At 42.2% G+C, this 121,896-nt stretch overlaps 1 protein-coding gene across 2 annotated transcripts; it reads left to right on the forward strand.

Annotated features, from left to right (window-relative positions):
* The first annotated feature begins 53,143 nt into the window (after nucleotides 1-53,143).
* On the forward strand, nucleotides 53,144-121,630 carry PDK3 (pyruvate dehydrogenase kinase 3). 2 transcript variants are annotated; one of them, XM_080653621.1, is made up of 12 exons: nucleotides 53,144-53,455; nucleotides 73,467-73,608; nucleotides 77,273-77,344; nucleotides 84,332-84,516; nucleotides 87,664-87,753; nucleotides 100,277-100,354; nucleotides 109,782-109,858; nucleotides 111,381-111,482; nucleotides 111,889-111,999; nucleotides 115,226-115,339; nucleotides 116,953-117,092; nucleotides 119,480-121,630. In XM_080653621.1, the coding sequence occupies exons 1-12, from the start codon at nucleotides 53,350-53,352 to the stop codon at nucleotides 119,508-119,510; spliced, it is 1,248 nt and encodes a 415-aa protein (XP_080509747.1). In that variant the 5' UTR covers nucleotides 53,144-53,349; the 3' UTR covers nucleotides 119,511-121,630. The 2 variants fall into 2 exon arrangements, with proteins under 2 accessions (XP_080509747.1, XP_080509748.1); XM_080653622.1 differs by having other exon boundaries at nucleotides 116,953-117,084; nucleotides 119,480-120,820.
* The last annotated feature ends 266 nt before the right edge of the window (nucleotides 121,631-121,896 follow it).

The following is a 121,896-nucleotide window of genomic DNA, read 5'->3' on the forward strand; positions in this document are numbered from 1 at the left end:
GCCAGGCCAAGGGATCCCACCAGTGCACAAATCCACGCACCAGGCCTCTAGTGTGTATATAAATAAGATCTTTGGTTAATCTCTTCCTGCCCTCCCCACTCCCCCCTTCCCTCTGAGATTCATCAGTCTGTTCCGTTTCCATGCCTGTGCATTCAGCGTCTGCCCCCTGATGGTCAGTGCGTGCATCATAGATACTGGTCGAAAGGCTGAATGGTTGCTTAGGCTTTTATATCTATAATAATAAAAGCATAATGTGCTAATTAGACTGGACGACCTTCCAGACGAAACTGAGGCTGCAAGGGAAGCCCAGGTCTCAGGTGCCTGCCAGTGGCCGGAGGGAAGCCTGGGTCCCGGGTGCCGGAGGCAAGCCAGTGCCGGCAGCTGGGGGAAGGAAGGCCTAATCTTGCACAAATTTCATGTATCGTGCCTCTAGTATATAGATAATATATTATCATTAACCAGGATATTAAGTCAGAGGCTATATCCCGAGCAAGCTTTCCATCAATATCTCCAATCGGTACCTGAGTAATTTTGAGTTCTCGAACAAAATCTTTTCAGGTCTGAATAGATGGTTATTATTATTTTTTTTACTTCAACTATTGTGGACAAGTAAGGTTCTAGAACAGCCTTGGGCAAACTACGGCCTGCAGGCTGGACCGGCTGTTCTATCCGGTTCTCTTGCTCCTTTACTTTGAATTTATATTAGTTCACACAAACACTCCATCCATGCTTTTGTTCTAGCCCTCTGGTCCAGTTTAAGAACCCATTGTGGCCCTCAAGTCAAAAAGTTTGCCCACCCCTGTTCTAGGACAAGAAATGCAACATCTGTTGCATTGTCAGAAGGAGAAATCTAGTATTTTCTGGTTGTTTGTTTTTTTGCCTTATTATTATTTCCAGCTAGGTTGTTTTTGTGGGATTCTTCCAAGTCACCTGTTTGTTTTGTGAGGGTTGGTTTCATTATAACTGGAGACTAGAATCTGTAAACACATTTTAAGCAGGCACAAAAAAACTTTGAGATGTTGCAAAATACTGAAAGCAAATGACAAGGCTTATCATCCCCTCAATTGAGAAACTCCCACTCTGTCTCCAAAATAATTTGTTTTGTTCCTGTCTTGAGACTGTCTGACTTGCCCATAAGTGGAAGGTGCTGGCATCAATCCATATATAAGCTACTACTTGAGTTTCTTTTTCAAATACGGGTGTTATTTTTATAAAGGGGAGATCCACATAACAAAATTAACCATTTTAAAATGTGTACAATTTAGTGACATTTAGTACATTCACAGTATTGTTTAACTCTCTCTCTACATATAGATATCTATAAAGACATTTATATATTAGATATAGATATAGATGTAGACATATATTTCTATACATACATAGTATATATTTGGGTGTGATAAGCTGTTAAAAGAGAGATACATTATTGATAAGAACCATCAGAGGTATGGGTTTTCTGGAGACAGTGTGTGGAATCTTATTAGCAATCTGTGTTTTATGTCCTTGCTCCTAAGCTTGAGTTATCACCTTATTTTGGGTTATACCAATATAAGCTTTTTGCCTCTAATTCCAAGAATAGTTAAGAAGGAAGGCCCTGCAGTCATATCAGCTAGGACCTAATCCCTCCTCATGACTCACTAGTTCCTGTAACCTCAGGTTGTTGCTTTATCTATTTGAGCTCGTTTCATTACTTGTAAAAGTAAGATATAACAGTATTTACCTCATAGAATGCTATAAGGATTAAATGAGCTGGTACAGGTTACTTTGCACAGAGTAAAAGTGTTCAATAAACATGATGTAGCATCACTGTGGTCAGCATTATTATAACATTCAGCACCAGCATCTGAAATGACACGCGTTTTTTATTGGCCTCCAGAGTTTATTTCCTTATTCTTTGGATCAAAAATAGACCTCACTCATTTGTGGAATATAATGAACAACATAAACTGATGAACAAAAACAGATCCAGAGACGGAGAAACATTAATCAGACCATCAAACCTCAGAGGGAAGGTAGGGGAGGGTGGGGGTAAGGGGGAGAGATCAACCAAAGGACTTGTATGCATGCATATAGGCCTAACCAATGGACACAGACAACAGGGGGGTGAGGGCATGAGTGGGGGGGTTGGGGGAGTAATGGGGGAATAAGGACACATATGTAACACCGTAATCAATAAATTAAAAAAATAAAAAAATAAATCTAATAGAAGTCATCGAGGTTTTCTTCCCCCCACCCCAGTGGATCATCTTGACCACCCCTGGCAGTGTATGCCCCTACTTTGGAGGCTACTGGTTTGGTTTCATCCAGTCCCCAGTCCTCTGTTCCTCAAGAGCCTCCCTGCCCTGCACCCACATTCCGGTACCTGCCCAGCCTCTCCAGGACGCTCTGCTCCAGTCAGCCCAGCCTTTGCCCTCCTCCAGTTCTTTGTTCCTGGCCCTGCTGTGTGCCCGCCTGTCCCCTTTGCACCCACGTTTTGTTCATTTTTCCTTTCCTGTGGGCTTCTTCTAAGCCAGTGGTCGGCAAACCGCGGCTCGTGGCTCGCGAGCCGCGGTTTGCCGACCACTGGGATAGGGGCTTAATCACAAGGAACAACAACAGCCTGGAATTATTGGAATCGAGAGTCTAGGTCAGTGGTCGGCAAACTCATTAGTCAACAGAGCAGCAAACCGCAGCTCGCGAGTGCATGTGGCTCGTGAGCCGCAGTTTGCTGACCACTGTTCTAAGCTATTCCAGCCCAGAATGATCTCACGCCGCTCCACCTCCCTGGAACAAGTCTGGCCCTTGCCGCACATTAAAAAAACTCAGGAATTACTTGTCTCTGTAGCTGAACTCTAACAGGTGCCATAGGCCAAAGCTACTTGAGCACAGAGACGAGGGAGAGCTAATTGGAGTTGACCTGGTTTTTATTAAGTGGCGTCAGGTCCCACATCCCCAAACCAGCCGTGGGCCTGAGGATCATCTTGGGTTCCTAGCACAAACTGTGCTGTTCGGCAATCCCAGCCTCTGTCTCCTCTGGTGACCCTGGGGAGTTTAAACATTAATTGGTCTACGCCACAGAGGCAGTAAAAGGAAGCCATGAAGAAATTACTCTGACTTCTGGCTGAGAGGACAGAACAGTGCCTGGCTCAGGGTGACTTCACCCACATTTCTCATAGATTACATCTTTTGTTCTGCCTTCCCAGGCTGAGTCAAGCACATTCATAATAAGACTTTTTTTTTTAAAGAAGCCCAGAAGCCCACAATTATTTTTTAAATAAAATGAAATCTCCCAAAGCATGGGTTGAACCCATGTTTTTTCTTGACAGCTGTAGTAAGATATATTTCACATACCATAGTACTCACCCATTTAACGTGTACAGTGGTTTTTAGTATATTCAGAGTTGTTTTTTTAATTTCTTTATTGATTAAGGTGTTACATATGTGTCCTTATTCCCCCATTACACCCCCTACCCTCCCACTCATGCCCTCACCCCCCTGTTGTCTGTGTCCATTGGTTAGGCCTATATGCATGCATACAAGTCCTTTGGTTGATCTCTCCCCCTTACCCCCACCCTCCCCTACCTTCCCTCCGAGGTTTGACGGTCAGAGTTGTGCAGTTTAACCTGGTGTTGTCGGTTTTACATTCAACTTGGCTAGGCTATAGTTTCCAGTTATTCAACTAATTAAAGTCCATCCATAATCAGTTGACTTAGTAAGGGAGATTACTTTAGATAATCTGGTGACCCTGATTCAACCAGGTGAAAGTCATTAAGAGCAGAGCTAAGGTTTCCCAGAGGAAATTCTGCCTGCAGACTGTAGCTTTAGCCTATGAGTTCCAGCGGGCTCTTTCCAGTGGCCTGCCCTATGGATTTCAGACTTGCCTAGCCAGCCCCCACTATTCCATGAGACAATTCTTTGCACGAAATCTCTTAATATATATCTCCTGTTGGTTATATGCCTCTGGTTGAACTCTGACTGATACTCACTTTTAAAATATAAAAACAAAGTCCTCTTTTCTACCAGGGCCTGCTTTTCTTTCCTAGGATCTCTTGCAGTCTTCTCCCCTTTTGCCACGTGTTTTTTTTTTTAATGTATTTGTTTATTGATTTCAGAGAGGAAGGGAGAGGGAGAGATAGAAACATCCATGACAGAGAATCATTGATCGGCTGCCTCCTGCATGCCCCCCACTGGGGATCGAGCCCACAATCTGGGCATGTGCCCTTGACCAGAATTGAACCCGGGACCCTTCAGTTCGCAGGCCGATGCTCTATCCACTGAGCCAAACCAGCTAGGGTGAGAGGCTCTCCTTTGATAACCCCCATGAGAGCCTAACAGTGCCAGGAACATAGAAGGTGCTTGTGGCAGATTGCAGAAATGACCACAAATTCTTCTTTTCTCATAAGAGCTGGAGTCTGTTACTCCATCTCTTAAATCTAGGCTTGGCTCTGTGAATTACTTTGGTCAATAGGATGTGTGTTACAGGGACAGTCTTGAAAAATACTTGGGCATTGGGGCTTGGAACTCTCAGATGACCTTGAACTAGTCTGCTAGTGGGTGAAAGGCTACATGGAGGAGAAGCAAGGCATCCTACTTGACCGTCTATCAACCACCAGACATATGAGTGTGACCATTCTAGATCATCTAACACCTACCAACCTATAAGTTGAATACAGACACATAAGTCAGCCCAGATCAGAAAGACTACCCTATTAACCCATTGAATCATGAGCAAAAGAAAATGTTTATGGTTTTAAACCACTAAAACGAGGTTATTTGTTACACAGCAATAGATAACTGGTACAGTGCTTAATAAATTCCCAAGCTCAGATAAAGAAAGGTATGTCATTTCAGTTTATAAATATTGTGTGCTTGCTATATGCCAGGCTTTGTGCTTGGCACCAAGAATATGAAGATTAGAAGATGTGGTTCCTGAAAGCCTCCTTAAATATGACACCGAAAGTATAAGTGACAAAAGAAAAAAAGAGATAAATTGGCTTTCATCAAAATTAAAAACGTTTGTGCTTCAAAGGACACTATCAAGAAAGTGAAAAGACAATTTACAGAATGGGAGAAAATATTTACAAATCATTTATCTGATGAGGGACTTGTACCTAGAATATATAAAGAATTCTCACAACTTGAAAATAAGTTAAATAACCCAATTTAAAAAATTAGCAAAGGATTTGAATAGATATTTCTCCAAAGAAGATATACAAATGGCTGAAAAACATATGAAAAGATGCTCATTATCATTAGTTATTAGAGAAATGCAAATCAAAGCCACAATGATGTATTACTTTCCATCTACTTAGGATGGCTTATAATAAAAAAAGACAGACAATAGCAAGTGTTGTCAAGGATGTGGAGACATTGCAACCCTCATCCACTGCTGGGAGAAGCACACAATGGTACTGCTGCTTTGCAAAACAGTTTGGCAGTTCTCCAAAATAGTAAACACAGACTTACCATATGACCCAGTCTGGAGTATATTCTCCAATCCTATGGACACCAATTGGATGTCCAACATTCTATTTATTTTAAAATTAATCTTTATTAATTTGTTGAGAATATTACAGATGTCCCTCTTCCCCCCCATTGACCCCCTCCACCCAGTTCCCGCCCCGCCCCAAGCCTTCACCACCCTATTGTCTGTGTCCATAGGTAATGCATATATGCATATAAGATCTTTGTTTAATCTCTTCCCATCCTCCCATCATCCTTCCCTCTGAGAATCGTCAGTCGGTTCCATTTTCATGCCTCTGATTCTATTTTATTCACCAGTTTATTCTGTTCGTTAGATTTCTTATTTATTTTAGATTCAATTGTTGATAGATATGTATTTATTGCCTTTTTATTGTTCATATTCTCCTCCTCCTCCTCCTCCTCCTCCTCCTTCTTCTTCTTCTTCTTCTTCTTCTTCTTCTTCTTCTTCTTCTTCTTCTTCTTCTTCTTCCCCTCCTTTTTCTTCTTCCCCTCCTCCTCCTCCTCCTCCTCCTCCTCCTTCTTCTTCTTCTTCTTCTTTCCCTCCCTCCCTCCTCCTCCTCCTCTTAAAGACTATCCTTCAACATTTTATGTAATACTGGTTTGGTGGTGATGAACTCCTTTAGTTTTTTCTTGTCTGGGAGTGGCAAGAAATATTCAAAGTGATGAATAGCAAGGACCTACAACCAAGATTACTCAACCCAGCAAAGCTGTCATTTAGAATTGAAGGTCAGATAAAGAGCTTCACAGCCAACATTCAATTTAATTCTGACACTAACTACCTGGAGTTAGTGTCAGATTCCATGTATTTAATGGTTCAGTCCCACAAGACTGCCCATATTCCAGATACCATTCATAAGTATTGGGCCACCAGTGCTTCTGACTGGCTTTAAATCAAAGGTTCCCTTGGCCCACTCCTCAGGTTCAGTAGTTTTCTAGAATGGCTCATAGAACTCAGGGAAAGACTTTACTTATATTTGCCAGTTTATTGTAAAGCATACAACTCAGGAACAGCCAGATGAAGCAGTGCATAGGTCAGGGGTGGGCAAACTTTTTGACTCGAGGGCCACAATGGGTTCTTAAACTGGACCGGAGGGCCGGAACAAAAGCATGGATGGAGTGTTTGTGTGAACTAATATAAATTCAAAGTAAAGGAGCGGAGGGGAGAGCAAGAGAACCAGATAGAATAGCCGGATCCAGCCCGTGGGCCGTAGTTTGCCCAAGGCTGGCATAGGGCAAGGTCTGGAGAGGGAAGGAATTGTGGAACTTTCATGCCTCTCCAGGTGCATCCTCCTCCCAGCAAGTCCATGTGTTCACCAATCTGAAAACTCTCTGAATCTCATTGTTCAAGAGTTTTGATAGAGCTCCATCTCCAGCACCACCTCCCCTTCCCGGAGGTCTGTGGGTGGGGCTGAAAGTTCCAATCCTCAGATCACACAGTCTTTATAGTGATCAACCCTAACCTATGGCAATCTAGGGGTCCCACACTAAGTCACCTCATTAGCATAAACTCAGGTGTGATTGAAAGGAGCTTGTTGTGACTAACCACAACAAAAAGACACGAAATTTCAAGGCTTTTAGGAGCTCTTTGCTAGGAACTATGGGCAAAGACAAAATATATTTTTGTATTATACCACACCCAGCAATTTCACTCTTAGATATATACCCAAGGAAAATGAAAGCATACATCCACACAAAAACTTCTACATGAATGTTCATAGCAGCATCACTCATAAAAGCCAAAAAGTAGAAACAACCCAATGTCTACCAACTGATGAATGGATAAGCAAAATATGATATATCCATATAATGGGATATCATTTGGTAATAAAAAGGAATGAAGTTCTGATAAGTGCTGTAACATGGATGATCCTGAAAACCATCATGCTAAGGGAAAGAAGCCAAACACACAAAAAACACATATCCTATTATTCTATTTATGTTTTTCACTAAAGCACAATGTACAAATATTTTTATATTGTAACTAGTCGATCTCAAACTTGGCTGCTTATTGGACTCCCTGGGGAGCTTTAAAATGTAATGGTAGCCCAGCTGGTGTGGCTCAGTGGTAGAGTGTTGACCTATGAACCAGGAGGTCATAGTTCGATTCCCGATCAGGGCACGTGCCCGGGGTTGCGGGCTGTGCAGGAGGCAGCCAATCAATGAATCTCTCTCATCATTGATGTTTCTATCTCTTTCTTTCTCTCTCTTCCTCTCTGAAATTAATAAAAATATATGTTAAAAAATATAATGATACCCAGGATCTACCCCTCAGAGATTCCAATTTGATTGGCCTGGGCATGGAGAGTTTTAAAAATACCTAAGTGAAAAAATAAAATTAAAATACCTAAGTGATTCCACTGTGCAGCCAAGGCGCAGAACCTGTTCTCTAACCTCAGATTCTCTTTGGCTTGTGTGGGTGTGCTGCTCAGGGTCAACATTACTTGCGGATTGAATGCCATGTGTCACTGACTGTCATGTTTTTATAATTCACATAAACTCTTTTTGTGTGTTGGCTTTCTCTAGAGGATTTGTGTAACACTATTTTGACAACATCCACTCTCTCCATAGGTAGACTGACAGTGTCTAAGGTGAATGGATAAGCATGTGGACATGCCAGGTCATTTAGCCTGAATGGGTATTAAGATGTCTTAAAACAATGAGTTACAAAAGTCATTCTTGAGCATATTTGACATGCACTCCTATCTCTCCTGAAGATGATGCCTACTGGAAGAAATGATGCTTTCAGAGGTATAAATTACACAAGGGAGGCCAGCGGCGTGGCTCAGTGGTTGAGCATTGACCTATGAACCAGGAGATCACGGTTCGATTCCCAGTTGTGGGCTTGATTCTCAGTAGGGGGTGTACAGGAGGCAGCCGATCAACGATTCTCATCACTGATGTTTCTATCACTCTCTCCCTCTCCCTTCCCCTCTGAAATCAGTAAAAATATATATTAAAAAAATAAATGACACAAGGGAGATTTGCAAAGTTCGGTGTGCCTGGTCCATTTGCATTGTTCCCCCGCTGTTTCCTGCAGAGGTCACAAGCCTTTAGAAGGGCACTCTGCAGCCAGGGGGGACTTTCCCAAACAGGGACCTAGATGGCATACTTGAAAGATAATTAAAGAAGGCTTCTTTTAATAAATCACCTTCAAGAGGGAAAAGGAAATGCCTGTTTTATGAGCCAAAACAAATGGGCTGAACAGAAATCAAACACTTCAAGTAGAAAAGGAAGAAAAAGACATTTGAGCAGAGAAGAGAGATGAGTCTGGGGTAAGTTGGTGCTTCCAGGGTGTGAAAGGTGTGTGGCTGACCCCAGTAGGGGGATGACCAGCTGTTGGCCGGTGTAAGCCAAGCCTCCTAGGTACTGAGGCACAGGAAACATGGGCAAATGTCTGTGTTAGACAAAGGAAGTAACAGTGAAAGTAAAAGCGCAGATATGGAAATACCTCCTGACCCCTGGGGAAATGGCCAGCTCTCCCCAAGTTCACTCTCCTATATGTTTCCATGAGAATGCTGACGTGGGGGCTGGAGTTGCCAGGAACCTCATCCTGTCCAGAGGAGTGTTTGGTGGATCCTGGCCAGAAAGTCTGTTCCAACGGAGCTCAGAGCTGATACACTTTCCCACGCGATTTCAAAGCGGTGGTGGGTTCTGTCTTGTATTTATACAACCAACAGAAAGAATCTATTTTAGAGAAAACAGCCAAAGAAGGGAGCTGAGGGTAGCAATTTCATAGCCTGCTCTGTAATTTAGTCTGGTATTCTCTGCTGAAGAAGAAAATAGTCCCTGTGTTAACAGACAGTGGAGGATGAGAGGAGGAAGGTTCAAGCAATTTGGACCCTGGTCTTGGAATTTTCTATGTGTTGGGAAGGGAGGAAAAACTTTTGACTTTCCTCCCCCCCTCCCATTTTAACATCACAGGAAGGCATTGCTTATTTTCAGAGGAGACAGACATGCAAATTAAGATATCGATGGACAGATAGATAAACATAGCAGGGTGGGCAGGAATAACAGAGAGAATGAGAGGAAATGAGAGTATTGGTCAAGAGCATGGGCTCTGAAGACAGACTGCTGCCTGGGATTGAGTCACAGCCGCCACTGAGTAATAATTGACCTTGAGCAGGTTATACAACCTCTCCATGCCCCAGTGTGCTTTTCTGTAAAACGGGATAACAAGAGTACATATGTCATGGAGCCTGGCATAAAGTGAGCCAATAAAAGTTCACTTTTATCATTATCATTAGTATAACTTCCCAGGATACTATGAGAACAGATGAGGATGAACTATCTTAGCCTAAAGCAGTCAGAGAGAATCACCTCCCCAGGCCAGGGAGCATAACGCTGGTGGCTTGGGATGAGTCTCAAATGATGGATAGGAATTGGCAAGAGAGGAGGGAGATGGTATTCCCAGTCTAGGCAGAGGTGTGGGATCTGTGGGTGAGAAACAGGGTTTTGTAAGGAAGGTTTCCAGCAATTCATATTTTTTTGAGTCAAAATTCCCTCCATGTGTGAAAAATAGGTGAACACATATATGGAAGTCACATGTTTTATTTCCAGTCCACAGAAAATGACTGGGGTGCAAGGAGGTGATGTCCCTGGGGTGATGTCCCTGAGTCTCTCAAGGGTCTGTAGTCTCCAGTTTAGAAATCATTGCTGGAGACCTGGCCGGTGTTGCTCAGTGGTAAGAGCGTGGGCCAGTGCACTGAGGATCTCAGGTTTGATTCCCAGTCAAAGGCACATGCTTGGGTTGTAGGTTTAATCCTCAGTCCTAGTCTCAGGCATCAATGTTTCCCCCCCTCTCCCTCCCTCCCTTCCACTCTCTCTAAAAATCAATGGAGAAAATATCCTTGGGTGAGGATTAACAACAACAAAATTTTTTTTTTAAAGAAATCATTGCTGGAATCTGCTGTATTCTGCACCCAGGTCCTGCTTTCCTCCAATAGCGCTACCTAGATGGAGAGCCATGGAAGGTTTTCAAACGGAGTAACCACGATGGGAATGATTATTCAGCATCTATCTAAAACTTCTTCCAGTGCGCCTTTATTTATAGCAGTGTCTACAAATCAAAAAACTACATTTCCCAGACTCCTTGGCAGCTGTGTAATTTCAGTTGCATCAATCAGATGCAGTCATGTGAGACCAATTCAATTCTCCTTTAAGTGAAGAAAGAGGCTGGGGAAGCTTCTGTTTGCATGTGCAGCTTACAATAGGCCTGGTGTGCCTGTGAAGCCAATGGGTCAGCAGTGGCTTCCTGAATCCTTAGACTACATCCGAGGTCTGCGAGGCTAGAGCCAGCTGCTGAGATGGCAACTTGCCAGTTTGCTCACAGAACTCCTTCCTGAGAGTGGTGGTTTGCTGTCTGGAAAACCAGGTTAGCACACGTCTAGCGTCTGCTGTATCCCAGACTCAGATCCTGCCTTCTTTCCACCTCCAGCCTGTGCAGGGTTACCCCCACTCTGCCTGTCTCTTTTCCCCCAGCGTGCGGCCCTTCATTAATGGCACCTGCTCTCTACTGCAGGCTTGGGAAGGGAATCTGCACTGAGGTCTTGTTTACTTTCCTCCCAAAAGGCACCTGGGCTTCTTATGCAAACTTCCCCACAATGATGCAAACCTGACCATTTCCCTGCCTGGAAGCTTTTTGTTTGTTTGTTTAACCCACAAATTCTCTCCCAGACACCTTGCCATAAAGTGATGCCACTTTGCAGAGGAAAAGGGATGTAGCCTAGGGTGGTGGGGGAGATGCTGATACAGTAGGGCAGGCCAAGCGATCTAGGTAATCTAACTGGAATGGAGAGGCAGGGATTTCCAGGTAATTTATACATTTTAATTTATTGATGGATTTTTTTTTTTTTGAGAGAGAAACATGGATTTGTTGTTCCACTTATTTTATGCATTCATCGGTTGATTCTTGCATGTGCCCTGACCGGACATTGAACCCACAACCTTGGCATATTTGGGACGATTCTTTAGCCAACTGAACTACCTGGCCAGGCCTCCAGGAAACTTATAAAGAAAGTGAGTTGAAACTATCTTGAAGCAAACATTTAAAGTGAGGTAAGCAGTAAGCTGTAAGCACTAGCCTGGGGTGGGTGGCTTATGGTAGGCCTGGGGGAGTTTCTGCCAGTTCTAGACAGGGTCCCCCTGTGCATTATGTGTGCTGTGTTCTGCACTCAGACATGGCTGAGGACACAGAGCAGGAGCAGAAATACAGCCCATGTACCACTTGCCGAACTGTGTGCTCTGGGAGTGAAGAGATGGGTGCCTTTTAAAAACCGCATTAAAGCCCAGCCGGTGTGGCTCCATGGTTGAGTGTCAACCTATGAACCAGAAGGTCACGGTTTGATTCCCAGTCAGGGGCACATGTGGGGCATGCAGGAGGCAGCCCATCAATGATTCTCTTTCATCATTGATGTGCCTATCTCTCCCTTCTTCTCTGAAATCAATAAAAATATATTTAAGGGAAAAAATCCGCATTAAAGTGTCATAGGTGTAGCCCTTGTTCCAGGTGGTGATGAGACAGAGAGGAGAGGCCCAGATGCCACCTGTGTCAAAGCCTTCTGACACCTGGAAAAATGCCCCTCCCCCCCCACATGTGTAGAGCTGTCTGCCCAACCCTCCCACAGCTCTGCATGAAACAGCAGTTCGCCCTTTTATTACATAACCACAAGGAAGGGCAAGGTGGCATTGACTTTGTTATTGTTTCCTCTGCCAAGTGTTCTCATGCCATAAACTATGCATTACGAAGTCTGTAATCCCTTTTTTTTGGACTTTGAAAATTGCTTAGGAAAGAATTCTTCATCTCAAGAGAGGCCATGGGGAGGGAGGAAAGGGGAGAAAGAGGTGGAGACCAAGTCATCTTGGAATGCAAACTGCTGGTTTCCCTTCTGGAGTGACGACCTGAGTTTGGTCTTTTGTTTCTTGCCCAGGGAACGTGTTCAACAAGTATAAAACTGGCTAGGGTTGTTTGTGGAAATGCTTTGAAGGTGCCTCCTGCTGTAATAGCAGTGCAGGCCATGTTTTCAAAACCACAACCACCAAAAACAGACAACAGGTCAGACCGGAATGAGCTGCTGAGACCCTCAGCCCGCTGTTCACTGGGCACAACCTTCAGGAAGGGGGCGGGGTGGGCAGAGAAGAAGAATGTGTCCCCAACAGCAAGGGCTCAGCCTGTACACACATTGGGGCAAAACCCCCACAGGTCTGCACAAGGGACTACGGTAGATAGAAAGGCAGCTTTGGCCCTAACCAGTTTGGCTCAGTGGATAGAGTGTCGACCTGTGGACTGAAGGGCCCCAGGTTCGATTCCGGTCAAGGGCATGTACCTTGGTTGCGGGCATATGGGGGGGGGGGGGAGGGTGTGTGTGCAGGAGGCAGCTGATCGATGTTTCTCTCTCATCGATGTTTCTAACTCTCTATCCCTCTCCCTTCCTCTCTGTAAAAAAATCAATAAAATATATATTTTTTTAAAAAGGAATCGTTAAGCCCTGACTGGTTTGGCTCAGTGGATAGAGCGTCAGCCTGCGGACTCAAGAGTCCCAGGTTCGATTCCGGTCAGGGGCATGTACCTTGGTTGTGGGCACATCCCCAGTGGGGGGTGTGCAGGAGGCAGCTGATCAATGTTTCTCTCTCATTGATGTTTCTAACTCTCTCTCCCTCTCCCTTCCTCTCTGTAAAAAATCAATAAAATATATATTTTTTTTTAAAAAAGGAATCATTATAAAAAAAAGAAAAAAAAAAAAAAAAAAAAGAAGGGCAGCTTTGGGAGTTTCAACCGTAAATGTAAATCACTAAAACCTCTTTTTCAAAAGTACCAAAGCAGCCCAGCCAGTCTGGCTCAGTGGTTGAGCGCCGACCTATGAACCAGGAGGTCATGGTTCCATGCTGGGTCAAGGCACAAGCCCAGGTTGCGGGCTTGATCCCTTCTGTGGGGCATGCAGGAGGTAGCCGATCAATGATTCTCTCTCATCATTGATGTTTCTATTGCTCTCCCTCTCTGAAATCAATAAAAAGATATTTTTTTAAAAAGCACAAAAGCCTTGGTATTACCAATGGGCACAGTTGCACGTTGAGAGTGTTCCCTTTATTGGACCTTACACCATCAAAATTACTAGTAAATGGTTAATCCATTCATCAATCATTAATGTGATTAAAATTACCAGCTGATTTTTTTCAGCATTAATTGAAAAAAAATGCACCAAAGCGAACTAAAATGCTGGCACAAGCCTGTTTATTCCATCAGTAGCAGGTGCTTGGCTCTCCCAATGCCCGTCCTCAGCAGTTACTGTTTCATGCACTCTGGCCCAACTTCAACAGCCAGCAATGCTGCTATCAGAGCAGCCCTCAAACACGCTGACTTCTCAGGCAGTGTGACTCAGATACATGTATTCTCTCTGGGCACCCAGTTCCCCAGCAGGAAGGCGCTCCGGTGGCCCACAATGGCGACTCGCTTGACAACACACCCTTAAGTGGCTTCCTTCTCTTCTCTTCCTTGTCTGATTTTCCCATTATCCTCCTGATGTTTCTAGAAATCTCCTCCTGAATCAACTGCTTGCACTAGAGTCTTTATATCAACTCCTACTTCTGGAGGAACCTGAACTAAGACAGCCTCCTAACTTTGTCTGTTTTATTCAAATTTGCTCTCTTCCCTTGTTTAACTGTCCTCCAAACGGTTCATTCTCAAACTCAATGCCAAGTTGGAGTGGCTGCTCCATCCAAACAATGCATTTGATACCCGGTATATACAAGGTGTAACAATCCTTTTGTGTTTCTAAGGAACTTTCCAATTCTTTGGTAGACTAGAATTTATTACAGTAATTATTTGTTCTGGTATCTGACTCATAGATGGTATTTCACTTGGTAAATGTATTCTCTCATAGATTATATGAGGAAGGTCATGTTTTAAATATATTGGGGGAATTTAGAACTCAAACTAATTCTCTTGTAAATCCTTCCATAAACAAGCCCAAATTTACCAATTTTCTTAAAGTGAGCTACACGCACCTTGATTTAAATGGAACTTGACCTATAGTCTTCCTGTTTTTTTTATGCTATTTCTATTAGTGCCCTTTAGCCTATTACCAAGGATCTAATACAGAACTATCTGAAATACAATATTAATGGCACAGAGCATACAGGAAATTAGTTTTGTTCCCCAACATCACCCTAGGACTGCTCTAATATTTCTTTTTCTGTCATTAATTTGTTGAGAGAAGCTGGATAAATCACTGACTCTGCATTCTTCAGTTTTCTAGTGTATTGATCAATAAATTAATATTTGAAGTTATATGAACTCAAGAAGGAATGGGACTATATTTCTTTCTTAGAAAATAAAATATTAGGGCTATTTCAGTATTAAAGCAATGTATGCACAGAGAAAACTAGAAGAATTCAGAAAAGTGGAAGAAAGATAAGAAAAGCATCTGTGTTCAGATACCTTCCCCCTATTCTTGCAATTATAAATAATGCACAGTAAGATTTCATGTTAGAGTGTGCTTCCCCACTCCCCCTTCCCAAATAATTAATTCTCATTCGTGATGGATAGACCCCGTGCTTTATAGATAACTAGGGGCCCAGTGCACGAATTCGTGCACCTTGAAAGGAACTGTGGGCTACAAGGGTGCAGTGGGCACAGAGTCGGGTCTCGGCCCATCCTCTGCACCCCTGCCCAGCCCCTCCTGCTGTGACCCCCGGTCCCCTGCCTGCTAGCAGCCTCACTCCCGTAGCTGCCGCTGCCACGTGCTGACAGTGCTGGCCCCGCTCACACCCGCTTCTGGCGTGGAGCTATTGGGGCCAGCGCCAGCAGTGGGTGCGAGTGGGGCCGGCACTGTCAGTGGGTGTGAGCAAGGCCAGTGCTGGCAGCGGGTGCAAGAGGCAACTGCCAGCCCTGATCGCCCCTCAGGAGCAGGGGGGAGATGGAGAAACCCTGAGGGGTGATCCAAGCGATAGGGGCTGGCACCGGCAGCGGGTGTGAGCGAGGCCAGTGCCGGTAGCAGGTGTGAGTGCCTGGTGGGACCGTGGCTTGCAGGAGCGAATTTTCAGTAACCACCAGAGGCTCACCCCGATGACAATGACCAGTGCCCCGCCTTGGTCTGGCGCCCCCGTTCACCTGCTCCACCATCCCATCGTGGCCAATGCCCACCATGTTCCGTGCTCTGCCACCTGCTGCTGACACCCGCCACATTCCTCACGCACCCCCGGGTGGTCAGTGCACGTCATAGCAACCGGTTGTTCAGTTGTTCCAACATTTGGTCTATTTGCATATTAGGGTTTTATATATATAGATGGGTTTCTATGCCTTTCTTCTATTTATATTGAGTGCCTACTTTGTGCTTGGCATCTGGAAGGGGAACACAGGCCTCTAATCCACAAATAACAGCAGCCCAATAATAGAGTTCTATACAGGGTATTTTTGCAAGTCTCTAACTCTAGCTAGGGAAGGGTTTTAGAAGTACGAGTAAGACTTTTACGGAGAGAGTGCCCAGATAAGGATAATAAGAAAATAAATAAGGGTAATGTGATAGCAATGGGAGGAAAGCAGCAACAGTAAGACAGGGTGGATAAGGGAGACCTCTCTGAAGAGGTGACATTTGAACTGAGACCTGAATGACAAGAAGTTTCCAGCCATTCAAGGACCTGGTGGAAGAGTGTTTAAGGCAAAGGAACAGTAATCACCAAAAAGACTTGAGTGATCTTGGCTTGTTCAAGGAAGAGCATGATGGAAATGACATGTGTGAAAGGGAGAGTAGTAAAGTTGACATCAGGGAATGGGAGAGGAAACTAAAGTGGGTCAAATGAAAGGATTGCATGGCAAGTTTGAGAGTTCAGCTGATACTGGGGAACACAAATCAGAAGTGGTTAGTAGCAATAGAAGTAGAGAAGGCAGATGGTTAGATTGATATATAGTTGGAGATTGCAGAACAAGTGCAGCAAAAAGGCACTGGGTAGAGGGGAATATCCTGGGGGTGGAGTTTGTAGTGTATTCTAAGGGCTAAGCTGGATAAGAGTGGAAGATGAGACGGTTGGGAAGAGGCAGGTGTGACAAACAGGAAGAAAACAGAGGGCTGAGGGGTTGGAAGTCCTACAGAGTTAAGAGAGCATTTGTGATAGAAACAGGCAGAGAGAAAGCTAGAAGGACAAAAGTTTTCACTCTGAGAGTCTATACTGGGGTGTAAGACAGCATTGTTCAAAGAGCTTTGGGTGATGTCAGGGTCCCTTGTTGAGGTAAATGGAGGTGATGGTTGAGGAGGTAATCAGAGAAGTGTGGTGTAAAATGGGGTATTAGGACTTCATCAAATTAAAAACGTTTGTGCTTTAAAGGACACCATCAAGAATGTGAAAAGAGCCCTGGCCAGTGTGGCTCAGTTGGTTGGGTGTTGACCTGTGCACCAGAGGGTTGCTGGTTCGATTCCTGGTCAGGGTACATGCCCCGGTTGTAGACTTAATCGATGGTATGGGGTGTGCAGGAGGCAGCTCATTGATGTCTCCCTCTCACATTGACGTTTCTCTCCCTCTCCCTTCCTCTCTCTCTCTCAAAAATTAAATTAAATTAAAAGAGTGTGAAGAGACAACCCACAGAATGGGAGAAAATATTTGCAAATTATTTGTGTGATAAGGAACTTGTACCTAAAATTTATAAAGAACTTTTACAACTCAATGATAAAAAGATAACCAACCCAACTAAAAATAGGAAAAGATCTGAATAGATATTTTTTAAAGACTATATACAAATGGTCAACAAGTACCTGAAAAGATGCACAACATCATTAGCCATCAAGGAAATGCAAACCAAAACCACAATGAGATACCATATCACACCCATTAGAATGGCTGTAATCAAAGAAGTATATAATTAACAGGTGTTGGCAAGGATATGGAGAAACTGAAACTCTAATGCACTGCTGGTGGAAATGTAAAATGGTGCAGCTGTTTTAGAGAATAGTTTGGCAGCTCCTTCTAATGTTAAAATTAGAGTTACCATATGACCCAGCAATTTCTCTCCTAAGTATATACCCAAGAAATGAAAGCATATGTCAACACAAAAATTTATACACAAGTGTTCATAGTAACATTATTCAATAGCCAAAAGTGGAAACAACCCCAGATGTCCATCAACTGACAAATGGGTAAACAAAATGTGGTATATTCATACAATATTACAACATGGATGACCCTTGAAAACTTCATGCTGTGATGGGGACAGTCACAAAAGACTACTTATTATATGATATATGATTCCCTTTATACAAAATGCACAGAGTATGTAAATCTATAGAGACACAAAGTAGATTAGTAGTTGTTGAAAGAAGATTAGGAGTTGGGAGTAATGGGGAGTGGCCAGCATTCTGTTAATGAAATTGAACAGAAGAGAACAATAGAATAGAACCAAGTAGAATAGAATAGAATAGAATAGAATATATCTTTACATCTCAGCTCAGGTATCATTTCCTCAGGAAGTCCTTCCTAACTAGGTCAAATTCCCCTTTCTTGGGACCTGTCCTTTGTAACACTAAGCACAGTTGAAAGTTTGCATTTATTTGTATGATGATTGGATGGATGTTGGGATCCCAGGGTGTGGATATAAATCCATTGCATCTCCAGTACTTAGCCCAGTGCCTGGAACATAGTAGGTGATTTGTAAATATCTGGAAAGGAAGGAAGACAGGTAGAAAGGAAAGAAGGAAGGAAGGAACTGGTAAATTGGGGGTCAAAGTTCTAGATGAAAAGAACAGAGTAAACTAGAGAGAAAGGAATAAAACGGGATGTACTAAAGATCTCAAAAATAAAGGTTTCTAAGACCATGTTTTCAAACTGGGGGTCACAACACATTAGTGAGTTTGTGAAAATGATATACTGAGTTGAGGCCAGCATTTTTTAAATGAAATTAAACAAATAGAAAATACCAGCATCTATTATTCATATCAAGAGTGGTTGAGCCCTGACCGGTTTGGCTCAGTGGATAGAGCATCGGCCTGCGGACTGAAGGGTCCCAGGTTCGATTCCGGTCAAGGGCATGTACCTGGGTTGCAGGCACATCCCCAGTGGGAGGTGTGCAGGAGGCAGGTGATCGATGTTTCTCTCTCATCGATGTTTCTAACTATCTATCCTCTCCCTTTCCTCTCTGTAAGAAATCAATAAAATATATTAAAAAAAAGAGTGGTTGAGATTCAATTGCAGTGAAACTGGGCGGGAGTGCTAGAATGGGCTGTTATCCAAGGGAAAAGTGAAAGGAAGGGAAAGGAACAGCTGAAGTCTTGGGCTTGGATGGGTGGATAAGAAGTAAAACGGACCGGCTGTAGGAAATAACCATTGGCTTCCGGAGGGACCTGGTAGTCAACCCGTTGGGACCAATGGCCATTCGGTAGTTCTAGGTTAACTGTGGTGTTACAAGCTGATGATGGGAGGTGGCCTATTGTTATATTGCCCTGTGACCTTGTAAAGCATAAAGGGGCTTTGGGTGATTAGTGGGGTCTATAGAGTGACAGGACCTGTGACCGGGATAGAGGAAGGAGCTACCTTAGTAAGAGACTGAATATAAGTACAGAAAAAAAGGGAGGCTTGCCTTTGCCTGGGCTGTAGAATAATTACATTGAAGGGTGGGACCATAGGGTATGCCCTGATAGTTTAGCTGCAGGTGGAGTAGTTAGGAATACCTGATAAGGGCCTAGCCATCGGGCTGTACATTATTTGATGGATGGATTGCCTTTAGAAGGACCCAGTCCCTGGCTGTTGAGGAGTAGGGGGGATATTTCCTGTAAAAGGTTGAGGGAGCACCCGATCAGCATGTTCTCTCGGTAATTGTGGGATGAGATTTAAAATGGTGACATAAGCCCTAGCTGGTTTGGCTCAGTGGATAGAGCATCGGCCTGCAGACTAAAGGGTCCCAGGTTCGATTCCCACTGAGGGCACATGCCTGGGTTGTGCAGGAGGGGCATGCAGGAGGCAGCCAATCAATGATTCTCTCTCATCATTGATGTTTCTATCTCTCTCTCCCTCTCCCTTCCTCTCTGAAATCAATAAAAATATATTAAAAAATAAAATAAAGTGGGGATGTAGTTTCCTAGAAGGGTCTCTGTGGAAGGGAAGTTTCCTAATAAGAAGGGGCCATACATGAGTTCAAAGGGACTAAGAAAGGAGGGTGTGCAGGGGGTTGCCCTGATGCACATAAGGGCTAGGGGTAAGAGAGTAGTCCAAGGTTCTTTAGTTTTGAGAGTTAATTTAGTTAGGTAAGACTTAATTAAGGAATTCGCTTTTTCTACCTTGCCTGAAGATTGGGGCCGGTAGAGGGGGTATAAGTTCCACTTCATGTTCAGCGTGGAGGAGACCTGTTGAGTTATTTGAGATATGAAAGCAGGTCCATTATCTGATTGTAATGAGGTGGGTAGGCTGAATCTGGAAATGATATGCTGAATGAGAGCTTGTGTGACCTTGGAGGACTTTTCAGATGCAGTGGGAACACTTCTACCCAGCCTGAGAAGGTAATCTACTAGGGTTAAGAGATATTTGATTCTTTTATTTTTTAAATATTTTTATTGATTTCAGAGAGGAAGGGAGAGGGAGAGAGAGATTGAAACATCAATGACGAGAGAGACTCATTAATCGGCTGCCTCCTGCACACCCCACCCTGGGGATCAAGCCTGCAATCCGGGCATGTGCCCTGACTGGGAATCGAACCATGACCTCCTGGTTCATAAGTCGACACTCAACCACTGAGCAACACTGGCTGGGTGATATTTGGTTCTTTTAATAGGTGGCATGTGAGTGAAGTCAATTTGCCAGTCTCGTCCAGGGATTTGGCACCTTGCCTGATGAGTGGGGAAAGAAGAAGGTCTAACCTGTCCTTGGCCAGATACTGAGTAACAAGTAGAACAGGTTTTGGTAATATCTTGCAGCAGGGAAGCTAGGCTAGGACATGTGATGAGGGGTATTAGGAGTTGTAAAAGCGGTTTGTATCCTATATGTAAGGAATTGTGAATAGCCTATAAGATATTGCAGGCCTGTTTCTGGGGAAGGATATATTGTTCCTGAAATTTTAACCATGGATCTTCCTGAGTGGCCCAAAGACTAATAGGGGCTGAAATTCCTCTGGAGTGTATTTGAGTGTTACATGAGGTATAGCTAAGATTTGGGGAGATGGAGGCTTCCTCTGAGCTGCTGCCATGGCCTCCTGCTCTGCTTTGCTATTTCTCTGTATTATGGGATCATTCCTGACTTAGTGTCCTTTGCAGTGTATGACCTTTAAGAAGGCTAGAAAAGGAGAGAGGTTCCTAAATACCAAGCAGGAAGACCTGCTGAGGCTTTCAGTGATAGTGTCAAGGACTGTGAATGAGCAGTGGAAATAAATAAATGAGGTCTAGGCTCCAATCTAAGGATTTAAGCAACAGGAGAGAGCCTGGGTGGGGCTGCTTTAGGTTAACAGGAGAAAAGGGGTCCCTTCGGACATCAGGGGTTTGTCCTGACTCACTGGACAAACTTTTCTACAACTTTCACAAACCTTCTTACCCATTCACAAATAACCCATCTTAACCAAAAAGTAAACAGCCAGCATTTATGGATTTTCTGTAACAAAAGCTAAAATCAGGTGAACTTAAAACTTGTTGAAATATTTAGATGTTTATCACTTAACCCAGCAATCCTCCAAAGCCTTTAAGTTACCAAAGACTTTGGAACATTATGTGTAGGCCTATGAGGCTGGAGTAAAAGTGGAGGGAGGAGGGAGTAGGCCCTGCAGCCTGTTCTAGGACTGCTGTTTCCAGCCCTCCAGCCGCATGGATTTAAAACTGCCACATTTTTCCTTAGAGATAACATGTGAAGGGTTGGGTGATAATGAGTTCTGCTTCTGATAGTAGCAGGACTGTTACATATGCATTTGCTGTTTTGCAGTAAAAAAAAAAGTTGTTCTTTGGGAAAAGGGGGTGAGAAGGCGTTGAGGTGAGAGAGTCTTTCAGAGCATTAAAGGGGGTGAAAATGATGGCCTTGGGATCTAAAGGCTCAGTGAAGATTCCCTTCGCTGTGTCATAGAGGGGCTTTGTGAGAAGACTAAAGTTGGAAACGCAGAGGCGAAAGTATCCAGTGAGCTCGAGAAAGGAGAGTATCTCTTGTCTAGAGGAGGGGACAGTCATGGAGGAGATAACGTGTTTACTGTCTGAGGTAATGGCTCGGCCTTGTGGGTCGAGAGAGTGAAACTGAGGTGGGTGACTGTGGTATGGGACAACTGGGCTTTATGAGGGGATACATGGTAGCCCTGGCTGGGCACCGAGGTAGAATGAGAAAAGAGTGAATGGGGGAATTTAGTAAGATGCAGTGTAGAGGTGAGGTGGCTAATGGCTGTGATACTAATCAGTCAGCCCGCATAATGGAGACTGAGAAGGGGACAAGGGTCCCAGCGAATTTGGGGATGGCAGAATAAGTGACCCCAGTATCAGTTAAAAAGGAGATTGGCTTACCTGCCACCACAGTCATTACCCGAGGCTCTGTCCTGGCGATGTAAGCCTGTGGGGCCCTGTCAGGGCTTGGGCAGCTTCAGTCGGCAGTGGCCAGTCCCAGGAGGCCTGGGAGCTCCAAACTGGATCCAGAGGGTGGCCTTGCTGGACTGGCTGAGGTCCGACCTGGAGGGGCAAGACTACAGTCTGATTTCCAGTGGCCTTCCCTTCCCTTGGGCAGGGCCCAGACGGGGGTCTCGGGTTTGGGCAGGACTTGGCCCAATGTCCTTCCTCATTGCATTTGAAGCCTGGGCCCGGAGGAGGCTTAGCCCCTGACTTCCCCTTGGTTGGAGGACCAGCACTCTGTTTGGGGTTCATGAGAGCGGTGGCTAGGAGCTGAAAGGCCTTTGTCTGGGCCTCAGCCTTGGCCTGATCTCGTCTTTGTTTTTGAATTTGGGTCTCTTTGTTTCTATTATTAAAGACCTTAAAGGCCAGGCTAATGAGGTCTTTTTGAGGGGTTTGTGGACCTGTGTCTATTTTTCCAAGTTTATGCATATGTCGGGGGCTGATTGGGATATAAAATGGGTGCTCAGAAGAAGGGTTCCTTCTGGGCAGGTAGGGTCTAAGGTGGTCAATTTCTGTAAGGCCTCAGTGAGGCAGGAGAGGAAGAGAGCTGGGTTTTCGTCAGGATCCTGCGTGATTTCATTAAGTTTGTCATAGTTGACTGCCTTATGGGAAGCCTTTTTGAGTCTGGCAATGAGACAGATGATCATAAGGCTATGAAGCCAGCACCCTGGAGAATTAACCTGATAGTCCCACCTCGGGTCAGTTCAGGGGACACCGTCAGCACCAACTGAGTTGGCTGCCCCATCCTCTCTATGGAGGGCACAGCATGGTCCTGAGCTGTTAGCCACACTCGCTCCTTCTCCTCTGGGGTGAGAGATGTCGTGCCATGTCAGGTCATAGGACTGGGTCAGGTATTCAACTTCCTTAGTAAAGGTAGTCAGGTTGATGGAAAAAGACCCTAGTCTTTTTTTCAATCTGGGAAAGCTCAGATATAGAGAATGGGACGTGGACTCAGACTATGCCCTCAGTTCCTGCTATGTCCCTCAGGAGTAGAATGGGAGCGGGAATAGAAGTGGCTGTTGAGGAAGGCGGTCTTTGGGTGGTCTGAGAGCGCAAGTTAGGTGGGGAAAAGGCTGTATTGGAACTCGTGTTCTCAGGATTTGGGCTCTGAGGGGCCGGGAGAGAAGGTGGTTGCTGGTTAGGAGGGTCTGGGTTTTGGGAATCTACTGCAGGTGATGGAGGGGGCGCATATGGGGGTGGAGGTCGGTGGTCTGCTGGGTTAAAAGTAGATTCAGAATCAGAAGTGTTAGGGGTATGATATTTTGTGTGAAGGAGAAGAATCTGATGGGTAGAACAGGACTGACAGAGAGAGGGTCCACACCGAAGGGTGAAAAAGGCCTGGACGTAGGGAATCTGACCATTTTCCATTGTGGTGACAGCAATGATCTAAATCGTGCTCATTATCTAGTTTATATTGTGACCAAACAGTGTTACAAAGGAAACTGAGGTGCTTGGGCCTGATCTCCCCTGTGAGTCTAAGGCAGCCGTGGGCAAACTACGGCCCGCGGGCCGGATCCTGCCCCTTCGGCTGTTCTATCCGGCCCGCGGAGCCGAAAGAGCGGAGGGTTCTCTTGCTCTCCCCTCCGCTCCTTCACCAGCAGCAGTGTTAACATGGCAACGTCGGGAAACACGGCCGCAGCTCCTTCTTCTGAGTGGGCCGATTTATATCTGCCCATTCAGTAGAAGGAACAACCTCTCCATCTTCCAGAGGCTCCTTGTAATGCCCACGGACGCGTCCCCCGACATCACCCTGGGAATGCGGAGACACGTTATCGTGGTGATGTAGGGAGACACACCCCTGGAGAGCACAGTATCAGAGCATTAGCTAAAAAGGAGACCAACAACCCTGTTCTCACTGAAGTTGATGTTTTAAAGACCAAAAACCTTTCAACCCAGTCTACATTGCCATCTACATCGACGTCCCGGGCATAATTTGGAAGTTGCACTAAAGACAATGTTTAATTTACTGTTTACACATTTTGTTCTTTTCTATTTGTTTTAGTTTTAAATTATTTTATTATATTTAAGTTTAATTTGAAAGGCTTTTGTACCTTTCCTTTGTTAGGCAATTTTACTTTGCCTTTGCCATCTTCAATATAAGGTATGTTATTGTGCTATGATTCCTCCATTTTTTGAAGTTTCAAATTATAATAATTAGTGTTTACATTCTTCTTGTTAAAATGTTTGAAATGAATAAAACTATTGAAATAATAATAAAAAAAAGACTGTACCCTTTTATGTAATGATGTTTACTTTGAATTTATATTAGTTCACACAAACACTCCATCCATGCTTTTGTTCTGGCCCTCCGGTCCAGTTTAAGAACCCATTGTGGCCCTCGAGTCAAAAAGTTTGCCCACCCCTGGTCTAAGGCGTTTTAGGGGGTGTGGAGGGAGTGTTCCCCATGATAAGGAGAATAAGTGTGGCCCACAAGAGAGGAGGGTGAGTGACAGACCACAAGTCCAAACTTGACTGTTTAAGGCAGGCGACCCCACCACTAAACAAACCACCATGAGAAACAAGGGGCGACCCTCCCAACTGGGCGTCCCCAGTTCAGAAGGACCCAAGGCCAAAGAGCCCAGGAGTCTTCTGGCCTAGCGCTAGGACTTTCGAGAAGTCAGTGAGAGAGAGTGGACAGAAGACTCAAGACGAGAGAAATTGTGGAATGTCACTCACCTAGAGAAGATTGGCCAGTGTAGGATAGAGGGTCAGCAATGAAGAAGGAGAGGTTCCTGATCCAGCATCCTCCTTGGCTGGTTCCGGAGGGCCAGTAAGGGAGGGAGGCCTAATTGAGGCCAGTTGATCCTGTCACCCAAGTATGATTCTGAGGTAAGCCCAGGATGAGCTGAGCTGCCTACCGCTCTCTTGAGTAGCAAAGTTGGGGTGACTGAAGCCAGGACGATGGCTGCCCTTCCCCGTGGGATCTTCCTGGGTTTTCGGCACCAAATGTTAGGGTCACCAAAGGAGGAATGCATGAAGCCAAAGTGATAAGGAATTATACATTTACTAGAGGCCTGGTGCAAGAAAATTCATGCAGTTGCGGGGGGGGGGGGGTCCCCTCAGCCCGGCCTGCACCCTCTTGCAGTCTGGGAGCTCTCAGGGACCTAAGCTGCAATCTGGCCTCCCTCTGTGGGAGGTGACCGGCAGGCCAATTGGGGGACAGCGCTGGCTGGCGAGCAGCCAGCCCTGCCCCCCCATTAGCCCCTCCACCACCACCAGTTGCCACCTCTGCCCCCCCTGCCCCGATCACCATCCCCTCCCTCTGCCCGCTGGCACCCACCTTGGCTGGTCCGCTTGCCAGGCCCCCCCCCCCCCCGCTCCCACCATTCCACAGTTCAGTCGTTTTGCATATTGGGCTTTTATTATATAGGATTAGGTCATCTGGAAAACCAGATGGGCTGAGCCCCAAAATGGCACCAGCACCCAGAGATGGGAAATCAGAGGTTTTAAAGGACTCTAGGTGGGCTCTTTCGGCAGGGAACTCTCTGGGCAGGTTGGATCCTGGGAAAGTCCGGAGGGGAAAAATAATGGTCTTAGCAAGTGGAATGTGGTCTTAGCAAGTGGAATGTGGTCTAAGCGAGAGGGAATGTCGGTTGTGAAATGGTCTGAAGGTCAGTTCCCAGGGGAGGGGATATAGATTCAATTATTTGATTAGACCTAACAACGCTCAGCCACTGAGCCAAACCGGCTGGGCAGTACCTTACTTGATGAAACACTAGAGAGCCCAATTTAGACTGATCTTTTCAGAGTTTTTAACAAAGTCTTCCTTTATACTTCTGCAACAGGTGGCTCTTTCCTTGGAGTCAGCCCCAGGCAGTGGTATCTGGTGACTATTTAACAATAGGCTCTATGGAAGTGAGGGTGTGCGGGTAGCTGTGGACCCGATTTGTAGCATTTGCCATTTCTGTGGTGTGAATAATTCCATTACCGCTGATTGCAGGCTCCCAACTTGATGTCACCAGATGCAGAGTTGGGAAGACGTGAGTGCAGGGAGCTCCTCTGAACTAGAAGCAGCTGGATCCATGTCACTGGCCCCAAGACACATGGAACCCTACCTGAGGGCAGTGTTCTATGCACTCGAACTGATAATGTTTATAGGATATTTGATTTATATGTATGCTGCTAGTAAAGTATTTTCACAATTACTGAACATGTTTGAAGAACACACCTAAATGCAATAACTTCAGAAATGGAACAAAAACAATAATTACAATATTTACCTCTATCCTAGATCTGTATGGCGCCTTCTCATTAAATTGCTCTCTTGATCAGACAACCTACAGGGTTTTGCTCTTCTTTTTGCCTTGTGTCAACTATTATTTTAATGACTAAAATACCAAGTAAGCAATCGCAAGAAAAAACTACTCTGTAATTTTATTTATTTTATTTATTTTATTTGTTTTTTTTAAATATATTTTATTGATTTTTCACAGAGAGGAAGGGAGAGGGATAGAGAGCTAGAAACATCGATGAGAGAGAAACATCGATCAGCTGCCTCCTGCACACACCCCTTACTGGGGATGTACCCGCAACCAAGGTACGTGCCCTTGACCGGAATCAAACCCGGGACCCTTCAGTCCGCAGGCCGACGCTCTATCCACTGAGCCAAACCGGTTTCGGCTGTAATTTTATTTATTGACTCTCTTGATGATCTTACTGACTCAGATCTTGGGAAACTCCCTTTTGGTGGGATTGTAAAATCAAAGATCAAAAAAATTTTTAATGTGAAAGAACGTTCATCACAAATAGGGGAATTGCTGAGGATATGGATCCTTTATCAAGGATATGTTTGAAGAGTTTAAAAACGCTTCCACCAATAAAATTTTTTACTTTATGTCAGAGGTAACACATGGGAGGTGGTATTTGGGAGACAAATTTTAGAAATTGATGGTGTTTTTTTTTTTGGTTGTCACAATGATTTGGGGGGGTATTATTGACATTTAAAGGGTGAAGCCCAATTATGCCAGAATTGGAAATAGTCCCATGTTCCAAGTGACCTTGTAATGTCCTTCTGAACCTTCATGTAAGTGAAATAAGCGCCTAATTTCCCAGGAATGCAAACATAGTATGACTGGAAGGATGCTTGCATTTAATCATGCTTAGAACTTTCCAGGAGTTGTTCACTATGTTGAGAAGTCATAGCAAACGGGCAGTACAGATTTTGTAATGTGTTGCTACTAAAGTGCATCTGTGTCAGTTTCTGTCTCGAGCTGTCACTCCCAGTGATGCAATCTATGATTAGTATAAGCATCTGTCTATTTTGCTGTCTTCTAGCATTGTGATGCCTGAGGTTTACATTTTGAGGTGCATGATATTTCATGATAAATTACTTTTGTTTTTCCTTTCTACTAGGCCAGTGGTCGGCAAACTCATTAGTCAACAATGCGGCAAACCGTGGCTCGCGAGCCGCAGTTTGCCGACCACTGTACTAGGCCATTACATTTATTTTTGTTTTAAAATGATATGTAAGGGTATGTGGTATCACCTATGAATTTCTTTTCAGGTAAGTATAGGAAGACTGATAAATATAGACTATATTATAATAGGGATCAGTGGGTCTGAGACTACTGATCTAAATAGCTATCTTTAGCATAATATGACAATACCATTTATGCTTCCAAGACTGCCAGTGTATCTGCCTACCATGTGATATCAAAGAGTGGCCTGTCATATTCCCTTGGCTTTAAGATTGTTCAATTCTGCCCCAGCCACTACCATTTGTGGTTTAAAGTCACAATTTTATCCATCTTTTTTTTTTTTTTTTGCTGTTTCCTTATTGGCTCTTTCTTTTATTTATTTTTATTTTTTTAAATATATTTTATTGATTTTTTTACAGAGAGGAAGGGAGAGGGATAGAGAGTTAGAAACATCAATGAGAGAGAAACATCGATCAGCTGCCTCCTGCACACCTTCCACTGGGGATGTGCCCGCAACCAGGGTACATGCCCTTGACCGGAATCGAACCTGGGACCATTCAGTCCGCAGGCTGATGCTCTATCCACTGAGCCAAACCGGTTAGGGCTGGCTCTTTCTTTTAAAATTTTTTATCTTTATTGTTGAAAGTATTACCGATATTCCCCCCTTTTCTCCATTGACCCCTTCTAGCCCACACCCCCTTTAATCCATCTTCTTGATGAGTACTTCCAGTTTTGTCATTTGTTCCTCGGAACCTTCTTGAAAAAAGGACATAATCACAAAGTCCAGTGGATACAATCTTTGAGGCAGTTGTAAAATTAAATGAACCCAAATTTCCTTGAGTTTAGAATTGTCCCCTGAGAAAGTTGGAGGCAAGTATTAACAAGCACATCTATTTCACCTCACGCCATACATATTGACAATAAACACCCTGGTAAGAAAATAAGCAGTTAGTGCTATGCACTTAGTTACAAAAAATAAATATATACTCTGAGCTGCATTCAAATACGAACCTAGAGTTCATGTTGTCAACACAGTGGATGAGAAAAAAATGCATCATCAGTGAATAAACCTGTAATGAATACGCAGGGTTAACCTTTGGCAAGATTGCAAAGTAGCTGGCTTTGTTTCCAGCACTTCCATCTGCTTTCTGCGGAGCCCTTTTGTTCCCTCGGCACCTCTCACAACCGCAAGCCTAAGGCTCTCAGTCAACGTGCAATTAGCAAGCACTTTTTTAGCTACTTCTACTGTATGCCAGGCAATGTGGTAGGCGCGGTGAAATCTTTTTCTGATTTTAAAAAAATTGATTTGAGATGAGATGAGAGAGAGAATTTGTTGTTCCACCTGTTTATGCATTCATTGGTTGATTCCTGTATGTACCCTGACCCGGGATGTATCCTGCAACCTTGATGTATCCGGAAGATGCTCTAACCCAGTGGTCGGTAAACTGCGGCTCACGAGCCACATGCGGCTCTTTGGCCCCTTGAGTGTGGCTCTTCCACAAAATACCACGTGCGGGTGCGCACGTACAGTGCGATTGAAACTTCGTGGCCCCTGCACAGAAGTCGGTTTTCGGCTCTCAAAAGAAATTTCAATCGTTGTACTGTTGATATTTGGCTCTGTTGACTAATGAGTTTGCCGACCACTGCTCTAACCCAGTGGTCGGCAAACTCATTAGTCAACAGAGCGGCAAACCGTGGCTCGCAAGCCGCATGTGGCTTGCGAGCCGCAGTTTGCTGACCACTGGACTAACCAATTGAGCCACTTACCAGGGCTCTTTTTCTGATTTGAAGGAGTCTCTCTGTCAGGAAGAAAGGGCTTTGCTCAACCTTTTTTCCCTTACTAACTCTGGAATCTTTTTAAGAGCAGGTGAGCTTTTTATAGAGATCAGGATAGTGGTTATCTTGGATAAGGAGGAGTGACTGGGAATAGGTATGAGCGCTTCTAGGGCGCTGGTAATGTTGTATTTCTTCCTTTTATTGTAGTCAAAATATATATCATAAAATTCACCTTAACTGTTTCTAATTGTGCAGTTCAGTAGTGTTAAATACACTCACATTGTTGTAAATCATCTCCAGAATGTTTTCATCTTGCGAAACTGAAATTATACCTATTAAACACCAACTCCCCATTCTCCCTCCTCCCAGCCCCTGGTAACCCCTGCAAGTAGAATGGCGATTCTACAGCTTATTTCTATGAATTTGACTAGTTTAGATACCTCATGTGCATGAAATGAGTCAGTATTTAGCCTTTTGTGACTGATTTGCTTCATTTAGCATAATGTCCCCAAGATGCAACCAGGAGGTCACAGTTTGATTCCCAGTCAGGACACATGCTTGGGTTGTGGGCTCGATCCCCAGTATGGGGTGTGCAGGAGGCAGCCGATTAACGATTCTCTCTCATCACTGATGTTTCTATTTCTCTCTCTCCCTCTCCCTTCCTTTCTGAAATCAATAAAAAAAATTTTTAGCCGAAACCGGTTTGGCTCAGTGGATAGAGCGTCGGCCTGCGGACTGAAGGGTCCCGGGTTCGATTCCGGTCAAGGGCATGTACCTTGGTTGCGGGCACATCCCCAGTGGGAGGTGTGCAGGAGGCAGCTGATCGATGTTTCTCTCTCATCGATGTTTCTAGCTCTCTATCCCTCTCCCTTCCTCTCTGATAAAATATCAATAAAATATATTTAAAAAAAATTTTTTTAAAAAGATGCATTCATATTGTAGCACATGACAGGATTTCACCCCTAATGTTATATGTCTTCTTCATCTGGGTGCTGGTTACATGGGTATGTTCACTTTGGGAACATTTATCCAGCTGTGCACTTATTAATGGATACACTTCTGTATGCATATTGTACATCTAAAGAAGAGTTTACTTAAAAAAGTAGATGAAGTGCCGAAACCGGTTTGGCTCAGTGGATAGAGCGTCGGCCTGCGGACTGAAGGGTCCCGGGTTCGATTCCGGTCAAGGGCATGTACCTTGGTTGCGGGCACATCCCCAGTGGGTGGTGTGCAGGAGGCAGCTGATCGATGTTTCTCTCTCATCGATGTTTCTAGCTCTCTATCCCTCTCTCTTCCTCTCTGTAAAATATCAATAAAATATATTAAAAAAAAAGTAGATGAAGATAAAATTTTAAAATCAGTACTGCCATTTCTACTAAGGTATTAATAACTCATGGTGTTAATGTTGCCTTGGACTGTGTTAGAAGTCTGGGTTAGAGAAGGCAGTGCTTAACTCAAAGGACTATTTGCTGAGGGCAGAACCTCCAAAGAGACGGCTTCAGATAGTCCCTCTTCAAATCTCACTTGAAAACAAGGCTCTGAGCCCCTTTATAGAGAAGAACATCACAATCCCAAATCACTAAAACATAATACCCCCAAATAAAAGCAGAAGGTGAAGAAAAAGCTGTCCTTAAAGAGGAGTATGAAATTGGGAAGAGAGCCCATTAAAATAAAATTTTAGAAAGAATAAAACAAAGTTGGGAGAAGATAGACAGGTAGGATTGCCAGATTTACCAAAAAATAAAAAGAAAATAAAAAATAATATAGGATACCCAGTAAAATTTGAATTCCAGATAATCAACAAATAAGTTTTTAAAGTGAAAATATGCTCCTAGTAGTGCATGGGACATGCTTGTACTAAAAATATATTCGTTGTTTATCTGAAATTCAAATTTCACTGGCCATTTGGCATTTTACCTGGCAATCTGTGGTGCGGGGGAAGAAGGAAGGAGATATACAGGCACTGATGCCTCCCAATTGAAAATCTGTGTATAGCTTTTGACTCCCCCTCAGAAACTTAACTACTAATAAATAGCCTGTTGTTGACCAGAAGCCTTACCATAACAGAAACACTCGATTAACACATATTTTGCATGTTATGTGTATTACATATTGGATTCTTACAATACAATAAGATAGAGGAAACAAAATGTTATTAACAAAATCATAAGGGCCCTGGCACGGCATCTCAGTTGGTTAGAGTAGTGGTCGGCAAACTCATTAGTCAACAGAGCCAAATATCAACAGTACAACGATTGAAATTTCTTTTGAGAGCCAAATTTTTTAAACTTAAACTTCTTCTAATGCCACTTCTTCAAAATAGACTCGCCCAGACCATGGTATTTTGTGGAAGAGCCACACTCAAGGGGCCAAAGAGCCGCATGTGGCTTGCGAGCCACAGTTTGCCGACCACTGGGTTAGAGCATCGTCCCGATGCACCAAGGTTGTAGGTTTGATCCTTGGTCAGAGCACATATAAGAATCAACCAATGGACGAATAAGTAAGTGTAACAATCTCTCACTCTCTCTCAAGATTAATCAATCAAATCATAAGGAAAAGAAAATACATTTATTGTATTTACTGAAAAACACTTGTGTATAAGTAAACCTGCACGGTTCAAACCCATTATTGTTCAAGAGTCAACTGTAATAATAGGGAACATGAAAAATGTATTGAAAAGCCAGATTCTTTGACAAGTACCTAGTATTGAATAATGGTCCCTACCCTAAGTGAAAGAAATAAATTTCCACACTAGGATTAAGATTTTGCAATTAACAAAGAATTAGGGGACTTTTCTTGAATGTCTTGCTAGGGCTTTGGAGTTTAAACCAAATCCTGTCCCATCCACTATTTTCCAGAGAGCTGGGTGACAACTGCCTAGGATAGTGTTGTGTGGGCTGCAGACAGGAAGACAGAAGACTTCTGAAAGGCCTAGTGCCTGGTAATGACTCGTCTCCTCAATTTTCATCTGAAAAAATCCTTGATGTGGATTAGTAGGGATTGCCATTAAAAGTGGTACATTAGTACTGGTGGGAAAACAAATTCCTAAACACTCTGCTCTCCTTACTCATCAAAGCAAAAGCGTCCAGGATTTACTCAAGGTGAATGAGGGCAGTTGTTCTGGCAGAGTTAGTCTTGCCACACAATTTCTGATTCCCTTTGAAGCCCTGTAGTTGAACCCTTCTAATTTTGAGTCAGCAGAAGGGATAATCAGGCCGGATCAATGAAAGTGCTGAGGCTCATTGTTTAAAGAAATACATTTTAAAATTGCAAGTATATCATGAGGATTAAATAATTAATAAAATGACCCTAAACTGAGGTTCTGCAAGGCCTATTTTAATGATTTCAGAAGTATAGTTGTACATAATTAAAGGCAAATGTCCTTTAAACGGTTTGCCCCTAGGAATAGGTAAACTATACACTGAGTGGCCAGATTATTATGATCTCTGAATGCATAATAATCTGGCCATTCAGTGTATATCCTATATAATAAAAGGCTAATATGCAAATTGTCCCCTCGACCAGGAGTTCAACCAGCAGGCAGGCTGGCCAACCACCCATGTCCCCTCCCCATGGCCAGGATGGCCGGACCACACCCATGCACGAATTCATGCACCGGGCCTCTAACATATCCTATCTAATAAAGAAGGAATATGCTAATTGACCCTCACGCCATCGCAAAGATGGCAGTGCCCACAGCCAATAAGGAGGGAATATGCTAATTGACTACCATGCCCTTTAAGATGGCAGCGCCCACAGCCACAAGATGGTGGCGCCCAGTCCCCTCAGCCCCCCAGCCACCCAGGGCTGGCCTGAAGCGCAGGCAAGCCTCGGATAGTGGCTGCCCAGCTGCCCAGGGCCACCTGAGGCTCAGGTAACCAGGGCCAGCCGAGGCTTGTATATATATATATAAACACTGAGTGGCCAGATTATTATGCATTCAGAGATCATAATAATCTGGCCACTCAGTGTATATAAGTTCTATGATCTTTTTACACCATTAATTGCTTAGTAAACTTTTCTTTCATGGAGTTAAGTAAACTTTGACTTGGTTCAGGTTCAATTATTACAAAACCTTAAAACAATGAAGTTGAATTTATTATAGGGAAGCTGAATCTATGACTGTTATCAACTGGATATGTGGAATCTTGGTTGATACTTTTTATGGCCTTATGAAACTGTCAACAGCCCTGACTTGCATGTCCTTGGATGATTTCCTTGGGTGTCCACACCTCAGCTACTCATCTACAAAGTGAGGGGTGAGCTCTACCCTGTAAGCTCTAAACCTTCATGACTAGATTGCACTAAGGGTGTGTCCATCTCGGGGATAGATAACTTAGAACAATTTACCTAGACGTGTTCTTGGTAGTGATGGTTTCATCTTAATAAATAAAGGTAAGAAGAATAAAGGTAGAAAAAGTGTTTCAATTCCTTCTTGTCCCCTTAGAAGTCTTCATGGGTAAAATAATCAGGACTTGGAAAAAAACAGAATATCCATAAAGCAGTACAGCCGGGGTCATCTTTAGAGGGGAGCATGGATTAAAGAACTGAGAATTGGTTACTGCAAGGGGAGAAGATGCCATGAGAGAAAACACACCTGTCTTTGCTTCCACAAAAATCCAGATCATGCCTGTTGGGAACAAGAGATTCACTCCCACCCAGCCGGTATGGCTCAATGGTTGAGTGTTGACCTGTGAACCAGGAGGTCATGGTTCAATTCCCAGTTAGGTCACATGCCCTGGTTTTGGGCTCGATCCCCAGTAGGAGGCATGCAGGAGGCAGCTGATCAATGATTCTCTCTCATCATTGATGTTTCCATCTTCTCTCTCCCTCTCCCTTCCTCTCTGAAATCAATAAAAAATATATTGATCGACTGGCATCAAACAAGGTTATGTCACATCAGCTCCTTCATTGGACCTTGTTCCTGTCCCGTTCCATGGTTCTGCCTTCCTCACCAAGGGGACAGGGTTCTGGATGTGTGTATGTAGACACTACAGAGTATATGTGCACACTCGAGGACAGACTAATGGAAACAAATTTATGAGAGGATCTAGGAGAGAGTTATAATGTGGTCCATGATGTGTATGGAGTATGTACAGTGTATGGTATTTTGTAGCAGGGTTCAGAATTTGCTCCAGAAAACTTTGCAAAAATTTTTTACCCTCCTGGGCATGGGAGGTGTGGTAGGCTGAATAATACACACTCCCCCCTCCCCCAAAAGATGTTCACATCCTAATCCCTGGAACCTATGAATATGTTACCTCACATGGATGAAGATACTCTGAAGATATGATTAAGGGTCACATGGAGATGAGGATTGCAATGGGGAGATGATCTTGGATTATCCAGATGAGCCCAATATAATCACAAAGGTTCTTACAGGAAGGAGGCAGGGGTGTCAGAGGAGGAGAAGTGATGATAGAAGCAGAGATCGGAGCAATGCAAGGCCAAGAGCCACAGAATTCAGGCAGCCTCAAGAAGTTGGAAAAGGCAAGGAAATGGATTATCCTTTAGAGCTTCCAGAAGAAATGCACCCCTGCTGACTCCTTGATTATAGAGCTTTTGACCTTCAGAACTATAAACGAATAAATTTGTGTTGTTTCATGCCCCTAAGTTTATGGCAGTTTGTTACAGCAGCAATAAGAAACTAATATAGGCGGAGTCAACAGAGTGTTTTCAATTCGCCAAGCATGGCTTGGGTGAAAGTATTACTGGAGCAGAGAGAATAAGAGCTAGAGCTGTACAAGAGTAAGTGGAAGGGTGAGTAGGAGCTAGACTAGGCAGGACCTTCTGGGCCATTGAAGGAGAGTGTCATGGCCATATTTACATTTTGAGAGATCACTTAAGACTGCAGAGGAAAGAATGGAGCTCATGCTGGGAGACTAGTTGTAAAAAACGCTGCAATAGCCCAGGTGAGAAATATTGGTAGTCCTGGTCAGGATGGTGGCAACAGTTGGGATGGAGAGAAGCAGAAGGATTCAAGAGACATATGGGACAGAGAATCAAAAGACTTGATGATTGATGCAGTGTGAGAGGTGATGACAGAGAGGGAGGTGTCAAGGATGAAGTCTAGGTTCTTAGTTTAAGCAACCCAGTCAGCAGAATCACCATTTTCTTAAAAAATTATATATATATATATATATATATATATATATATATATATATATATATATATATATATATATATTATATATTATTTCAGAGAGGAAGAGAGAGATTGAAACATCAAACATCAATAATCAGAGAGAATCATTGATCGGCTGCCTCCTGCTCTCCCCATACTGAGGATTAAGCCTGCAACTGGGTGTATGCCCTGACTGGGAATTGAACCATGACCTTCTTGTTCATAGGTCAACACTCAACCACTGAGCCACGCCGGCCGGTGAACCGCCATTTTCTAAGGAAGGGAAGAATGCTAGAAGAGAAGAATTTTGGTGGGAAGATCAAGAGTATAATTTTGACATGTACAGCTTGAGGGTGTCACCGAGGCAATGCAGTGGAAATGGCAAGTAGGCATTTGAATATATAGGGGCAGGAGATTCAAATTTGGGAGTCAGAAATTTAATGGTAAGTGAAGCCATAGTGGAGATTGCCTAGGAAGAGAGAAGCAAGTAAGAGGAGGGCCGAGGAAATAGCTCTAAGGAAACCTAAGATGAAGCAGAGGAGAAGATGTCAGAAAAGGAGATCTGGAAATGACTAGAAAGCAGGGAGAAAAAAAGGAGGGTGTAGAGCCACTGAATTCAAAGGAACAGAGTTTTTCAACAAAAAGGAAGCGACCATGAGGTCAAGAAAAATAAGGACTAAAAGTATCCCTTGTACATGAAAATCATTGGTGACCTTCGCATGAATTTGATGTGGGGGAATGGGAACAGTACCTAGGACTTGCCATCTCCTCTACACTGAGTGGCCAGATTATTATGATCTCTGAACGCATAATAATCTGGCCACTCAGTGTGTGTGTGTGTGTGTGTGTGTGTGTGTGTGTGTATTAGAGGCCCGGTGCATGAATTCGTGCATGGGTGGGGTCCGGCCAGCCTGGCCAGGAGGAGGGGACACGGGTGGTTGGCCAGCCTGCCTGCTGGTCGAACTCCTGGTCGAGGGGACAATTTGCATATTAGCCTTTTATTATATAGGATATACACTGAGTGGCCAGATTATTATGCGTTCAGAGATCATAATAATCTGGCCACTCAGTGTAAGTGTTTCTGGCAGTCGTTAGTGAGAACACGCTCTTCAGGAAAAGCTACACAGTGGTGAGAAGACCACCACCAAGGCGCACACACACATATACTTTGTAGGTGGTGGACAGGACTCCAGACCTTCACCACACTTCCTTGTTCACTTGTCTCCTTTGGCCAGGATGACTCCATCACTTGCTCTGTCTCTTAACTCCCTAGTCCTTACTTGGCACCATCTTGGGTTCCAATCTTCGTTATTCTGAGACTTGAACCATGAATTCACCCATCCTCTCCTTCTCTTTCTCCTTTTCAGTCTCCTGGTGTTATTAGAGAGATTTTGTGTCTCAGGGGAGTCTGAGTTAATCAACATTCCATTGCAACTGTTTCTTTTATTTTTTTGTTAATCCTCACCAAAGAATATTTTTTCCACTGCTTTTTAGAGAGAGTGGGAGGGTGGAAGGGAGGGGGGGGAGAGAGAGAGAGAGAGAGAGAGAGAGAGAGAGAGAGAGAGAGACATCAATGTAAGAGACATATTGCTTAGTTACCTCCCACACGTGCCCTGACCAGGGATTGAACAGGGAATCAAACTTGTGACCCTTCGGTGTGTAGGCCAACACTCTAACCACTGATCCACACCAGCCAGGGCTCATTGCAACTGCTTCTTATTCGGTGTGTATGCAGTGGTTCTTTATCAGGAAAGTGGCCAGTCCTATGAGCAAAGGACAGTAGGATATGAGGTAGGCAAGTTCAGGGAGAAGTTTAAGGGGAGGATCCAGTAAGTCTTTTACCTCATAAGGAGCCAGGAAGGCTGTTGGAAAAGCAAAAGAGTTGCCCTAGGTTGAAGGTTTACATACTCGGAAGAGAAAAGATTCCTCTACTTTTTTTGTCTACTGAAATTTAGCTTACATCTAATTCAGATGGAATTCTTTGAGCATGACTATGAGGTATATATAGGAATCCAACATTCTCCACCCCATGGCTCAACAGAGCATAAGAATGGGAATAGAAACAGGTGTTCCTCAGGCCATGCTGCCAAATAAAACTTACCCAAGACAAAAGTGACTCTCTCACTGAAAGCAGAGTGCCAACAGGAATGCTGAGAGAGAGAGAGAAAAAAAACAGTGAAAGAATGAAGTCATTTGGAGGGAAAGGCAAAAAAGAAGAAAAGGGTTATACAAGGAGTTACACAAGGGAAATACAATACAGTTCTGGCTTATGAAATTAGCTTGAGTGCTGAAAAAATAACTGCAGTAATTGGAGAATAATATCAGCGTTCTGAACTTGGGTTTGAACACAAACACAGCTTTTTTTTTTTTTTTTTGTAAATGTAGGGGTGGTTATTTTCCCCTTCACTATTTCCTTTGCCCTTCAGATTTGAAAATTATTCTCTCAAGTAAAACAAAATTACTTTCTCCCATTTTCTGGGAAAGTGCTTGTCCTAGCTCTCCCCTCAGGATCTGTTGAATAAGTTAGTACTTGAGGAATGATAGCCACAGGTGACTACTCTGGCATCAATAAATAATTGAGTATTACAGTCAGAGTTCTTCTCATAGACTTGTGATCTCCTCTTCAGAGATCAACTGAAGTCCAGCCCTCTCACTTTACATATGAGGAATTGCGCATGGAAAGATGAAGCAATTTTCCCAAAACCACAGAGCTAGTTTGTGGCAGATGGAGGCAAGGAACTTCAAGGTCAGGTGTCTACTAAGCTAAGCTGTCATGCTTGAATGTATCGAAACAGCAGCAGCCCCCATAACTGAAAGCTTCCTGAGGCCAGGAGGTAGTACCTCCGGTTCTCACAACAAAACCTTTTTAAAAAATATGTTTTTTTTATTGATTTCAGAGAGGAAGGAGAGGGAGAGAGCGAGAGAGAAACAGAAATGATGAAAGAAAGTCATTGATCGGCTGCCTCCTGCACGCCCCATACTGGGGATCGAGCCCACAACCTGGGCATGTGCCCTGACTGGGAATCGAACCATGACCTCCTGGTTCAACCACAGAGGCACACCGGCCGGCTGTTAAGCATTCTTACAGAATCTATAAGCCTGCCCAAAAATAAGATTCACATCAGCTCTAGCTACTATTTATAGTAACTAAATAAATAAAAGCATGGAAGGAAGGAAGGAGAGAGAGAGAAAAAACTAGAAACAACCTAAATGATTCCACACGTAACATAAAATAAACCTTTGTAATATAATACTGAGTATAAAAAGCTAGTTTCAGAAGTCTTCTTATAGCACACTACTCTTATTATGAAGTTCCTTTTTATTTATTTTTTTATTAATCCTCACCCGAGGATATTTTTTCCATTGATTTTTTTAGAGAGAGTGGAAAGGAGGGGGAGAGACACACACAGAGAGAAACATCGATGTGAGAGAGACACATCAATTGGTTTCCTTCTGCACGTGACCCAGAGCCAGGGATCAAGCCTGCAACTGAGGCACGTGCCCTTGACTGGAATTGAACCCAGCACCCTTCAGGCCACGAAATTCCAACAATAGAAATGAAATAATCTGTGTGATAAAGTAAGTTTTCGTAAAAGCCAGAAAAGGATACAATTCTGGGCAGTGCATCCAGCAGGCCGAAAGTGCCAGTGAAATGCTTCACCTTCCCCAGGAGCAGCTCTCAGCTCCCCACGCCACAGGAATGGGTGGATGAAAACCCCAGCTCTCTTGCCTCTCTGGCTGGGAGAACTCTGACTGGTGTCTGGAGCTTCCAGGAGTTCCCCAGGGGGATGGAGCTGCGGTTACCTGCCGGGTAACTCCTGATTGCAGGCCCTCCAGTGGGCTGGCTTCCCTGCACCCTGGTGGTGTTTTTTCCCATCATCTCACAAACAATCGACTTGCATATGGTCTGCTTTGGGGGAAAAACCCAAACTAATCTCATATCTAAGATCCTAATGATGACACCTTTATTTTTTTTTATTTTTTATTTTAAAATATATTTTATTGATTTTTTACAGAGAGGAAGGAAGAGTGATAGATAGTAAGAGTGATAGATAGTCAGAAACATCGATGAGAGAGAAACATCAATCAGCTGCCTCTTGCACACCTCCTACTGGGGATGTGCCCGCAACCAAGTTACATGCCCTTGACCGGAATCGAACCTGGGACCTTTCAGTCCACAGGCTGACGCTCTTCCACTGAGCCAAACCGGCTTTGGCCTAATGGTGACACTTTTAGCTTGGACACAGGACTCTGGGAAAATTAATGGAAGATCCAGTTTTAAGCACTGAAAGTGGGTGCTTTCCCCAACAATCTGGTATTATATGTCATCCAGATGTGACCCAGGGGTCCTCATGCTGCCAGGGACTGAGGTGAAGTGTCCTGCCCTGCTCCCATTCTCTTCTTTGGATGTCCCCACCCCACCCTCAGATCCCACCGTCCATCACAGACCTCAGCGGCCCCCAGGATGTCTGCATGAACTAGGTTCTCCCAGCCACCTCTGCCACTGCTCTTCTTACAGCTGCTACTGAAACAGACATCTCCTTCACCAGAATCCACATGAAACAAATCACCCCAAAACAAGCATTTGCGAATGAAATACCAGTTGCAAAACTGGTGGGGAGAGCAAGGACACGGGCAGTACAACCTCAGCCCTTTAAAACATTTTTTAAAAATTTTCACTTACAGTTTGCATTCAATATTATTTTGTATTCATTTCAGGTGCACAGTGTTAGTGGTTAGACAAGCATATACTTTACAAAGTGTTTCCCTGATATTTCCAGTAGCCAACCAGCAGCACACATAGTTATTGTAATATTATTGACTACTAGAGGCCTGGTGCATGAAAATTCATGCACTGGAGGGGGGTCCCTCAGCCTGGCCTGCCCCCTCTCACAGTCCAGGAGACCTCAGGGGTGGGAAGTGACCCGGCTATCAGGGGAAGGCGATGCCCCATCACACCTCTGCTGCTGCTACTGTTGGCAGCGCAAGCCTTGGCCAGCCCTGGTTACCTGAACCTCAGGCGGCCCTGGGCTGCTGGGCAGCCACCATCTGAGACTTGCCTGCGCCTTGGGTGGCCATGGGCAGCCGTCATCGAAGGCTTCGCCTGTGCCTTGGGCCAGCCCTGGGTGGCTTGGTAGCCAACATCTGAGGCTTGCCTGCGCCTCTGGCGGCCCTGGGCAGCTAGGGGACTGAGGGTACTGGGGGACTCTGGAGGCAGGCACGAGCCTGCCACCCCGGCGGGGCTGAGGGGACTAGGTGCCACCATCTTGTGGCTGTGGGTGCCGCCATGTTTGAGGGCTTGGCAGTCAATTGTCATATTCCCGCCTTATTAGCTGTGAGCACCACCATCTTTGAGGGCGGGGCAGTCAATTAGCATATTCCCTCCTTATTGGCTGTGGGCACTGCCATCTTTGAGAGTGTGGCAGTCAGTTAGCATATTCAATCCTTATTGGCTGTGGGTGCTGCCATCTTTGAGGGCGGGGCAGTCAATTAGCATATTCCCTCCTTATTGGCTGTGGGTGCTGCCATCTTTGCAATGGCGTGAAGGTCAATTAGCATATTCCCTCTTTATTAGATAGGATATTCCCTATGCTATACTTAAAGACCTGCCACCCCACCCCACCCCACCCCCTCTGATTTTTCCTTCAGTCTACTCCCTCTCCCTGCCAAGATCAACAGGGAGGGGGGGCGGGGAGGTGACATATACATCTCTCCACAGTTCCAACCTTAAACTTGTATCTCCAAACCCACCAAGATGCTCTGCAACAAAAAGGAAGTTATAGGGCTAATTAGCAAATTGTTCTTCCTACCACATCTAAGCCTATAGGCCAATACTTAACAGGAATCTTTCTGTTTTGAATGGGGAAAGTCTAGCTCTTCAATAGCACCCATTCAAAACCTCTTTCCAAGTTATGGTTAGATGAAAAGTGAGGCGATACTTATTACTCCTCGCCAGTCATGTGTTTGTCAACTTGGCATGAAGGACTTGGGAGAGGTAGTTTTGTTTATTTAAAATATATTTTTATTTATTTCAGAGAGGAAGGGAGAGGGAGAGAGAGATTGAAACATCAATGATGAGGGAGAATCATTGATCATCTGCTTCCTACACGCCCCACACTCGGGATCAAGCCCGCAACCCAGGCATGTGCCCTGACCAGGAATCAAACTATGACCTCCTGGTTCAAAGGTCGACAGTGAAACACTGAGCCACATCGGCTGGGCGAGTTTTATTTTTTCTAATGGGGCTTGTCTATGGGAAGCAATTTCAATTTTACAGGACACGTCTCCTCCCATTTTTTTTTTTTTTTTTTGGTCTCACTTCCTCCACTTGTTTAGGTTTTCAAGTCATGGCAGAGTGAGAAGCCTTGGCAACTGATTAACACCCTCAGCAATTATCCAGTGTCGGATTTACTGGCTCTCCCATACTTCAGTGGCTGATTTTGGGCAAGTTACATAACTTTTTTGAGCCTCAGTTTTCTCATCTGTAAATGGGTTACTCATGTGTGCTTTGCAGGATGACTGCACCTAACATAGCCCTGGCACAAAGAAGCCCAGCAGCCAATGTCAGGTACCTTTGCTATATACACTGAGTGGCCAGATGATTATGATCTCTGAACGCATAATCATCTGGCCACTCAGTGGATATCCTATATAATAAAAGGCTAATATGCAAATTGTCCCCTCGACCAGGAGTTCGACCAGCAGGCAGGCCGGCCAATCGCTCATGTCCCCTCCCCCTGGCCAGGCTGGCCAGACCCCACCCATGCACAAATTCATGCACCAGGCCTCTAATATATATATATATATATATATATATATATACACACACACACACACACACACACACACACACACACACACTGAGTGGCCAGATTATTATGCGTTCAGAGATCATAATAATCTGGCCACTCAGTGTAAAGAGGAGTATAAGGGATACCCTGCAATATATTGAGCTCAGCATCATCGAATAGAGATCTAATGTGAGCCCCAGATGGAATTTTACATTTTCTGGAAGTCACACAAGAAAGGGTTAAAAGAACCAGGTGAAATTAATTTTAATAATATACGGGGTGGGCAAAAGTAAGTTTACAGTGGTCTGGGTTATGATGATTACAATCGCTTTTTTTAACTCAACAAGAATAAACTGTGTTTTGTGTAGTCACAACTGCAAAGCTACTTTGGCCCACCCCTGTATTTGACTTAACCAACATATCAAAATGTTATCATTTCAACATGTAATCAATATCAAAATTAGTAATGAGAGAGTTTGTGTTCTATTTTTTTTTTCATACTAAGTCTTTGAAATCCAGCATGAATTTTACACTTGTAACACGTCTTAGTGGGGGCCCGCACATTTCAAGTGCTCATAAGCCCCATGTGGCCAGTGCAGTCTTAGCACTACGAATGGGATTGAATCTCTTTAAATGTTGAGGTCTGGCCTTTTAAATTCTATTTTAGCACACATTTTAAATTTTGGAAGTGCTTGGCCCAGTCATGTCCCCCCGCCCCCCCCCCCCCGGCTTTTTTTTTTTCTTGGTTAATCCTCACTGGAGGATATTTTTCCCATTGATTTTAAAGAGAGTGGGAGATGGGGGACGGGGAAGGGGGAGAGAGAAACATGACTTGAGAGAGCCACATCAATTGATTGCCTCTTGCACATGCTCCAACTGGGGCAGGGAACCTGCAACCCAGGTACATGCCCTTGACAGGAATGGAGCCTGCAACCCTTGGGTTTGCGGGCCAATGCTCTAACCACTGAGAAATGCTGGACATGGCAGTCCTGTTCCTTTAATATCACTAATTTATAGTTGTCTCTACTTGATATAGAACATGGGACTGATTATCCTAGAGCAGGAATCCCTAATCTCTTTGTGAGGAATGGCTGTTTTTCTTTCCTTTTTAAAATTTTTATTGTTAGAAGTATTACATATGTCCCCTGTTTTCCCCCACTGACCCCTTCTAGCCCATCCCCGCCCCCTACCCCAGGCCTTCACCACCCTATTGTCTGTGTCCATGGGTGAAGCCTATATGCATACAAGTTCTTTGGTTGATCTCTTCCCACCCACCCACCCCTGCCTTCCCTCTGAGATTCCACAGTCTGTTCCATGCTTCTATGACACTGGATCTATTTGGTTCATCAGTTTATTTTGTTCATTAGATTCCACATGTGAGTGAGATCATGTGCTACTTGTCTTTCTCTGACTGGCTTATTTCACTTAGCATAATATGGCTGTTTTTCTTTTCCTCAAAACTTTCTCTTACCCTTTGAGACACCATGGAGGGACCTGAAGAGTATCATGCTAAGTGGGGCGGTGGGGAGGCTGCGCCTTGTCAAACAGCTTGGATGGGTGATGGCAGCCCTAGACTTGTGTTTTCCAGAGAATAGGTGGCACCTTAGATGTCAGAGTCCACTGCAAATAATGGCTCATGCTCAGTTAGTTATGGGCACTAAGTAAATATTAATAGAATTGATAAGATCGTGTTTTGGGTAAAAACAGAAGAGAAGTAGACTCTGTCTGACAAGGCTCTGTATCATTAACCTTCATCTTTTGGGGCAAAGGAGGACTGAAGAAGGCCATTCATGTTATCTATCCTTGGTTCTATTTTTGGGATTTGCTCCCACCTAGAGATTCCAAGGATTTCCTACATGTCAATCTAACCAGCATATCACTTAAGGCACACTTTAGTGTTTCTTGTGTTGTTGGCATTTTGCTGTTTCCTTCCAGACTTTTTTTCTATAAAGTTTTTTTTAAAAAATATATTTTATTGATTTTTTACAGAGAGAAAGGAAGAGGGATAGAGAGTTAGAAACATCGATGAGAGAGAAACATCGATCAGCTGCCTCTTGCACACCTCCTACTGGGGATGTGCCCGCAACCAAGTTACGTGCCCTTGACCGGAATCGAACCTGGGACCTTTCAGTCCGCAGGCTGACGCTCTATCCACTGAGCCAAACCGGTTTTGGCTCTATAAAGTTTTTGTGATCTCTTCATAGCTGAGCTCAAATTTAATACACAATTTTGTATCTCACTTTTACCAACTTATAATGTTTGCATTTTCCATGTTATTATATAGGTTTCATATTATATATGTATTTTTTGTTGATTTCAGAAAGGAAAGGAGAGGGAGAGAGAGAGATAGAAACATCAATGGTGGGAATCATTGATTGGCTGCCTCCTGCATGTCCCAAACTGGGGATAGAGCCCACAAACCACGCATATACCCTGAACGGGAATCGAACTGTGCCCTCCTCATTCATAGGTCAATGCTCAGCCACTGAGCCATGTTGACTGGGCTCATGTAATATATGTTTAATGACAGTATAATGGTCCATTGAGTGCATGTGCCATGATTTATGTGACCATTCTCCATTTTTATTTCCCTTATTCTGGATATTATAGGATATAATTTTGTTCCATAACACTTAGTCACCAGAAACATTACCTTTCTTTATGTTTTAAAATAAAATTAAATCTGGGTTTGAATTCCCACATGCATAGCTGACAAAACACCAAACAGCAACCATCATTGGGGGGCTTTTTCCTGTGTGTATGTTCAGGGTATCTGGAGAATGCTTGGTATGAAAGTTAGACTATGCTTGACTCTAAGCTTGACTCTACCCTGCTGGCCTAAACCATGAAGGAGATGCATGGGCCTGTAGCTGGAAGTTAAGAGGAGGTTTCAGGGTTGGTCTGATGTAGTCACCTGACAACATCACTGAGGACCCATTTTGTTCCTATTTCTACATTCAACTTGACCCTGGTACTAGATGGTTGCCAGTTGATGCTACATGCTTCCTTGTGTGCATTCAGAGATGGGAGGAAATAGAAAGACAGAAAGGAGAGAGAGAGAGAGAGAGAGAGAGAGAGAGAGAGAGAGAGAGAGAGAGAGATTGATTATTCCAGAAGCTTCTTCTGAATAGCAAGCAGGTTTCTTTCACAGACGCCCCCAGGAAATGTCTTCTCCTTTCCCATTGTCCTCAATTGGGTCACAAGCCCATCCCTGCACCAAGAGCCTTAGCCAGTGGTCAGAATTAAGCTCATTAGTCTTTCAATTGAGACATGTATCTTGTGTAACGTGGGCTATTTCCCCCCCAAAAGCACAAATGCACCGCATGGGGAAGTAAACATAGTTACCAATGGAAGAGGAATGAATTTATACAGATGACTAAAATGTTTCCTATACCTTCCAACTTCCGTTTTCAGCCCTAGAAACCGAAACACCCAGCTACACAAACACAGCTAATGAAATCCCCAAGGCACAGCTTCCCAAGCCCACACCCAAAGACCCCCTCCGTTGTTTTGAAGGTGGGGGAAGATCAGCCACCCCTTCCTTTGCCCCTCCAAGAGAAGCAAAAACAAATCACAGATTTACTTTTTCAATTAATGATCCTTCTGTACAATCTCTGTACTTAAAATTGTTTTTCTGACCTCCTTGGGGGAGAAAGATTACTAAGACTGAAAAAACTCCTTAATTACAAACGAAAGGACCAGTATGAATGGACTTCAAGAGGATCTGCACCATTCAAATAGTTTGTCCAAAAAAATGATGAATCTGGGCACTTGGAAGAATAGAGCTACCGCTTCAAATCACACACATACTTGATTAAAGATAAATTTAGCAAAAGTTTATTAAGTAACCCTCACTTCTCTAGTTCACTCATCTTCACATTCTCAAAGCCTACTTTTAAAATTAAAAAATGGGCTGGTGAATGAACCTTGGTCACAATGGAAATCACCTTTAATAGGTAAATGAATAAACAAACTATGGTATATCCAGACCATAACGTATTATTCAGACCTAAAAATAAATAAGCTCTCCAGCCACAAAAACACATGGAAGAATCTTTAGCGCACTTTGCAAAGTGAAAGAAGCCAAATGGAAAAGGCTACATATTGTATCATTTCAACTATAAGATTTTTGGAAAAAGCAAAACTATGCAGGCAGTAAAACCATCAGTGACTGCCAGGGTTTGGGGGGAGAGATATATAGGCAGAGGACGGAGGACTTTCAGGGCAGTGAAACTATCCTGTATGACACCATTATGGTGAATATATATCATAATACATTTTTCCAAACCCATATAATGTGCAACACCAGGAGTGCATGTTAAGTATGGATTTTGGTTGCTAATGATGTATCAATGTAGGTTCATTGATTGTAACAAATGTACCACTCAGGTGCAAGATGTTGTTGATGGTGGAGAGTTTGTGTGCATGGGGGTGTGGGGGTATGCAAGAACTCCCTGTACTTTCAGCTCAATTTCGCTGTGTACCTAAGATTCTTTTAAACAATTAAGTCTATTTTAAAAAGTGCAGGCTGGTATTATGATAGAATTGAGAGTCAGGAGACCAGGATTCAAACCCAGACTATCATTTACAAACTGTGTAATCTTTAATTATTTTAACTTTTCTGTGTCTTAGTTCACTCACCTGTAAAATGGGGATAATATTAATCCATCAGATTTACTGTGAAGAGATAATATAGGTACTTTCACAGAGCACACAGTAGTTGCTCAAAAAATGTTGGTTGAGTGTGAAGATGGAAGGAGGAGGAAAAGACAGGGAAACCAGAATTTCATCAAATCAAGTGATGTTGGAGGCAATTTATAACAAGATCCACCAACTAGTGATGATGAGATAATCAGCGGTTATTTTTCCCCCCTCCTATGTTCCACTCTACTTTGGATTTGGGCTTTTGATGTCATCAAATTATGAATTAATAAAGTTTCCATTATTGCTTGGATTACTCAGAACACTACCCTTGCCTTTGTTCTCCATTGAACGCTGATGGGAAGGAATGCAATTTGGGGTAGGTTTTGTTATTGTTGTTGGTTTTCTTTTTCTTTTTAATTTTTTTTATTTATTTCAGAGAGGAAGGGAGAGGGAGAGGGAGAGGGAGATAGAAACATCAATGACGAGAGAGAATAATCAATCGGATGCCTCCTACATGCCCCACACTGGGGATCGAGCCTGCAACCCGGGCATGTGCCCTGACTGGGAATCGAACTGTGACCTCCGGGTTCATAGGTTGACACTCAACCACTGAGCCACACCGGCCGGGCAGTTGCTGATTTTCATTTATCTAATAAATATTTACTAGTATTGTGAATCCAAATAAATAGTGACTGGTACTTAATGCTGGACACTGGAGAGGAAGCAGTGAATAAGCCAGACTTGGGCCCAGTGGTCACAGAGTTCATGCCTAGTGCTGAAGATTGGCATTAATCAAATTATGCCAGATCAGTGGTCGGCAAACTCATTAGTCAACAGAGCCAAATATCAACAGTACAACGATTGAAATTGCTTTTGAGAGCCGAAAACCGACTTCTGCGCATGGGCCACGAAGTTTCAATCACACTGTACGTTTCAATCGCACAGATATTTTGTGGAAGAGCCACACTCAAGGGGCCAAAGAGCCGCATGTGGCTCACGAGCCGCAGTTTGCCGACCACTGTGCCAGAGTATTTTGAGGGTTACAGTAGGAAGCACAGAGGACCAGTAAATCACCTAGCAAGGGGGAACAAATCACCTTTATGGTCAGGGAAGGCCTCCCTTGATGTCAAAATGCTGAGTATGCTGAGGTCCGAGGAATTAACTAGAAGGAATAGGGGGCTGGATTAGAGTGCATAGGGCAGGACAGCAGTTCTCACTCTTGAGTATGCATCAGAATGAGTTAACTGTTACTGCATAATAAATCAGCCAACGACAAACATTCAGTCAACAAACTGGGAGAGTTTTTGTGGGGCAGGAGTCCAGGAGCCGCTTAGCTGAGTGCTTGTGGCTCAGCGTCTCTCAGGAGGTTAAAGTCGAGGTGCAGGGCAGAGGCGGGTTCTGCTTCTAAAGGGACCTGCTTCCAAGCTCAATCTTTTTTTTTTTTTTTTTTAATATATTTTATTGATTTTTTACAGAGAGGAAGGAAGAGGGATAGAGAGTTAGAAACATCGATGAGAGAGAAACATCGATCAGCTGCCTCCTGCACACCTCCCACTGGGGATGTGCCCACAACCAAGTTACGTGCCCTTGACCGGAATCGAACCTGGGACCTTTCAGTCCGCAGGCTGACGCTCTATCCACTGAGCCAAACCGGTTTTGGCAAAGCTCAATCTTTTTTAAAAAAAATTCAAAAGCACTTGTGAGCATTTAATGAACTTCCCTCCAGGTAGCTTCAAGCTACCAGGACACAGGCCCCGCCAGCACCCTTAATGGAGTTCTCCTCAGCTCTTCTGCTGGGGAACTTGGCCTTCACCATGACATGCTGCTTCGGGAGCCTTCCCTTCTTCCCCAGAACTTGGTAGTAGCCCGACCGCACCATGGCAGTGACAGGAGCAGCTCCTGTCTTGTTTTTGGCAGCATTTACCCGTGTCTGCTCACTGACCAAGGTCCACAGTTTATCAAGGTTGACAGTTGGACAGAAGCTCTGGTTCCTCTTTAAGTGGTAATGCTTTACACCAGCTTTCCCAAAGGAACCTGGGTGATATTTCTGGAAGTTGAACTTGTGATAACGCAAGCCACCAGCATTACCTCAGCCTCCCGGGTCCTTCCTGTGCTTGCGATGCAGGCATGGTTGTGGCTCACGTGGCCCCGAAGTTTCTGGGTCTTCCTCAGTCTGGATGGCTTATCGGTGGCCAAGATGCAAGAGCCCAAGCTCACTCTTGTGGGCCTCGCCACAGGGCTGCTTAGCAACATGGCCCGTGGCTTCTGAGACAGAGAGAAAAAGAGAGAATATGAACATTAAGATGGAAGCCATAGTCTTTTTTTAAATTCCCTTTATTTTTTAAAATATATTTTTATTAATTTCAGAGAGGAAGGGAGAGGGAGAGAGAGAGAGAAACATCAATGAGGAGAGGGAATCATTGACCGGCTGCTTCCTGCACGCCCCCTCCTGGGGATCGAGCCCCCAACCAGGGCATGTGCCCTTGACTAGAATGGATTGGTCCACAGGCCGATGTTCTATCCACTGAGCCAAACCGGCTAGGGCTGTTCACTTTATTATTAGTTTTGTAATACGTGTCCTTTAAATGTTCAGTATTTATTCTATGGTTATAACATTTTTATTGCTATCAAATTTTTTCATTATATTATCTAAATATATTTTATTTTACAGTTTGTCATCAAAAGGTACTGATTTCCCCCAGTTTTATTGAGATATAATTGACATATACCATTGTATAAGTTTAAGGTGTACAACATGATGATTTGATATATGTATACTAGTATACTGCGAAATGATTACTGCGATAAATTTAGTTAACATCCATCAACTCATATAGTTACAAATATTTTTCCCTTGTGATAAGAACTTTTAAGATCCGCTTTCTTAGCAACTTTCAAACCTTACAGTTATAAGATAAATAAGTTCTGGGGATGTAACGTACAACGTGATAACTATAACCAATAATACCATATTGTATAGTTGACTTTATTTTTTAGAATAGTTTCAGATTTACAGCAAAATTGAGAAGATAGTACAGGAGTTCCCATTCTTGCATTAGCTTGGTACATTTGTTACATTATTCAGGAACAAATGTTGATACATTATTATTAAACAAATTTGGTCCCAAGTCCATCCTTTATTCAGAATTTCTTAGTTTTTACAGAATGTCCTTATATCTGTTCCAGAATCCCATCGAGAATAGCACCTTATATTTCGCCACCATGTCTCCTTAGGCTTCTCTTAGCTGTGACAGTTTCCTTGTTTTGAATGACCTTGATGGTTTTGAGGAATTACTGGTCATGTACACTGAGTGGCCAGATTATTATGATCTCTGAACGCATAATCATCTGGCCACTCAGTGGATATCCTATATAATAAAAGGCTAATATGCAAATTGTCCCCTCGACCAGGAGTTCGACCAGCAGGCAGGCCGGCCAACCGCCCATGTCCCCTCCCCCTGGCCAGGCTGGCTGGACCCCACCCATGCACGAATTCATGCACCGGGCCTCATATATATATATATATATATATATATATATATATATATATATATACTGAGTGGTCAGATTATTATGCGTTCAGAGATTATAATAATCTGGCCACCCAGTGTATTTTGTAGGGCTGATGTTGTTTTATAAGCTACTCTTTGAAGTGAGGTCTCATCACTCTAGCTATCCTCTGTTCGTGAGAAACGAGTACTACTAAGTCTCTTGAGGAGAATATAAAAGAATTTGTGGCTATATCTTTAAAACCCCCATAGCTTGCCAGACCCCACCCCGGAGTTTCTGATTCAGTAGGTCTGAGGCGGGGGTCCAAGAATTTGCTTTCTAAAAAGTTCCCAGGTGACATTTCCTGCTGCTGGTCCAGGGATCTTGCTTTAAAAGCGCCACTGGAAGTGGGGCCTCTGGGCAAGACCTTGGTGTGTGCAGGAATCAAAAAAAGTTCATCAAGATCTATTTATTTCTCTCAAGACCTTTCTCTTATAACTACAACTCTCACTGAAAGCAACCCACTAATTTAGCGTCTGGATATTGCCAATTTACACAAAACTATTAGCTAAAAATATATGTGTTGCTGTATAAAACAGGTACAACAATATCTTGTGTTTATATTAGATATGATTTATTTCATTTGATTGTCACAAATGCCAGGGAGAGAAATCAGGTATCTTCATCTGATATAAGAGGTAACTGGGACACCGAAAGTCTAAGTGACTCGCTTAAGGTCTTACAGCTACTTAATGATAGAACTAAGCTTGGGACTGGGTCATTTGAGCACAATTTCTATTATAATTATTCCCAACTTCTAAGATTTGCCACCTTTTGAACAATCAATAAAACTACCCACATGACAGTATAGGTAATCAAATCAACAGAATACATGTATTTAAAGTAGCATTTTGTGTAGTGGAAAAGGAAGGAGTGAAACAAGTGATTCTGAAGCTCAGAAACATCAGCAGCATTTGCAGTTTAAGTTGGAAAAACCTTCCTCTTTACCAATATTCAAATTCTTCCTGCTCACTGACTCCCACAATAGCCAACAAGTACACGCTGCCTACAGGTAGCATCTAAGAAAGTCACTGGAGGAACCACAGGCCACAGGGTCTTCTTGCCTGCCCACACGCACCAACAGGATTGCTTAGCTCTGCTAGCAAAGCTCCTGGCTCAGTGGTGGAGCGTCGACCTGTGAACCAGGAGGTCACGGTTAGATTCCCAGTCAGGGCACATGCCGGGGTTGTAGGCTCGATCCCCAGTGTGGGGCCTGCATGAGGTGGCCAATCAATGATTCTCTCTCATCATTGACGTTTCTATCTCTCTCTCCCTTTCCCTCCCTTTCTAAAATAAATAAAAATATATTTAAAAAATAAAGAGGTTGTTAGTATTTCTCTTTCAGGCTCTGGTTTGAATGGAAAAGACCTGGTAGTCCATATACCATACCACCACCAAGATGACTTGAAAATCTAGAAGTGGAGAAGACCACTGGATGTCTTTGAGTGTATGGATTAGTGTTCTTTAAGTTCAGAGTAGAGATGCAATCGAATTGAATGCATAAATACCAATTGGAGGCACAAAAGCTAAGTAGCTACACACCAATAATTTTATTCAGTGAGAAAAAGTCTAATCAGACCAAAGGAACCTAGTTTCTAGCTACATTTTTACTATTCCTTAGAAAATATCCAGCCTTTCATTTTAATTGATGCTTACACATTGCCAAAAAATAAAATAAGGCTTGGTGGAAATGGTTAAAGCAAGCAGTACTTCATATATTCACATTAGGAAATAATTATTTCATATACTGAACCCTGAGTTCAAGTTCATTCTTATGTAGACAAAGAATACCCAATACACAGTGTAAGCATACACTTCTGTCCCAAAGTAGTGGTGCTGCTGATGGGGAAGCAAGAAACAGAGTCAGGAAGCTGTCCTATGGTGGTGGCGGTGATGAGGGTGTATGAAAGGTAGTGCCAATGACCTTAAATTTGATCCTTTCAACCCTAGTGGAGGTTGGGGCATGAAGCAGAGAGTCAGTGACCTTATAATTAATCCTGCCCAAATGGTATTAGTGGGAGTGCACAGGGGGCAGAGGGGGGAGGCACAAAACAGGGTGTCAGTGACCTTAAATTTGATACCATCCAATGGTGGTGGTGGTGACAGTGACTTAATTAACTTGTCTAAAAGTGTTGGCCCCGTGGGAGGAGGGGCAGGTGGTTGGGGAGCAGGAGCCGCGGGCCACCAAGCAGAGCCTATGACCTAACAATCCTGTCCAAAGGTGTTCGCAAGAGTCGGGGTGGGAGGGATGGAAGGGGCGGGGCTCGAGGGGGGGGCACGAAACAATGAGTCAGTGACATTTCAGCGAATCCTGTCCAGTAGTGAGGGGCGGGAACGAAGCAGAGCCAGTGAGTTTACATTTGATTCTGCCCAAAGGTGGTGGTGGTAATGGAGAGCATGAAACAGCTACTATAGTTAACTGGCAAACAGAACCTGAGAATCAAAGTGTGGAGATGTAAGGAACACTTAGAAGCGCAACAGCCAGCCTCCAGGGAAGGCCTCCCGGGAGAGGTACCTTCGCTTGAGAGAGGCCTGGAGCGGCGTGTAGGATCAGATTCCCAACATGGGCCCAGGCCTTCTCCCAATCCTCCTGCACCTCCGCCACCTTTCGGCCACTGAGGACCCAGTCGGGGGCGGGGCGTGCGGTAGCGGCACTTGCCAACTCGGCTGAGACCCGGGAGCGAGGGAGGAACAGACGCCCCGCCACAAAAGAAAGCGAAGGCGGCAGCGACCAATCAGCGGCCAGCGCGTGCGGTGGCCGCGCTCCTCTCGCCCCGCCCCTCCGCTCCCCTCCGGCGCCGCGTACGTGCGGCGGCCGGCTCCGCCCCCGTGGGCGGGGCCCGGGGAAGCCGCGGGCGGTGCGCCGTAACTGGAGAGCTGTTGGTGCTGCTGCTGCTGTTGCTGAGGTAGCTGCATCCCCGCGCCCAGGCCGAGGCGGAGGCTGCGCGCTTGGCGAACGTGACTGATCTGCGCCTCTCGGCTGCACCGGCCCCTGCGGCCGTCTGAGTGTCTTGGCTGGTGTGTGCACTGCCCCGGCGAGGATGCGGCTGTTCCGGTGGCTGCTGAAGCAGCCGGTGCCCAAGCAGATTGAGCGCTATTCCCGCTTCTCCCCGTCGCCGCTCTCCATCAAGCAGTTCCTGGACTTCGGTAAGTGCGGGGTCCCGAGCTCCCATGGTCGCCACCGTCCCCACAGCCCCGGGGCGCGAGGCCGCTGTCTTCCGGGCCCTATGTCGCCGCAGGTCTCCTCAGCCTAAGTCGTGGGAACCGCAGGCGGGGCTCCGGGATGCCCGGGGGCTCTCCCAGGGGCTCGGATTTCGGGGCGCGCAGGGACAAGGCCTGGTACACCGGTCGGGGGCCTACCAGTAGACACAGAACCTCATCCTGGGCGGGACTCCCTCCCCCCAAACCTGCATGTTTAGCTTCAAATCTTCTTGATACAGACCTCCCCGCCCTTAAAACTTCCCAGCGGAATGCGGATGGCTTTTTAAGTTTTTATTTTTAGATTCTTTTTTTTTTTTTGGTTGGGTAAGAGCTGTTTAGAAACACCTTGAGGTCGTATAAATTATGCAATGGCATTTTGTTCCTTTCCTGCTGTAAGACAGTGCTCGGCGCGTGGCTCGAGCCGCAGGATTCGAACTATTGTCTTCTTAGTGTTAAACAGTTAGAGAGGCCTGGGCTGCATACGCCTTAGGCGAGGGGACGTTGGGCGCCTCGCGTCAGAGCAAGGTCCGATACAACCCAGGCACCTTTGGTTGCGCCTCAACTTTTGTGTCCTACCCACCTTCTCCCCTGTCGGTTGGGCTGGTGGGCCGTTTTCACGGGTTGAGGTGGGAGCCCAGAGGACCCGGCCCCCGCCCTGCCTGAGGCCTAGCTGCATGGGAATAGATTCCACCACCTTATGCTAATTCGATCGTGTTTCCCCAGAGTGGTGCCTTTTCAGTCGGCGAGCAAATACTCCTAATGGCTGAATGCGAGGGGGCTGGTTGTAAAACACCTGAAAGTAAACCCAAAGTACTAACCCAGGTATCAGAATGGAACTCGGCATCCTCGAAGGCAAATAAAAGGGAGCAGCAAAAGATGTTGTAAGCTCCCAAGGGAAAAGAACCCATTATTCACATTTGTTCATTTCATAAATTTTATGTAAACGTCAAGGGATGATATCAGGTGGACATAAAAACTAAAGTGTGGAGTAGGTAGAATACTACGGGAAGACCCAATGTACAAAATGTGATGTCCATGCTTACGTTGGACTAGGAAAGAGGAATAGGGTAAAGTTGCAATAACATTAAATTTTAAGAAACCAATTTTCAGAGAATGATGAGGAAAATGGAAGTTCAATGAGGTGTTGACTGTTGGATCTTAAACTTAACTCCCCAAAGCTTCCCAGTAGTTTTACTCTACCATATCTGGCCACTTGTGAGAATTTTAGAGGTTTGAGGCAACTTCTGATTTCAGAGTTTAGAAAGGAAATGTCACTGTTGCTAGAAACAGCATGTTTGCCATCTTTTCATTTATGGTTTAGAGAAGATTCTGAAGGTGTCAGCCTTCTATTAGGGTAAACTGAACCAGGCTAATTCACAATAAAGAACAAAAGAAACCCCCAAACTCCCAGTTCCTCCTTTCCCCCTCAAAGTTGAACCAATAGCTCTAATAGATTGGTGAAATTTCACTTGATTTATTTCTATAGCAGCTAGTATCTACCCATGTTAATAGGTGTCTTGGCAAGGATGGTATTTGAGTAGAAAAACCACACAGTGGGGGATAGTGCTTAGTGTGGAAAACCCATGGGACCAGTATCTGGAAATTAATGTTCTAATTCTTGCTCTGCCACTGACTCAAGAGTGTGGCCTTGGCTAAGGGACTGAACCTCACTGGGGTTCCTTTTCCTCATGAATAAAATGTGTGGATTATACCAGGTAATCTCTAAAGCACAGCTCCAAAACTCTGTGATTGTAATTTCAAAGGAAAAGTGATGAGCTTTTGAAAAGAAAATTACCTAATCTTTTGATGGACATTTCACATAAAGGCATCTGACCTGTTTTGGGAGGGGTGGAGGGATACACTAATCTAGGATACTGGAAGAAGCCTAGTAATTGAAGTTTTTTCCTTATAAGGAATTTCACAGAAGAGCCATACAGAATTGTACAGTAGTGGAATTTCTTAGAAACTAAACTTGTTTGTAATACCCAGAGATTAATTGGGTGGCAGACAGCCTACCTTTGATGATAACAACTAGAAGCGAGTTGTCACACAAAGACCATCTCAAAGAATACCTTCTCTCAGTTCTTCTAGCTCCTGAAAGAAGCCAGAAGGTCATAAAGCTTCGTTCCATTTTGGCAAGTGATATGGGAGCTTTAGAATTTAGAATGGGTGTGGGGGTATTTTTAAGGTGAGGTGGGAGAAATAGAGGCTTTCTGCCTGTATATGATTATGGAAGACTGCAGGGGAGGGCACCTCAAATGCTTCAAGGACTAGGAGGGGAGGGGCAAATGAGTCAGTCAGGTAGGGGCAAACTCCCAGGTATATGCTGGCTCCAGAAGGGGCAGCTGATTGGCACCAGTTCAATATATAGAGGAAGGAAGAGGATTTCAGAGAGGAAGGGAGAGGGAGAGAGAGAGATAGAAACATCAATGGTGAGAGAGAATCATGGCTCGGCTGCCTCCTGCACGCCCTCACTGGGGACCCAGCCTGCAACTTGGGCATGTTCCCTGACCAGGATTTGAACCATGACCTCCTGGTTCATAGGTCCATGCTCAACCGCTGAGCCATGCCGTTCGGGCAGTTCAATATATTTTTTTTTTAAAATATATTTTATTGATTTTTTACAGAGAGGAAGGGAGAGGAGGGATAGAGAGTTAGAAACATCGATGAGAGAGAAACATCGATCAGCTGCCTCTTGCACGCCCCCCACTGGGGACGTGCCCGCAACCAAGGTACATGCCCTTGACCGGAATCGAACCTGGGACCCTTGAGTCCGCAAGCCGACGCTCTATCCACTGAGCCAAACCGGTTTTGGCCAATATATTTTTTAAAAACTTACAGCTCCAATGAAATAGATGCATGGGCCATGTTGACCCACACACTGCCACTTAGTGAACTTTATGACCTTCTCCCTGGCTACTTTACAAACGGGACATAAATGTTTGATTAGAGTAGCTGGACAGGGGCCAGAGAAAGGACATACACAGAATGTTAGGCTTCAGTATTTGTTAGAACCATGTCAACAAGTACATTCTTGCTTCTATGGCCACTGGAATCGCTTTATTATACCAATTCCTTGTTTAAGAGTGAAGACTAGAACTGGTTATTTCAGAAGCAATGCTTTTTTATTTTATTTTTTTATTAAATTTATTGGGGTGACATTGGTTGAAACCTATATGATCTTACTAAGCAGCGCTCAAAGGAGTATTTATCAGTCTTGGCACTCTTGACATCTTGTAACAGGTCACTGTCCTGGGGGTGATGCCCTGCGCATTTACTAAAGCAGCATCCCTGGCCTCTATCCACTTGATGCCAGGAACAACCCCAACCCCGTGTGACTACCAGACACGTCTCCTGAGAGTGCCATGTCCCCTGGGGGAGCAATATCACTCTCTGTTGAGGACCACCGCTGTGAAGTATTTGGATCAGTGGTCTGCATACCTGGGCCCCATCACCTCAACTTCTTGTATAAATGGTCTGGGGGGGTGGGGTGCAGGGTATTGGCATTTTTAGAAGATCCCCAGGTTCTAAAGCATAACCAGAGTTGAAAACCACTAATTAGATTCTCTGGATCTAGAGTGCTGTCTCTCTATCATCTGTGTGCCTTTTTTTCTCTATGCCCTTTATTTTTTTCTGTATTTTATTTTTTGAAATAGGAAGGGAGAGGGAGAGAGAGAAATATCAATGATGAGAGAGAATCATTGATGGGCTGCTTCCTGCACGCCCCACACTGGGGATCAAGCCCACAACCTGGGCATATGCCCTGACTGGGAATCAAACCATGACCTCCTAGTTCAGTGGTTGGCAAACTCATTAGACAACAGAGCGGCAAACCGCGGCGGCTCGGGAGCCGCAGTTTGCCGACCACTGTCCTAGTTCATAGGTCGATACCTACCACTGAGCCATGCCAGCTGGGCTCTTTGCCCTTTAAAATGATAAAAGTTTCTTTAACTCAACCTTTACTTGAAATATGTTCTTCCACACAGCAAAGTGTAGGAAGAATAGCAAGTGGTCTAAATGGATCAAGAGTTTATAATGGCAATAGTGCGTTCTAAAGGATGGGATTTTGAAAAATGAAATTTTCTTTGTGGTCTGAGATTATAGTCACATGGTTTCAAATTCAAAAGGTGCAAAAGGACATAGAGAAATCAGTTTTCCACTTTAGGCCGCTAACCTCCCTGTTTGTGCGCCAACAGCAGCTTATCCTTTTGTCTGAACTTGCTTTTTAAACTGAATACTTTAGAGAGCTTTCCATAGTTGTATCAGCAGAACTTCTTTTTTATGGCTTCGGAGAATTTATTTATATGAGTGTGCTATATAATTCACTAGCCCACTCCCTGTTGATGGCTAGTAGGTTGTTTTGAATCTTTGCTATGACAACCAGTGCTACGATGAATTACGGTGAGCATTTGGTGCATGTATGAGTGTGTATATATATAGGACACATTCCTAAACATGGGATTACTACATCAAAGGGCATGTGCACTTGAAATTTTAATAAACATTGTCAACCTGCCTTCCTTAGAGATTGTCTGTTTTATCTTCACTAGAAGTTTGAGAGGTCCTATTTTTTCCTACACATTCACTAGCTTGTTGTCAAACTTTGGATAAGTGAAAAATGGTTTCTAGATAGCATTTTAGTTTAGCTTTTTATTATGGAAAATTTTAAACACATGCAGAAGTAGAGAGAATAGCATGATGAATTCCTGGGTTCGTTATATTGCTATCCAGGTGCTGTTTGTCTGCAGATGTTGTGTGTATGAGCAGTCTGTTAGATTTTCTTATCAATGTCATGCTTGTTTCAGAAAAAATATTTTTTTCTATATTAAGATCCATTTATCCTTCTAATGATCTGTTCTTTAAAGATTTGTTAGAAACCCCTCCCCCCGAAACCTTTTAAACCTAGTTGTTTTGGGGTCTATTGTTCTTTGACAACTTTTGGTATTGATCTGTATAGGTTTTCTGTTTCTTCTAGAGTCCATTTTGATGTATTGCTCTAGAAAATTATTCTGGTCATTGGGATTCAAAGTCAGTTTTCATTGCTGAGATAGTAGTCTCTTATTAGTCTTAATTTTCTCTGTGGCTCTTTCCCCTTTATTTTATATTTGTTCTCTCCTCTCCCCTTTCTTGATTAGATTAGATGGTGGCTTATGTGATTGGATTCGTTGATTAGTCTTATGACGTTTGTTTCTAGTTCATTAATGTCTATCTTGACTTTCTCTTCTGCTCTGTTGTTTATCTCAGTATGTAGGGCTACAGTTTTATAGCCCTAATTTTCTTTATGCTTAGTTCTGTTGCATTGTGATCAGAGAATGTTATCTGAATCATTATTTAATTTATTGACATTTATTTTGTAGCCCAATATTTGGTTATTTCTTGTGAATGTTCTTTGAGTTATGCTTTTACAGAGAAGAGAGCATAACCCAAATCTACCATATTAATTATGTTGTTTAACTTTTCACTTTTATTTATTTTTTTGATTAATCATCACCTGAGGATATTTTCCCCCCATTGATTTTTTTAAATATATTTTATTGATTTTTTACAGAGAGGAAGGGAGAGGGATAGAGAGTTAGAAACATCGATGGGAGAGAAACATCGATCAGCTGCCTCCTGCACACCCCCTACTGGGGATGTGCCCGCAACCAAGGTACATACATGCCCTTGACCGGAATCGAACCCGGGACCCTTCAGTCCGCAGGCTGACGCTCTATCCACTGAGCCAAACCGGTTTCGGCTCCCCCCATTGATTTTTAGAGAGAGTGGAAGGGAGGGTCTGGGGGGGAGAGAGAGACACACACACATCTATCTGTTGCCTCCTGCACATGCCCGGACCCAGGCCAGGATTGGGCCTGCAACCCAGGTACATGCCCTTGACTGGAAATTGAACCCAGACCCTTCCATCTGCAGGTCAACACTCTAACCATGGAGCCAAAACGGCCAGGGCTCTACTTATACTTTTTTAAATCTACTTGATCTGTCATGGCCCAAGAGAAGTTCAAGTATCCTAATAATATTATTTTATTTCTTCATATATTGCCTATGGTTTTTGTTTTATGCTTGTTAATGTTATGTTTGCTGCGTAGATATTGTTAATTGTTGTGTCCTCATTGTGAGATGTACCATTTAGCAATAGAATACTCTCCTTTTACTAGTTTAATGCTTCTTGGTCTGGATTCACCCTTATTTGACATTGAGATCTAGATCCCTATTTTACTCTTGTTTATATTTTCTGGTAGAGCATTGCCATTCTTTTTTTTCAGAATTACTTTTTTTATAATATTGCCTTGAAATACAGTATAAAGTTAGGTTTTGCTTTGTGCATTAAACTTTTTCTTTTGCCCTAGCTGGTTTGGCTCAGTGGATATAGAGTGTCGGCCTGTGGACTGAAGGATCCTGGGTTCCATTCTTATCAAGGGCACATGCCTGGGTTGTGGGCTTGATCTCCAGTAGAGGGGGTGTGCAGGAGGCAGCTGACCAATGATTCTCTCTCATCATTGATGTTTCTATCTCTCCTCTCCCTTCCTTTCTGAAATCAATAAAATATATTTAAAAAAATTTTTTTTCTTTTATGTGCTTAAGTTTAACCAATTTATATTTATTGATATAACAGATCTGTCATCTGCTATGATAAACATTTATACTCTGTTTCCTTTCTATTTTTAATGCCTTAATTTTCTACTAAATGTATCTTATTTTATTTCTTTAGCCTTCTTTGTCTGGTATGGTCAGCACTAGCCACTTTAGCCTATTGAGCTCTTGAAATGTGGCTAGTGTGGCTGAGAAACTGAATTGATTTCATTGCAATTTAAATTTAAAATTGATACTTGATTCAGTTAATTGGAAAACTTTTAAGTTTTCCATTTGGAACAATTTGGATATGTGAATCTACCTTAACTATAAATTTGATGACATCTAATTATAGGTCAGTTATTTCTGATAGAAATTTAGCTTTGAATTGAGATTTTTAAGTATAAGATACGCACTGGCTTTCATGGCCCTAATATAAAAATAGTAAAATATCTCAATATATTTTTGTATTGATTCCATGTTGAAATGATAATCTTTTGGAGAGGTTGGGTTAAATAAAATGTCAAAATTTCACCTGTTTCTTTTTATGTTACTGTGCTGCGAGGGAGTTTAAAATTACATATGTGGCAGACATTATATTTCTATTGGACAGTGCGGCTTCAGACATAAATTTTTACTAGAAGTAAGAGGAACATAACATTTTTTAATGCTCAGAATAAACATTTATTTTATTTCTCAATATAACTTTCCCTCTTTTTTCTTGAAACCTGTTACTCTCAGAATTTGGGGACCAATTTATTGTTTTGGATAGTTAATGTTATGGTAGTTCTCTGTTATATTTGCAAAAGTTTGAGGTCTTTCTGTTAAGTAGCTGTTATGAATTAAAAGTTCTCTTAGTGATCAGTGTCTTCCCTTCTTCTTAACTCAGGTGCTCTCTCTGGAGCCTGCTTGAACCTTTCCATTCTCCCTCTTCTTCCCCCCAGGCATGTTACCTTTGCCTTTTTCCTAAGCTCTAAGGGCCTCTCTTTTGCCTCTCTTAACTTTTTTCCTGAGCCCATGCAGTCCTGCTGGCTCACCTTTTCTACCCTTGTGACTTTCTAAAGAAAATTCCTCTTATAATTGCAGTCTTGACTCTGAATCCTTTCTTAGAACTCAAATACCAAGGTTGCTAGACTGAGGTCTAACTCTGGTGTTGTTTCACTGCTAATAGTTTGAGTCACTATAGATCCTACTATCAAGGCCAGACACTGGATCCTTTTAATTGGAAAACTTCTAAATTAAAAGAAGTTTTTTTTTTCTTAGTTGTCTCTTTGTTATAATAGCTAGTCATTAAGATTCCCTTAATAAGATGGAGCAACAGAAATTGGAACAAAAATCAAAGTCTACTCAGACTCTTTCCTATTGCCTTTAGACATTTGCAGATATTGTAAAAATCAGGACTTTGGAAGTACAATTGTCCTGCACTTAAGAAGAAAAAGGCAAGAAAAAGAACAAAATCTTAAAGACAAGCTAAAATTTTATGTCCTAAAACAGTGGTCGGCAAACTCATTAGTCAACAGAGCCAAATATCAACAGTACAATGATTCAAATTTCTTTTGAGAGCCAAATTTTTTAAACTTAAACTTCTTCTAACCCCACTTCTTCAAAATAGACTCGCCCAGGCCGTGGTATTTTGTGGAAGAGCCACACTCAAGGGGCCAAAGAGCCGCATGTGGCTCGCGAGCCTCAGTTTGCCGACCACGGGCCTAAAAACTCTGCTTGGTAACTGTCAGGTTGGGAGCTCCAGAATATTGCCAGACACAAATGTGGGCTAAACTTTTTGAAAAATGTATTTTATTGATTTTTACAGAGAGGAAGGGAGGAGGGATAGAGAGTTAGAAACATCGATCAGCTGCCTCCTGCACACCCCCTGCTGGGGATGTGCCCGCAACCAAGGTACATGCCCTTGACTGGAATCGAACCTGGGACCCTTCAGTCTGCAGGCCGACGCTCTATCCACTGAGCCAAACCAGTCAGGGCTGGGCTAAACTTTTATAGCCAGGTCCTACCGAACTGCTGCCATCCCTCAAGGAAATGATAATCTAATATTACAATGGCTATTATGAGAAATGTTCCAATTAGGAAAAAATGGAATACATAACACAGGCATTAAAAAAGGAAAACTAAGTGTAAGAAATAAATGTTTAAAAAGTTCTTACTGATATAAGAAAAGGAGAACTTAGACTGTTACTACAAGTTAAACTAGAACCTTCAGAATCTTGAATGAATTCATAGGAAATGATTCACATTTTCATTGGGACATGGCTTTACATCATTCAGTTTTACCCCGTCCATTTCTGGTTCCTTGATTAATCACTTTTATCCCTCTCTGCAGACTTAACTTCGTATTTGTTTTATTTTCCAGTTCCTTTGCACTTTAGTCTTTTGCATCGCTGCACTTTTTGAAGGAAAGGCATTTGCACCTGGCTTATGTTATTTCATTTTATTCTAAACTGTTTCTTTGCAGAGGGTAGAACTTTGCTTCCTTGTGACCTCTCACAGCCTCCTCAGATATTTTGCTCTCTGCAGAGAGTGGGCGCTCCACAAATGGCGAGTACTGACTGCATATAAAGGTTATTAAACACGATGCCATTTTAACTGAAGCAGTTGTTCTGTAAGTTTAAACTTCTATAATGTCTCCACGTTTAAATATAGCATCTCCCAAATGAAACCACCAGAAAGCAGGTTGTCTGATAACTCGGCCTTCTTTTCACAGAAAAAAATTTCTACCAGAATGACACTGGTTCTGTGACCCTCTGAGCCTTTAGCTATTAGAAGGTAGCAGCCATTTTCCCAGTGTTTACTATTCTTAGGTTTAAAGGCCCAGCCACCTCTGTTTTCCTTTAGAAAGAATTTTAAGATTCTGATACCCTCTGAGAAGTTGACTTTAGTTCCAAATGACTGCTCTTCAAAAAGTCTTGGGTTTTTAAGTAATTATGCTCCTTAAAAACCAGGGGAGAACAGGGATTTTGTTTGTGGAGAAGGTTTTTTTTTTTTTTAATTGTGGGAGGAAAAGGGAAAAACAATCATTTTCTGTTTCTGGGTGTTTTTATTTTGTACCTTTACATATATGCACAAGACACACCTTTCCTGTAAGCAGTAGGGTTTTTCTACTGTGAGGAGTTGCCAAGAATTAGACTTACCTGTTGGGAGACAAGCCAGCTACTCAGAATTAAAGGGGAAGATAACAACTTCATTCAGCTTCATGCATCTTGACCAGCATTTCAGCTGAAAGAAAGAATTGGCCTTTTGGGTCTTATTGATTTGGTAGGGCTGGATTTCAACATAACCTGGTTTTATCAGACTCTGGGTACTAAAAGTGTAGCTCTGGTTTCATTCCATGTGTTTACCCTTTTGTGTGCTTTTGAAGAGGAGACGTGAACACACAGACTGACCTAGTGTTGACTGAGTGGTTTCCTCCCATTAAGCACTGGGAAATTGACCATACTGTTGGCAAGATTTGGAAAATCTTGGTTTTGTAGAATCAGAAAATACCACCACTTCTCCTTTTCTTTTTTTTTTACGTCCTCACCTGAGGATATGTTTTTATTAATTTTGGAGAGAAGGAGGGAGAGAGAAAAATATCAATGTGTGAGACACACATCCATAAGCTGCTTCCTGTACATGCCCCGACCCAGGGATTGAACCTGAAACCTAGATATGTGCCTTTGATGGGGAATCGAACCAGCAACCTTTTTTTTTTTTTTTTTTGGTGTATGGGACAATGCTCCAACCAACTGACCCAGCCAGGGTTCCACTTTTCCGTTAAAAAAATATTGGTCCTGGCCAGGTAGCTCAGTTGGTTTTTAGAGCATCGTCCTGATACACCAAGGTTTTCAGGTTCGATTCCAGATCAGGGCACATAAAAGAATCAACCAAAGAATGCAACAAATCAGTTTCTCTCTCAAATCAATAAATAAAAATTTAAAAAATTGTATATGTGCATTCAGTTGTTTTACTTCCATGATAATCTGACTTCAGAGTTGGGCAAATCCTCTTGTTTTCAGAATACTGCACTCTAAGAGAGGTTATGGGACAATGGCCTGATGGCCAGCCACCTGTTGTTTTTTTATTGATAGACTATTTTTAAAAGCAGTTTTAGATTCACAGTAACATTTGGCAGAAAGTACGGGGAGTTTTCACATAATTCCCCTCCCCAGATATCAACATCCTTCACCAGTGTGGGACATTTGTTTCAATTGATGAGGTCACATTGATATATCATTACCTCCCTAAGTCCATATTTTACTTTAGGGTTCCTTCTTTGGTACACTCTATGGATTTTGAAAGCATCTGTTTTTGTAAATAGAGTTTTATTAGAACACCCAGTCATTCCTGTTTGTTACATACTGTCTGTTGCTTCTTTCCCTCCACAACAGCAGTTGAGTAGTTGTCACAGAGATGGTTTAGCCCACAAAGCCAAAAAAGTTGACCATTTGGCCCTTTACAGAAAGTTTGTGACCTCTAGACTAAGTCAATTCAGTTCCCTGTTAAAGAAGCTTGAAGTGATTGCTCTTAATTTGCATTTAAATTATAAAGCTCCTTTTCTCCCCTTTGGTACTAACAGTAAACCTTGGCTATCAGGAGTGTGGCTTTTGGGATAGCTAAGACTTCCAGGTAATTGATAGTTTACCTATATGGTGTATGGAATTACCATGTGAAAGGCTTAGGAAATTTTAAAGCTTTTTTTTTTTTTTTTTAGAATATTGGAAAATAATTTTAAAGATTTTTTAAAATTGATTTTTAGAGAGAGGAAGGGAGAGGGAGAGGGGGAGAGAGAGAGAGAGAGAGAGAGAGAGAGAGAAATATCGATGTGACAGCAAAACATCAATCGCTGCCTCATGCTGGGGACTGAGCCCACACCCATGCATGTGCCCTGACCAGGAACGGAACTGGCAACCTTTCAAATGCTGCCCAACTAACTGAGCCACACCAGCCAGGGCTTATAGCTTTACTCTACAGGGCTATCATGAAAGTTTTAAGTGTACCAGTTTCTCCACAGCCCTGCCAAAATGAGGTTTTAGGATTTTAATTGTGTCATAGGTAACATAGAAGCTAAAAGTTGTATTTCCACCACGCTCCCCTGTGGGTTTATTGTCTACATGTTGTTGTATGTAAAGCACCGTTGACCATTTAGTAACTGGAACCTGGAGTTTTAATCACTTGCATGAATTCCTTGTCTATCTGGCATAGTGAGCTTTTGTGCTATGTAAATATTGTTTCCCACTGTGTTCCCTTCTTTGGTAATTATCAAAGCATACAATTAAAGTCATTTGCAAAGAATATCACTTACAATTCTTCCATCCATTTTTTTTTTCAACAATAGCCTTCCAGCTTTTGCCCGTGTATACATAGGTTAACACTGAAGGTTGGTTTCCTTTTTATTTAGCGCACAGTCCAAGTTTTTATACATTCAGTCATTTTCAGTACTTTTATCATGGTCAGGTTTATCACCTAAATCCCTCCAGAATTTATTGCTCTTTCTTTTTATTTTATTTTATATATTTTATTGATTTTTTACAGAGAGGAAGGGAGAGGGATAGAGAGTTAGAAACATCGATGAGAGAGAAACATCGATCAGCTGCCTCCTGCACACCCCCTACTGGGGACGTGCCCGCAACCAAGGTACATGCCCTTGACCGGAATCGAACCTGGGACCTTTCAGTCCGCAGGCTGATGCTCTATCCACTGAGCCAAACCGGTTTCAGCAATTTATTGCTCTTTCTGATGAGACTTTTTGCTTAAGCCCAAAGGCTATGAACAAAGAGCAATATGTCAAAATGGATGAATCCTATGTGTTTGTGGCATGCTTTCCTGCTGTCCCTACCTGTTTGTGTAATAGGGGTAGTTTCTGGGAATATGTGAGGTGTTAACTGAATTGTCCTTTATTCAAAGTGTCCTTGGAGGCTTTCTGGATGGGGGACACAAGCAGAAGAACAAATGTAAATGTGTACTACTCTTTTCCTTGATTTTCAGCTCCTTTCCGTGGCTGCTTACTCCTATCAATGCTCTCCAGAGTTGTTCCCAGATGTGTATTACTAGGCAAGGTTGGTGTAGGACAAACCAAAATCTTCTCTTAGATTCATTCAGTGGGAGCTTGAGCTTAGAGATCATCTATTCAAACTCCCCAGTTTCACACATGGCAAAGTAGGAGCCCCAGGTAACAAAGAGACTGTCCAAAGCATCAGCTAGTTATTGACATAACATCTTGGCCACCTCTTCCAAAGTGAGCCAGAAATTATTCTTTTTGGAGGTAAAGGCAGCTTACCTTTTTTGTACCAATCTCTAGAAGACGCAATAGTGAGATGGGAAGAGGTAGCTGTAATTGTCACAACATCCAGATGGAATAGATGTTTCCATTTCTTGGATGAAGATGCTAAATTTTAGATGACTTAAGTATCTTGACTAAGCAAAGTTTGGGGCAAAACCACAGTTAATAGCTCAATCTACCTGAATTTTAAACATCTGCATTTTTCATTCAACATAATATGCCATTTCTTTAAATATAATATACCATTGCCAGAATGCAGTTCTTTCTAGCCAACAGCGTTTTAGTAATGCTTGAGATTTTGTCTAAATGTGTTCCGTTAGACAATCAGGAAATCGCATAATCTAATGGTCACCTAGTGTTATTATTTCTGAACTGTTAGATGGATACCTACTTATTTACTTACACTGAAGTAATTCTTATTCTGAAGACCACCACCATTCGTTAGTCTGCCTATTGTCTCTGAGGATGTGAGAAGCAGTCTATGTGTAGACTATACTTAAGTCTTGATTTGTGGTGCCTACCACCAGTGGGAGCTTGGGCTAATCGCTTAATCCCACTACACACCAGTGACCTTTTCTACAAAATGGAAATGATAGCATCTAATCATAGGCTTGTTGCACTGATGACATTAAGAAGTGCAGCACAGTGCGTGGTACATGGTAGGTGCTCTGTAGATGTTGGCTATGCTTTTATTATGGGAAATTAGTGACACAGCATTTCCTGAATGAAATCAGCTTTCTGCTAAGAATAAAAACTGCGTAGGATGCTCTCGATCTCCAGTATTAATTATCTTAAAGGTTGTTGGCTGCAGCTCCCAGCTATATAAAGTGATCATTTTCCAAGAAACAAAGCACTTTCAGCTCATTTGTGCTTTGAGCGTAATTGGCTTGGCTTCTTTTCATTCACTGTAATGGTTAACTTAACATTTTGCCTCAGTTAACCTTGAAGATGAGTACACTGTGACCTTTACTTAACTATTCCTGCTTCCATGACAACAAGACATCCTGTAACTCACCAATCCACCCTTAGTACTAGATCCTAACCCTCTCTGGAATTAGGTTGATATGGATCTGTGTGTGGCTTTGACTACGATTGTTACTTACATATTCTTGCTGGTCAAAACTTATTTGTGATACCAGTTCTCAACATTCATGCTTATTCTATCCACTCTCTGGCCAGGCACATCATGTTGATAGTTACTGCCACCATATTATCGCCTTCCTGTCTACCTTTCAGCTCTTCCCCTAACTCTTAAGGATTTCAATACCCCTAACCCAGTGGTCGGCAAACTCATTAGTCAACAGAGCCAAATATCAACAGTACAACGATTGAAATTTCTTTTGAGAGCAAATTTTTTAAACTTAAACTTCTAACGCCACTTCTTCCAAATAGACTCGCCCAGGCTGTGGTATTTTGTGGAAGAGCCACACTCAAGGGGCCAAAGAGCCGCGTGTGGCTCGCGAGCCGCAGTTTGCCGACCACTGCCCTAAACAAATAGTATATAGAATGCAGTGATCTGTCTATAATAGGAATTTACCATTACCAGCAAATGTTAGCTTGAACCATTGAATTTTATTTGCTATAGTAAGTTTATACTGAAACTTAGTAGGTATTTTAACTTTCAGTTCTAATCGGTAAATATTAAAGACCTACAATGTGCCAAGTGTGCTAATGGACTTCCATTTTCTGAGGTATACTGTTACCTACAGGATTTGGTCTCAGTGATTCGGGGAAATGGCAGGGGGATTGCCCAAGGGGTGGGCACAAATTGTGGCCCTCAGTGAAATTCCTTTACAACTTGCTTTGGCCTTGTCTGGCATACAGTGGTGCGGGTTTCTCACTAGTCTGTTTATGAGCATTTATCTTTCAAAAGAGTAAAACAGGATTTCTAAAGAGAGGATCAAGGCACTAGTGGAATCACTCACTTGCCCTCAGCACAGACACAGATGCCCTTCAGGGAAGGATCCACAACCCTCTCCTACTTTCATTATTAAGGACCCTACCACAGTCACCCTGTAAAACTCGATTCCTATGACGTATTTGTATTAAATAATCACACGGAGGTACGTACAACAGGCTTCAGACACCATCAGGAAGGTCTGCTTATAGTAGCACATTATGTATGAGATCTTTTTTGTGTGTTTTTTTTTAAAGAATAGAATGGCTGTAGTAGTTTTTTTTTTAATAGACTGATTATAGTTACAAGAAAACCTTTTTATTTTGTTAATTATTATTTTTAATACATTTTTATTGATTTCAGAGAGGAAAGAAGAGAGGAGAGAGAGATAGAAACATCGATGAGAGAAAATCATTGATCAGCTGCCTCCTGCACGCCCCCTACTGGAAATTGAGCCTGCAACCCAGGCATGTGCCCTTGACCGGAATGGAACCTGGGACCCTTCAGTCCGCTAGCCGACTCTCTAGCCCAGCAGTGGGCAAACTACAGCCCGCGGGCTGGATCCGGCCAGTTCAGCTGTTCTATCTGGCCCGCAGAGCTGAAAGAGCGGAGGGTTCTCTTGCTCTCCCCTCCGCTCCTTTACTTTGAATTTATATTAGTTCACACAAACACTCCATCCATGCTTTTGTTCCGGCCCTCCGGTCCAGTTTAAGAACCCATTGTGGCCCTTGAGTCAAAAAGTTTGCCCACCCCTGCTCTAGCCACTGAGTCAAACCAGCTAGGGCCAAGAAAACCTTTTTTAGAAGGTTGTGTTTTTCTTTAAAAACACTTTTTAATGACTGCGTATTTCCCCATGTAAATATACATTATTGTAATTTATTTTACTGTTGCTTTATTGTTAGATATTTAGGTTGTTTTTAATGCCCCCCCAAACCTTTTATTTGGAAAAATTTCTGACCTTAGGAAAAGTTGCAAAACAATACAGTTAATACTCATATCTAGCACTTAGATTCACCAGTTAACTGTGCCATCCAGCAGGTCCTTGAATAATGTTGTTTCATTATAATGTTGATGAGACACCATAGGAACCTAACTCTTGTCTATATATCAATTACCCTGTGGTAAAATGGGTTTTGCTATCTGTTGTTTTACCAAAAGTTGCAGAACCTATTGAAGGCATTAAGTGGGGACTTACTATATTTGCTTTTTATCTCCCCCCACAGCCCATTCATTCTCCACTGTGATAGTTACCATGCTGAAGAATGAACTAGAAGTCTTCAAACAGAAGGGTCACCCTCCACTCTAACCATCAAAACTTTATTAGGCAAGCAGTTAACCCCTAGGCAAAGTAAAAGGCAAAAGGGAGGCTATTCTCTAGCAACCCTGAATAAACTATTTAAGAAGGATTAGGAAAGCTGGGGTGATGTTAGGACCCCCACCAAAAAGCCCTATGTAGTCAGGAGTTTTGGGTGCTCAGTCAATCTTTAGGTTGCCTCACTCTCAAACATGACTGAATAAGCAAGGACCACCAGCCATCTGAGGGAAGTCCACAGCGAGAAAGAAAGAAACTAAGATAAATAAATGGCCCCCCAAAATGACCCCAGAGGAAACATTCAAGCCATAGAAGAATGCTTTAAAATGTAATTTGAGAGCCCAGCCTGCATGGCTCAGTGGTTGAGCTTCGACCTAGGAACCAAGAGTTCATGGTTTGGTTTGATTTCCCGGTCAGGGCACACAGCCGATCAGTGATACTCTCTCATCATTGATGTTTCTATCTCTCTCCCTCTCCCTTCCTCTCTGAAATGAATAAAAAATATTTTAAAAAACGTAATTTGAGAAATAAATAATCTGCACCTTCTTGTGAACATCTTAGGTGGGTGTCACTTTTCCAAAGATGTCCATGATGTTGCTTTTCTATGATGGGCCTTTGCCAGCCCTCCATCAAGAGGGGGAGTCCAGTCCGATCCCCTTCCCCTGGAGTCTGGGTCATAAAAGGCCAAATAGCTTCCGCCTTGTTTACTAAACCCAATCCAACTAGCCCAAGGCTGCCATGCTGTGAGGAAGCCCACTGACAGATGACCCAGCAGTGCTCCAGTAGGCAATGCTTGTAGAGCAGACTTGTGAGTAGGAAGCCTTCAGATACTACCAGCCCTGCTGACCCTGCTCATGGTCTAGTCACTTCCCCAGCATTTGAGTTTTCCCAGCTGACGTCCCAGACAAGCCATCCCTCTGGTGTCTTGTCTAAACCCCTGACCCACAACATCTGTGAGCATAATAAAATAGACACTGGGCCAAAAGAAGTCGTGTAATATACGGGTGTTGTTGGGGTATTGAATGTGATGGGGAATGAAGTGTGTGTGAAACCCCCAGTCTTCTTTATTTTTAAAATATATCTTTATTGATTTCAGAGAGGAAGGGCGAGGGAGAGAGAGAAACATCACTGATGAGAAAGAATCATTGACCAGCTGCCTCCTGCACGCCCCCTGCTGGAAATCGAGCCCACAACCTAGGCATGTACCCTGACCAGGAATTGAATGTGACCTCCTGGTTCTTTGGTCGATGCTTAACCACTGAGCGACACTGGCAGGGCAAAACCCCCAGTCTTTGGCTCTGGAGTTTCTGGCTCACTGTTAGCAATAATGTCAGTAATAACACTGTTAGTAATAATAACAAGGCCTGGTCTGGAGTTGAGAGCAGCTTCAAGTTTGGTAGACCCCAAATCTGCTACCTATTTTGATCTCTTTTTATATTCAGGAATAAATTTTCACAAAGGAAAACTTAAACTTTCCAGGCAGTGAAATAGTACCTCTAGACATGGAGTAAAGCAAACATTTTAAAAGTATAAATGAAGCTAAAATAAAATGAGGGATTCTTTTGAAGGATATTCACAATCATTTGATAGCTCTCTGTTCACACTTCAGGCAGTTTCTCTGAAGGACTCTTCAATTAATCATTGTTTAGCCTTGGTAAGTCCAAGAATTAACTACTTATAGTTCCAAAATGCAGTGTTTTCAAAAGATTGAAATCTTACAACTGGAGAAAAAGCTGCCCTGAAAATTCTATTTTCTCGGTTAATTTATCCATTTTAAGATGGTTAATGGTAAAAATACATTGACAGTATTTAGAAAAAGCAACATTATCTGAATGAGCTGATCACTCTGTTGGGTTTTGGTGCCTTGCTAATAATTTTTCCATTTGTTGCTCTCCTTTTCTATTCCCTCATTCCATTACTACTATTCCCAAACTATACCCCACCAAGTGTTAAAGGTGAAAGTGTTAAAGGACAAAGATAGCCTTTAAGTAATCCAGACAGGAGATTCTACATGTAGCTATGAGGTTTCTCAGCTCTAACTATAAGATAAAAGGTCACTTCATTAACTAAAGAAATAATTGTGGGCCTTTTTTTTTTTTTTACTTCCTGTAAATTAGTCGAAAAGAGTATTAAAGATTCACCAGAAATACAGGTTACTCTGGAAAGCAGGGATAAAAAGTAAGTCTGAACTATTATTCTTGCTCTCAGAAGGCTAGTCAAATGCTCCTTTCTTATGGCGACCATCACTGAGAGGGCTCCCTGCATTAAATCGAAAGTCATTTGTGTTTTTATGTCTAATTCATTCTATATCTTGGTGAATGGAAAGCGATTTGGGACCTTTCTAGGCAATGCCAATAATACCTTTTGCAAATGTAGACATTGTCTCCAGCTTTTCAATGGAAGGGCAAAGTGGGAAAAACAAACAGAAAGCTGAACAGAACGAAAGGCTCATCAAATGAGGAAGAAGAACTGAAGAAATAAACCTGAGTGTGTTAAAGCCAATGACTAATTTGTGTTCACTAAAGGCAGAATTTTCCATGTCCTTCACCCACTCCTTTGTCATCTTCTGAACTGATACTAGGGAATAATTTAATTGGTAAATGTAAATAACATAGAGTAGAGAAATGCAGAATAAAAATAGAAAATCAAAATGAAGGAATGTAGAAAAGCCACAGAAGTGGGGAAAAAGTGAAGTCAAATAACTGGAAAGAAGAACTGGAAAATAGTATGCCAGAAGTCGTATAAAAACAGAACCCTTTTGAGAGGACATTCAATTAAAACCAGAAGGATTTTTTTTGTAAGTTTACTTTAAAAAGTTTATTGGAACCCTTTGATTTAAACTGAGTATCCAGCATTAATATACAGGATAAAATACTTTCAACTTAACGGAGGAAAACCACAGAAAGGTTTAAAAAAAATCAAGTATTTCGTATTTATTTTTAGGTTCACTAATTAACTAAGTACAAAAGATGTATTCCTCATTTAAGCTGATGTATAATTATGGTATCTGAGTACAAAGAATTTGTCTTGAAAGCTAAATTAGAATGTAGGAGGCAAAACCGGAGATTTTTCAGGTACTCTTTTTTAAAACTACAAACTTCTGAAAGTATTATTCTCCAATAAATCATTGAGAAGCTACCAATAGTGAGGCACTCTAATTGGTGCCATGGGGTCTGTGGCTATTTCCCTGAGTGGCAGAGTGGTCCCTGAAAAAACGCATTTGAAGAAAATCTCAGTATATAGTAGGTGAATATTTGTGGAATGAATGGATCTGTTGCCTTCTGGAAATGCCTCTGAACAGGAGTTGATTTATATATTCTCTTACTTTTGTACTTGGCACTTTTCCCACAGTGTTTTTTTGAAAACAAATCCAGATTATACCCCAGGTCACTTTTTTTTTCGTTAATTCTCACTTGAGGATATTTTTCCATTGATGTTTTAGAGGGAGTGGAAGGGAGGGGGAGAGACAGAGAGAAACATCCATGTGAGAGAGACACATCCATTAGTTGCCTCCCGCACGCATCCTGACCAGAGCTGGGGCTCAAGCCTGCAACCCAGGTATGTGCCCTTGACCAGAATTAAACCCGGGACCCTTCAGTCCACAGGCTGACGCTCTATCCACTGAACCAAACTGGCTAGGACCCAGGTATCTTTTAGATCGCCACTGGTAACACTAGGGGCAGATTTGTGTTAAGGAAGAAAACTGCTTTCAAGGTGGCCTCTTGGAATAAATGTTCTTTTGCTATGCTTATTAAATTATTTTCTTAAATTTGCTATTTCAGAGGATAAAAATTTAGAAGTTGCAGGATTATTTAATTTTCTCTTCCCGACCAGTAACTGCTACCATGGCAACATTTATTCCATCTATTAGATTGTAAATCATGGAAAATTTTTCACCTCTGAATAGGGAGAGACAATGCGTGTGAAAAAACGTCATACATGTTTCTACGGAAGGAGCTTCCTGTGCGCCTGGCTAACACCATGAGAGAAGTTAATCTTCTGCCGGATAATTTGCTTAACCGCCCTTCAGTGGGATTGGTCCAGAGTTGGTAAGTAAATAATGTGCCTTCAAATGGGTCTTCCCATGATGTTCTGAACATTTGGCATTGGCACCATTCTCCCTAAAAGTGCACGCAGCGCCTGTGTAGGAGTCACTCGGGATAGCCGGGTTTTCCAGGCAATTAGGATTTTTTTTAACTGACAGTTTAAAATCGCCTTAATGAAAATACTTTTAAACTGTACAAGACACTTTCTTGACCTTTCAATTTTTGTTTTTCTGCTTATAAATGTGATGGCTTATTTAAAAATGGGAGAGTACAGAAAAGTAGAGAGGAATAGCAATGCAGTTACCGATGTACGCAGGTCTGCAATCCTTTAGATGGGGGATATTGCTTCCATCAAGTCTCAGCCTTGCTCCTTTTGTTTTCCTTTTAAAGAAGTTCCTTGAAGGCAGTACTTTCGTTAGAACACATTAAGTCATTTAAAGGGACCTTGGATTGGAAAAATATCACTACTTGCTATGCTGCATTTGCCCTGTGAATAGTATGAAAAATTTTAACAAGTATTACTCAAAGCTCAATCAGGTACAGCTCTGAGCTTAAAGCAGGTGTTATTTAATTGAGGAAGTTGAATTTGTGAGTAAACACCTGACTAGGTCAGCAGGGTGAGGTTGGTGAGTGGTAGGATGTGGGAGAGTGGGTGCATTTTTAGAAAGGGATTTGCATAGATTTAAAAAACATAGGCAGGTCTCCTCTGGATTATAAAAGCGAGGTAGAAGTCACTGGAGAAAGCTGGGGAGAAGGGGAGGCCAGGTGCAAAAAGTGCTCTCAAGCAGGGAAAGAGGAAGTGCTGTAGGACAAGTGATTTTGTACTACCCCTTGATGGGGGGCTGGAAATGATAGGGACAGGGAGAGCATTTTAGGGGAAGGGAATGATGTGGACAGATACAAGGAGAATGGAACTATTAATTAACTTGCATTGAGAGGGTCAGTGGAGGCCAGGCTACTGAAAGAGAATGGCCATTCAATAGTCATTCCTCAGTGATACAGGGGTGAGCAAAAAGTAGGTTTACAGTTCCTATGGAAAATAATACAATACAAAATAAAGACTAATACAAGAATAAACTCTGTGCTTCACGTACTCACAGCTGTCAACCTACTTGGCCCACCCTGTATTAATTGTAATACATTCTTAGGGCTGAGAATGAATTATCTGAGAAACACTATTGGGAGGTCTAGGAGATCCAGTGTCCAGTCCCTGTTCCAGACACACAACAGTCCTCCCTGTGGGAAGCACAGGGGTCCTGGAACCCAGGAGAGATGGCGACCATGGCTTCGATCTCATAGTCAGTTGCTTTCTACCCTAAATGCATAGCTTGTTTCAGAAGGAGCAGCAGGTTTGCATGAGACTTCCTTATTGCTCAAGGCCATCATTAGAGATTTCCAAAAGCAAGTATATAAGCACTGTTGGGGGCTACTGTGGTGGGGGTTCTAGGCAGGCTAGATGACTTTCAAGTCCCCTGGTCTTGGCAGTGACAGTCAAATATTTACTATCACTTATTTAAAAGGTACTTCAGGAGCTTCAAAGTGAATTGCTGGCAAAGTATAGACTCAAATTACTGTGCCAACTCTTTGTATCTCCTCACTATTCCTTTTCCATGGCCGTTCTAAACACACACACGTCATTTCCTCCTTTTCTTAAACGTACAATTTTGAAATAATTTCCTACTTAACCAAAGGGTTTGCAAGACTAGTAGCAAGAATTCCCATTACGAACCTTTACCCAGATACACTAATTGCTAACATTTGACATTTGTTCTACCATTCTCATTCATATTCTCTGTATATAAATGTGTGTATGTATATCTGTATTTGTGTGTATATATATGTGTGTGTGTGTGTATGTATAGCATAACACACACATATATAATACACACACATGTTATTTTTTTCCTGAAACATTGCATTAATGCTAGACATCATGCCCCTTCTACCCCTAAATAGTTTAGTAGGTATCTACTTAGAACAACTCTTAGAAAAAACCACAGCATGTTCAATTTGGGGATTTAGCACTGATCCAGTAATATTTTCTAATATGTAGAACTTGTTCTTATTTCATCAATTGTCCTAATAGTGTTCTTTTTTAATAGAACACCCTACCCCCAATTTAGGAATCCAGTGCAGGATCATGCATTGTGTTTAGTTGTTATTTCTTTTCCCTCTTAAGAGTGGCCTTGCAGGGTGGTTTGACTTGATGATTTTAGCACTATCTAATCCATAGCTTTATCTGCCCAGAGACTTAAAAATTATACCCCGAGATGAACATATATTATGCATAGTCACAAAGATCAAGTGAGGCTGATTAATAAAATGTAATTTCTATCTATTTATATGCTTACTGGTCACTTTTAGTTGCTTAAATAGCCTCTTCCTCTATCAGAGGTAGCTAGTAGGATTAGTGCCATTAATTGTTAGACCTAATTAGAATAAGAGATAATTCTTTCAGGATATGTTAAGATCCAAAGCAGAGATTACACACCTCTGAGTAATTGAAATCTCTGCATCCCCACCAGATCCAGCAGGTCCTGTGTGAATGTAGCTGCTACAGTCAAGTGCCTCCCTGGGTCCCATTTTTCTGTGTTCTCTAGATCTTTATGTTAGACATATCATTTCTTATACTGGCCCTGATTGAGATAAGGAGCTAGTCTTTTAAAAATACATAATTTTATTGATTTCATAGAGGAAGGGAGAGGGAGAAAAAGATAGAAACATCAATGATGAGAGAGAATCATCGATTGGCTGCCTCCTGCACAACCCCCACTGGGGATCAAGCCCACAACCTGGCATGTGCTCTGACCGGGAACTGAACCGTGACCTCCTGGTTCATAGTTCAATGCTCAACCACTGAGCCACTCTGGCCAGGCGGATAGGGAGGAGCTATTCTTAATCCTGAAGCTGTTTCTGAGTGTTTAAAGAGAGTTTAACTCTGAGAAGGAACCTTCATTATTTCTGGTTTCTAAGTTCTTAGCGCACAATTCAGTGTCACACATGTGCTTCTTACAATTTATGTGCACTTTTTTGGGTAATTAAACTCTAGATTTGGTGTGTCAGTTAGGATATGTTTGAAAGAGATCCAGCTAAACCTGGCTGAAACAATTCATTGGTTTGTTTGTCACTATAAGATCCAGCCATAGGATGAGCTTTTGGTGTTTCTTTGATTCAGAGATTTCATGAGCTTCTCAAGGTCCTGCTTTCCATGGTGTTGCCTTTACTTTCAGGCTGGATTTCCTCCTGGTGACAGAATAGCTGCAACAGTCCCAGGCTTCACATCCACACAGCAAATTAAAAAAGCAGAGCAAGTTGATTTCTCTCCCAGAGATCTCCATTAAGTCTTTCTTATTTTACTGTTCTGAATTGAGACCGTATGCCCATTCCTGAGCCAATCCCGGTATCCAGGAATATGTGACACAGTAACAGGCTTAGACCTGGACTACCAGACTAATTAGGAACGAATGATAAGAGAAATAGAATTGCCCAGAGAAAAGTCAGGCCACGCAGGAGCTGTGCGTGGCATCGGCTTTTCCCAAAGCACTTGGACTGCGTGGGGGAGGGGAAGGGATATTACTTGAGTGAAAATTTGGGGTACTCTACGGAAGAGGGAAAGGAGAAATGGGTGTTGGGTAGACAGCTAACACAGTAGGTCTTCTTTTTTCAGGTATATGCAGAGCTTCCTTGAACTTTTGGAGTATGAAAATAAGAGCCCTGAGGATCCAAAGGTCTTAGATAAGTAAGTATGGTATCAAACTCATCTAAAAGTCAAAAGGTCTAGGTAAAAAGTGGTTTGGTGAATGGAGCTCATGTCAGTAAGAACCAAGAAGTATAATTTGGATGGAAGCATTAGGTTTCTTAATGGGTAATGACTCAACATTGCCTTTTTTAAATTTAAAAATTGATTTAAAAGTGTAATAGTTACAAAATGAATAATGACACTTAAATTATGGTTCATGATCTAATTCTTTAAAAAAAATTTTAAATTTGTTGGGGTGACATTGTTTAAATAAAAATATATAGGCTTCAAGTGTACAATTCTATAATACAGCTCCTGTATATTCCATTGTGTGTTCACTACCCACATCGTATATTTGCTCCTCTTTATTTACTACCTCTCCCCCAACCCCGCTTCTTTCTGGCAGCCACCATACTGTTTGTTGTCTGTGTCTAGGAGTTTTGTTTGTTTGTTTGTCGTTTGTTCATTTGTTGCTTTCAGTTTTATATCCCACATATGAGTGAAAGCATATGGTACTTGACATCTTCCATCTGACTTATTTTGCTTAGCATGATATGATCTAATTCTTAATACTTTCGTGCTTATGGGGAACTGGTGCGGGCCCTCACTGTAAATGTTGCAGTAAATGTTCCACCTAGTGGTTGTTTTAAGAATGCAGTGGTCTCTATATGCATGAATCTATCTACTCAGTCCTTTACAGTATTTTTTTAAAATATATTTTTATTGATTTGAGAGAGGAAGGGGGAGAGAGAGAGAGAGAGAGAGAGAGAGAGAGAGAGAGAGGGAGATGGAAACATCAATGATGAGAATCATTGATTGGCTCGAGCCCATAAGCCGGGCATGTGCCCTTGACTGGAATTGAAGCCGGGACCCTTTAGTCCACAGGCCGATGCTCTATCCACTGAGCCATACCAGCTAGGGCTACAGTATTTTTTAAAATATTTATTTATTTAGACTTACAAATTCTTTACTTTTATAGCTTAAAACAATCCAGATGCATATTGCATACAGTTAACTAATTAGGCTATTTGTGACAGTGATAAAATTTTTTCTCTTTTTATTATATGATGACACATCTTAAAATCTTCATGTAGTCTATTCAAAATTAGTAATCCTGGCCACTGATGAAGTTCTTGCATTATATAGAGTGTCTCCCCGAAATGTATACGCAATTTTAATGATTATAAAGTCCGTGTTTATTAACATACAGTTCATTTTCAAAATTTAAAAGAATCTATAGAAATGAATAATGTTTTTTGTCAATGCCTTTTTTTTTCAAACTGATGACTGCTCTGGTCCAAGCACTGCTGATAATGTAAAGCAATGGAATCGCAAACATCAAAAATCATTTTGTTTGGTATTTGTGTGCCTTTAATTAGTCAACTCTTGCCAGTTTTGTACGGTAAACTTATATCTTTTATGTATCCCCATAAAAAAGTCCAGTGGATAAATTTTCTTTGTTCAAAGCTTAGTCTGGCTTCACCCACTATATCAAATTAGTTAAACCTGAAATGGAGTGAAAATTGAGTTATCAGCTGTTAAAGTGTATATATATTTTGGGGTACCCCCAAAAATGTATACACACTTTGAATAATTATAAAGGCAATGTTTGTACTTCAACTGCATTTTCAAACTTCCAGTATTTTAGGATGAATTTCCTTTGTTCAAAACTTAGTCTGGCTGAAAAGAAAGCAACATCAATTGAGCTATCAGCTGTTAAAGTGTGTGTGCATGTTTTGGACACCCTGTATGTTGTTACCTTACATCTGAGTTGGTGACATTTTATAAAGACATTTACTTAAGATATTAATTGCATCATTCATTTGAAATGTGTTTTACATTAAAATTACTACTTCCTGGTTATATAATTAAGTACCACAGACAGTTCAAAGTTTTGCTTGATGAATTATAATCACAAATTGTAGTCTGCTCTATTACATATAGATTAAGTGGTTTAATAGTGTGTGATGCAAAAGAGATGTTTGAAATTATTCACTAAAAGCATTTGAAACTTTTTGCGTGACACTGAAACATATATTAATGCTTGAATTATCCTTTGGAAAAGTATTTTTACATATGACAGTCTAACCTCTGTCATCCACACCCCTGAATCTACCAGTACTTTGGCAGTTGACTATTCTTTACAAATCTGTCTTATAGTCTTCTAAATCTGCTACTCTTGCTTGCTCTTCCTTGTTCATCTATTTAGCCACTTGAGGAAGGACCAGTGAAAAGCTGAAATCTTTTCTTCTAAGATCAGGACCAAGACAAGGATGTCCCCTCTTGCCCCTTCTATTCAGCATAAGTACAGGAAGTTCTTCATATATTTTTCTCTGTTGCCTTCTGATTGATTGGCGAGAGCTCTCCCAAGTTCTTGATTTGCTTGATGCCCATTTCTTCCACAGTACCAATAAGCTATTACACAATATTTTCAGTCTTTAAAAAATGTTCAATGTTATTACATTTGAACGCAGAAAACCAATAATGGTTTTATTTTGGAGAAACAGAAAAGAGTGTGCTTTTTCTATGACAACTTTGATTCTATTGCTGCTATTATGCACGAAGACCACTAAATTCTCATGCTGATGGGAAATATTTCTGTTTTTCATTTTCATTTAACCAGGAAACACAAACCCTAGCTCTGAGTGTGGCTCTTTCCCTCAAGAGAAATGAGGTATCCTTTTCACATTACTTTCTTCCTGTTTCATAAACACATGAGTGAATGCATATGGCAGGCCTGTTGCGCTGAGGAATTTCTGAGTAGAAACCTGGTCCACGCAATTGTGAGACTGAGCACCTTACATATAGGTGTTCCATTAAAAGAACTAGAGAAACTACACGTTATATAAGACCTCGGCGCCAGGCATTTGACCCAGCCCTCTCAATTCACAGATAGGGAAACTGAGGTCAAGGTGTGAGGTGACTTGCCCAAGATCATAACATTAGTTAGTAGTAGAGCTGGATCTGGAAATCACATTTCCTTTTCTGTAGGACATTGTTCTTGACCATGTACCATACTGCCAGCACTGCTGGGTCAAGCCATGAGTAGCTAGGTCAAGTTTAGTTGTAAATTAAAATATAAAGGGGAAAATATTGACCTGTTTTATACTTGGCTAGGGGTTTGTGCAATGAATCTGTGAAACGTGGAAGGAAGGTTAGAGCCCCAGATGTAGTATTTTCCTTACTATCAACTTGTTTTTTAAAAATATTTTTTATTGGCTTCAGAGAGGAAAGGAGAGGGAGAGAGATAGAAACATCGATGATGATGAGAGAATCATTGATCAGCTGCCTCCTGTATGCCCCACTGGGAATCGAGCCCACAGCCTAGGCATGTGCCCTGATTGGGAATTGAACCATGACCTCCTGGTTCATACTCAACCACTGAGCCACGCCAGTTGGGCATTATTATCAACTCTTGCGGTCATTTACGGTTTTGAAATTAAATGAATCCAATCCAGAAGCTTTGTTTTCTCAGAAGTCATTAGCAAGTACAGTTTGCTTGGCTGATATCTTAAAAATTAGGACTGGCCTCTTTCTAGCTTCGAATTTTAGGACACAGATTTATGGAAGTATGTGATATTCAATTTCTGCTGTGTGGTTCCCAGAGTCCTGTTTCAGTTTCTGGAACAGGTTGTCAGTCTGATGCGATTTATGGTCATGAGCCTGCGTTGTAAACTGCCAAGTGCTGGATCCAGTGTGTACAAGATCTTGGTAATAATAGCTCTCAGTCAGAGAGCTTCGGAAACTTGCCTAGGTGCACATAGCTAGTTAGGATATTTGGGATTTTTGAAGCCTGGGGCCCACAGTGAAGGAAGGAGTAAAGGTGAGTCATGTTACTCATAGTAATAGCCTTTTGTGTTCTGTGAGAGGTTATATAGGAGTCATGGGCAGGGAAATCATTTAAGTAGAGTGAAAGTAGCTTAGAGGACAAGCACATTTATGTAATGACTAAGTGACCCGGTGCATGGATTCATGCACATTGAAAGGAAATTAATTAGAAGGTGGCTGGCGGGGCAGGATTGGGCGAGATGGGCCAGACACATCCTGAAGCCAACCTCCGGCAGTCCCTCCAAGGCGTCTGCAGAGTGAGCGGGGTCCCTCTGGCAGGTGGGGCCCCTCAGCCTGGCCTGTGGGATCAAGCTGAAACTGGCTCTCTGACATTCCCTGAGGGGTCCCAGAGTGCGAGAGGGCACTCTGCAAAGTTCCTGTCGTACAGAGTGTGGAACACAAACATAAGTGTGCAGTAAACCAGATCCCGGGCTTACAGTGCCCCAGAAACAACATAACTCATGGCCAAAGGTGGAATTGCACAGCCCCGCGAGGAATCGGGCTCCCTCCTCTCTGGTTTCGGGGTGCGTCACCCAAGAACCACCACTGCCAAGTCACTGCAGCTCAGCAGCTCCTGCATTGAGTGTTTGCCCCCTGGTGGTCATTGTGTGTCATAGTGACCTGTCAGACAGTCGGACACTTAGCATATTAGCCATTTATATATATAGATAAGCTTAGAAGAGCCCTGGAAGATTGGGGAAGTAGCTGAGAACTGAACCATGAAGGCAAGTCTCCTCCCTTCAAATAAGTTGAGACACAGAGCATTATGGCCCTAGACAGTTTGGCTCAGTGGATAGAGCATAGTCCTGAGGACTGAAGGGTCCCTGGTTTGATTCTGGTCAAGGGCACGTACCTTGGTTGAGGCTCAATCCTTGGGCCTGGTTGGGGCACATGTGGGAGGCAACCAGTCGATGTGTCTCTCTCACATTGATGTTTCTCCTCCTCCCTTCTACTCTCTCTAAAAATCAATGGAAAAATATACTCAGGTGAGGACTAACAATAAAACAAAACAAAAAATAAAGAAAGAACATTAGGTAGAGGACAAATTGTCCACCATAAAATTTCTTATGTATAATTATGACTTCCTAATTTCAGAGTTGATTTACTCATCTTTGCTGTCTTTGTGTGCATTTGTTACAGACATATTTCATCATTGGGAAAAATGAGACTATTCAGATAAGTAAAAAGAAAGTCACTCCACATTTCCAGGAGACAACCATTGTAAACATTTTCCTTCCATCCCAACTTTTAACCAGGCATACATATACATTTGTATGAATTTTTTTTTTTCACAAAAATAACCATGTGATGTTACAGATCTACAGCAATATTTAGTTTCATAATAGTCAATCTAAAGATAAGTCATGGGATTTGAACTCCTATCTTTGGGTTTTAGAAGGGTTTACAGTTTTCTTGTGACTACGAACAGTGCTCTAAAGCGGTGGTCACCAACCTGTGGTCCATGGACCATTGGTGTTTCGTGAGGTCCGAAAGGTTGGCGACCACTGCTCTAAAGAACAGCTCTTAAATACAGCTGTTGCACTGTTTTTAATTTCTTTTTCTTTTATTATTTGTGAAGGGAAAGTTTTTGGCATTTGCCATTTCCTCTGGTAATTCCCCTTTGATACCAGATTACTTGCCTAGTTTTCCTTTAGGGGGCTCATCTTTTTTTTTTTTAAATTAAGGATAGTAACTCTTGCAAATAGACTTTTCCCAGTTTCCCTTGTTTTTTGACAGAATTGCTGAAATTCTACCCAGTCATATAATTTCTTTCTTCCTGGTTTCTGCCCTTGGTATTAAATTTAGAACAGCCTTCCTTACTCCAAGGTTACATACTTTCTCACCTGATTTTCTTTTATCTTTTTTAAAAATATATTTTATTGATTTTTTACAGAGAGGAAGGGAGAGGGATAGAGAGTTAGAAACATCGATGGGAGAGAAACGTCGATCAGCTGCCTCCTGCACACCTCCTACTGGGGATGTGCCCGCAACCAAGGTAGATGCTCTTGACCAGAATCGAACCTGGGACCCTTCAGTCCGCAGGCCGACGCTCTATCCACTGAGCCAAACCAGTTAGGGCTTCTTTTATCTTTTATGTGATTTTGCCCTCTTTCATTTAAATCTCTTAACCCACTGTTTGCCTTAAGGCGTGAAATTGGGTTGTGACTAAATTGTTAACCAGCTGTCCCAAGTAATTTGATTGTTTCCCTACTGATTTGCAATGCCACTTTATCGATATGCTCAATTTTTATACACATATACTCACTCACGCTTCATCCTGGTTCCAAGCTTTTTATTTGGTTCCATTGACTTGTCTTTCTCTTCTTATTTACCATCCATAATACATTTTCCCTCTGCATCTTTACAATAATATACCACAATACTTAAATAGGTTTGTTTTAATTGTCTTTATCTACATTTCATCACTATATTTTACTGCTATGAGAAATATATTTCAAAATTTTACTCTTCAAAAGTTTGACATTATTTATTCATTAGCATATTGAATAAATAGGCTAATATGCTAAGTGTCCAACCATCCAAACCTTTTGCTTTGGAACTCCATAATAAATCCTTGGAAAATTTTTTGGATTGTCCTCATGTTGTCAGAAGAAATAATATGCTCTACAATTATTTATTCAGCAAATACTTATAGAACCTGTGTTATATGTAACTAGAGGCTTGGTGCACAAAATTCCTGCACGGGTAGGGTTCCTAGGCCTGTTCGGTGATCGGGGGTGATTGGGGCCTTCCTTCATTCCACACCACCCCCTGGTGGTCAGTGCATGTCATAGCGAGCTATCAAACTCCTGGTCTCCCAGTCGAACTCCTGCGGGGACACTTTGCATATTAGTCTTTTATATATGTAGATCATTTATCCAAAATGTCAGTGGATTCCTTAAAAAGGTATTTGAGCATTTTTTCTTTACTGGAACTGTTTACTTTTTGTGTCTCCAAAAGAATTTCTGTAGAAAGTTTCAGGCAAAAACTTGGGTAATACTTTTGTTTCCCATGAGTTCTTCCTTGTAGCCTGTAATGATTATGATGTCTCTACCTATAGAAATACCAGAAGGTAAGTAGTCTGGAGATGGAACTGGGGAGGTTATGCATCAGCCATGAGATAAAAAGACTGACTACTTTTGTTTTTCTCCCACACAGCTTTCTACAAGTTCTTATTCAAGTCAGAAATAGGCACAATGATGTGGTTCCTACAATGGCACAAGGAGTGATTGAATACAAGGAGAAGTTTGGGTTTGATCCGTTCATTAGCAGTAACATCCAGTATTTTCTGGATCGCTTCTATACCAACCGCATCTCCTTCCGCATGCTTATTAACCAGCACAGTAAGTTGGGCTTTGGTCCAGATTTGAAATGGTAATCAGAGTGATTTCTTCCATATGTTACAGATCTGCATTTTTGTCTGTAGAAATTTCATTCCTAGTTAAGTTTTTTTCTAAGTAAATTCTATCTGTTAAAAAGCTATTCATTAGTATTCTTTGTTCAAATAAGTCATTGAAAGGCTTTTTGATGCTAAGCCTTTGCTGTCCCATTCCTGATGGGGGTGAAGGTCCAGCTTTAAAGGCGCCATATTAATCTCCAAACACTTTTATGTGTCTCTGAGAGAATGTTCTAGTATTTTATCCAGGATATTGGATTGTTTCCCTTTTGGTTTTAAAAACATTGTTCCTGGGAATATTGAATTTGCATGTTGACAATATGAGCAATTGGTCTTTTATGTCACAGTGATCAGTGAAAACAGATTAAGCGAGTTACCAAACCATAATCCTGAGAGATTTAGTCCACTCTCCAGGCTGATAAGCAGATAAGAAAAAAAAGCAGCTAAAATTATCTCCACAAAAAAATTTGGGGCTTATTTTTAGCATTGTCTCTTTGCCTGATTTCATAATTCTTTTTTTTAAAAAAAATACATCTTTATTGATTTCAGAGAGGAAGGGAGAAGGAGAGAGGGGTAGAAACATCAGTGATGAGAGAGAATCACTAATTGGCTGCCCCCTGCATGCCCCACACTGGGCATCGAGCCCACAACCCGGGCATGTGCTTTGACTGGGAATCGAACCATGATCTCCTGGTTCATAGGTCAGTGCTCAACAATTAAGCCATGCCGGCTGGGCTGATTTCATAATTCTTATGAAAAAGCATCCACACATCTAGAGTCTAAATTATCATCTTTACTGAATCATAAAATGGCTAGTGTATCTTTATTTTACTAATTTTATTTATTTGGATAAATGAATGTTATACAACTATTACATGAAGGTTGGACCCCCTGGCAATGGGCAAGGAGACACCAGATTGGTGGTGTCGCTCTTATATCCATCAGGGGCAAAGCAGGCGCACAGTCCTTATTTCATTCTAGCTGATGCCTGTGTTGTTGGCCAGCTGTTTCATGCCTGGGCACATAAAAAAATAAATGTGGGTTGGTTCTAAATGTATAGCTTTTAAAAATAGAAAAGTATGCTGTGTACCTGAAACCAATATAATATTGAATGTCAACTGTAATTGAAAAAATCATATTAGTTACAGGTAAAACATATAACTCTTCACAACAATAATCAAAGCATATCACTCTGATGATATGACAATAAAGGTAATTTATTATTTAAAAAATATGACAATTTATAGGCGACTTGAAGGAAAAAAAGAACCTATATACTATTTAACTAAACTACTTAGATAATTATAATGTCTTTCTGACCTAAATCTGTATTTGTGTATATATGTACATGTTTTTATTTATTTTTTAATATATATTTTTTATTGATTTCAGAGAGGAAGGGAGAGGGAGAGAGAGAGAAACATCAGTGATGAGAGAGAATCATTAATCGGCTGCCCCCTGCACACACTACACTGGGGATCAAAGCGTGACGTCCTGGTTGATAGGTTGACAATCAACTACTGAGCCACACTGGCTGGGCTATACGTACATGTTTTTAGATCATGGACTAAGCTTGTCACTTCTGATTTTCTTTCACTTAATCAGTTGGAACTTTATGTATTGGCCTAGTGCCCATATTCAGCATTTTTATAATTTAAACTCTCCCCTAGATTATTTAAGCATTCTCTTTTTGTGAAATCTAAGTTGTTCCAATTTTTGTTTGATTCAAAAATAAATAGATGTTATATGTATATATATATATATATATATACACATATATATATATACACACACACACACACATACTTATAAACACTTGAATTTAGATTACTTTTTCCTTTGGGGCTCCTTTTGGCTTTTATTCAGAAGTAAAATTTGCCAATCTTGTGTATTTTGAAAGCATTTATACTTTTAAAAATACTTGAACATTCCTGGCCGGGTGGCTCAGTTGGTTGGAGTGTCGTCCTATACACCAAAAGGTCGCGGGTTTGATTGCCAGTCAGGTCACATATCTAGGTTGCAAGTTTGATCCCCCTGCTGGGGTGCTTACAGAAGGCAACAGGCAACTGATCGATGTTTCTCCCTCTCCCTTCCTCCCTCTCTCTCTCAAGTCAATAAACATATCCTTGGGTGAGGATAATAAAAAATTAAAACAACTTTGGGGTTAAAAAAATACTTGAACAAATATCATTTGTGTATACAACATTGAAAAATAATCTCCATGGTGGAAGCATTTGAAATGTTCACTGTGAAGACATCTCACAAGCCTGGCCTAATGGTGCAGGCTGTGTTTTCTAACTATTTGGTGAATGTTGGATTAAATGTCCGCAGTAGTTCTGAGAAGTTGGGTCAAGTTGAAAAGAAGTTTTTCATCCAAGTTACATTGGGTCAGGAAGAAGGGATTGGACACCTGGCACGTGTCACTGCTTTAGGACCTGCTGAGTGCTACTGACAGGTCTTAAAGCACATCCTTCTTTCTTCGTTGTCCCATCATCATATTATATTCAGGGTGGGGCAAAAGTAGGTTTACAGTTGTTGATATGCAAAAGGATACAATCTGTATAACAAAAGCCTAAGCGACCATTACAGCGAACAACCAGAATGACTGGTCACTATGATGCGCACTGACCACCAAGGGGGCTCAATGCAGGAGCTGCCCCTGGTGGTCAGTGTGCTCTCACAGGGGGAGCGCTGCTCAGCCAGAAGCTGGGCTCATGGCTGGCGAGCGCAGCAGTGGTGGCGGGAGCCTTTCCTGCCTCCGCAGCAGTGCTAAGGAGCAGCGAGCAGGCGGGTGGTAAGGAGTGAGAGCTCCTGGACTGAGAGAGGGCGCAGGCCGGGCTAAGGGACCCCCCCCCCTCCCAGTGCACGAATTTTGTGCACCGGGCCTCTAGTAATAAATAATAATATAAAAATGAACTCTGTGTTTCGCATACAACTGTAAACCCACTTTTGCTCCACTCTGTATTCTGTTACTTTAAGTCACTGTGGATGCTAAAATGATTATTACAAACACAGGAATCCTCCATTTTTCTCTGCTTGACCATCCCAGCCTGCTTTGTTTATAATCTCTCCCTTCCCTTTTGTGTTTGCTTAGCACTTTTGTTTGGTGGTGACACAAATCCTGCTCATCCTAAACACATTGGAAGTATCGATCCCACCTGCAACGTGGCTGATGTCGTGAAAGGTAAGGAGACCTCTGTAATGTTAGCGATTGTATTTCATATAGGATTGTGGTGCTATCAAGGCAGCTTGGCGATAGGGTTATGTTGCCGAGTTGTTTGCCGAGTCCTTAGGCCACTCTGGGCCCAAGCTACTTCACCCAAATATGAAATGTTCTTTTCAGGCAGTTCAGGAAAAGATGCATAATTCGCGCTGCTCAAAATGGGAGTTTCTACTTCATTGACTAGGATTTTACTTCTAGTTCTATGTTAAACTGTGAACATTTGTCAGCTTAAGTAGGATTCTAAGTTTTGATTGCCACCATTATCTGAAAATATCAGAGAATGCAAATCCTTGTTATAAAATTAGGCTGAATTCACGTGTTTGTAAAATGGAAGCATCTTTTTGACGTGCACCCAGGCTTTAGAATCTACATGGCATGTGGGCTTCATGGGGTCACTTGACATCGAGCTGGACACTGTCCCAGTAGCCTTGGTGTAAAACAGAGCCCTAAAACCATAAGTCCCTAATGCCCGGGTGCTTTGACTCTGAGCTGCAGTTTCCTCGTTATTCATTTAAGATAGATGCCAGCTCCAGGAAACCTTCCTGGTCGCAAGTGATCCGCCACGTTTTTAGACCTCTTTTTCAGTTGTCTTCAAGGGTACAGTAACTCTATGCAGCCTCACATTCCCAAATTGTCCGTTCCGAAGATGACATCTCCTATTGTGGCCGTCCCCTCCTTCCTCTAAACCAGTGGTTGGCAAACCGTGGCTCGCAAGCCACATGCAGCTCTTTGGCCCCTTGAGTATGGCTCTTCCACAAAATACCACGGCCTGGGTGAGTCTATTTTGAAGAAGTGGCGTTAGAAGAAGTTTAAGTTTAAAAAATGTGGCTCTCAAAAGAAATTTCAATTGTTGTACTGTTGATATTTGGCTCTGTTGACTAATGAGTTTGCCGACCACTGCTCTAAACACACACAAGTGTTTGTGACTACTCTCCTGGTCTTCACCAAGGATCTTTGTTGCTCTTCATTTTCTGAACTGTGTAGCTAAGTCAGTAGGAGGTAGAAGAGGGCCTTGTCTGCTTGGTAAAGCTCTCAAGCCCACCTCAAGCAGAGTGACCTTTGCTGCTGGAGTTAGAGCCAAGGGAGGTGGTCCAGTGTGTACAGCCTCCACAATGGAGGAACAGCACACGGTCAGCAGCCAGTGCTGCTTGTTTACCTTGTGCATTCTTTCTATTATAAACTAGAGGCCCAGTACACAAAATTCATGCACGGGTAGGGTCCCTAGCGGCTGCCGGCTGCTGGCCAGGACTTTCCTTTGTTCCGCGCCACCCCCTGGTGGTCAGTGCACATCATAGCAAGCGATTGAACTCCCAGTTGGTCAAACTCCCGAGGGGACACTTTGCATATTAGGCTTTTATATATATAGATAGTAGAGGCCCGGTGCACGAATTCATGCATGGGTGGGGTCCCTTTACCTGGCCACCTATTGGGGCCATCTGGCCCAGTCCTGATTGGGGCCGATTGGGGCTGGCCGGCCAGCCGGGGGGGAAGGACCACGGGAGGTTGGTTGGTCGTGGGGAAGGGACCATGGGAGGTTGGCCGGCTGCAGGATGTTGGCTGTGGGAGTGCACTGACCACTAGGGGACAGCTCCTGCATGAGTGTCTGACCCCTGGTGGTCAGTGCGCGTCATAGCGACTGGTCGTTCGGTCACTTAGGCTTTTATATGTAGATATTTTTATTGATTTCAGAGAGGAAGGGAGTGGCAGAGAGTGAGAGAAACATCAATGATGAGAAAGAATCATTGATTGGCTGCCTCCTGCACGTTACACACTGGAGATCGAGCCTGAAACCCAGACATGTGCCCTTACTGGGAATCGAATTGTGACCTCCTGGTTCATAGGTCAGTGCTCAACCACTGAGCCACACCAGCTGGGCTACCCTGGGCATTCTTAAATCCAGGGAGGAGGACCCAGGCCTAGGGGCCTTTGCCCAGCTTAGAATTGCCAAGCTGTTCTGGCCTCTTTAATTAGGAAACATTCACTCAAATTATTTCCATTATAAGATGAATAGATCCAGCCTCAGCTCCCTAAGAATCCTACAGGTAACTCCCTCACAAGAGAAGCCTGTGGTTAATCATGACTTTTGCAGGCCCCTGCTGGCGGAGGGGAACAGGATTGGTCTTGGCATAGTTGTATGTTCATTAGACTGTAGCCCAATGTCTTTTATGAATCAGAAAGCGAGGTTCAGATAGTTGACTGCCCCCACGAAAAAAAGGTGCACATTCATAATGCAAAAGTGCATTATTATACGCTGCGTGTGTGCCTTTTCTCTTGAACTGCAAGCAATTTGAGGTCAGGGTGTGTGTCTTAAACTTGTTTTGTAACTTACATGGAACTTAGTATATGCCTGTTAGATGGTCAATAAGTATTTCTTGGTTTGATAAATTTGAAACTCATAATTTACTTCTTTAAAAACAGCTTTATTGAGATACAATTCATATACATACTATATAATTCACCCACTTAAAGTGTACAATTCAGTGTGTGTTTTTTTTAGGATATTCACATAGTTGTACAGCCAGTGCCACAATCCAATTTTAGAACATTTCCATCACCCCTGAAAGAAACCCCCATACCCCTAGCAGTCAATCCCCACTACCCCTCTTCCCAGGACTAGGCAACCACTCATCTACTTTCTGCCTATTCAGGACATTTTATGTGAATGGAATCATACAACATGTGGTCTTTTGTGTCTGGTTTCTTTCACTTAGCATAATGTTTTCAAGGATCATCCATGTTGTTGCAGGCATTAGTACTTCATTCATTTTTATAGCCAAATAATCTTCAGTTGAATGGATAAACCACATTTTTTTTATTCACCGGCTGATGGACATTTGGGTTAGCTGAGCGACTTTGGATGTGTTATGTAAACTCTTTGGGCGGCCTCAGTTTCTTCATCTATAAAATGGTACATTCACCTGTATCATAGGGTTAAATGAGTTACTATATGCAGAGCTCCTAAAGCAGTGCTAGCACCCAGTCAGCATGGTACACAAGTTTACTAGCAGAAGTCCTTGGCCTTCACACAAGTCGTGTGGCTTCTCATTTATACCACTGATTATGTAACACTTTGGTGCCTTTACATTTATTTTTGGCACAAAGTCTAAAATATTTTTAGAACGCACTTAGGACATTTATAAGACAACTGGATATTTGACATTCAAGGAAGATTGCTAATTTTTGTAGGTGTGATATTGATATTGTGTGTGTGTTTTTTTTTAAAGGAGTCCTAGCTTTTTGAGTCCTAGCTTTTCGAGAGAGGTATTTCAAAATATTACGCATGATAGAAAATGACACATGGGATTTACTTTAAATTATACAGAGGGGAGGGTAGTGAAAAAGATTTGGCATGTGTTGAACACTGTTGAAGCTAGTAAATGGGTACATGCGGATTCTTTATTCTGCACTCACTATTTCTTCACAAATACAGTCTTTCATTAGTTTTTAGGGAGTTTTTAAAATATATATATTTTTTCAGAGAGGAAGGGAGAGGGAGAGATAGAAACATCACTGATGAGAGAGAATCATTGATTGGCTGCCTCCTGCACACCCCTCAGCTGGGATCGAGCCCCCAGCCCAGGCAAGTGCCCTGACTGGGAATCAAACCGTGACCTCCTAGTTCATAGGTCGGTGTTCAACCGCTGAGCCATGCTGGCGGGGCAGTTTTTAGGGAGGTTTTAACCATGAATCAGTACAACTAGGTGAGCGACAGCGAGTTCTAGGCAACTGTTAGCCCTTCTGTGTAGCAGAGGAATGAGCAGTGCTAAAGTGAGTCAGAGGCATTGGAGAGGGTGAGGAGGAACCTGCTTCAACTTGCCTCTTGAGGCCAAAAGAATCTTGTTTTGCAGCGCTTACTGTCTGTACTGCTCTTGGATTCATTACCAACTACCCGGCCTTGACAGCTGTACTTCTGTTGATTTTTCTAACAGGGGTGTAAAGTTCGAGAGGTCTGCAATTACTCTCACCCACGTGTGCATCACTCCTCTTAGGGACAGAGATTTTGTACCAAAAACCAGCTGAAGATCACGTGCAAAACAGTTCAGTCAATATTTTAAAGAAACTGAGAGTTCATGTCTACGGCCTGCCTCACAGCTTCCTGCTTCCTTTGTCCTGTGTAGTTATGATTTTGACCGCGGACCAGATCCTCTCCTTTCCCCTCCCTCTTCCTGTGCTCGCTTACAGCCTTATCTTCACTCTCTCTCTTGACCCTTTTGAGTTTTCACCCAGTGAGACCACTATTGCATAGTGAACAAAATTTACTCCACCCTCCCATTTCATCATTTCTACCACTTGTTTGGCGTAATTTTTAAAAAGTTATATATTTTTGTTGATTTCAGAGAGGAAGGGAGAGAGAGAGGTAGAAACATCAATGATGAGAGAGAGTCATTGATCAGCTGCCTCCTGCACGCCCCACACTCAGGATCGAGCCCGAAACCTAGGCATGAGTCATAGATCGATGCTCAACCACTGAGCCATGCCAGTCAGGCTGTTTGGCATAGCTTGAAGTCTGGCTTCCTGGTGAGACTGTGTCCAATAAAAGACACTTCCAGGTCCCTCTGCCACTTAGAAATGCTTCTTCCTCCAACACAAGCATATGCATGCACACTCCTACCCCTACACTCATGGAGGAAGGAGGGACTGGCATGTCCCTTGCTCTCCACTGCCTCTTTCAAACCATGCTTTTCATTTCTCAACAGCCTCTTCCCTTAAGGAAAACAACAGTGGAGGGTGGTTTCAGATTCTCAAAATGCGTAAACACAGCAAGTAGCATCCATGCAGTCAACTTCTCTGCCACCCTTCATTCCCTTCATAAATCACACCTACTGATACCCTCAGCACACTAGGTACACTGGCTTGTACATACTTTCTTGGATGCTGTTGTCTCTCACCCATCTGGTGAGCCATATGTTTAGTAAAGGTCACTTATTTGTCCTCAAACCATTGGTATAAGTTATACCACCTGTTGTGAGTACATAATTTATTAAAATACTAGGGGCCCAGTGCACAAATTTGTGCACCTTGAAAGGAACTGTGGGCCCCGAGGCTGCAGTGGGCACAGGGGCGGGTCTCGGCCCATCCTCCATGCCCCTACCTGGCCCCTCCTGCCGCAGCCTCTAGTCCCCTGTGTGCTGGCAGCCCTGCTCCCACCGCCGCCACTCCCACCCACTGACAGTGTGGAGCGATTGGGGCCGGTGCCAGCAGCGGGTGCAAGAGGGGCTGGTGCTGTCAGCAGCTACAAGCAGCGGCTGCTGCCCCAATCACCCTTCAGGAGCAGAGGGAGGTGGAGAAGCCCTCAGGGGCAATCGGAGCCGGCACCCGCTGACAGCGCTGAGTGATCGGGACCAGTGCTGGCAGCAGGTGTGAGCAGCGGCTCCGGCTCCGGCTCCAGCAAGCAGGTGCGAACACCAGGTGGGACCTCAGCACATGGGAACAAAGAATTTTTAGTAACCACCAGAGGCTCGCCCCGATGACCGTGACCGGTACCCTGCCTTGCTCTGGCACCCCCACTCACCTGCACCATCCCACCGCAGCTGACGCCCACCGTGGTTCGCGCGCGCCCCCTGGTGGTCAGTGCACGTCATAGCGACCGGTTGTTTGGTTGGTCAGTTCCGCCATTCGGTCTATTTGCATGTTAGCCTTTTATTATATAGGATTGTGTAAACTTTCCCTAGCTGGGTTGCTCAGTGGTTAGAGCGTTGGTCCGTGGATTGAAGGGTCGCAGGTTTGATTCTGGTGAAGGGCATGTACCTTGGTTGCAGGTTCGATCCCCACCCCTGGTCAGGGCACATGTGGGAGGCAACCAGTTTATGTGTCTCTCTCACATTGATGTTTCTCTCTTTCTGTCCACTTTCTCAAAAAAAAAAATCGATGGGAAAAATATCCTCAGGTGAGGATTAACAACAACAACAAAAAAGACATGGGAGCCAAAACCGGTTTGGCTCAGTGGATAGAGCGTCAGCCTGCGGACTGAAAGGTCCCAGGTTCGATTCCGGTCAAGGGCATGTACCTTGGTTGCGGGCACATCCCCAGTAGGGGGTGTGCAGGAGGCAGCTGATCGATGTTTCTCTCTCATCGATGTTTCTAACTCTCTATCCCTCTCCCTTCCTCTCTGTAAAAAATCAATAAAATATATTTTTTTAAAAAAAGACATGGGAATTGGAATATTCATAGATGTATGTGGTATTTTTTAATCTAAGATAGATGAGCTAGAACCCTAACCCATCCATATTCAAAGAAGAGGCTTTGGCCTTACATGGAAAGATGGGTAGAGGAATAAATGGTGTATTTACATGTGTATTTTAAGTCATGTTTATGATAATAGTCATATTTTATGGTTTCCCACTTTAGCCAACATTTTTGTCAATCATCCAATTCCTGTTCCCAGTTGAGTCAGTGAATACTAATCCTATGTTACCAAAATAATAAAAAAAATGCTCATTGAAGACAATAGAAAATGTGGGACAAGAGAGAAGAGAATAATGACCTGCTTTTATAACCCATTGCTTTATACATTTGAATTCATACCAAATTTACAGATTGGTATAAAACTGGGAATGATGTAAGTAACCTTTGTCTCTACGAAATCCATAGTCTTTGTGTATTTCCCCATCTCCAGCACTCATGTCCATCACACATGATCTTCCTGGGCGAATTCAGTACCTGATGCTAGGAACCTCTATTCTGCCCTCTGTATCAGTATTGTTGGAATCCTTCCTATGTCTGATCTGCAATGCACATTATCTCTAGAGTCAAATGATTTTTCCAGCCAGGTGTGTACAATCTTTATTCTTCAATGGGGCCTTAAATCAGTTACCTTTCCTGCCATGGCAAAATGGGCTGGGCCACCTAGCAGGAACCCTGAAGGTCTCTTCTCCCTGTAGACTGAAGCAAATGTTAACAGTTTTCTATTTCATTCCCCATGGGCCCTATTAGTTAATTTGGTGAGTGTCAAAATACCCGAGTAGACACTCTTTCTGGCTTAAAATAAGACTGTGAAAGGACAAATAAGACAGAGAGCACCAGTGGTAAAAATGCCTGGAAATTCTTCCATTTCTTCTAGCAAAAAAGTATTGGAGTGTCCACCCCAAAGGCCCCAGGATCAACACCCAGAAGGGCTCAAGAGTTCCCCAGCCTCTCCAGTTGTTGTCGTCGTCGTCGTCCTCCTCCTCCTCCTCCTCCTCCTCCTCCTCCTCCCCCTCCTCCTCTTCCTCCTCCTCTTCCTCCTCCTTCTTTTTCTTCCTCTTCCTCTCCTCCTCCTCCTCCTCCTCCTCTTTCTTCTCCCCTTCTCTTCATTCTCCCCTTCTCCTCCTCCTCCTTCTCCTCAAAGAAGGGAGAGGGAGAGAGAGATAGAGACATCAATGATGAGAATCATTGATCGGCTGCCTCCTGCACGCCCCCTACTGGGGATCGAGCTCGCAGCCAGGGCATGTGCCCTTGTCCTGAATCGAACCTGGGACCCTTCAGTCTGCATGCCGATGCTCTATCCACCAGCTAGGGCCAGCTTTTCTTCCCAGTACCCACAAGTGCATGTCAGTTTCCTTGGCCTCTTAATGAAGTCTTAACCACTCCCTTCCTTTTTTTAGAGTAGTTGGTATTTTTGACAAGGTTTTTACCTTCTCGTATGCTCTGAGATTTCTCAGTTAATCTTCTAACTTGGCATCTCTATCTCTAATATTGTTTCCCTTCCTTTTGTTTTAGGAAGCTTTGTGTAGAGGGAGTTGGGCTTCTGGGTTTTAATGACAGCTCTACCATTGATTTTCTCAGCTGGAAAGATCCTGGTTTAGGCCAGTCAGATGTCCAGCCCCAGATGATCCATATGTGTGTGTGTGTGTGTGTGTGTGTGTGTGTGTGTGTGTGTGTGTGTGTGTGTGTATCTGATACGCATGCGTGTATTTGCCTATGCATGCGCATGTGTTTTATAGCCTTAGGAAGCCTTAATGAACTAACAATGATTCCATGCTTAGATCTCTTGAGACAGACTAGAGAAAACTTTTATGTAGAAGGGTAGGGACAATATTTTTATTTTTGACTAGCCAGTTGTATAAATGTATAAAAGTGGGGTGCATCACATACAACATTAATTGAATGTGTGGAACGCTGAAGCATGCCTCCTTGTCGCTTACTTAGCACATTAATATCTACCTTTACACATCTGCAAATTATAGACTCGAGGTAGTGAATGCTAGAATTAGTATTGTAAAGCAGTTTCTGGGAGGTTCCTTCCATTGTGACCCTTTCCTCCTTTCTTTGTGAGAAACCAGGAAAGAAAATGGAAAATCCCGTGGGAAGATAATTTTAAAGGTACAAACTTAAATACTTGGTACAAAAATCACCTCTCGCAGCGATGTTAGCCTGCCTGTGTTGTTCCTATATGCCAGTAGGCTTAGCATAATGGCATACAAATGGCATCCTGAAAGTGTGTCATTATTTTGGTTCGGAAATAATGTCTTGTGCTCTCATGTGGGGCTCTTCAGTTTGCGAATAACAGAGACCCACTCACACTAGTTCAAGAAACAGATTTATTGAAAGAACCTAGTAGGTCCCATGAAAATCCAAGGGCAGGAAGCACTTCACAGTCGGAGCTATAGACATTGGAACTAGGAAACAGAAAACAAGGCTGCTTTCTGTGTATCTTTGTAACTGGGGTTGCCAAGTCCTAGCCCCTCTGCCTCTCTCTCTTGTCCGTAGACTGGCAGACTTGTTTAGGGCAATGGCCACCGCAGGCCTTCTAGATGATGTTAACTCTCAGAGTTTCCTTTTTGTCTTCTGCCCTGCCCGAGTCTTGATCTGAAATTCTCAAAAGATGAAGTTCATTGACTCAGCTCAGCCTGTCTTTCTGCCCACAACCACAGGTTGTAGGATTTTGCTCAGCCTGTAGATTGGTTGCCCTTTCGTTAGATGCTCTGCCCCCCACATCTCCAGTCGGCTGTGGTTTGTAGGGTGATCAAGGGTCTGGTACTTAAAAATACCTGGTGGTTCTCACTCGGGATGCATTTTGGGTGGAAGGATGATGCTAGACATACTTTATTTGTAACTTACAAGGGTTTCTAAAAAGCAGCACATCTGTGACTTTGCAATGCTTTGTGGCCATGTACATCACCTTGTTCTGGCACTGGCTTCTTAAACTTGAGCTTCACGGTTTTCTGTATCCTATTAAACCTGTTAAGGACCTTGGCACCTTCATGTTTGTTTTTTTTTTCAGCACTCATTCATCCTTGCCCCGCCTCTTCTAAGATATTTATAAACAAACGATTATGTGTATTCACGACAGAGGCCAATATTTGATAGAAGAGTTCTATGGTGAATTTTGAATAGGCAAATCTTCTAATAAAAAATTAATAAAATAGCCCTAGCCGGTTTGGCTCAGTGGGTAAAGTGTCAGCCCATGGACTGAAGGGTCCTGGGTTTAATTCTGGTCAAGGGCACGTACCTCGGTTGCAGGCTCATCCCAGGCCCTGCAAGTGTGTGCTGGAGGCAGTCAATTGATGTGTCTCTCTCACATCGATGTTTCTCTCTCTGTCTCTCCCCCTTCATTCCACTCTCTCTAAAAATCAATGAAAAAATATCCTCGGTGAGAATTAACAAAAATTAATAAAATAACCTCCATAATGTATTAAATGTTCCTGTGTGCTTTTTCTTAAATTCCTGGCTAGGTTGGATCTGTTCAGCTAGTTGCTCGGTGAACCTTCACCCTACTCTTTATGACTTGGCCTTTTAAGTAAATAATCAGTCTTGTGTTTTTACAGGTTGAGTGTTCTAGCCTGGGGGAAGTATATATGTGCCACACCCACAGTTTTGTTAGTTACTTTATGATCATTATCTTATTGTCCTTGGAAACTGATCCTTAAAACAATGAATAGCATTTATGTTTAGTGGCAGTAATAATAATTTCCTTTTAAAGATTGTTTGGAGCCCAGCCAGTGTGGCTCAGTGGTTGAGCGTCGACCTATGAACCAGGAGTCACGGGTTTGATTCCCAGTCAGGGCACATGCCTGGGTTTCAGGCTCAGTCCCCAGTAGGGGGCGTACAGGAGGCAGCCGATCAATGATTCTCCCTCATTGATGTTTCTAGCTCGTTCTCTCTCTCTCTTCCTCTCTGAAATCAATTAAAATTTTTTTTTTTAAAGATTGGTTGTAATTACTTGCTCAGATGTATTGCAGATAAAAGTAATTTGGTAAATCATCATATTTAAAATTTTGGTTTCTAATTAAGTAGAACTTGCATTCTACCCCAAAATGAAAGACATGAAATTATAAGCCAGTAGTTGAATTTTGGTTATTTGGTGATGTTTTAAAGTTTTTACATTTTTATGTTAGTTCACTTAAATAGAAGTGAAATAGAAGTTGGAGTACATGTGTGTTGTATACACCCCAATACCCCCATGATCATTCATGTCCTGGGAGAGATAGTGACTGAGTTAACATGGCCCGGCCTTGGCTTTCCCGGCAAGTGGTCCCCAAATCTAGCTTCTCTTCAGAATTACTTACTAAGCTTTTTAAAATATAGATTTCCAGGCCTCAACACAGACCAGAATCTCTAGGGGCTTATTTTATCATTTGGATTTTTTAAAAAACTTGGTAGTGAATTCCACATACAATGAGGTTTGGGAACCACGCAAGGCCTCTAGTTCCCAGTCTGACAAAAAAGAACATTTCTCGCCCTGGCCTGGTGGCTCAGCTGGTTGGAGCATCATCCCATGCACCCAAAGGTTTCGGGTTTGATTTCAATTAGGGCACATACCTAGGTTGTGGGTTCAATTCCTGGTCTGGTGCATATGGGAGACAACTGCTCTATGTTTCTCTTCTCTAGCTTTCCCTCCCTCCCTCCCTCCCTTCCTCTCTCCCTCCCTCCTTCCTCTCTCTCTCAAAATCAGTTTTTTTAAAAAAAAACATATCCTTGGGTAAGGATTTTAAGAAAAAGAACATCGCTCATCAGTATAATTGATTTCACCTTGAGAACTTTCTCATGGGCAAGAAGATTGTTCCATTTATCAAACGCTTGCTAGCTGTGTATCATGTCCAAGGCATTATGATGTGCAATGGGAATTTATGAAGATGTGTATGAATGTAGATTTTACTATTACTATCCCCCAAATACTTGACTAGCTGGTGTATGTGAGTCTCATTGTGGTATTTTGAGTTTTTCAAGCATCATTATGTGATTTTTAATTACAGCACGGATACACCATAATTTGTCATGATGTTTTAAAAATTCTTATTCCCATGTGGTTTTAGGAAACACACTGGGTCTTTGGGTCCCAAGTTGGCGGCTTCTATCTGGGTTCTACCATCTTTTCCGCATGTTGCATTTGTGTAATACCTTTTCTTAATAATACCATTATAATCTCATGCCACTGGGCAAGCAAATGCCATGAGGAGATACCACAGTTAGTGGATACATTTCCTTTTATGGTGAATGGAAGAACAATGTCAAAACACCTTTAAAGGTGTTATAAACTTGGAGGAGTTATTTTGAGGAGGTGTATTGGCTTTGTGTATGGATAGCAGAGCATCATTTTTAGATTTTAGGATTTGTTGGTTTAAATAAAGTAGCCCTGGAGGTTCTTGGTTGGCTTGGTGCTATCGTGTCACTAGGTGGAGATGTAGCATTGTTTGGTGCTATAGCCAAAGCAGAAAGAGTGCATCTTGATTTCTTTTTACAAAACTACTTTACAGATATTTAATGAGGTTTATTATAGCCTAGGAAAAAAACCCTGCAAATTTAATATAATTCTATATTTTAACTTCTTAGGGTTTCAATTAAGTCCTACTTTAATGTTTGTTTTCACAGTGATCAACTCTTTTTTTCCTCTCCTCTTACTAACATTTCCTCATTATTTCATTTTGTCAGTTATTCTAATGTCTCTGTCTGTGGTTCTTTTAATGGTTTAATTCTAAAAGTTGAATAAAGTAATCAGAATTTTTATTCCGAGGTCAAATATATACAATTTTAATTTGCTAGCAATATGAGGTCAATGAATCAAAACTTACAGTCTGAACACACCTGAATCTTATCTTTGTATTATTTTAGGTTGATATGTCAAGTTTTAACATATTTAAATTCTATAGGGCTTGAAAATTTTTTTTATTGATTTCAGAGAGGAAGGGAGAGGGAGAGAGAGACAGAAACATCAGTGATGGGAGAGGATAATTGATTGGCTGCCTCCTGCACAGCTCCCACCAGGGACAAGCCTGTAATCCGGGCATGTGCCCTGACCAGGAATCGAACCGTGACCACCTGGTTCATAGGTCAATGTTCAACCACTGAGCCACACCAGCTGGGCAAGCCAAAAAGGCTATTTTTTAAAAAGGAAGTAGTTAATTAAAAATCCATCAAGTTAGAAATTGTCCTTGTTTGCTTATCTATTATGTCTGTCTGTCTATCTATCTATCTATCTATCTATCTATCTATTTATCTATCTATATCTATCTGCTTGTGCCTGTGTTATTAGTGCAGCAGCTAAAGTTTTTTTCTTTCCTTGCAGATGCGTATGAAACTGCCAAGATGTTATGTGAACAGTATTACATGGTCGCCCCTGAGTTGGAAGTTGAAGAATTCAATGGTAAAAGAATAATTTTAACCTTAAGTACAAAGAAGTTGACCCAAATCAGATTACACCTGAGCTATATTTAAGCGAGATCCTAAAGTTTTGTTTATTTAAAAAATCTTTTCTATATTTTTAAAACCTTTTCTTTATCTGTGGTCAACTAGGTATATTGTTGTAAGGAGTTTTTGTACAGGAATGTATAATCTATTAGAACTCAAAGTTCGTGGCACAGAAGTAGTCCAGTAGAAATTGCACAAAGGTATAAATAGGCAGTTCTCAAAATAGCAAATGCAAACGAAGAATAAACCTATGGGAAAGTGTTTAACTTTATTTTTTTATTGTTTGAAGTATTACAAATAGTAGTACATATGTCCCCCCCTTTTTTTTCCCATTGACCTCCCCCGTGGCCTCCCCTACCCCCCTGTTTAACTTTATTAAACAAAGAAGTATAAACAAAAACAAAGAGAAATGCCATTTTTGTCTTTCAAAATGGCAATGATTGAAACATTTTATTGCCTCGAATTGTTGCCCAGAAAAATACTTTCTTACCAACACTTACACACTTCTGGTATAAGTTTAAATTGGTCCAGCCTTTCTCCAAAAATGCCACCAATATTCTTTCTCTTTGACCCAGTAAATTAAATTAGTAATAGTCATATTCTTTGGCCCAGTGAATTAAACTTCAGAAAGTGTATTATAAGAAAATATAGATATGCACAGTCATATGTACAAGAATGGTGATCACAGTGGTTTCCTTCTAGAGAAAAATGAGAGGATCCAAGTTTTCTACAACAGAGGACATAAATTGTGGTTCACTCATAAGATAGAATACTATGCAGCCCTTTAAAATAATGCTTTAAAAGAATCTTTTAAACACATGCTATAAAAGTTAGTAATAGTGCAAGTTCACTGGAAAATATTTTGAAAGATTGCTAGCACCTAGGGAGAAACAACAGCTGTGTGGAGAGTAGGGTTATAGCTGACTTTAATATTAATCATATGAGTCTATGTTTCCATGCTAAATTTTTTTTAATTTGTAAGTTACCAAAAAAAAAGACATACTCACTGTAAAAATACAAACAATACAGAAATGTAGAGTAAAAGTGAGTCTCCACTTCTCTCTCAGTCCCATACAGAGCTGCATTTTTTACATAAATGGGCTTGGAAATATTCACGTTCTATGATGTGCTTTTCACTTTGCTTTGAAGATCTTTGCCTATGTTGTCATTTAGAGATTATCCATAGTGTAGATTGCCATAATTTATCATTTATTTAATGATTTCCCAATGAAGGTGTGTGTGTGTGTGTGTGTGTGTGTGTGTGTGTGTGTGTGTGTGTATGTGTCTATGTGTCTGTGTTTGGAGGGTTGGGAAAATTTGTGGATGTGTGGAAGTATTTCTGTACATTAGATTCCTAGAAGTGGAATGACTGAGTCTTAGGGTATAGGCATTTACAATTAAAGATAAGCCGGGATGGCATGGCTTAGTGGTTGAGTGTCAACTTATGAGCCAGGAGGTCACGGTTTGATTCCTAGTGAGGGCACATGCCCGGGTTGAGGGCTTGATCCCCAGTGTGGGATGTGCAGGAGGCAGCTGATCAATGATTCTCTCTCATCATTGATATTTCTACCTCTCTCCCTCTCCCTTCCTCTCTGAAATCAATTAAAATATATTTTAGAAAAGATAAACCAAATTCCCTCTTAAAATATATCAGAACTGTATTTCACTTATCACATGATCTCACTCATATGTGGGATATAATGATCAACATAATTTGGTGAACAAAAATAGATCAGATCCAGAGACAAATGGCAGGGGAGGTGGGGGGGGGCGGTTAGAGAGCAACAAAGGACTTATATGCATGCATATTAGCATAACCAATGGACACAGACATTGGGGTGGTGGGGGCTTGCCTGGAGTGGGAATGGCGGGGGGGGGTCAATTGGGGAAAAAGGAGACATATGTAAAACTTTAGATAATAAATTTAAAAAAATATATAATGAGATCAAAATGTGAAAAGACTTCAGGCTGCTGTTGTAAGACATTGGCCCCTACATTTTACTAGAAAGCATGGAATCAAAGCTGCTTTCAAAGTCTGTTGGGTCCTCTGAGTTGTGCCAATGTTTTGAATCAATACACTATGGGAACCGAATGGACTTGGCTGGAGTATTCCTGAGTAGAAGCATCAGAATATTCTCTCTCTGTCTTCCCCCTGGCTAGGCGGGGCCTGACCTCGCTGTCCAGCTTTCTGTTTGTCAGACATGGAACTTACATTCACAGATAGTAACCAGTTGCTCTTTGGCATGAATAGCAGCCTCACTCACTAAAGGCCAGAGCAGTGAGCCTGTTCTTGCTGATTCCCAGGTGCAGCTGTGTCAGCCACTCCTTCCCAGCGAGGTAGCCACCCCGCCAGGAGCAGAGCTGTATGACTCTTTCTGTCATTGTCTCATGCATGACTTTTTAAGCCCTTTTTCCCCCACCACTAAGATAAATGAATGCTGGTGGTTAGAGGCAGCCTCTAGTTTCCTAGTGCTTTCAGGTAATGTATTTATGATTTATATTTATGATTTCTTAAATGCCAAAGCTCTTTGCGAGCGCAGTTAAAGACTCTGCTTTGTCTCTAATAAGTTCTGTGTTAGAGTTGCAGCTTGGCCCTGAACACCGTAAGTAGACACTATCGCTGCAGAATGAGAGAGAGTGCGCGTGTCTCCCACAGCATGATGGCTGACTGTTTTCAGGGAGTGGTCAGATCAGATCCAGCTACTTATGGATTTATTTTCAGAGCCTGTGTGAACTAGCATAGCATTGCCTTTCAGAATGCTCCCATTGCCCATCAGGTGCCTTTAACAATAGTCGGCGACATGCTTGCTGCCCTCGCTCTGCATTTCAGACGAGTAAGGCTCCATTAACCCAAAAGAACAGTCCGTTGCTACCTGAGAATGTAAGTTTGGCTAGTTTGACACATCACCTTTTTTTCCCCTGAATTTTTTTTCTTTTCCAGTGTAGACCCCTGAGAAAGTGGTAAATAGGATTATGTAGGACACATACTGTGTGAACACCACAGTATTTACCAGTCCTCACTAGAATTTGAAATATTAGGGGCCAGTTATAGTAAACTTCCTTTATTGTCCTTTCTGTAACACATTTAACAGCCTTATTTACCTCAGATATTTCTGACTGGCCACTTGCAGCAACCCATGTGGGTTCCTCCAATGACAAGTAGCTATTTCATCACACTTGTCCTCATTTCTCTTGAGAAATCAGTTGCCAAAACATTAAGCAAATAAACATTTCTAATTGACCTTTTCGGCATCCATATGGTAAGGCAGCGGGGCTTAGGGGGAAAATGGGAACTTTGTAGCTTAACCAGGCAGTAGAAATCTGGATTCAAACATTTAGATGTGGGCCTTAGACAAGTCACTTCCTGTCTGACACTTGGCTTCCTCATCTGTAAGCTCACCCTGTGGGGCAATCCTATATAATAAAAGGCTAATATGCAACTCGATCGAACGGTGGAACGACCAGTCGCTATGATGTGCACTGACCACCAGGATGCAGATGCTCAGCCAGAAGCCAGGCTCATGGCTGGTGAGCACAGCGGCGGTGGCGGGAGCCTCTCCTGCCTCTGCGGCAGCACTAAGGCCGTCAGTTGGACATCCCCCAAGGGCTCCCAGACTGCGAAAGGGCACAGGCTGGGCTGAGGGGACACACACACCCCCTCCCCCGAGTGCACGAATATTGTGCACCAGGCCTCTAGCGAAAGATAATGTTACTGGGACTTCAAATACTGGATATTCTTATTTTTATTATTTTTTTAGAATATATTTTTATTGATTTCAGAGAGGAAGAGAGAGAGAAAGAAACAACAGTGATGAGAGAGAATCATTGATCGGCTGCCTCCTGCATGCCCCACGCTGGGGATCGAGCCCACAACCCGTGACCTCCTGGTTCATAGGTTGACACTCAACCACTGAGCCATACCTGCCAAGCATACTGGATATTTTTTAAAGGGTGGCTACTGGAATTCAGGATTGACTTGGGAAAGATAAGACTTGTATGGTTATGACTTGAATTTTTTATTTCTAGATTACTCTTTCCTCTCGGGAGGTTGATTGATAGCTTTAGTTTTGGTGGATAACAAAAATTTCAACTCATGCTGTTTTGTTATAAGAGGTTTCATCAAAAGGGTATATATCTACCCTGGGATAGTTGACCTCTAGTTTCTCAATATTGGGTACTTTTGTGGCTATTTTCAGGCAAATGGTTCTATGCAGCAGTCAAAAAGCCATTACTGATAGCTCCATTAATACTGTAGAAATTAATTTTTAGTAATGAGAATAGGCAGCATTTATTGACTGCTTACAATGTGGCAGGCTCTATATAAATTAGTTTATCACCATGATCTCATTTCATCCTTATATTAACCCAGTGAGATAAGTTCTGCGCCATTTCAGAAATGGGATGCCAATCCCAGATGGGTTAAGTACCTATTAATGTATCTATTAAATGCCTAAGTCAGGACTTGGCCCCAGTGTGACTGAACTATACTATATATTGTCTCTAATAGCCTTCTGAATTGGTTTGGGGAATTGATTAACCATCTCTAAGTGCTCAGCTACCACTTCTCTCTTTTTTCTTCTTGCATCTCCTATTACAACTGTGTTTTTTTTCCTCTTAGAAATGTTTTTATTTTAAATTTTATTTTTAATTACAGTTTACATTCAATATTATTTTGTATTAGTTTTGGGCATACAGCATAGTGGTTAGACAATCAGATATTTTGCAAAGTATTCCCTCTGATATTTCCAGTACCCCAACTGGCACCATACATAGTTATTACAATATTATGTAATTGCTTATAAGGTAACTGCTTTTCTTTTGCTGCTTTTAAGATTCTTTGTCTTTAACATTTGGCATTTTAATTATGACGTGTCTTGGTGTGGGCCTCTTTGAATTCAATTCATCTTGCTTGGGACTCTCTGTGCTTCCTGGACTTGTATGTCTTTTTCCATCACCAGGGTAGGGGAAGTTTTCTGTCATTATTTCTTCCAATAGGTTTTCAATATCTTGCTCTCTCTCTTCTTCTGGCACCCCCATGATGCAAATGTTGGCATGCTTGATCTTGTCCCTGAGGCTCCTTACACTATCCTCATTTTTTAAATTCTTTTTTCTTTTTGGAGTTCTGATTGGGTGTTTTCTGCTTCCTTATCTTCCAAATCTCTGATTTGAACTCTGCTTCATCTACTTCACTGTTGATGCCCTGTAATGTATTCTTCATTTCTGTTTATTTTTTATGTTTTCTAGTTTCATTTTTATGTTTCCTATCACTTTATTGAAGTTCTCACTAATTTCACCTACTCTTCCCCTAAGTTAATTGAGCATCCTTATAACCAGTGTTTTTAACTCTACAACTAGTAGATTTTTTGTCTCCATTTTGTTTAGTTCTTTTTCTGGAGTTTTATTTTTTCTGTGTTTTTTTTTTCCCCTTCATCTTGGAATGTTTCTTTGCCTCTGCATTTTGGCAGCATCCCTGTGTTTCTTTCTGTGTATTAGGTAGAGCTGCTATGTCTCCTGGACTTGGTAGAGTGGCCTTGTGTAGTAGGTGTCCTGTAGGGTCCAGTGCTATAGCCTCCCTAGTCACCCAAGCAGAGCACTCCAGGTGTACCCCATGTGGGGGCTGTGTGCACCCTCCTGTTGTAGTTGAGACTTGATTGCTGTTGGCACTTCAATGGGAAGGATTTACCCCCAGGCCAGTTGGCTGCAAAGACTGGCTGTGACCACTGTGGAGGATCAGCTCCATCCATTTTCAAAAAGATACTTCTGAATGCACAGGAAAATTGTAGTAGAGCATATCTGGATCATAGGGTTCACCTTCTCCATTTCGAGCCTCTGGTGTCATTAGATAGAGACCATAATTCAAGTTGGCCACAGCAGAAGAGATGAGATCTTCCTGGAATCACAGAAGCTGGCATCTCCCAATGGGCTTCAGTCTGTTCTGGAGCATCCTTCTCTAGCTCAGTGTTCTTGGTCTGAGCCCAGTTTTTCCATACTTCAAGCCCTTCTTCTGGCTTTGGAGAAGTTGGAAGCAGAAGTTCTGGGGAAGGCTGTGAGGCTGCTGAGTCTGCCCTTTGAATGAGTCACTTGTGGAGACGGTTGGGTGGTGCTTCCATGTGGTCTGAAGCTGTCCGCCGAGTGTACTGGCTCTGCATTTCGCTGATGATTAGTGAACATCTTTCCGTATGTATGTCCTCGTTGGAGAAGTGTTTATTTGGATCCTCTGTTCATTTTTTTAATTGGATGTGGTTTTGTTTTTTTGGGGTTTTTTTTTTGGTGTTGAGTTACATGAGTTCTTTATAAATTATGGATATTAACCCTTTTCCCTTGAATGCATTTTTTTCTTTGTAGCTTCCATTTTTTTCATTCTTATAGGAGAATTGTCTGAAAATTAAAAAATTGTATATGCTATGTAGAGGTCTCTTGGTACTTAATAGATGTTGTTTTAATGAATGATATTTGGAGCAATGACTGTGCAAAATAGAGATTTCATTAAGTCTTGAGCATGAAAAACCTGGACAATTTTTTCCATTGACTTTTTAAAATGTACCCTTAGATGGAACATTCATATTCCATTTGTATCTTATTTTAGAAATTCAGCAAATGTTTATTAAGACTCTACTACATAAAAGCTACCGGATCCAGCATTAGGAAAGAGTCATGGACAAAACGTTTGGCATGGCTTTAAAGGGAAGGACAGACATGTAAACAATATTGCTCCCAAAGAAAAGTCCGAGTAATTAAGCAAGTCTTCAGAAGGCTCCTGGAAAGTGTTGATTGAACTAAAACACACACAATAAAACTATGAAAGGTATTTTAATTTCCCTGAGATTTGGAGTGAAAAAGGTTGAATTGAGAAGGCTGTTTGTATAGCTAGTCATGCCTTTTGCTACAAGATAAACATTTAGTGTACTCCTGGAGTTCCCATTAAAATGATGATAATGGAATACCAACAAAAACAGCAAAGAAACCAGGAGGTTCCTCAGTGGACCACTGCTATCACCTCTTGCTGTAGGGTAACCAGAGGGAAATACGCCGAGCAGAAGCCACAAAGGAGGCAGCAGAAGAGATGGCACCTGTTGCCAGAGGTTATCCTGGAGGGACTCCAGGAGCAGAGCCAGGAGGTGCAAAGGACTGAAATGGGAAGGGAAGGGGTAGGGGTTAGTTGGAAGCTGGTGTAAGTTAGAGCTACCTCAAATGATTAATCCAGTCCCTCATTCTTCAACAAGAATATTACAACCAAGGTGTATCAGGCCTCAGGTGAAAACCAGCAGTGTGAATGAAAATGTGACTGGCATTTAAACTTAGCAGCTGCACTGTCAGGGCCAGAGGGCCACCCCCTCCCTTTCCAAATTCTGAGAGAAAATGATTTTGAATCCAGAATTCTGTACCCAGCCAAACTTTCAATCAAGTGAATCAGAGGACTAAGGATTGAGAAATGTACCTCCCTTGCACACCTTTTTGAGGTAGGTTATCTGACGGTCTTGATGGTGTGTTTACTAGAGATAGAAAAAGTAGCGAAAACATTCTAGAACTTCAATCAAAAATGATTTGAGGGTGATTGCTATGCATTATGTTTGGAAAGCAGTTGATTCTAATTTGAAAAGTCCTTAAGAATGGAGTAGGTACCATGCAATAGAATAAAAAAGCTGGAAGATCTTAGTGATATGGAGAGGAAAGCATAAGTTTCTTGTGCAGTTATCCAAGAGGAAGGGTAGTTAGAAGTTCCGGGAAATATGTAAGACTGTATCAGAAAGACATGGTCCAGATATTTGGCGACTTAAAAAGGGTAGTCTGATTTTGAGCAGTTGGAGGACGATAAAGAGAATCCATTTCATCTTAAGACTGAGAACATTCTTCTTCAAGTGATGCCATTGGACGTACAGGGAAGGAAATATTATCCTGGTACACTGTTGTGGGTGCTCTGTAGTGATCGGTATAGAATCTATAGGCAAAGTACAGAGGAGTTCATTAGGGTCACAAAATAGAATGTAAATATTATTAAGCAGAAGACTAAAGCAAAAATAGTAACGAGTGGCTGCCTCTGGGTGCAGCCTTGGGGGGGTGGTTAGATAGGAAAGGGCGGAGGGACATGTTTTCTTTGTAACAAATTTTAAAATCATTTGCATATATTAATTTAATAATTTAAAAAATAACTGATTATCAAAGAGTTAATGATTTAGAATCACAAAAGCTCTTGGTCCAGGTGTCCAATTTTAGCGCCTCTTCTGTTATAATGGGCAAGTCATGTTGCCTCTGCAAAGCCTATGTCTTCACCCATAATAATGCCACCCACCCATGAGCCACGAAGTATTATCACAAGGATTCAATTGGATAATGTATGTTCAAGCTCTTCGTAAACTAAGAACCAAACGAATGTTCTCTCTACTTTATACTGTTAATTATGTACTTTATTAGAGGAAGTAGTTAGGTTGAAATTATAACATGGGTGGGTATGTATGTGGTCTACTTAAGAAAGTTCACATAGTTTCAGTCTCTAAAGTGATTTTGGGTCATGAGGACTACGTTTTCTAGCATCTACTCTATAGCTCACATTGTTCTTAGTGCTTGACATGGAATTAGGCATTTCCCCAGAAAATCGCTGATGCAAGGAGAAAGGACTGTAGGTCTCCAGGGGCCTGTCTGTTAGCTCCTAGGAGAAAAAAGTCATGTGAACCTTACATTCTACTCTATAATATGCCTTATTAGTCATCATTTAACATTGCTCTTTAGTCCAATTCACCAAAAAGATGTGCCCCTTTTCATCTGTGGCTTCACATTCCCCCTGCTGACCACTGGGGTCAGTGGTAGGGGTAGGTGTCTCCCAATTTGAAAAACACTGAATGAGCCCTCGCCGGTGTGGCACAATTGGTTGAGCATCCTCCCATGCACCGACAGGTCGCTTGTTCAATTCCTGGTAAGGACACGTGCCCGGGTTTCAGGCTCGATTCCCAGTAGGGGGCATGCAGGAGGCAGCCGATGAATGATTCTCACTCATCATTGATGTTTCTCTCTCTCCCTTCCTCTCTCTGAAATCAATACAAACATTTTTTAAAAAGAAAAAAAACACACAGTGATATTTGGATGGCCTTCTGTAATGCTTAGAACATTATGATGTAGGTGATAATATTCCAATATTACTCAACTAAGTTCCAAAGCAATTGAATAATTTGCCCAGGGTCACATAGCTGGTAAGTAAAGGAACTGGATGCCTCCCCCCCCAAAAAAAATTTGTTGGACTTCACATTTGCTCAGTACTGCCTTTAGAAGTGGAAACCTAAATTAGCCTTTTGTAGAGTTCTTTTTTATGTACTCAGAAAATAGAACGCAAACATTTTTTACTTCTAGTTTTGGTCTTTATTCATTGACGATTTTGTCTCTGTTTTCAGCCAAAGCTCCAGGCAAACCTATTCAGGTAGTTTATGTGCCCTCACATCTGTTTCACATGCTATTTGAGTTGTTCAAGGTAAGTGGGATTTAACAACATGGGAAGAAGTCTTCATTTTAAATTACTTTGATTCAGGGCATAATGGATTCATTACATTAGCATAAGAAAAAGGTTTTGCATACCATTTAAAAAATTCTATTTCTGATATCCTGTGGGTTTTATAATTTGTACACTGTGAGCTGAAAAATTGCTGTGTACAGTGTAGTCTTCGTGAATATTAGTATATATTGATTTTGAAGCTTAATTGTACTTTAGTGATTTGATGTAAAATCCATACTGTTTCTTCTTCAGTTAGGAGATTAGAGATGCTCTTTAGTTTCTAAACCTGGCAAGGTTTTATTGATGGTACACAAATCAAAATAAAAACAATTTTACACATATTTATGCCTCTGAACATTAACTATGATGGTGCATTAGTCGTTGTTCTAGTCTTGAGAGCTACCGTAACCCTTTTACATAGTCGAGTCAATTCAGAAGATCTGACAGAGGCAGAGGAGAAAGATATGGAAGGGTTAGACCAAAAAAGACACCCCCCCGCAAAAAAAAGAGTCTTTAGAATCTCTCTGGCTTAAGCTGCTGCTTTTGTTAACCAGTAGCTAATGGCATTTATGGTAGCAGAATTACAGGTACAAGGCGTTGGAGCTAAAATTTTATTTATTCCACTATGTGTGAAACTCTAAATTGAACACCTGAAAATCACTTATGCTGATTTGCTTCCCAAAACGATGCTGTTACTAATGCAACACTCAAAGGTGGAGATGGGCATTCAGTTGTGAACTTTCTCAACAGCTGTGGCTTTTTCAGAACTTTTTAGCTGACGTCTTCCACTTTTTTTTTTTTTTCCAACCAGATGATTCATTCTGTGGGAAGCAGGTTTTCCACCTGCTTTAGAGGAAAGGCGCTCTGAAACCACAGGCTGATAAGTAGATTTCAGGTTCACCAGTGAGCCTCTGCGGCCTCATGACCTGCAATAAAAACATTCCCCTTGGTTGAAAGTTGAATGGCTTGAATACCCTAAAGCAAAACTAAAAGAATAAAGGGAGGAAAGCCCTAGCCAGTTTGGCTCAGTGGATAGAGCGTCGGCCTGTGGACTGAAGGGTCCTGGGTTCAATTCTGGTCAAGGGCACATACCTGGGTTGCAGGCACAATCACGGCCCTGGTTGGGGCGCATGCAGGAGGCAACCAATGGATGTGTCTCTCTCACATCGATGTTTCTCTCTGTCTCTTCCCCTCCCTTCCACTTTCTCTAAATATCAATGGAAAATATCCTCAGGTGAGAATTAACACAAAAAAAGGAGTGGGGGGAATCAATGTGCAGTATGGTAGATGGGACTTAAACTAGATGAAAAACAAAGCATCAGGGAGAGTTTCCTTGATCTGAACCCACATTGAGCTAAGTTCTTTAGAGGGAAAAATGTTATATAAATGCGACCAATATCCCCCCCCCCAAAAAAAAATTGTGCATAAATAAGCTCGTGTGAGTTTCTTTTTTTAAATTGTGTTTTGTGAGGGTTGTAAAGAAAAGGGCTTATTATTTCAGAACTCAATGAGAGCAACAGTTGAACTCTATGAAGACAGAAAAGAGGCCTACCCAGCGGTTAAAACCCTTGTTACTCTGGGTAAAGAAGACTTGTCCATTAAGGTAACTGCTTTGTTTGCACATACACTTGAATTGTCAGTTTATGTCATAGTATCTAGACATTGTGGAGTCAGAGGGAAGGGAAGAAGGCTGACGTTTGCTGAACGTTGTATTTGTAAAGTACCATGTTAGATCTTTGACTTACGTTACCTTGTTTAAACTTTATTAGTAGCCTGTTTTTCAGGTACCTAAACAGGGTCTCAAACCCAAGCCCGTGGGATCCCATGGCACTTTCCTACCTCCTTTGTTTTACACTGTTCGTATTTCATTGGGGGTTCAAAGCCCTTGTACACTTGAGAGTAATCTCATAAGGGCTTTATTTAATAAACTTGTTGCCTCCTATTAAGTATGGAATGACTCCTCCTCCCTGCCTTCACCACCTCCTCCTCCTCTTCCTTCTCCATTACAGATCAGCGACCTAGGTGGTGGCGTTCCCCTTCGAAAGATAGATCGTCTTTTTAACTACATGTATTCCACTGCTCCTAGACCAAGCCTGGAGCCTTCAAGAGCTGCCCCTCTGGTAAGCATCTTAAACTTCTGCGTAAGGAAAAACCGTTAACATGGGCAGGGACTCCCCACGGCTGGGCATAAGCCTCATTGAATTGGAATGCTCCCTGTGTGGGCCTGGTTTGGAGGCGGGAGAATTTTATGCCACTGCTACTTTCTTTGTGAAGCCTTTGGGCTTAGATTTCTTCTCTAATTTGTGTCGGAGACACACTCAGAGCTCCGTGCCTTACTCCCAGATACAGAGAAAAGGCATTTCCTGTGGTTATGAGTGCTACAGGAGCACCATTTACTACCTGGAGCTACCCTTGGAGGGGGTGGAAGTCCAATTGCGGGTGAGCAAAGGAACAGTGCAGCGTGCGTGGCTGTAGCTTGGTCCTGGCACTTTCGCGTGCATACCATAGAGGCCAAATCACCCCGGGCCCTTGAACTTCCCCACCAAATTTGTTTATATAATTAAAATGTTAAAATTAGGAACACTACATTTTTTATATTAAATAACACAAGCAGGAAACATATAGGTGGTGTATGCATTTTCAGAGCCCTTTCTGTCTCACTCTGGAAATAACCTTCAGCCCTATTAAGGCAGTGAGAAAAGTCTGGTTACCATGGCAGCATTGAGATCCTGGTAGGGCCACACTTTCTTCCCCCGCTGAGTGTTTCTAATTGACAAACAACAATTGAACCCTTTGTCATTAAACACAGCAACATCTATCAGTCTGCAAAATGGTTCAGGGTATAAATTAAGCTTCATTTTCAAGTCCTACCTGACTGGTAAGCATGTAAGATTATATTTTATTTGCATGAATAAAAATCTTACATTTTGCATTGTTTATTCAAGACAGTTTATTAACTCAGCGTGTTGAACACAGAGAGGGAGTCACTTACATTGGATTCAAGAAAATTCATGAAAAATCAATTTTGAAAGGCATTGCCTTGACCAGGCTCTGGTACCTACTTAAATAAACGTCAAAAGGTGGGGGGCGCAGGGCGGGGTAGAGGGGAACACCCACTATGAGCAAATCTAGAGCCTTCCCCAGTTATTTAAAAGGAATTTGAGTTGTCTATTCCAGGTCTCAAAATACCATCCTGGGGATAACTGTTATGTCATAGTTATTTGTTAATGAAACTGAACAACTGAAGCAAGAGACTTTTAAAATAATACGTGTGCACCATCCCATTTTATAGATGAGAGAATAAGCTTAGTACCTCGTCCAAGGTCATTGAGCTCATCACAGCACTGGCTATGTCTGTGTTCTTTCCAGTGTATCATATACCCTCTCCTTGTGATTCTTCCACTAACATCCCTCCCAGTCAGTAAACTGTCCCCGGCTTTAAAGTGTGGCCCTGGCCGGTGTGGCTTAGTTGGGCGGGCACCGAAAGGTTGCTGGTTCAATTCTCGGTCAAGGCACATGCCTGGGCTGCAGGCTTGATCCCCGGTAGGGGGCATGCAGGAGGCAGCCGTTGACTGTCTCTCTCTCTTTCCCCCTCCCTCCTTCCCTGTACTTTCCTCTCTCTCTCTCTAAAAATCAATAAAAATATTTAAAAAAATAAAGTAGGCATGTGGATGTGTACTACTAGAGAACATAATGTCCTCACCAAACACATTACTGTGTTACAGCTCTGTGCTGTAACACATGCGTTTGTTTTTCAGAAATGCCCTCCTAGTCAGCTCCTATTGATCTTTTGACACCCTGGGAAAGCTTTCCTACACCTCACCAAATCCAAGTTAGAGGCCCCTCCTCTGTGTTCCCCAGGACTCTGGGCTTGCCTGCCTCCTCACATCAGGCCTGCGTTGGCCCCGGGCATTGTCGGCTGGTCCCTGGCACACCTGAGAGTAGGGTCTGGGCTTTGCTGGAATGGATGAAGCTGATTTCCTGGCCTCTTCCTGGAATACACTGGTTTCTTTACTGTGGGAATCTCAGTAACTATTGTGACTGTTTTGTCTTCACTACTGGCCACACTCTGCCAGTCTTAATGCCCTTAAATGACGGGGTGCACTCCTCTGTCACACCCAGCCCTTTGAGTTAGGCCCTACTCTGAGGAAAAAATCTAGGGAAGATGGTAGAAATCCATGTAACATGATAGAATTGCTCTTCTGTAGTAGCCATAATAGCAATTTCCATGCATTTAGTTTTATTATGTCTTACGAGTTAAGTTTTGTTTTTTTTTTTTTTCAATTACATTTTCTGATGAGAAGACATTCTCACAGAGGTACAGTGAATTGCTCAGTTGCCTGGCTGGTGTGGCTCAGTGGTTGAGCATCAAACTATGAACCAAGAGGTCATGGTTCGATTCCCGGTCAGAGCACATGCCTGGGTTGCGGGCTCGATCCCCAGTAGGGGGCGTGCAGGAGGCAGCCGAGCAATGATTCTCTCTCATCATTGATGTTTCTCTTCCTCTCCCCTTTTCTCTGAAATCAATAAAAATATATTGGGGGAAAATTGCTCAGAGTTGCATAAAAAGCGAGTTTCAATGTAAGTGTATCTGAGCCTAAAGCCCATGCAACTGCCACTCTAGGTGCATGACCCCACCAGCTCCTTTGTTAACCGTAGCAGTGGATTTAACCAGAGGGACTGAAGCTTCCCCCCTACCCCAGCTTCAGTCTCAGTTGTTTTTATTGTTAATACTGGAGGCCTTCCACCCCCGCCCCCGCCCCAACAACCTATTACTAACAGTCAGAGTTCTACGATATAGAGATATAGGCGGGTACTGGAATTCTTTTCTTGTCTCTAAAAATACTAGTATATGCACGACCATATATCCAAATCTTGTAGTATTCCTAGAACCTTAGGAAGTAGTCGCTCAGGAAATTTTCTTTCCAATGTATTAGCCTTGGTGCTGGTAGATTTGCACTGCTGTGCTTTCAATTTATTTTTTTTGCTTCAGAGAGCAAGGGAATCTGATAATGAAACTTTGAAATGATGTGGTTTCGTTTTGTTGCCAGTTCAAATTCCACTCGATTGGGATTTGCTTTAAAAATGTGCTTTCAAGTGCTAAGAAAGCATTAGTCAAAAATTGCAGTATTCCTATTATTTTCTAAACCTACAAGAAGTGTTTTTGTAGAGTGAAAATAGTTTGTTTGCCATAGACGAGCATATACATCATTGCAGAGGTTGAATCAATTGTTTTTTTTTCTTTAAGTCTGAATCAAGAATTTATTTTTAATCTTGAATGATCCTTATACCAAATGCGATAGCATGTATGCCTGTCTCACAGAATTCATTTTCTTTCCCCTGTAGGCTGGATTTGGTTATGGCTTGCCAATTTCACGTCTGTATGCTAGATATTTCCAAGGAGATCTAAAACTGTATTCTATGGAAGGAGTGGGTACGGATGCTGTAATTTATTTGAAGGTAATGCATTTTTTTTCTGTTAGCATGGAGGTATCTACGCTTTAAAGCTGTAAGTTCTAATAACTAATAGGTAATAGACCATAGCATCTGTTATCCTATATTATAAAAGTGTAATATGCAAATTGACAGGACGGTGGAACGACCAATTGCTATGACGTGCACTGACCACCAGGGGGCAGACACTCAACTCAGGAGCTACCCCCTGGTGGTCAGTGCACTCTCACAGGGGGAGTGCTGCTCAGCCAGAAGTTGTCTCACAGCTGGCGAGCACAGCAGCGGTGGTGGGAGCCCTAAGGATGTCTGGCTTAGGCCTGCTCCAGGACTAAGCTTTCAGTCAGACATCCCCCAAGGGCTTCCGGACTGCGAGAGGGCACAGGCCCAGCTGTAGGGCCCCCCACCAAGTGCACGAATTTTGTGCACCAGGCCTCTAGTCTCTTATATTCAGCTCAGATTTACTTCAGTTTTATGTGAAAACCATGTTATGCCTCACCCTTGACAGTACACTCAGATATAGCAAAATGTGAAATATGGAGCTATAAAGAGTAAAATGATTGATTTTTAAGACCATAATTCAAAGTTGTGATTTTCAAAAGGTTGCATATCCATTGAAAGGATTCATCTAGCAGGAGACAGATTATCATAAACTGGAATCTTTCAGTCTGTTGCTTTAAAAACTTGCTGGCTTTCCCAAAGCCATAATAATTCAGTTATCATAATATAGTCATTAAAAAGGCTGATCTAATAACAGAGTTCTCTGTGACACAGATTATCTCATTCATTGATACTGTTATACTTTTCTTGATTTCTAAACTCTAGAATATTTGAAGTATTTTTGAATAGGTTATATAGGTACATATTACAGAATTTTAATGCTATAAAAGGGAGAGAACTAAGTCTCTCCCATCACCAGCCCAAAATCACCCTGTTCTGTTCCCAGCAGTAACCAAAGGTACCAGTTTCTTGTGGATCGTTCTAGAAAAATTTAAATTTTTTTCACTCAAATGATTATTTCAGCACTTTGCTGTATATATTTTTTACTTTGCAGTATATATTGGAGATCTTTCCTTATCAGTTCATCTAGAACTGGCTCCTTTTTAATGGCCATATAGTGTGCTATATGTTATAAAATATAACATACATGTAATATATTATACCGTAACTTCACCAGTATTTGGAGTGTTTATCTTAGATGCCGGTGCATTTGAATGTGTGATGTTTGATAACACTTTATGGCTTTATGTTTGTAAATCTAGTATGTATGAAATTTTATTTCTTTCTGAGTCCCCTGGAAGAATGGTTACCCAGTGAACAGGAGTGTTTGGTCTAAGACCGTATAGTCCAAAGTATCTCAAAGCAGTACTAACTGGATTCAAATGCTTTTTGTTCTGGTCATGTGTGTCAGTACTGGCTTTGAATGAGGGAATATTTTTATTCCTTTAAAAAAGCTTTCATTTCATCTTTCCAGTCTAAGTAATCTACTAAAATAGTATAGTTTTAATATAATTCAAAAAGTATATATTAAGGTTTCTAATGTTTTAAATATAAAATTTGAATTCGTATTTCATGTGTGACAAATGGCACTGTGGCCCTTTGGTGTATATTTTTTCCATTAGGCTCTTTCAAGTGAATCATTCGAGAGGCTTCCAGTATTCAATAAGTCAGCATGGCGCCATTACAAGACCACACCTGAAGCCGATGACTGGAGCAATCCCAGCAGAGAGCCCAGAGACGCTTCTAAATACAAGGCAAAACAGTAATAAATTACTTCGCTTTCTATCCTAAAGTATCTGATTTTCCCCACAGCGTGCCATTCAGGCAGTTGTTACTTTCAGCCAAATCTTCTTTGTGGTTTTATCACTTGGAAAAGCAAAGTGAGCCCTGGCCAGTGTGGCTCGGTTGGGCGTCCTCCCATGCACCAAGAGGTCCCTGGTTCCATTACCAGAGTACATTCCCTGGTTTCTGGCTCGATCTCCACTAGGGGGCGTTCAGGAGGCAGCTGATCAGTGCTTTTCTCTCCCTTTCCCTTTCTATCTCTAAAATCAATAAAAACATATGGAGCGGGGGAAGCAAAGCAAAGTTATCCTTAAAAAATACTGAAGCAGCTTTCTCACCCCAGACAGGAAAGAGAAGAATTGGGTAACCAGAATAGCCATTCAAATAGAGACCCTGCTCTCCCAGGAGTCCTTGCACTGTGGAGATCTCAGTAGCAGTGAGCGGAGTTTATCATGCCATGAATTATATTTGAAAAGTAATTGAGTTGGCAGTTTATCATTATCCACCGGGCTTGACAGAAAAAAAGCCAGAGAAATTCTGTGGGTTCAAACTGAAAAAAATCAAAAAGTTAAAATTATCAATAAAGATAAACAAAATGTGGTATATCCACACAATGGAATATTATTATTCACCCTTTAAAATGAATGAGGTTCTGGCACATGCTACAATATGGATGAACCTGAAATCATGATGCTAAGTACAATAAGCCAGACCCAAAAGGACAAATACCATATCATTCCACTTTATATGAGGTACCTAGTGTAGTCAGAGTCATAGAGATGGAAATTAGGATGGTGGTTGCCAAGGGCAGGGGGAATAGGGAGCTTGATGGGGAGAGAGAGCTTCAGCTGGGGAAGATGGGAAAGTTCTGGAGGTCAGTTGCACAACAATGTGAATGCACTTAACACTACTGAACTGGACATTTAAAAATGACTGATCATATTGATATTTTTTATTCAAATTTAACATTGCAATGTTCCTATCTTCTATAATAATAAAAGCATAATATGCTAATTAGACCAGATGTCCTTCCGTACTTTCTTCCGGACAAAGCTGGGGCTGCAAGGGAAGCCCGGGTCCCAGGTGCCAGAGGGAAGCTGGTGCCGGCAGCTGGGGGAAGGAAGGCCTACACTTGCACGAATTTCATGCATGGGGCCTCTAGTTATATTTTAATTGCATATATCTCTTCTTACCCTGAAAACCTTATCTTAACATAATGCAACAGAAAGCTATTTGTCTGCAAATATAGTTTATATAGCTTTGTCATTTTGTACCATTATCATAACATTGGTCTTTTTGATGAAGGACATAAAGGGTATCTACACTGATGTATTGTTTTTTTTTTTCTATGGAAGTCTTGTGATGGACCTCTGAGCAATATTGTGGGACTGGTCACTTACCTCAAATGATAAAATTTAGAGGAGTTTGGTTTGTGCATGTGAGTGCAAGCATACACGTGGTTATGCATATGTACACACACACACACACATACATACACACCACCACCACCAACACCGCCAACACCACCACCATCCCTGGCCAAGATTAAGCTGCATCACCTTAATACACCTGGATCAATTTCATTTGATTCCATTCTCAGTCTGTATGCAAGCCAGGTAGTGTGTTGGGCATCAATGTGACCAGTTAATTCAAACTATTGCTCTGATGGGGGAGTTGTTGAGTAGTACAGAAGCTGTCTTTTAAAATAACATCCATTTGAATTGTAAAAAGATGGCTTTAATTGAATATTGTTTTAAAGGCAGTTTTAAAGCTAAACAGTTTAGATGTTGTATACTAATTAAGATGGGCTTAATTAGTATACAACACTGTTCAACACTATAATTTCTAATATAGTGTTAGACAAACCTTTTAGCAAAAGACAATTTTTAAAATTCTAAAATGGTTAGCCTGACAATTAAAATCGTTAAATTATACAAGTAGGATCATCTTGGGGAAGTATTCACTAAGTGAATGAGAAAGTCTAAGAAAACTTATTCTCTAATCAGGTTTTTAACAGTTTTATTGATATAATTCATATGCCATAAAATTCACCCGTTTAAAGCATACAATATTCACAGAGTTGTGTGACCCTCACCACTCCCTAATTTTAGAAAATTTTCATCTCCCCCAAAAGAAACCCTGTACCCGCTAGCAGTCATTCCTCATTTCTAATCAGGTTTTTAACAGAGTAAAGTATAAGTAATTAAACAGTAATTCTTTTTCTGTAGTAACCATAGAGAATAATTCTGAGATAAGGCAAAGGTTTTTGAATTATCACTCTAATTAAACACTGAGTAAGTCTTGGTTAAAATAGAGAAGGTTATACTCATAAACTCACTATGGATATTTCCGTTATTTTCTTTGTAGAGACAAGATCAAGACTAATAGAACTTTCTAGAGAACTGAATGCTCTGGTCCTCTCTCTGAAGAAAGATCATCTTCCGCAAGTCAACCTCTGAGCTCCTTTCCTCTATCAACTCTGAGCGTGATACCATAGTTATTCCAGTGCCGGACCTTTCCCAGAGAAACTTTCATGTAGCTACTTCAGATCTTCCAACTAACGTAGTAAATTGAGTACCTTTATAGTATGTTGTGATTTGGTTGGTGCCTGTCATAAGAGAGCACAGAGCCTCGTGAGCGCTCTCGTGTCCTCATACCTCTCTCCTCATTATCATAGAGTCAACTGTCTACAGTGTTCCCAGGGTTCTAAGCGTCCTCCCCATCCCAGATACAGATCTCTACTGTTGTACTTTGTGATCAAATACCATGTTAGTCCCAAACCACTGACTAAGGCCTGGGGAATCTGGAATTGAAGACATTAGCTGAGCGATAATTCAGTCCCAGGGCCCTTCCTTCTCAAATGCATCCCTCCTCGCTCTCTGATTGAGAGTTTTGCCTTCTACCATCTGATCATATTCTCATTGTGAGGTGTGTGTACTTCCACGTTTAGTCTTTGATGCATTGGTTTTATTTTAAAATTCACGTATCTACTTCTATTATGTCCATTAAACCGTTCCAAAGTTGTCTTGGAATTTTTCACTTAACTGCTTGGCTTCAAAGATCTTAAGTGAAAAACTACCTTCTGGTCACTGTCAAGTTTGTAAAGAGTGGGAAGTGGAGCGTTTATGCTTATGTAAACTTTCTACTAATCTAATACTGTACCTTTGTCATATGATACTCCTTTGTAGTTTTCTAAGGAATTTGAAGTCCTTGTGTGATGTACTTCACTAATTGTAAAAAAGACTATCGAAGGGTAAAGTTCTTTCTACTTTATTTTGGAAAATGCCCTACATCTTCATAATTTTCATTTTCATGAATTTTAGCCAGTTTTAGAATTGCCGATCTGATTTTCACAATCGTTTGCATTTGGCTGAGTTGGCATTGGCAGAGGACTTAAGGCGAGGATAAAGGAGCCGTTATTATTGCCCCATAGAAATGGAAGCTATTGGAGAGTCCGGATTACAACCTGCCACTTACATAGCTCCACGGGGTGTGTTTCTTTCATTTCATTATGCCCTAGTTCCCGTCATCTTTAGAAAGAACTCGCTCATCTCTTCCATCCTTAGAGGATCTCATCAGAGAAATCATAATCAGTTAGGTAAAAGAAAGGCCACTGTACACCCAAAGCAGGAATGACAAGATGGTCTTTATGGAGGCTGAGTCAGTGTCTTGGAGACAGGGCTTTTCCACCGGATTATTTCCTTGTGTAAAAAAATGTAAAAATAGTGGTTCTTTGCATTTAAAAATCCTGGCTTCCTTATAAATGTTAGCTAGTATATGAGTATCTTCCTAGACTACCATTTCTAACATACTCCTGCCTTGTTCTGTTTCACTGTGCTTGAGGAATGCCCATTGATTATTATGCCCTTACAGCAAGATCCGTGTAAAGGTTGAAGGTGGAAAATAGGATATGGGAAAATCCTATCACATTCCTCCCTTTACAGATCTTTTCCAAAAGAAAAGATTTTTTCCAATGTTTTAGTGACTTCATTGGTAGTCCTTTACTAATAAGCTTTCTAGTTGACTCAAATCCATCTGACCCAAGTACAATCTTGCCTCCTGTTTGTTTTCTGCATTAAGAATTTAACTTTGCTCCCAAAGTAACCATGAGCAGAGTTTCAGGAACATCTGGCATTCTCATAGTTCAGTGACCCAATATTCATTTATTGTTTTTGTTGGCTGTGCATGATTCTTTGAACTTTGCTGCATCCCGTTGGCTGTTTGATGGGTTTGTCTCTGAGCAAATGGTCAGATGTCTATGTATAAGTTGTAATATAAATAGGCATTGACCCCTTTCCTGCGAAATTCATTTAGTTCCCCCAATTCCTCTGTTTGCCTTTCATTGACTTGATTTTATTTTAAGTATTTAGAGACTGTGTCTGCTATTTGGAACAGTGCCAGGCACATAGTAGGTGCTTAATAAATATTAGTGGAATGAAGGAATGCCAATTGAGAGACATTAACCTTGGGTGGAGAGCAACATCTTTAAATTCTTAAACTAGCTTTTTGTTCCAAATTAAAAATCATTCCATTCAGGAGCTGTGGAGGTATTGAATTTCCTATTCATAGTGCTAAGCAGTGACCTGGAAATATAGAGAGATGAAAGAAAAGAAGTAGGGATGGATCCACAGAAGGTTTCTGGTCCTTTCTTTGTCTTTAAATATTCATTTTGACTCCTTGATACAGTGGGTTCTTTCCATCCAACCAAGTGGCATGGCTTTATGGCCTTGCTTGTAGATTCCAAAGAACTTTCACATACAGTATCCCTTGATCCTTACCATGCC

This window comes from Plecotus auritus (genome assembly GCF_963455305.1).
Source record: "Plecotus auritus genome assembly, chromosome: X".
NCBI lineage: Eukaryota > Metazoa > Chordata > Mammalia > Chiroptera > Vespertilionidae > Plecotus > Plecotus auritus.

Coding starts and splice junctions, on each gene's coding strand:
- PDK3 (XM_080653621.1), top strand. CDS start 53,350: ATGCGGCTGTTCCGGTGGCTGCTGAAGCAGCCGGTGCCCAAGCAGATT. Junction 73,609..77,272: donor GTGGGATTGGTCCAGAGTTG/GTAAGTAAATAA, acceptor TTCTTTTTTCAG/GTATATGCAGAGCTTCCTTG. Junction 77,345..84,331: donor GATCCAAAGGTCTTAGATAA/GTAAGTATGGTA, acceptor TCTCCCACACAG/CTTTCTACAAGTTCTTATTC.